Raw genomic sequence first — 134,710 nt, forward strand, 5'->3', positions numbered from 1 at the left:
ATGCCTTCTCCTTCCTGAGGTCTAGCTTTCGTAGTTCCAGAAGGTGATGTGCAGGCTGTCGAGGGAAGAAAGAAATCAGTCACCTTTTCCAGCTGTGACATCTCTGAACCACAACAATTGCCAGCATGACCTAAAAGTGCAATAGTGGCACACATGTCTTGGCAGTAACCAATAGATATTTAATTGCACTAAAGACCCTCTCAATGGGAGGAAAATCATGCCTGGTGCTGGGATATCTTCCAAGCACTGAATCATTAATTTACACCATAAAAATATACTTTTCACATATTAATAATTTAGTAGATATTATTAATGTTATTAGAACATTGAGTTCAGAAAAGCCTTTAGGCATTATTTAGTAAACTTTATCTAACAGTGAGAGATACAGTACATTAATTTTTTTTTGTTTGAAATCCAAGATTTTTTTGTTTTTATGTTTTGTTTTGTTTTGTTTTGTTTTGTTTTGTTTTGTTTTTTGAGACAGGGTTTCTCTGTATATCCCTGGCTGTTCTGGAACTCACTCTGTAGACCAGGCTGGCCTCCAGCTCAGAAATCCCCCTGCCTCTGCCTCCCAAGTGCTGGGATCAAAGGTGTGCGCCACCACTGCCCGGCCCCAAGATTTTTTTTCTTAAGAAATATTTTTCCATTCAAACCACCACACCCATGAAGAAGGCTGTAGATGGTATTATTCACATCCCCTTATGTATTATGCTTCATGGAAGAAGGTCATAGTTGTTTATCTTTACAGAGGCATGCAAACCCTAACACCAGTGTACCAGGGCCTAAGCCTGGCCCTTGCTTTCACTGATGCAGATTTCAAGGCCTCAGACCAAAGGATGTTGGAAGGTGGAAGGATCCTGCAGGACTGTACTTCTACTTCATGGACAAAAAGGCTCCAAGTCATAATCAACATTTTTTTTTCCTTGCCTTCCTTTGAGACCGTGGCATGGGATATAGAAACCAGCCAATCCCAGAATGTTTCCTCATAGAATCACTCATAAGGAAGACATTCCTTTTCCCTCTGTGGTATCCTCTTACTATTCTTGATGTCTATAACCACGGCTAGACATCACTAGTGTGCTGCGGATGACAGTACCATGAAACAAAAGAGCCCATGTTCTCCATCCTTTAGCCATTGATCTGGCCCCAGAAATAACTCAGAGTCCAGGGTTTTGATTTATGGGTGGCACATTTCTTATTTTAAAAGACATTTTTATGTGGGTATTCTATTTTACAGCCCAAAGCATCCTGATTAGGAGTCATTTCATCCACCATTTTGTTTCATAAATAGAGCGACAGAGACTCACAAGACCCTGCCTTCCCAAAAGAAAAAAAAACAAAAAAAGTAACAGACTCCAAATGCCTAAACAACTTGCCCAACACCACAATGATTAGGTGACACGGAGATTAGTTACAGCTCAGATGCTAGTGTCTTGATTCTTAGGTTGAACTTTTCCTAGCAACTTCTAGAGAACAAATTAGCTATAGGCAAATGAAAATAAACCCAGAAAGCAACCTGGTAGGCTCTGCACGGAAGGCATTCCAGGCACTCAGAGGCAAGGGACTCCTGTGGGTGAGCAGAGCAACGGGACAGGATATGATCCAACTGTGTTGCTTCTGCCTTATTCCTGACCCCTTCACCCACCCTTACATCCCCAGAAAGGCGATTAAAAACAAGCATGAGCCATGTCATTGTCCTAGATACACCAAAATAACATTACTGTACATGACCAACAGTAAAACCAGATTCTCTGCATTTTTATCCAACTTCCAAAAATAGTTAAGACTCTCTGCCAAAGTGAGCGGGGCCTGAATTCCCATGAAACAACTTCAGTCCATGGCATTTGCTCCAGTGTAGAAATAATTAAACACATGCTAGAGAATGAAACTCTGCGCTCTTTCACCCGATCAGCTTGCTTTCTGAAAGAAAAAAAAAAAAAAAAAAACCAACAATGTAGCAACCATTGTGTTGCCAAGAATGTACTAGATTGGTAATCAGGGTTGTAGTCTGTAGAAAACAGTTGCTGCTCTTAAACTAGGCACTATCTGACCTTTTAAAGTTAATTCATTAGTTTTTTAGAGAATTTTTAGGAAGATTTCTCACTGCTGTATAAATTTGAAAGGCCAGATACTTATATGTGCAGCCTCTCTTGCAACTCGTTTGGGCACCTGACCTAAGCTCCACTGTGGTGGATGTGCCAATTTGACCTCCGTATGCCCTACCCAGACATTTGGTTAAACATTATTCTGTGCCTGTGATGGTGTTTCTGGGTGAGACTAGCATTTGAATCAACAGAGAAAGTAAAGCAGATTCCTCTCCTGGACGTGAGCAGGCCCCATCCAATCCAGGGAAGAACTGAATAGGATAAAAGATAGAGAAAGAAAGCTTTTGTTTCCTCTGTCTGTTTTCAAGCCACCATTTTCATCATGTCCTGACTTCTGATTTAATCTGGAACGTGCACCGCTGGCACTCCTGACTCCCAAGCCCTCAGGTTTAAACAGGGGACATGTCCCCGATCTCCTGAGTCTCCCTCCAGATCAACAACTACAGGTCTTGATGATTCTTGTCCTCTATAACCATTTGAGCCATTTCCTTATTTACACAGCCCCTCTCTTTAGGTTCCATGTACTTTTCTCTTGGGAATCCCGCTGTATCCACCAACCTGAAGCACCGACCTTAGATTTTCAATGGGAAATAGAGGTTGGAGACGAGAAGAGAGAAGAGTGGACTGGATACTCCTGGTTGAGCTTTGACCTGGAATGATAATAAACAATATGGGACCATTCTAGATAAGATGGCTCTTGTCGTCTCTCTTGATGTTGAGACACACTGGACATTACTGATTCACAAGACTGCCTTTCATTATTGAACAGGCTACCCTGGCCTGTCGTATCCACAGCAACAACTGCCTCAGTACCTAGAACTCCACACCTGTCCAAGAACATCTGCTGAACAAATGAAAGCCACTCCACATAAGAATACATCAGTCATTTCTTTTTTAAAACTTATTAGAGAATGGGGATGATGGTGGTGGTGGTGGTGGTGATGGTGGTGGTGGTGGTGTGCTATATGCATGTGTGTCTATGCTCCACATTCATGCCTGGTACCCTTAGAGGCCAAACAAGGATTTCAGATCCCCTAGAATAGAATTACAGGTTGTTGTGAGCCTCGGTGTGCATGCTGGGATTTGAACTTGGGTCCTCTGAAAAGCAGCCAGTATTCTTAATCTCTCAGCCATCCATACAGCCCTGATAACAAACTTTTTTTTTAAGATAAGACTGTTTTGTTCTTGGATTTTTAAATACTGACTAAATCAAACTTGACTCAGTGTAAAAACTCTGGGGAAGTATTACATAACAGCCAAGGAGATGTGGACTGGAGCTTAGTCCATGATCTTGAATACACTTGTAGTGATAAAAACTCACAAGTGGCTTACGCCATCTTCCAACCCATATGTCCTCGTAGCTCCTACAGAGATGCTCTGGGATACAGGTACCCAGTCAAAGATGCTCCGCTGGGCAGCAGTTCGTCCTCCTAGCTTGATTGCTACATTTCTTCTGTTGCTATTTGTATAAAGTCATTTCCTAGTCACTGTGATTATATGTCCAACAGGAACAAGGTAAGGAAGGTTATTTGGCCTCACAGTGTCACAGGGTTTGTGGCATCACCATGGGGAAGGCACAAGCTGTGAGAGGATGTGGAGGCCTGTTCATTCCATAAGAGGCTAGGAAGCAGAGAGAGTGTGACGGGAACCAAAGGTAGGTAGACCCTCACAAGCCCACCTGGAGCAATCCACTTTCAGCACCCGGGGTCCACCTCCTAAAGGTTCCAGAGGCTGCAAAACAATTCCATCAGCTAGGAGCAAACATTGAAACCATAAAGCCATAAACCTATAGTGAGCATCTCACATGCAAACCATTGTACTGTTAAGAGGTAAACAGAAAAGAGAGAGTAAGCAGATGCCGTTTTATAACTTAGCTCCAGATCTGGAAGCCTCTGTCTTCTCCATGTATTCCTTATTAGAGAGTGGAGTTCAAAAGACAACCTGAAAGTTAGGGTTGTATTAAAGAAGAAAGGAAGAAAGAAAGGAAGAAGGGCAGGAAGGAAGGAAGGAAGGAAGGAAGGAAGGAAGGAAGGAAGGAAGGAAGGAAGGAAGAAAAGCTTCTATCTCTCTTCAGAATTGCATTTCTTCAGTGTTTAGGTGTGGCCATTAAAAAGGCAGGAAACAATGAGGATCCCAACACAGAACCATCTTTGGACTGACGAACTTCCATGTACAATAGAAACAAGAGCCAACACCCATAACTTCTCGTGATGTGTCAATCACTGTTTTACATGTGTTTATGGAGAAACTGCTCAAAAGTCTCCATGATGTGTGTCACCATCGTCAAACCATTCTGTATCTAAGACAAAGCAGACCCTGAGACGTGTGTCTGATGCCTGAGTTTGCACAGTTGGAGGAACTCAGATGTGACCTTCACATAACACAAGCTCTGGGGAAATGAGACACTACCTAGCATAGACAGCATGGTGCCTGATGCCAACAGAGGGACCAGATGGACCAGTGCTGGGTATCATTGGGTAGGAACCTAGTCAAGGAAGAGACAACAAAGTCTTTTAAACATCCACAAAATTGCCCCTAGCATTTCCTTCTAAAATATAGTATTTAAAAATAATATAAATATAAATAATATACCAATTGGAGGAAGTGTAGAAAGCACAAAACATATATTGAAAAGAGAACAGAAACTGATCTAAGCTCAAGTCTCTATCCATATGTCTAATTTGTTAGTTATTCATCCCCCTACCAATTCAGTACACATTCCCCAAGTGCTATGCATAGAACTGTAGAATAGTTTATTCTACTTAATTTAGAAGCGGGAGCTAAACACACATAAGAAATGTCTTGTCATTTGTAATGTCTTGTCACTTGTAATTCCTGGCCCTTTAAATAATCCAGAGTCTTGCAACGCCCGTGTTAGTTCCTTTGGAGGCCACAGTGCAATTTCTGATTGTTCTGTTCTTCCCAGGAGAAAGAGCAGTGGAGGCAAGTTGTAATTAAAAGTGATACTTGTGGAACCCAGGACTTTGGAACAAGAAAGACTGTTCTCCATGATGCTGTCATGGTAAATGTCATTATATATTGCTCTGACACATAGACTGGACAATACTAAGCATGAATCTCAGCGCAAACTATGAACTTTGGTAATCTGATATGACACTGTATGATCACTGACATGTACAGCCAGGGCAGGGTGGTTACAGCAAGGTCAGCTGCAGACAAGGGTCATACCATGTAAAACTCTACTTTTTATTCAACTTTGATATAAACCTAAAACTACTCTTAAAAAAAATGTGTCCTTTAATCTCAAAAAGAGTAAGCTTCTGAAAATTGATAGGAAGTTGAAATAGCTCATGCTTTTGAGTGTATTCTGGAAGCCACACATAATTTTAATTTTAGGTGAATTAACTCTCCTGTTCTTCCATCACTAAAGGAGGTGAGAGTATGTTTAAATCTCCCTTTTATAAGCGAGGGGACTAAGGGACTAAGAAGGTCTATAGCTTACTGAAGCCACCATTGGTTACTAAGAAGCTAGCATTGGATCTGATCAGAGCGGCACGCCTCTAATCATTATGTATGGCATCTCTGTGGAGGCTCAGGGAGGGCTTCCTGCCAGTGAGGGGAGGGGCTGTCGATGGCTGGTACTCTCAAGAGTTTCATGAGAAGGGCAGAAGAACATCGGAGGTACGTGAAGAATGAACAACAACCCTTTTTCCTGGCCCTTTAAATAATCCAGAGCCTTGCAACGCCCGTGTTAGTTCCTTTGGAGGCCACAGTGCAATTTCTGTTCTTCCCAGGAGAAAGAGCAGTGGCCATAACTGGTGTGTGCCTGGTGCTGCTAAACACCTCAGATACCTTGTATCTTTAAGGTGGGGTTGGAGTTCTCCAGTTGGTCACCATGTTCAGCACCTCCTTCCTCCTTCCCCTCAGCCATATCTCTGGTCAGTTCCCAGAAGTGGTATCTCCAGCCTTGTTCCCTTCAAAGCTAACCCAGCACCCTCCCTCCTGGCTTTTCTGCTCGCAATGTGATTTGGCTCAGGAGGTCTGAATTGAAGAGGGATAGCCTGAGCTGAACTTCAGGGAATGGGAGGTTCCAATGTTTGCCTGAGGCGTAACTAGTCATTCAGCAATCAGGAACTCATACCTGGAAGCTGTCTATCCCAGCTGTGACTGACTTCTCCTGGCACCATGGTTCTATTGAGGAGGGCCAACCCAAACAAGCTACTTCTGCTCTTCCTTCAAGAGATAGTCACGAGATTACCTTCTATGAAATTTTTTCAAGTAAGAGAAAACTTCAAAAATCTGTAAAATTTTATCAAATGATAGTTCAATATATTTTCAAAAATGATTTGGACTCCAAAGATGGCTGCCAATCTCAGCTGCCTTCTCTAAATGCTCAACCGCTCTTCCTTGGGGAAGCTGGGTCTATTCCTTCTCATCTTTGAATCAAGGCTGGCTTGAGACTGCCATCAACTGTAGACTATGGTGGAAGTGACACTGTGTCAGACCTGAACCCTCATCTTTAAAAGTGTTGTCAGCTTCTAGTTCCTGCCTCTGAGAGCCCTGAGCACCATGGGAAAGAGTTCATGTGCATGAAAAAGTCATAGCAAATGACTCCCAAGAAAGAAACATTAAACTCATGATGTGAAATTCCCAAATAATCAACAAAAATGTTATGAAAAGGAAAAATAAGATCACAGTTAATTATACATACTATCTATAATGCTTTTAAATGATAGTAAATATATAGACTTTGTAATGTTTAAAATGTTTTTTAAAAGAAGTCACTAAATTTAAATAATATATAGCCTTTATCACATAACATGCACACATTTGGACATGACTAGCAATTAATGACTAAAATGATGCAGAAATGAAAAGACAGACACTCGCTAGTTTATGTTTCTTTTCCCAAACTTTCTATAATGAGGGTTTGTTTCAGAGGGTTTTTTTTTTGTTGTTGTTGTTGTTTTTGTTTTTTGTTTTTTTGAGACAGGGTTTCTCTGTGTAGCCCTGGCTGTCTTGGAACTCACTCTGTAGACCAGGCTGACCTCAAACTTAGAAATCCACCTGCCTCTGCCTCCCAAGTGCTGGGATTAAAGGCATTTATTTATTAATTTATTATTATTTAACAATTATTAATATTACTAATTAATATTATATTATCATATTAATTAATACTATATTAATATGTTGGTATATCATTATGTTGTTAATACAATTAATTAATAATATTGTTAATATTCTTTCATAATTATTAATTAATTAATTTATGCATATGACTATACTGTAGCTGTCTTCAGACACACCAGAAGAGGGTATTGGACCCCATTACAGATGGTTGTGAGAAACAGATGGTTTCTGGGAATTGAACTCAGGACCTCTGGAAAAGCAGTCAGTGTTCTTAACCATTGAGCCATCTCTCCAGCCTGTTTCAGAGGGGTTTTTTTTTGTTTGTTTTTTGGTTTTTTTTGTTTTGTTTTGTTTTGTTTTTTTTGTCATAAACCAAATGCATGCACATTATAAAAGAATTAGAAAGCACAGAAGTAGAAATGGATTAAGTGACAGCCAGCCTAAGCCTGACTGATAGAGTTAACCTCTGCTAAAATTTTCATGTTGATAGTTTGGAGTTTCTTCCTCTGGAGATTTTCATGTGTAAGTGTGCCTTTTAAAATAGACTAGGGCGCTACTGTCTGCTGCATTTGTTTTTTAATTCTGATTTTTGTCCCTGTTATATAAGAAGATACAGCTTAAGATATAAAATTGATGAGCTCTTTCTCAGACTACCCCGCTGGACTTTACCCCTTCCCCTGCACAGAGCCTGGCACAATCAAGAAGGGGTTAGAAGCACCCACACCACAGAGAGAGTAGTGTCAGGATGACCACTAAGCACAGTTCTCACCTTACCTTAGTAATGTTGACCTAGCAAGACAGAGGCAAGGCTTCAGATTCTTCCCCTTTCTCTCATGGCTAGTTCATTGCAGGTTCCCTGGATCTGAGCATTTCCCCAAGAGAGAGATGGATATAAAATGTCAGTGGTAATGGTCAGTATCCTATCCTAGTAGGGGTTTCTGTTGCTGTAATAAACACCATGACAAAAGCAGCTCCTGGGAAGGTAGGAATTTGGGGGTGGGGGTGGGGGTGTTAAAGGTTACAGTCCACCATTAGGGAGGCCAAGCCCAGAACTCCAGGACAGGAACTAATGCAAGAATGTTTCTTGCTAGCTTGCTCCTCCTGGCTTATTCAGTTTGCCTTCCTACATATGCCAGAACCATGTGCATAGGGGTGGCTCTGCCCACAGTGGGCTGGAACCTCACATATCAATGACCAATCGAGAAAACTCTCTGCAGGCCAATCTGTTGGGGGCGTTGCTCAGTTTGATCTCTAGTACTACAAATAATATTTAATTGTAAATGAAGAAACTAGGACTTAAAGAAATTAATTTATCAGGCTGAAAAGATAGCTCAGCGGTTAAGAGCACTGACTGTTCTTCCAGAGGTCCTGAATTCAATTCCCAGCAACCACATGATGGCTCACAACCATCTGTAATGGGATCTGATGCCCTCCTCTGGTGTGTCTCAAGACAGATACAGACAACATACTCATCATATATATAAAACAAATAAATAAAATCTTTTTTTAAAAAAATTAATTCATCTATGGGCACACTGTGGTAAATGACTTAAGCAGAATTTGAATCCAGTGTTTGATTCTAAGAACTGGTGAATGACTTCTCTGTCAACTTCCCAATGGCTGCATGATGTCTCTGTCACCTTCCCAATGGCTGCATGGTGTCTCTGTCACCTTCCCAATGGCTGCATGGTGTCTCTGTCACCTTCCCAGTGGCTGCATGGTGTCTCTGTCACCTTCCCAGTGGCTGCATGGTGTCTCTGTCACCTTCCCAGTGGCTGCATGGTGTCTCTGTCACCTTCCCAGTGGCTGCATGGTATCTCTGCCACCTTCCCAATGGCTTTATGGTGTCTCTGTCACCTTCCCAATGGCTTCATGGTGTCTCTGTCACCTTCCCAATGGCTGCATGGTGTCTGTCACCTTCCCAATGGCTGCATGGTGTCTCTGTCACCTTCCCAATGGCTTCATGGTGTCTCTGTCATCTTCCCCATGGCTGCATGGTGTCTCCGTCATCTTCCCAATGGCTGCATGGTGTCTCTGTTACCTTGAGCATGATCCAGAGTGAGAGTCTCCATAGTGGAATTTTAAAGATCATTCTGGAATAATCATACTCCATATGTGTTATTTTCCAGACTGGAAAATGAATCCTCTCCCTGATGGAACTGATGTTCTAGGTATGAGTGGACCAAGGCCTTGCTGGGTCTAATGAGGCAGCATGAAGTGACCCTGGCCTCCATGATAATTCTGTGGAGAACTGATAACTTTCTCACCATTCCCTCCAGGCCTGCTTACCTGTCCACCTAACTCCTTTCCCACACTGGCTCTTCTGTCTTCTCTCTCCTACCCCCTCTCCCCTCATGGATGACTTTAAATCTCTTTCCTGAATGTCCCATCTTCCTTGTCATTTCAAAGTTTCCTAGAAGGCTTTGACGGAAGCAGTGTCCAATTGATCATGTCAGGAAGTATGGGAAATCTCCCGACATGGTTATGATCTTCCAGTCACCATTCATCCATCATTCCGAGAAACCCACCCTACCTGTGAATCCCAAGAACAAAATTCTGTCTGATCTCCTTTTCCCAGACCTGCCTGGCTGATATCATGTTTGCCCAAGAACTCAGCTCTTAGACGTGTCAAGCACTGTAATTCCTAGAAAGGAAAACTTGACTTGTTCACCAATGAAACTGTATTACAGATAGAGCTTTGGGGTCTGGGGAGATAGCTCAGTGGAGAAAGGGTTCCATATTCTTGAGGACTTGTATCAGGAATGATAACATTTATATGTCACCCCAGAGCTGGGACGCACAAAAATAGGCTGGTCCCTGCAGCTTGCTGGTCAGCTAGCATAACTGAATCAATGTGTTCCGTGACCAGGGAGAGACCCTGTCTCAAAAAGTAAAGTGAAGGGCAATCCAGGAAGACTACAGATGTTAATCTTTGGCCTCCATGTACACACACATTCAAGCACATGCACACACACACACACACACACACACACACACACACTCCCACATACAGACATAAACACATGTAAATATTAAAGTACCAAGGTGACTAAATTAATTAATTTATTGTTCTACATGTATTGTTTTCCATTGACTAAGGCCTTTTGTTTGTGCTATGTATGTGAAAGAACTACAGTTCCCAACATACTACCCTCTCAGGGAGTAGGCAATACAGGTCCCTGGTTGGGCAGATTTCCCCTACATTCATTTCTTTGTATGCTAACTTTAAAATACAATTTAAAAAAAATAATCAAATCTCTTTGGAATAGAAACAAACCCAGGAACTTCGTTTGGCCTCTTTGATATGCACCTTCCCGTTTTGGTTGTCCATCTCCACTTTGCAACCCTCGCAGAGGCACCAGCCACTGTAGAATGCTCACTTCTGTTTCCTGATAAACCCACAGAATGGAGCTTTTGGGATGAATCAACAGTTCTTTGAGAGTTCAGCATTGCATAGCCCCACGGAAAGCTTCAAACAGTTTCCGCTCTGCCTCGGAATGGGAACCTGGGTTAAGTATGAGCATCTCTCTAAGAACCTGAAGTTGATTCCAGACTCTGCAGAGCCTTTCTTGAGGTTCTTATTCCAAAAGAATCCAGGACTTTGCCCTAGATGAGAACGGGACCACTGGGCTGCTGTCCCGAGTCCTCTCTAGAGGGCTCTGGCTCTGCCACTCAGGTCTCATCATCAATGTCTTTTAGGTGAATGTACCAGACCCAGAAGTACCTAAGGACACAGTCTCACTTGGAGGCCCCCAAGCCCAAGCTGAGGCTGAGGCTGGGGCTGGGGCTGAGGCTGAGGGAGGCTGAGGCTGAGGCTGAGGCTGAGGGAGGCTGAGGCTGAGGGAGGCTGAGGCTGAGAGGAGGCTGAGGCTGAGGCTGAGGGAGGCTGAGGGAGGCTGAGGCTGAGAGAGGCTGAGGCTGAGCTGAGGAAGGCTGAGGCTGAGGCTGAGGGAGGCTGAGGGAGGCTGAGGCTGAGGGAGGCTGAGGCTGAGCTGAGGGAGGCTGAGGCTGAGGGAGGCTGAGGGAGGCTGAGGGAGGCTAAGGCTGAGGCTGAGGGAGGCTGAGGCTGAGGGAGGCTGAGGGAGGCTGAGGCTGAGGGAGGCTGAGGCTGAGAGGAGGCTGAGGCTGAGGCTGAGGCTGAAGGAGGCTGAGGCTGAGGGAGGCTGAGGCTGAGGGAGGTTGAGGCTGAGGGAGGCTGAGGCTGAGGGAGGCTGAGGCTGAGGCTGAGGGAGGCTGAGGCTGAAGGAGGCTGAGGCTGAAGGAGGCTGAGGCTGAGGGAGGTTGAGGCTGAGGGAGGTTGAGGCTGAGGGAGGCTGAGGCTGAGGGAGGCTGAGGCTGAGGCTGAGAGGAGGCTGAGGCTGAGGAGGCTGAGGCTGAGGCTGAGGAGGCTCACACTGCTGCCTCTGGAACTCAGTCCCACATCAGCACACAAGGTTACCTCGGTTCTAATTTGCTCTCCGTATTCTCTCCAAAACAGCAAAATGTGGACCAAACAAACAAAAAATAAACTTCAAGAAATTACTAAGCACAAAAAAAAGATAGTCACTTAGGGATAACTTACTGATTTTAAAATCACAGCAAAGGCCAGCGAGATGGCTCAGCCGGAAAAAAAGTGGCCACTGCCAAGCATGACAACCTGAGTTCCAGCCCCAGAGCCCACATGGTGGAAGAGAACTGCTCCCACAGGTTTACCCTATGCCTCCACACGTGCTCCCACACACGTTCACGCAAGCACGCGTACAAAAATAAATAAATAAACATGCAGTCATAATTTTAAAAAATGTTTTTTTTTAAAAGGGAGTAGTGCATCTACCTTAATCTAGATGCATGATACTTTCATTTGTGAGTTCATTCACAATGAAACGACTTAAAGAAATCCAGGGACTGAGAATCTGGATCTTTAAGCTACAAAACTTACCTCTTGCTCCTAAAAGTCATTCAGAATCATATTGATTGTACCATGAGGATGTCAAGACTGTGATGGAGATGTAATGGCACTAACATTCACCAGATGAAACAGACACAGAGAAGTCAGCATCTAAAGAAGACTCGTGCAGAATTTCTCCAGGTTGAGCAAGCTTCCCTGACGTCCATTGCTTTGCCTGCTATCCGCCCTGGAGTCCTCCTATTTGTGTTCATGCATGCAGTTATTTCTTCTTAGACTGTTAATCATAAAAACAATGTTCTAGTCATTTTCATTAGAAGCTCAGATTAATGCTCTTTGACTGAGTTTGTTAACCATATAGTCTCTTATTAAAATAACAAATATCTGAACAGGATACAGATTATTTTTAACTGTTCTCTGTGCTTTTTATCATGCTAAAACCCAGAATGCATTATTTTAGAATGAAATGTCACTTCATTCTGTTTTCAAAAAAAAATAGAAAAAGGATGAAGACATCACACTTACTTAAATTAAAGGTAATTTAGAAAACAACAACACCACCCTACTTTGAAACAGTCAGCCCGAATTTCTCCATCAAATCTCTCCCCTCAGTGGTAAGAGCCAGAGGGGATGGACACGTGGAGGGAACAAGGCCCTCTAAATTTAGCACCAGATGGGTCCTAGAACCCAGAGTAGACATCCATGCTCATCCCTAACCCAGAAGCTAGCTCCAGCTGATAACAGCTCGCACATGAAACATTAGTTTTCTCCAAGGGAGTCTCACTGGGGAAACAAACCATTCTTAAGAAGATGGCCAAGAGGAAACTCACCATGTTGGAAGTTGTCTCTTTGTCTCGTAATGTGTGTCAAGATATTCTGGTTTGTTTTTGTTTTGTTTTGGGTTTGGGGGGTGGGTTTTTTTTTTTTTTTTTTTTTTTTTTGTTCTTTTGTTTTGTTTTTTGGTTGTTTTGTTTTTACTTTATGGGTCCTTTGTCTTTATGGGTTCCAGTTTTGTGGTTCTATGGGATTCCTGTGTATGTGAACTTGTTTGTCTCTGTGTCTGTCTCCTATGCTTTTGGGTCCTCTTCTTCTACTTGTTTTGCCCTTTTCTGATTCATTTGGTTTTGTTTAATCTTATTTATTATTTCTTAAATGTCTGTTTCTTCTAGACTCAAAACTTGTAGAGACTCAAAGGGTGTGAAGCTGAGTGAGAGGGGTGGAGGGGAGGAACTGGGAAAAGTTGGGGGAGAGGAAACATAGTCAGAATATAGTTATAAAAAATCTACATTTAATAGAAGGAAAAAACTGTGTAATAATTAAGTTTAGAATTTTTTGATCGAATTAAAAATCTGCCAAAAGCCCAAAAAACAGAGTTTTCTCTATTTATGTCTATTTTTTCCTATAAACAGAGGTATGGATAATTGTGATTTTTTTTTTTTACATACAGTAAAACTTGTGCTTTTTTCCTACTGATTATAAAATGAATATTTTCCATACCATCAAGTAAATATTCTTCTGAAAAAGAAAAATACTACGCAAGACCTCTAGACTAATCCAAACAGATTTTTTCCATTTGCATTTTTATTTTACTGCCCAAGCATGACCAGCGCATTTTAGTTTTGTCAAAAGTTGTTATATTTTCTAATTGAAGAAAAAAGTTCTGAAGTTTACCTGCAGGCCTAGAATAGAACTTTTTAAAGCATATGGTTATACTTTAACTGGATCTGTAAGACAAAAATAATCTATTTTCATGGAGCTATTTTTCATGTCGACTGTAAAAATGAATGCCATGCGTGTTCTTGTACTTCTCCGTTCCACAGAAAACATTATGTTTTCCTGCTCTACAGTGCAACCCCAAAGATTCTGTCCCGAAGTGTCTGTGACCTATGCTGAATTTGACCATCACCGCCTCTGAGAGAGGCAGTCCACAGAATATCGAGGGCCTGGTAAGGCAGTGTTTGTAGCATTCAGCAGCTGAACCCACAGGACAGAGAAGAAATGCCCCCATTGTCCTCCAAAGCAGAAATGACAATTCTCCACAAACAATCGCTTGTCCATTGCTGTTATAAATAGACTTTAATACACAGCCAGCTGTCTGAGAGGAGTTTACAAGTGCTGACCCAAGACACAGTAGGGAAGGGAAATGAGAGATTTCCACATAGCAGGAGAACAGCTTGTCTGCAGGCCGCAGTAAATAGGGATGCACCCTGCACTCCACGTAAAATACGTCGGCATGCCTGGGTTCAGGCTAAAATTATGGGAACAGCACTACGAGCCTCATGTGGGAGTCTCTCAAGTGATACTGTATTCTTCCTTCCTGAGCATCCATACATTCGTGATTGCGGAAATATTCAGCAGTTACCAGCGAGTAGCTTGCTTAGTGCCGATCATGAGCAGTGTTCGAGGATACAGCGTGATGTGCCCCAATTTGGCTGTGATAAAAACTGCCTTTGTCCAAGCTCTCATCCATTTCCTGTTCTGTTTTCCTTCATCTTCCCGAGAACCGCCTCCCCCCACCTCCACTCCATGTTTCTTTCACAACTTTTCTCATGGATAATTGCTAGTGTTCTAGACAGTTAATTTTAACCAGACCCAGTCCCTCGGGCAAGATGTCTCCAGAATCTGATCAGGTGTGACGGAGAACAGGGCCCAGAGCAGCCAGCCATGGACACATGACTGTCCTAACTACAGCACATCCCACCCACACCGCTCAACCCCGAGGCAAGCAGAAAGAGCTGCGTGTGGCTGAGACTGGAGGTGGGCGGAAGCGTTCTTGCAAGGCCGGTGTGACCCAGCAAAGCAGGACGAGTGTGCCCTCCAGGACCAAATACAGAAACAAAAGAAGGCATGCACAAAAGACAGAATGTAGAGAGCGTCAGAAAAGACAGTCCTGCCCCTTTGCCCAGAAAAATAAATGAACAAGAAGGCAACATCTTAATTGAAAGGCCCATCTTGTGCATTTTAACGTCCTCTTTCTGATGCATCTATAGGAAAGACTATTTGAGGTCCTGAAACTTTTCAAACGCCTTCTTTGTTTGACTGCTTACCAATTAAAAACGTTAAGACCATCACCAATATTTTTTTCTTTTTTCATTAATTGACTTATTTTTTCACTTTATATCCAGATCACAACCCCCCTCCTCAGTCTCTCTCCCACACACCCAACATCACCAATTTTTTAACTCATTTTTATAAGATTTTTAAAAAGCCTATCATGATTGCCTAAAAACCTCCAGCGCCAACACACATAAGCTCAGATCACTCTTAATTTACCAGAAGTGAGAAATGTATTAAGAGTTTTAACTATAAAATTATTTTCCAAGCTTGATGGTAGTGTTACATGCCTTTAATCCTAGCACTCAGCAGGCAGAGGCAGGTATATCTCCGTGACTTTGAGGCCAGGCCAGCCTGGTCTACAGACCTAGGCCCAGGACAGACAACCAGGGCTATTCAGAAAAACCCTGTCTTGAAAAACAAAACAAAACAAAACAAACAAACAATCAGAATAGACTGACTAAACAAAATTCTAAAAAAAAAAAAATTAAATTAAAAGAAAAGAAAGAAAAGAATTTTTCCTTCCACCTGAAAGACTCAAAGTTTAAGGCCAGACCTGTTAACTAACTGATAGCTAGCCAGGGCTTGGTAATTGGGACAGGGTAAATTAGTTTTCTATAAGGGTGTGGCCCCTGCTATGTGGATGGCCACACCCCCAAGAGCATATAGGCAGCACTAATTAAACCAATAGAGTGTCAAAGAGTACACAGTTAGTTGGGAATGGGATGGGGGGATGGATCTGAAAGGAGCTTGGGAACGGGGTGAATATGATCAAATTACAATATGTAAAACTCAATGTGTAAATATTTACAATATGTAAAACAATATGTGAATTAATAAAAATATTTTTAAATTCTTCTGTTTCACGGTGACAAAACTTCAACTAAGTAGAGAAAGGCATGTTCTCCCACAACCTCGTGTTGACATGCTCGGGAATCTGCTGCTATGCCTGTGTGTAGATGCCTGGTGACCCTAGTAAGTCCCATGCCTCAGTCTGCTCTTCTGCAAAGCATCACTGCCTCCTTGGGTCTATAGAAGACCAACTGAGTTTCCAGAAGCTTGCCTCCCTCCCAGTTCTCAATAGTCTTTTCACTTTTAAAGCTTTTCATTGCTCTTCCTTTCAAGGTAACTTCTTATTAAAGGATAATGTACACGCAGAAGTACATATAAATATACATCTTGAGTTTTCACATATCTACAGGGCCTCCATTTAAGTATCCAGAACATTCTCTACTTTTCAGAGCTTCTCCCTCCCCTTCGTCTCTCTTCCAGCCACTCTAGCTCCACACGCAGCTAGGCATGGCTATTATCCCAGTAATGCTTTGCTTGCTTTAAACTAATACTTGAAGTGTGATAAACACGTATAATATAGTGCCTCCATATACAGACCCCACTACGTATACAGAACTCATTACATAGACCAGGCTGGTCTAAGAACTCACTGAGGTCTGCTGCTTCCTGGGTGCTGGAATTAAAGGTGTATAGCACCATGACCAGCCTTTTTAAATATATTTTTTGAAGATTTATTTTTTTAATTGTGTGTGTGTCTGTGTGGGGGTTTGTGTCCATGAGTGTAGGTACCTGTGGAGGCCAGAGGCGTCAGACCCCCTCACAGGCAGGTGTGAGTTATCGGCTGACGGTGCTGGGGGTCTTCTGCAAGAGTCCTTCACTGCTGAGCCCTCTCTCCAGTCCTGTCTTAGCCATTTTAAATGCACAGTTTTGTACATTAAGTACAATCCCACAGATACACAATTATCACTACCAACCCTCTTCGCCTTGCAAAACTATATTACATACACTAACTAGAATCTCCCAATTTATCCTTCTGAAGCTCCAGGCAACCTTGAGGCTACGCTGAAGCAGACCATTCTAGTTGCCTCCATAAATGGAATGAAAGTACATGTCCTGATCTTGCCATTTTTCTTCTAGACAAATGTCAGGTCCTACTGATACCTTCTTTCTCACGTCTGCCTTCTTCCCCTGAATCATGTCTGTGGGATTCTCTTCCACTGTGAACAGTCCTATTTTATTTATTCTCATCCCATTCCATTAATGTAAATAAATATTATTAATTTTTATTATTATTAAATACATACCTATTGATGATAAGTATTTGTATAGTTTTTTCAGCCAAGAATCTTTACAGATAGTGTCAGTTTACCTTCTGGTGCAATTACAAGGCCTTGGGGTATATGTGTGTTCAGCATAGTAGATATCCCCAGGGCCTTTTATCAATCACTACGAAGAGTCAATCTCTTAGAGTATGTCACTAACGCAATCTCTTTAGTGAAGAAAAGCAATGAATTATTTGAACAAACACAGCGTTGTTGGCTCTGCCCAGAAACTCACACTTGCTTGCATTTGCCAAAATCACTACTCTCACCCTCTCAGCAGCCTTGCACCCCATCCCCGGCCAATAGTCACAATTATCCTAATAACACTAGCTTTGTGGGTACTGTGTCATTCACCCCAGGCTTCTTTTCTGCTTACATTGATAGCTGCTTGTCACTCAGACCTCAGCTTCTTTGAGAAGTAATCCCAAGCCATGAAAGCATGTCTCCTCACACATGAGACTGGGTCTGTTCTAATTTGCTTTCTGTTGCTGTGACAACATTCTGACATTTGAGAAGATGCTTTATCCTACTCTTTGTCCAAGTTTGCTTTTTATTTTGTGATAGAATACTGACCAAAACCAACCCATCGAGAAAAGGGACTTATTTGGATTACAATCCATCACCAGAAAAAGCCACTATACAGGCTAAAGACAGGAACTTGGAGACAGAAACTGAAGCAGAGCCCCACAAACACACCCACTGTTCAATCTGATGGAGGCGATTCCTCAGTTAAAATTCTCTATTCTCAGGTATGTATCAATCTGAGAAAAAACTATGATACACTTCCAGGTCCATCTTTGAGGAAAGTTGAGGCAGAAATTCAAGGCAGAAACCATGAAGGAACTTAGCTTACTTGCTTGCTGCCCGTTTATGCAGTCTAGGAGCACCTGCATAAGGAATAGTGTCGCCCATAGTGGGCTGGCCTTCCTACATCAATTAACAATCAAGAAAATGCCCTACAAACATAATGTGCCACATTTGTCTCATTAAGAGTTTAATAAACCAAAAGAGGAGAGTAAGAAACTCAAAAGAATTCAGAGAGACTTAAGAGATATTAAAATTCTTGACAGGTAGTGGTGGCACATGCCTTTGATTCTGGCACTTGGAAGGCAGAAACAGAGAAGTCTCTGACTTTGAGGCCTGGTCTACAGAGTGAGTTGCAGGACAGCCAAGGCTACACAGAGAGACTCCATCTTGCAAAACAAAAACAAAACAAACAACAACAACAAAGAAATATTCCAATTCTCATGTTAGAAGATACAACTTGAAACAATACAACAATATTTTCCTCACCAAAGTAAGTTCCTCTGTAGAGAAAATGAGGACTCACCCTTGGGGGGTATATAACATGGCAATCTGTAGAGGGAAGCTCAACTGTGGTACCAGGCCAACTCACAACTCTATCAGCTCTATGTCTACCATTTCTGCCTTAGAATTCCTTCTACACGAAGATATGATGAATTCAAACATTTAAGAGCCTAGGACTTTAAACTCCCATTTGAGTGTCTACCAATAAAGAAATGAACCAAATGTATTACTGAAGTCTTTAAATATAACACTAGCATAGTCAAGTGCTATCAGTATACAAATTTGAATGTTAGAATTTTGAAATGTCCCCATTGACACCTTGTTGAAGAGCTATAGGCAAGAGAGCAGTGTCACAGGCACGTCAGCCCTAACACTGTCCCAAGTCGGTCTCCAGAGATAGAGTTGCATCTCAACAGGCTTTTCACATTGTTCATGCTGTAGATGCTATTGAAACCTAAACAAAACGACTACCCTAAGTCAAAACTTGGATTGTAGAAGCATACTGAACAAAACAGGGCCCACAGAAGGTGAAGGCACTTGCCTGATAACCTGATGTCAGTCCTTATAGCACACACGGCTAGAACACTGCCTCTCACCGTGGTCTTCAGAACTCTACACATGTGTTTCCTCTTCCTCTCTTTCTCTCTTTCTCTCTCCCTTTGAAATCACTACCAAAAAAATCACTCAGGACTGAAGGAAACTTGGGCATCACTGTCTACTTTAGAAACCCCAGCTTCTGCTGAGACAGAGACCAAGGAAAGCAAAGCTGAGACCACCACCCGAAGGCCTTATGTAAAAACAGCCCTCACTCCACCACCAACCCACACAGATACAGAGTTATGACCATCCACTAAGACAGTGTCACAGGCAATTCTGAGATTTCTAAGGCCTCTAGTGGGCTCCCCCCCCCCTCCTGTTGAGGGGACAGAGAACATATAATGTTGGTAGGTACAAAGTGTCCTTCTTCTACACCAAAACTGAAGAGTAATTTTGGCATGAAGACCACACTGGAATCCTTCTCTATGTCTATTTTTTAGCCACTCCAGAAGTCACTTGAGTGGATATAGTGAGAGTCTGAGTTCCTTTAAAAGCCCACTTATATTATGTGAATATGTTTTTGTCTTAATCCCAGGTGTGGGATATGGGGCTGCTTCAGTTTGTCCGGAGCCACTTACTGTGATGGTCTCTTGCTCTTGAAGAGGCGTGGTCTTTGCCAGCTACAGATAGATTAAGTCTAGAAACTCTGGAGAATGTTTAAATGCCAGAGCCCAGAGACGGGTGGGAGGTGCTCCGAAGAGAAAAGGGTGGCTACTGCTCCCCACTGCTGCTCCTGGCTGCTGTTGTTGAGGTTTGTCAAGTAGTCATAGCAAAGTGAGCAAAAAGACAAGAAGTGGAGATATCCTGACTACAAAGTTTAGACTTGCCCCAAGGAACCCCTATCAGGAAGTAGCCTGTAGAGGCCTATGCCCCCTTTCCCCTTTCACCTTCTTTCTCTCCTGCCTAGTGTTGGGGGTTCAAAGGAATTAGGGTGGAATAAAGGTTGGTAGATAGATACAGGAATAGAACACAGAAAAATAGTAGAAAGAAAGAGAGAAAGAAAGGAAGAAAGGAAGGAAGGAAGGAAGGAAGGAAGGAAGGAGGGAAGAAAGAAAGAAAGAAAGAAAGAAAGAAAGAAAGAAAGAAAGAAAGAAAGAAAGAGAAAGAAAGAGGGTGCTTGAATGGGCAAAGATATATCATCCTCTTTTTCATGGTCCTTGACAATTAAGACTTGAAATCTAACATATACTCATTCATCTTGCTGGTCCAAAGAAAGAAGGTGGACAGTCCAAAATAAGAGACTCTCAAGTAATAGCATAGCATTTTATTGAAGATAATAAAAAACCTAATTTCCATTAAGTTAAAGTCATTCAGCAGGAAGTGTCTTTCACACATTGAGACCTAACCCTCCCGTGAGACAAAAGGCACACACACACACTAATCTAAAGGCAGCAAGGGCCTTAGTGCCCTGCCCTTGTGGCTAGCCTGTGACACAATACCCTTTCAACAGAGTTTTCACTCACTCCAGAGGCCAGGACTGCTGGGCTCAAGGGACCTGTAATTCCAAGGCTAGATAAGCTTCCAATCAGCCCCAAACCTAGGTACAGAGAACAGCCGGACAGCCTAAAAGAATCCAAAACAGAGCCCCATTTAAACAGTATAGTTTTAGCCCAACACAGAGGGGAAACCATTCATTCAACACTGCTTCCCCTAAGTGTCCTCAACAATAGCCATTAAACCTGGCCTCCCTAGACAATCCATCTCAGATCACTCGGACAGCTGGATACCCAATGGTTTAGTCCCTCAGTGATACCAGTGTCTGAGAACAGCATCCAGGGGCTCTGCCAATAAAAGGAAGTATCCTTGGATTGGTGACTCCAGCAACTCCATCTACATTGTGCTTTGGAAAATAGAAACCAAATCCCCTCACCCACCACCAAAGAGCTCTGGAGACAAGACGCTCAATAGACTCCTAAGGCGTAAATGGATGTCAAACCCGTGAGGCTCCAGGGCATCTCAGGAGCAGCCACACCTCTCTATGAGGGAAGCATTCACGCAGTGCACACTCATCTTGTGTTCATCTTCCTGGACCATCCTGGAAGCAAAGACGGACCTTGATAGGACTGCAGATCTGAAAGGGCCAGAAGCAGGCAGGTACCTCCCTCTGCAGAACAAATGACAACATGAAATCTATGGTAGTCATGGCTACAGCAGACACAGCAGGTGTGAGTGGGAGAGGAAGCTAGGTACATGGGAGAAGCCTCCAGGTTAGGACTTCAGAGTGTTCTTTAAAACTGGAGGTGTTCAGCTGTGCATGGCAGCTCACTCCTTTAATTAATGGAAGCAGAGGTAGGTAACCCCTCTTTGTGAGTTCAAGGCCAGCCTGATCTACATAGTAAGGTCCAGGACAGCCAGAGCTACATAGGGAGACCCTGTCTCAAAATGGAACAAATAAAACCAAACCTAGAGGTGTTAATTGTAAACAAAAACTATAGTAAATAAAATCACCTTGGAGAACAGCGTGAGACATTACGTTAGTGTAGATTACATTCACTGGCTTCTTTGATCCAAAAGGAGGCATGCCCAGAGAGTTAAACATTTAGTGCTATATTTCAATATAACCCAAACAAAATAAAAGCAAGGCTTCATTTTATAACTTAGAGCATTCAAAATTGGAGTGAAGCGGCTCACATTCAGGGCCAGGCAGATCCCTTGACAGTAAGGGAAGCTAAAAGTCTTGGATCCCACAATACACTGGCCCCACGAAACTCTGTGAAGGCTCACCTTTTGATCCTCCAGGTAATAGAGCTTCTCTGCTGGGAGATGAGCCTGGCCACAATCCACATCCTGGTGATTCTGACTTACGATCAGCTGTTGCCAGTCAATAATAAAGGGCTCCTGGACATAAGACAGGTAAAACAGGTGGTTGAGCATAGGACACAGACCCAAACAGCATCACCACATCACATTTGTCTTGAGTGCTGGAACATTCCATCAGGATGGCATCAGAGGCATCAGTGGATTCAGTCTCCTCTGTCAGGACTGTAGGAACCACCCCCATACAGTACACTGGTCAACAATAGAACTCCAATAGTGATCCTCCTTCTGACTGATAGGATAAGAAGGTAATGGGGAAAGCACCCAGAAGGATTCTTTGTGGCCCCTTTTGAGAGTCCTTGAACTCTAGAATGAGCTTGGAGGCATGAGAAGCAATTGGTACCCAGGCCCAGAGCTGTAGTAAGGAAGTACCCAAGAACAGAGCTACTTCAAAATGCAGAAGCCAGGAACTGTGTAGGAATTGGGTGTCTACAAGAACAGAGAGAAGCTTCAGAAAGTTGCTATCACAGATGTTCAGAGAAAGCTTACTGACTTCCCTCTTACTCCCTACCACCCCAGACTTACAGGTCAATCAGTTGCTTTGCAGATCCAGCTGTGTACACCCACCCGTGAGCCCAGCTCTTGATTCCATGGCAACAAGAAACAGACTTCTCATCCTTTCACTTACAACCCCAGTATTGGAATAAATCAGAGAATGATAGCCCCAAGGCTGATGATCATATAGATACTATACAACCCAGGACAAGCCACTTGCCCTGTCACATTTCACAACACGGTAGAGTTGTTGGCTGGACTCCCTGAGTTGCACACTTCATACTTTAGAACAACTTTACACACAGAACACTAGGGCATCTGTCATTAAGACCAAGGCCATCTTACTTCTGGGACCCACAGAGTTGAAACCAGGAGACAGACCTGAGGACCAGCTGAGTACCCTTACTCAGTAACTCCATGTTCTACTCTCAAGAAATCCAAATGTCTGTGTTTCCCTACCAGGCTGGCAAAATGCCACCAGATGGCTGCTGGATTATTGCCTCCCTGGAGGAGAATAAAAACTGTAGTTGCTTACTTTTAGATGTGATAGTAAAGCCATGTTGTCTGGAAGAGATGGTCTCGTTTACTCAAGAAGGCAGACCATTAGTGGGGCATTCCAATGGCTGCACCCAGCTAAAATTCATGCACCAAAGGCCCAGGACAAAAAGACCACAGCTAAGCCAAGAGCTTCCACTGGTGCTGCAGCAAGCCCCCATCAGGCTGTTCTTCAAAGCTCACAACCCCTTCTTCTGCCTTTGATAGTCACCTACCCGGGTGTGGACTTTAGCTTCCCACAGACAGCTTGAGCCTTATGGGGTCCAAGAATCCAAGAAAAAGTGGATTCAGAGAAGAGAATCTGCCCTTCCCAGCACAGCTTCAGGACCTGCTTATGCAGCAGAGGTTGAAAGTGATCACACAGAGTGTTTCTCGGACTAAACTTGGAACGCACAATGATATAATTAATAGACTCATTTATATGGAGCATGTGCATCGGCAGAATGTATCAATCCAAAGGCTACGAGGACAGACTAAACCCGCACTCTATCCCAACCTTAAATCCTCCAGGGCATGGCTCTCAGTCTTTAGACAACAGAGTAGTCTCAGTCAGTGTTTGTTAAGTCAGAGATTGCTGGGCTCCTTGCCTGAGTTGTCCATCAGTCAATGGAGTCTGAGAAGTTACCTTTCTAGAAAGTTCCCAGAAGCTGCTGAAGCTGCTGGTGCTGAGACTGAACCTTGAGAAGCACTGATATACATTGTCTATACAAAGCCAGTACATAGAAAATGCCCAGGGAGTATGTTCATTCGCTCAGCAGAAGGAATAAGCCCAGGTATCGCAGAACTCTGGAATTCTTACAGAAATCCCTTCACATTAAAAGGGTAAAACTCACCAAAATCTGGAAGTATCAAATTAAGCGCCCACATTTTCTTAATTGTGTTCAAGGAGAGGAAACATGTGAATCTCCAAAACAATACAAAAATGACGAAAACAAGAGATGCCAGCACAATCCTCTTCAAGTGAAGACACAGTAATTGCTATGAGCACATTACACACATGTGTAAGTGTGGGATGAACCTGTCAATCAAGCGTACAAGGTAAGATGTGCTTCATTCCCTAGTTAACCTGCCTGTCACAATACTCGCTTTTATTAAAAGACTAAATCACATTGACATACGCACAATCATTAAAAAAAAAAAAAACTTGAAGTTTTACTCTCATTAATAAAAAACTGTCTCACATTATGTAAATAAGCATATCACAATTAATAATGGGTGCATTACATCATTAAATGATGTCTTCAGCATCAGCTCGTGGGCTCACGAGGCAACACAAAAGGCTTGTGAGGTCAGCATGCAGACATTTGTTTTGTAGCCAGAAAAAATAGAGAAAGAAAGGTAAACACCAGCCCACTGCCGGGCTCAGCTGGTTCCCAAGGAAGAGTTGTATGTTGGGACAGTTTCTCTGGATTTTTTTCCCCTCTAAAAATCATGAGATATCGCCGGGTGTGGTGGTTCACGCCTTTAATCCCAGCATTCAGGAGGCAGAGACAGGTAGAGCTCTAGGAAGTCAAGGCTAGACAGATCCCTGCAGCTAGTTGCAGGACAGCCAAAGCTACATTGTAAGCCCAGGCCAACACCACCACCTCCCTCCCCCCCACAAAAGAAACAGTCCAGAAGCTATTGAAGAGAGTTCTTAAACATTGTGATTAAGATGCTGACGTGTAGCTCTTCACACTTGATAGCATTTGGTGGGAGTTGGGGGTTGGGTGGGAAAGGACTCGGTTATCTTTAAGGGGCTGGCCACTGGGAGTTTGACCATGCTCCAATGAGCATATGGGCAACACAAATTGGACTTGGTGTATATATTTTTTTTCCTTTTCTAGGGGAGGGTGTGAGGGTGTGAGGGTTGACCTGGGAGGACTAAGGAGTGAGTGTGATCAGGATACATTGTATGAGATTCTCAAATCATTAATAAAAAAGATTATGTTGAGGCAGGGCAAGGCCCTGTCTCTAAATTAAATAAAGAGTGAGATGCAGGACTGGGGATGTGGTTCTGTTGGTGTAGTGCCTGCCTAGCCCACAGAAGCCCGGAGTTCAGTCTCCACACACACCAAGCATTATAGAACCCATCTGTAATCTCAACAGTACAAGAGTGGAGGCAAGAGGACCAGAAATTCAAGGTCATCTTCTGCTATGTAGAAAATTTGTGGCCAGCCTACACTTCATGAGACCTTGTCAATAACAACAACAATATTGAAACTAGCTCAATTTAGAAAAATGAACTTCCGTGAAAGAATGGGTACTTTTTAAAGCGAAGGGCAGGAAACTAATTTTGAAAGCAAATAATTTGTGTCCCAAGCAGCCTACTAATTACCACCAGCCCCCTGTTATTTTTCTGTCCAGTGAGAAAGCAATGATAAGCTCTCCTTGGAGCTCTCGTTCTCTGCTTTTTTTAATGAGTGGATTTTTTACATAACTCCAATTAGATATGTAGTGAGCTTATGGAATTTCTAGTAAACCTGGGTCTCCTTTTTGTTTACATAACTTAATCTTCAAATTCTCAGCAAGGCTTCAAAAGCTGTGCCAAGTGTGAAGGTGTGAAGGGAAATCCTTCATGAATTTGTCAATTGCTTTAAGTAAGTCACTAGCCATGTGATATGATGGCTTCTTTTACTAACTCAGTGGCTAAGCAGCTGTTGTTTTGTTAGCTTCTTTTACATGAGAAAATCTGAAAATGAATCAGGCAGAAAAGCCAGATTGCTCTGTATGGTAAATGTTTTCATATGCTTCTCAGAGGGCTGTCTTGTTTGCCAAGAAAGTCAGCATCAAAAAAAAAAAAAAAAAAAAAATCATTCGTTAGCAGTCACTCTGGAGAAAGTGTTGGCCAATGATACAGACTCCTCAAATCGACTTGGATTGTATCTTGTGTCTCACACCACACCACAGCTGAGAGTGTGGTGTGAGAACACAGGGTAAGGATACTGGAGCCAACACCCCTGGGAACCCGCAAAGCCGGGCAGTGGCCTGGGGGAAGGGGGTAGGGCTGATGCTGGCATAGGCCCTCGCTGTGACTTTCTGTTCATGTGAATGTCCTGAGGACCACAGGCAGATATAGACACTTCATATGTTTGCTCTATCCATGGGGCTGCTTGGTAAATTGTAAACCTCATGTCCCTTCCGTGGGCAGGGTGTCATGTATACCTGTAATACAATCCTGTTTAAGTGTCCTTGAATATTTTGCCAATAAAAATAACTGTACACATGTTCAGCCATTAAGAAAGCAGGACTGGCAAGATGGGTCAACTGGTTAAGATACTGGGAGAGCCTTCTGGCCTGGGTTCAATACCCAGAACCCATGTAAAGATAGAAGAAAACCAGATCCACAAAGGTGTTCTCTGCCCTTCATATGTATAACCTGAAAACACACACACAAACACACATACACACACATAAATATATATACACACATACATATATATACATACATATATATATATACACACATACATATATATGTATGTATATATATTTATGTGTGTGTATGTGTGTATGTGTGTTTGTGTATATGTACACACATATATAACACATATATAATACATATATATAATATATATGTGTATATACACACATATATAATACATATATACATATATATAATTTAAGAAAATTCTAAATAAGAATAAATCATATAATAAGAAAACTATGAGCATCAAAGATATATTCTAAAGCAGAAAACTATAGGAATAGAAGAAAATAAAAAGAAAAAAAACACATGGAAATTCTATTTTTAGTATTCTTCGTACTCCCAATGGATTATCTGTGGAGATCTCCCTCTATAACCATGTCGAATTTATTTGGAAATAAGGGGTGATAAGATCATTAACATTCATATAGTATATGCAAATACTGCTAGATATTACTAATTTTGGTGCTCCCAGCATAATAACTCGCTTGATCCTAGTAATGGCCTTATTATTGTGTTCCTTCCTTGGGTGATGAAACTGGAGGCCGGTGGTCTCTTGATCTATCCACAGTCACACAATTACAAAGGAGGAAAGAAAGGTTTTACGTACAGGCAGCCAAGAGCCAGCACCAGCTATAACCTGATCCTGGGAAACCTGGTAAATGATCCCCATGCTAACCAGTAAGTGAAAGGCTTCATGTCTATTGCTCCCCGCAGTGTCAGGATGATGACAAGTCTCTTTCCATGTTATTTTTGTTGTTTCAAATGTATGTCTCCCTGCTAGTCTGAAAAGGCCTTTGGAACAGAGACCAGGTTTATACTGAACAACTATAAAGGTGCTCTCCATAGGTATTGTTCAATGGCTGATGGGTGAAAGAAAAAGATTTTTTTAAATTGTGTGTGTGAGTGTGTGGGGTGTGTGTGTGTGTGTGTGTATGAGAGAGAGACAGAGACAGAGAGACAAAAAGACAAAGAGACAGAGAGTGGGCCAGGGCAGAAGAAGGTATCAGAAACCCTGAGCTGGAGTTACAAGCCATCGAGTTGCCCTGTCGGTCCTGGAAACTGGACTCGAGTCCTCTGCAAAAGCAGCAAGCATTTTTAATCACTGAGTCTGCTCTCCAAACCTCAGAAAGAAAGTTTTTTTCAAAAACCAGGTACATGAAAGAACTTAACCAAAATCACTAAATACACAGTGAAATTTTAATATGCTTGAAACAGAACTGGGCATCTCTCCTATTAACAAAAATATTCAGACTTCTCTTCCTCCTAGGAAATCAGTCTGTTGTTGAGCCAGCACAAGGGAGAAATGGTCACGGATAGCTTCAGGCTCCAAGGGAGGATTCTGCTCATTCAGGTTCTCCAGACCCTTGAGCTTAGAGAACAAAGAAAAAGATGAAAGAAAAGAGATAAGAAATGGCTTGTGGGGGGCCTGTTCATGTTTCCTCTCATGAAAGAATAAAACACAAGGAGAATCTGTGCTCACACTCCGGAGACAACAGGAAGTATATTTCATTGCAACTGTAACCTATGTATCAAGTTAGAAAAAATAATAGAAAATCAAAAAAGGTGAGAAATAGGGGTGAATAGACAATAGTGAGTTTCCCTTATGTAGACCTGGGTTAATATGGTGTTAACACCAGGTGTAAGGGTTCTCTTCCATGACTGCTGTGTTTTGTCAAGCTACCCAGACTGCAAGATCATTTAACATGTATCCCAACACAGTACAGTCAAGGTGTTTCCATCCTTTTGAATGGCACAGTTTGGTACCATTCAAAATGATATGATGTCCAAACCTTGAAAAGTGTTCCAATATTCATCTCTCTTTTTCACATTTATTTTTATTTTATGTGTACTTGTGTTTTGTCTACATGTGTGTTTGTGTATCATATTCATGCAGTGTCATGAAGGCTAGAGGAGGGCCCTGGAACCCCTAGGACTAGAGTTACAGTTGTAACCTGCCATGTGGGAATCAATCCTAGGTCCCTTGGAAGAACATTCAGTGCTGTTAACCTTTAAGTCAGTGTTTCTCAACTTGTGGGTTGCAACCCCACTGGAGATCAAACGACCCTTTCACAGGGGTCACCTAAAACCACCAGAAATATCATATTTACATTACGATCTATTCACAACAGTAGCAAAAGTACAGTTCTGAAGTAGCAAGGGAAATAGTTTTATGGTTGGGGTCACCACAATGTGAGGAACTGTGTTAAAGGGCTGTAGCACTGGGAAGGTTGGGAGCCACTGCTCTGAGCCATCTATCTCTCCAGCTCTAAAGACACTCATCCTAAGGAGCAGAGAAGACAGAGGAGCTCTGCTGCGTGACCCCTCAAATGGTCACCTGTCTCACCCAACTGCATCATCAAATACAGAATCCTGCAACTCTGGGGCTCTAACACAATTGAACCAAGTAGGTTAAAAAGCAGATTCTGACTCGGTGGGGCTAAGATCCTGATACCCGTCTAAGTACTTATTCCTCGGGACAGTAAGAAACAAGAAAGCAGCCAGTGATGAATGCAGGCCTCCAAGGTCTTCTGCCTTCAGAAAAGGAATTAACCAGGAAAAGTCAGTCCTGGGTGCACCAGGATTTGCTTAGCCTATCCCCAGTGATAGCCCATCTGTAGTTGAGTGACTTAACTAGCCCATGCTGCTTCTCTGTTGGCTATAACACTGTGTTGAATACAGCTAGTACCCCCACTAGTTTTCTGATAATGCTGGCTTTTGACCCTTCTATCCAGCTATCACATTCTATGGTTGATACCATTAAGACCAGCCAACTACCATTTGGGATGGTTGTTTTTAGGAGGGACAGAATCAAAGATGTAATTCTCACGTAGAAAAAGAGGGCTTGCCAGCGTTATGATCTATTATCAGTTAAATGTTGCTGAAACCAAATAAAGAAATTTCAGAGCTCTCCACAAGCCTTAGCAACGATCAAACAACTCCTTCATCAGCTTCCTCACCAACGATTTAAACACAAAAATCAATTTCCCAGAGGGGAAGTTATGAAGAGTTCTACCATATGAGATGGGTTCCATGCGTGACGTCAAGGCAGGAAGAGGACTCCCGAGGGGTGGGAGTGTACAAGCCGGGAAGGAAGATGAAGATCAACATATTTTATATTAAATGCCAAAATGAAGCCTATCACTTGATGTGCTAGTTAAAAAGATGAAAAGCAAACAAAAACTTGTTAAACAAGTGGGGAGTCCTAATACCCCAAAGCAAAAAATCTGGTTTCTCAGTATCAGTGATCCTTTAACAGTACCTCATGTTGTGGTGACCCCCACCCATAAAATTATTTTTTGTTGCTACTTCATAACTGTACTTTTGCTACTGTTATGAATCATAATGTAAATATTTTTGGTGATAGAGGTTTGTCAAAGGGGCCGTGACTCTCGGGTTGAGAACTGCTGTTCTATATCAATGTTCTCAAAGTATAGTCTCGGGATAAGCAGTACCACCCCTGGAACGTCTCAAAGAAACAGGTCCTCAGATCTCGTCCTGTCTCTACAGATCAAAAGCTTAAAGAAGAGCCAGCAAGTCTGTTTTTCAAGAAGTCTTCAGTTGATTCTAATATGTGCTAAACTGTGAAAACTACTGCCTTCTCTATAATTCTCTGGAATCATCAGATCATTTTCCCTCAAATAGTAAGAGGCTATTCAGGTGAAGGTTGTAAGAATTTGCATCTCTGTGTGTATACGGGTGCAAAGGAGGAGTGCGCATGTATGTGTGTGCATCTGTGCACCTACGTGGGAATCAAAGTTGACACCTGGTGTCTCCCTCAATTGTTTCTTCGCCTTATTTTAAAAGACAAATTCTCTCACTGAACCTGGAGCTCATTGACTGACTAGTCTGGCTGGCCAGCAGGCCCCAGGGATCCTCTTGCCTTTGTCGCCCCTTTGCTGGGAACCCAGGTGTGTGCTGCCATGGCTGAGTTTCAGAAGCATGCTGGGATCCAGACTCAGGTCCTATATTCGTGTGATAACTACTTTACTGACTAAGCCATCTATCTCCTAGCCTAAGAAATTTTTAATAGGAGAAAAGCAATGCTAACCCAGCCATGAAGGTGCGCACCTGTAACCTCAGCACTCGGGAGGTGGGGGTTGAGGCAGGAGGATAACCCCAAGTTCTGGACCAGTTTGAGCTACAGAGTGAGACCTGTCTCCCCTCCCCCCCCCCAAAAAAAAAAAAAAGAAAGGGAAAAGGAGACAGGAAGGGAGGGAAAGGGGAAGGAAGGAAAAAAAGGAAGAAGGAAGGAAGGAAGGAAGGAAGGAAGGAAGGAAGGAAGGAAGGAAGGAAGGAAGGAAGACGGGGAAGGAAACCTAATTCCAAAAAATAAGAAGAAATTTCAAATACAAAATGCCACGGGAAAAACAATTACAGTGAGCAGGGTGTCCCAGGGGTGGAGCTTAATCCTCTCAGGGGAACAAGAGGTGTGGTCTGGGCAAGTAAGGTGTGAACTCAAATTAGCCTGGTCTGTAAATCTAGGGCCCTAAGAAAGAGGAGAGCTGGAGAATCTCTGCTCCTCTGGGAGCTGCTCTTTTCTCAGGCACAAAGCTAAATGCAAGCCACCAGCTGAGCCTCACAGGAATGAGCAAGCAGGTTCACCTCAGGGGGTGGGGGAGGGGCAAGAAATCCTGAAGCCCCCGGCAAAGCAGAGGACAGCAAGACACTGCCATGTGGGGGTGTTTACACAACCAAGGTGCAGTCCATTGCACCAGGGAGTTAGAGAGAAGAGCCAAAAATAAATAAATATTAAATAAATAAATATTAAATAAATAAATAAAATTCAAGCATGATACTGGAGGAGGGATGGAAGCCCATGGATATTGTACCCAGGAAGAAGATTTTATAGCTTCACTGTACAAATTTACAGAACTACATTGAACAAAAGGTGGCAATAGCAATTTCTTCAAAGAAGATAAGCGGATGGCAATGGCTTTGTGGAAAAATACTCGGTATCATTAGCCATTAGAAAAATATAAACCCATATCACAATAAAAAAAAAATCTCAAATGCATGAAGAGAGTAATCGAAATGACTAACAGCCGTGAGTGGGCAGCACTTGGAGCTCTCACACATTGCCTTTGGGGATGTAAAATGCTGGGGCCGCTTTGGAAATTCTATTGGCAGAGTTTAAAAACATTAAACATAGAGTCAGCGTGTGACACAGCAATTTCTCCTCTAAGAACACAACTGCGAGAGGTTACAGTGCACCTTCACACGAAACCTTACTACGGATGTTCACAGCAGTGTATGTGTAATAACCCAAAGACAAAAGCACTTCAAATGTTATCCATCAACTGATAAAAATGCAGGTATGGGTAAAAACAACACACATACACACACATACACACACACACATACACACTATACACACACATACACACACATACACACTATACACACACATACACACTATACACACACATACACACACATACATACACACACATACACACACATACACACACATACACACACATACACACACATACACACACTATACACACACATACACACACATACACACACATACATACACACACATACACACTATACACACACATACACACACATACACACACTATACACACACATACACACACATACACACACATACACACTATACACACACTATACACACACATACACACACATACACACTATACACACTATACACACACATACACACACATACACACTATACACACACATACACACACATACATACACATACACACTATACACACACATACACACACATACACACTATACACACACATACACACACATACATACACACACATACACACACTATACACACACATACACACACATACACACTATACACACACTATACACACACATACACACACATACACACTATACACACTATACACACACATACACACACATACACACTATACACACACATACACACACATACATACACATACACACTATACACACACATACACACACATACACACTATACACACACATACACACACATACATACACACACATACACACACTATACACACACATACACACTATACACACACATACACACACATACATACACACACATACACACACTATACACACACATACACACACACACATACACACACTATACACACACATACACACTATACACACACATACACACACATACATACACACACATACACACACTATACACACACATACACACACTATACACACACATACACACACACACTATACACACACATACACACACACACACTATACACACACATACACACACTATACACACACATACACACACACACATACACACACTATACACACACTATACACACACATACACACACATACATACACACACATACACACACATACATACACACACATACACACACTATACACACACATACACACACATACACACACTATACACACACATACACACACATACACACACTATACACACACATACACACACTATACACACTATACACACACATACACACACACACACTATACACACACATACACACACTATACACACTATACACACACTATACACACACATACACACACATACATACACACACATACACACACTATACACACACATACACACACATACACACTATACACACACATACACACACATACATACACACACATACACACACTATACACACACATACACACACATACATACACACACATACACACACTATACACACACATACACACACATACACACTATACACACACATACACACACTATACACACACATACACACACTATACACACTATACACACACATACACACACATACACTATACACACACATACACACACTATACACACACATATACAAATACGCACACATATACACACATACACATGCACACACACACATAAAAACACACAGAGACAGAGGCTGAGACAAAGAGAGAGAGAGGGGGGGGGAGACAGAGAGACAGAGGCAATTTGATAGAATAGACTAAAACCCCAGAACTCAGAAGACTGAAGCATAAAGATTGTAGCTGTAAGAACTTGGGTTAATAAGACTCTGCCCCCCACAAAAGGAAAGAAAGAAAAACAAGAAAAAAATATGTTTAAGTAATCTGTTAAATTTATATCTCATTAAGTAAATATGAGAGGATTATTCTTTAAAAACTAGGAAAAATTTTTTTAAAAAATAAACAATTTTGACTGTCATTATGATATACCTATAAAGTTTGCCAGGTATGGTGGCACATGTCAGTTATCTCAAATTTGGAAGTGGAGATAGAGGATCAGGAGTTCAAGCCCAGCCTTGGCTACATAAGGCCCTGCATACAAAAACAAAACAAAACAAAAAACAAAAAAAAACTATAAAATTATAAGAAAACTGAAGGCACTTAAAAATTGCACAAACAAAACTTTTAGTTGCTCAGAAAGTAGGATGAACATTGTGATTTTGTGTGTGTGTGTGATTGGTTTTGTTTGCTTTCTTTGTTGGTTTTGTTTGTTTTCTTTGTTTTGTTTGCTTTGTCAACTACACAAGCTAGGGTCATCTGGGAAGAGAGAACCTCAATTGGGAAAACAATTCCATAAAATTGTCCTGTAAGAAACTCTGTGGGGCATTATTGTGATTAACAATTGATGTGGGAGGACTCAGTCCACTGTGGGCGGTGCTGCCCCTAGGCAGGTGCCTGGAGAGTATAAAAAAGCAGACTAGCAAGTCCTGAGGGCAAGCCAGTAAGGAGGGTTCCTCTCTGGTCTCTACTCAGCTCCTTCCTGTGCTCCTGCTTCAGTTTCTGCTCTCAGAGATGGACGGTGATCAGGATAGGTCCAGCTTTCCACAGGTTCTAGGAATTCAAACTCATGTCCCCACAAACATGTGACGTGCACTTTACTCTCTGAGCCCTCTCCCCAGCCCATGCTTTTACATGTATGACCAGCAATTTTTAGCATATCACAAGCATTTATTATTACCTCTTTTATCGGTATATGTTTGTTGTGACTGTTTGGGGATTCATAAAGCCATCTTTATACAAGTGTACAATGTGCACTGACCAACCGTCTTTACCACATTACTCCACTCTTCCCTATCCATTCACCTCCATTGTCTGTCAGTGCACTGTTTCTCTGCAGTTTTACTTATTCTATGTGTTTTGTGATTGTATCTATCTATATACAATCTAAGATCCAAAAATGAGAGAAAACAATATTACTCTTTCTTAGTTTGACTTAATTCACTTAAAGTGATAATCTCCAGCTGCGACCATTTGTCTGCAAAAAATATATATATATATAATTTCTTTCCTTTTCATAGCTAAGTAAAATCGGATTGCACGCCTATGGCACATTTTATGTGTACCTTCCTCTGCTATTTTTTTGTTCACTATATGTATTATATTGGATATATAGTGCATTTCCTCATTGCAGTATTTCTCAACCTGTGGGTCACAACCCCTTTGGGGGTCAGATGATGCTTTTACAGGGATCATCTAAAACCATTGGAAAACAAAGATATTTACATTATGATTCATAACAGTAACAAATTGCAGTTACGAAGTAGCAACGATAATAATTTTATGGTTGGGGTCACCAGAACATAGGGAACTGTATTAAAGGGCTGCAGCATTCGGAAGGCTGAGAGCCGATGCAGTAATAGTGATGTGTCACCTTTTCATGCAATCATGGACCACTTGGATATCTTCTTTGGAGAAATGTCCATTTGAATCCTTTGCTCATTTTTAAACCAAGCTTTTGTTTCTTTATCAGTAAACTATACAAACCCTCTGTATCTGTGCTCTAGATACAAGTTCTTTATCAGGGTTTCTTCTGTTTCCAGATGCTATCCTTTGAAACACAGGCTTTTAGATATTCAGTGTAGTCCAACTTACCATTTTTTTCCTTTTTGCTGGTGTTTTTGGTGTCATCTAAGAAATCATTGCCACATCTAATATCAAGATGTAGCCCCACTGTGTTTTCTTCTAGGCATTGTAATTTTTTTTCTCTTATGCTTAGGTCTTTAGTCTGTGAAGTCAATCTCTGTAGCTGAGGTCAGAAATCTGGCTTCTTCTTTTTTTTTTTTTTTTTTTTTTTTTTTTTGTATGTTAGTACCCAGTTGTTCTAGAACCGTTTATGGGGGAAAAAATGTCTCTCTCCATTGAATTTTCTTAGGGTCCTTGTCAAAAGTGAATTAATTCTAATGTGAAGCTTGGTTTCTAGAGTCTCTGTTCATTCCATAGATTTATTTCCTGTTTTTATATCAGTACCACCCTGTCTTGATTTCTGTCACTCCGGAGTAAGACTTGATATCAGAAAGTCTGAGCCTTCCAACTTCCTTTTTCATGGTTATTTTATGTATATACCGGTGTGTGTGTGTGTGTGTGTGTGTGTGTGTGTGTGTATGTGTGTGTGTATTCTAACCTATTCATTTTATGCTAACCTATTTCATTTTATACATACCCTTTTTACAGTTGGCTCTGCAAGCAAAGTTCTTCATTTGGTTCTCCATAAGAGCTATCTTCCTCCTTACGGAGATGTCCTGGCTGCTTCCTTCTGGGACTGCCATAATCAGCAAGGTGCCCCTTTCTGGAACTGTCTGAGTCAACTCTGGTGAACAAAAGGCTCTCTGTAATGGTTGTGGATTTTTTCCTTCTTCCTCAAATCTGTTCTTGAGCCAGGTCTCCCTTCGCAGTATTGTTGTTTTAAACTTTTGAGACCTTTAAGATAATTATTCTATCTATGATTATTCCAGTTCAATTGTTCAAATTTGAACTGAGTACATTCCTTAGTAACAGACGCTTTGTAATATTTTCTATGTGTATACAAAGTATGCATACTGAGACAAGCATAATGATATAAGCATATACATATAGCTTTAGACAATTGTGTTGTGGGGGCTATGGAGCCCACGCATACATATTTTTACTTGTAAGCTTCTATATGTGACTTCTACTCTAATTGTTTAAATGTAAAGTCAGTTTCAGTTCCCAACAGAGTAAAATTTTAACACAAAAACAAAAACAAAACAAAAGAACCTGTCTGTCCTCAGGAATTAGGGTATCTATGTCAATTTTTTTGTGTGTCTCGAAGGACACAAGTCCCTCAGTACTGTCACACTGGCTTTTAAGAAACTCTGAAACTAGCAACATTTAGCTAAAATTCTATCAAGTCTTTACATGTGGCAAGGAAGAAACTTGCCTGGAATGAGAAACTTGATATTTTCCAAAAGTATAAGCCATCCAATATATGTCTTAAGAAATGATTCTTTTAAAAAAAATCAAGAAGGGTTTCCCATAGGTTAACAGTAAACAAGAAAATATGATAAATAGGCAGTATATAGTTTATGTGGGCAGTAAATCTGGTTTTTAATCACCTCTCAACATCGAGTGGGGTGTTAGAAGGCAAGTCTGGGAAGGTTGTTTGTCAGAGCTGGATGTTGAATGTTCCCCCGAAAGGCCCACACATCCTGGCCCCTCCCTCCTCTTTTGCTTCCTGGTCATGAGGTCTGCAGTTTCCTCTGCCAGGCTTTCCTTCCCTTACCACTGACTCCCTTCAGGCACACTTCCCTAAGTGCAAAAGCACTGTCCCCATAGCAAACCTTTCCTCTTTAAAAGCTAATTTAGGACATGTATTTCTTAAACAGCCAGTCGAAAGTGGACTAAAGAAACTTGTTGCTAGCAAACAGAAATAGATTTACCGACCAATATGAGCAGGTTCCAAGGGGTTCTTTATGACAGGTTCACCGATAAGCCCCATCTACAGAGAACTCGTGGGCTTCAACTATGAAAAAGGAAAGGCAGCTGAGACAGGTCCTGGCTGGGGATTCCAAGTGAGCAAAGCTGAGGCTGTCTCCTCATTTGAGCCCTGGGAGAGTGCAAGGCCCCAGACAGTAACATCTGAAAGGCAATATTACAATACTGTGTTGACACAGATACTAGAAACACTCTGCTGTGTATGTGGCAGTTAGGGATAACTGAACTTGAGTTTCTCACCACCCTGAGGAGCAAAACCTAAAGCATGGAAACAACCATAGTTAACACGAACTTCAGGGAAAATAATAATTATTTTTTATAGGTTAAGTATGAACTGTAGCTACAGTCATGGAAACACCCAGTTCCTACAAAACCCAAATTAAAGCTCAGTTCTAGACTCAGGTGGAGAGTTATGGTGAATCCGGTGTCAAGGCGGGATGGGGATAGGGGGCCTGTGGGGAGGCAGTGGGACTGAATCCTCTTCTCATGGAAAGAAGGCGGAGCTTACCTGGGGCAGAATAATTAGGCAGCAGCAACACCACATGTTCAAAGACATATAAAGATGAACCAAAATCAGTAGTGAGTGGTGACCCCGGCTTCCTCAGCGAGGGCATGTGAGAGTGGAAGCAGAGAACCAGTATTTTTCACAAAATTCACAGAACTGGTAGATGCCCTAAGCTACTTTTACTGATGAAACTTAAGGAAAAGGAAGAAGAGGAGAGACAGTGAGTGAAAGCATGGAGCTGGGACATAAATTACCCAACCTTCGCAATAGTCCAAGAACTATGGAACTGCCAGAATGATTGGAAACAAGGAGGATGGAGCCCCGAAATGAAGACTATCTTGCCGGGCGGTGGTGGCGCACGCCTTTAATCCCAGCACTTGGGAGGCAGAGGCAGGCGGATTTCTGAGTTCGAGGACAGCCTGGTCTACAGAGTGAGTTCCAGGACAGCCAGGGCTACACAGAGAAACCCTGTCTCGAAAAACAACAACAACAACAACAATAATAATAATAATAATAATAATAATAATAATAATAAAAAGAAGAGGAGGAAGAGGAGGAAGAGGAGGAGGAGGAAGAAGAAGACGACCTTGGAAAACTCAGAGGAAGCTCAGTGCCTGCATTAGGAGAAGAGATCCTGAGAGGGCTCAAATCTCAAACCAGTCCGCAGGGTAAATAGAATTTCCTCAGGAAAATAAATGAGATCATATCACTCACCTTGTACAATGAGTATATTGTATATTCCTATAGACCAGTGGTTCTCAACCCTTTGGGGTCAAACGACCCTTTTACAGAGTCACCTAAGACCATCAGAAAACATAGATACTTACATTATAGTTCCTTTTTTTGTTTTTGTTTGTTTGTTTGTTTGTTTTTGTTTTTCGAGACAGGGTTTCTCTGTGTAGCTCTGGCTGTCCTGGAACTCACTCTGTAGACCAGGCTGGCCTCAAACTCAGAAATCCACCTGCCTCTGCCTCCCAAGTGCTGGGATTAAAGGCGTGCGCCGCCACCGCCCGGCTCACATTATAGTTCCTAACAGTAGCAAATTTACAGCTTTGAAGTAGCAACAAAAATAATTTTATGGTTGGGGGTCACCACAACGTGAGGATTTTTGTTAAAGGGGTCACAGCATTAGGAAAGTGAGAACCACCACTATAGACTCTGCTTTTCAAATGACAGGGCTTGATTGTCATTCTCACGATCTGCTAAAGTCCATGTTGTTATTTGAACTCTATTGGATGAAGATCCTCTACTCCCATCTATCTGAGGATAATAGCAGATGCTCTGTAAATAGTCTAGGGCAAATGGATGCCTTTGCAGAAAATGCAGACTTTAATGTTGATAACTAAGGAGTAAAAAGATATCAATCTATTGTTTCCAAAGTGATGTCACAAGATCCTGTCAATATGGCTTCACAAAGAAGTATAATGGCTCAGACCTTGTAGTGTCTTCCATGTCTTATTAAATTGTTGTGTATTTCAAGTATTCACTTCTTACATTAACTCTATAATCAGGTGCTATTATAACCTTCCAGCTGTATATTTTATACACAAGGAAGTCAGCGTACAGACCAGTCGACTAATCTGCCTGTGGTTGCCAGGAAAACACAGTTGGACATGGATTCTTGGGACAGGTTTTCAAGTACAGTGAAGTTGGTTTATCGTTGTTTTAAGTAAAACCAGACTTGGGTTGGATCAGTTGGTCCTTCGGGTCATTTGGTTGAAGCGACTATTTTATGATATTATTTCTAACTCAGTGACATGCATATAAAGGAGGGATTAAAAGCCAATGCCCAGAGCTGTAATGTAAAGTCTCTTCACTCCACCATGCATACTGGAGCATGACTGTACATGGAGCACAATACTGGCTGGAGCTACAGTTCCATTTTGAGTTCAGTTACATTTTAATTGATAAAGAAAAGTGAATCGGTAAAGAGGCGTGGCTTTCACCCATGGCCTTCTCACCGGTTACAGGTCACCCAGGAGGAGAAACATTGTTTTGAGTTCACTTTGTTCCTTCACGGTTGAGTTTTGAATACCTCTGTTCTGCCCTTTTCAATGGACTTGCGTGAGTCTGACTGGATGCTAATACCAAAGTGTAGCACTGAACATGAAGAATAAGTGAGGCCCTCTATTTTCAGAAATGCACAACCTCTGGGATTACATCCTTGGCCCTTGGACCTGTTCGTGTTAGTTGGCCTAAAAACTGGGTATCGAGGGCTTTAGAAAGCAAAGGGTTTCTTGATACCTTTGCTCAACTCCTTTCTTCCTTAAACATGTGAGCCTCTTTAGAGGAAGGAAGGGTTAAATTTCTGAAACTGATTTGCTAAAAAGATGAACGTAAATTATTCAGTTTGCAAAGAAAGGAAAATATAGGAATGCAAGTATCACATCAGAACACCAGGGCCCTAACGCCTGCCATTGTGGTTTGGAGTAAGCCAGTGCGTTGAGTGAGTGGGAGCCTCTGTTGACCCTCCATGTGAGGGCATGATGCTGAGGGCAGAGAAGATGAGCAGGGTTAGTCAGTATCAGTCAAAAAAATCTGCTGCTTTGGGCACTGACTGAATTACTAACCCAGCAAACTTCTGGCAAATTTTATGTTGCTACTCAAAATAGGCCTGGTGAGGCCTGAGAGATTACAGACACTGTGACTACTCAGATGCTGCTCGGTACCTCGCAGGCACTTAATAAGTATTTGTTGACTAAGATACACCTAATCGCCATGCAAAGACTACATTTATCCTTCCCAAAAGGATGGGTACTAGGGAGAATGCTGAAATTAGTGTTAAGAGCCTGTTGGGTTTTTTGGTTGGTTGGTTGGTTGGTTGGTTGGTTGGTTGGTTGGTTTGGTTTTTTTGTTTTGTTTTGTTTTGTTTTTTTAAGTCTCTCTAAGGCTCCATTTCCAAGGCTATAAAACAGGAAGACTCAGTTTATCTCAAAGAGACGTTGTGGGGGATTAAAAGAAATGCTATGCAAAACAGCATCTGCGTAGTAAACACTTCCTCACTGTCAGGGGAGGGTGGCCCTTAGTCTTTCCATCTGTCATTATGATACGTGTGCCCTGTTCTCTCAATTATTGAGTAGCTCTCTCTTTGGAGCAATCTATTTTTTGACAAATTATAGAAGCAAGACAAAAATGAAGAGAACATTAAAAAATCACAACAATCATAGAAAGAGTTAAAATCTTCTTTGGCATATCAGGGCCACCATACAGAGTAGCACAGGTTGCAAATCCAACAGACACTTCCAGGGAAGAACCATGCAGGGCTTTTACTGAGGGGCCAGTGTCCTGTTGCCCCATTCTCTTACAAAGAATTGCCTTGACAGCTACATCCCAACATTAACATCCTCCTCCTCTTCTTCCTCTTCCTCCTCTTCCTCCTCATCTCTTCCCCTCTTCCTCCTCCCCCTCCTCCTTAGTTAGAGCGCTATGAAAAGATATGACAAAGACAGAGCCTATTCAAGTCAAATGCAAACAGCATCCAAGGAAGAGAGAAGGGGCCTAAAGGCGAACTGAAATGCTCACTCTTAGCTGGTGTTGAGCTGCCAGGAGTCTGTCTACTCCAGATGGAACTAGCAGACCACTTGAAGGCAGCCCCTCCATCCTGCCAGGGTGACTGACAGGTGAACAGGGGACCTAGGGCTATGCCTAAAACCACTCCAAAGAGCTTGAAACTGTTCAGGGGGGCTGCAAAGAGGTTGCATAGTCAAACTTGTAGATGTTCTGGGACTCCTCTGTCATCATGCAGAAGGAGCCTAATGACCTCATAATTGATAGTTTACAGAGGATAAAAATTACTTTAGAAAAAATAAAAAATACTTTTTTTTTGATACTTTTGATAGTTAAAAAATACTTTTAATAGTTTAAAAAAATACTATCTGGAATGGGGTTGGAGAGATGGTTCAGCTGGTAAAGATACGTAGTGCCCTTGCAGAAGACCAAGGTGGTTCCCAGCATCCACATGGGTGCTCACAAACATCTGTATCTACATTTCCAGTGTCTCTGATACCCTCTCTGGCTTCCATGGGCTCCTGAGCACAGGGGTACACTTTAGCACACACACATTCTCTCTCCTTTCTCTCTCTCTTTCTCTTTCACTCTCTCTCTTTCTCTCTCTCTCACACACACACAAATAAAAATTAACTGAGTGAGTCTTTAAAAACTGACAGACGATCTTACATTTCTGGAGGCTTCAATTTCTAGTGATATTTCTATGCACTTTTCACCCTTAAAACATTCAAAAAAATAAATAGTGTGATTTTGGGTACAATTCTTTTTGTCAATATCCTATTAGCAGTATCCTAGTGAAGGAAGCAAATCTTTAAAACAAATTGTTTGGAACCTCTGAGCTCTCAAAGGTGAATTAGAATAATCATAAAAGGAAAATTCCAAGGCTCCTCTGCTTGGTCCAATGTTTGTATGTCATTTTTTATGTATCTCTGTGTGGGGATATAAATGTGTGTTTCCATGCGGTGTAGATACACATGGGTACACATGCAGCCAATGGGTGCCTTTCTCCACTTGATTCACTGAGGCATGCACGGAGCTCACCAATGTGACATCATGAAATAATCTATTACAACACAGCCCAGCAGGGCTTCTGCCCACGACATCACCTACTACAGCAGCTGCATTCCTCAGTGGTCAGAAGTGTGCATGAAGTGGGGGAGAGAAGGCTCTGCAAAGAAAACTTGCATTTTAGAGTTGCTGTTTCGATAACAGGTTTATCTCCCGTCTTAGAAATTATTATTATTTTTTAAATCCAGGCATGGTTGTCCGCATCCGTGACTCCAGCACTCAGCTAAAACCAGAGGGTTGCTATGAGTTCCTGTGCAGCCCATGAGTCTACAGAGTAAGATCCTGTACCTTAAAATGGCAGAGAAGGGTCTGGAGAGATGGCCCAGCATGTAAGAGCACTTTCTGTACATGCGCAAGGGCCCAAATTCAAGTCCCCAGAACCCACATACAAATATGGAGATGGTCACTCAAGAAGCTAATACCTAGTGCTGGGGAAAGGAGCTGAGACAGGGGGATGTCTAGAGCTTACTGGTCACCAGCCTAACTTGAGGTTCACTCAGTAAGAAACCCTGTCTCAAGTGAATAAAGTAGAGGGCAATTGCAGGACAGGAGCTATCATCCAGCCTTTGTGTGCATGTGGACTTACTCATGCACACACACACACACACACACACACACACTACACATACTTACATACACACAAACAAAATAAATAATTGGTTTGAAAATGTTGGGTGTGGGACTAGTTACATGGCTCAGTGGAGCTTGTCAGCAAGCCTGAGCACTTCAGTTCAGGCCTTGGAACACACTTGGTAGGTGAAACCTGAGTCCTATGTGCCTCACCTCCACACATGCACTGTGTCACAAAGGCACCCCCCCCACACACACACATGCATGCACACGCACACACACACACATGCATGCACACACACACACACATGCATGCACACACACACACATGCATGCACACGCACACACACACACATGCATGCATGCACACACACACACTGGTTAAATGTAATTGTCAAAAATGTACTGATTCACTTCTGTCAAGCCAGGAGGATTAGAAATTCAAGGTTGGCCGGGCGGTGGTGGCGCACGCCTTTAATCTCAGCACTTGGGAGGCAGAGGCAGGTGGATTTCTGAGTTCGAGGCCAAACTGGTCTACAGAGTGAGTTCAAGGACAGCCAAGGCTACACAGAAAAACCCTGTCTCAAAAAACAAAAACAAAAACAAAAAACAAACAAACAAACAAAAACAAAAAAAGAAAGAAAGAAAGAAAGAAAGAAAGAAAGAAAGAAAGAAAGAAAGAAAGAAAGAAAGAAAAATTAATTCAAGGTTGGCTCCAAGTTTGAAGCCAGTCTGGGTTACATGAGACTGTCTCAAAATCAAATCAGATTAGGAATTTCTCTAATAATGAAAACCTGTGAACACCTTGTCACCCCCTTTGGTTCCCAAGTGAAAGCCTTCTTTTCTGGGTTTCTCTCATAGTGAAGCTAGCAGGGAAACAGGGGGACCAGGCATTTTCCAGGCTCTGAAAGATTCAGACAGGATGAGTAAATTGGGGTTTGTAGTTAAAATATGGGCCTTTTTCCATGCTGATAGACTTCCCTAAAAATGACAGTGCTGAGATGCACATATGTCTAGCTCAGTACCCACCCTTTGGAAGATGTGCCGAGAACACCGAGGCCTGAGTGCTTCATGCATCACCGCCCTCCCTAGTGGCCCCAGCTGCTGAGCCTGGGTCTTGCTTGGTGCTTTTCTTGCTAAATCATGTTGCCCTTTCTTTGCAACTGATGCTCTCTTTTTCCTCAACATCTTCACTGCTGGTACCTGATAAGACTTGGTATCACTCACCTCTCCACTGCTATGACAAAATACTTGACAGATTCACGTTAATACTGGATAGGGCCTGTTTCAACTTAGGTTTTCAGAGGTTTCTGTTTATGGCTACTACCCTGTTGTTTGGGCCTTTAGCAACTGGTATGTCATGGCATCAGGACTATGTGCTAGGGGAGACCTTGTCACCTCACAGTGACAGGAAGCAAAAGCAGAGAAGGCACAAGGTTCCCAATATCCTCTACAAAGGCAATATCCACAGAACCCCACAATGACCTAACTTCCTTCTGGTGGGCCCACCTCTTAAAGGGTCCACCCTCTCTCAGCAGCACTACAAACAGACTGGGGACCAAGCCTTTAACATATAAGACTGTGAAGATCCAAATGATAGCATATGTCACTTACTATTAAATACAAGAAGTGAAATTATTATCATTCCACCATAAAGGTATCATAAAGAACCATTTTTTTTTTTAAATAGGAAGATCCCTCCACATTCTGTCTTTGCAATGTTGGGTTTGCGGCAGCACTTTTTAAGGAATCTGTCTTATTACAGCATCACGGGGATCCTGGCACATGTCACTTTCTAAACATGACACAATACAAAATCAACACAGTATTTAAAATAAATAACAGAGTTGTTAACACAGACCAGGACCAATAAACAAAGCACACCAGAGACCTCAAAGTCTTTAGAAGCCCCCGTCTTCCAGCCAAATGACACACAGAGGCTGGCATCTTGCCGGAGTATGTGTTATCTGTTTGGATGGGGCAGAAAGACTAGAGACTTCCATTTTAATGTATCATGGAACTGTTCAAAAGAATAAAAATTAGAAGCCATTGAAGGCACTTCACATATTTAGAGTCACTAGGTTTTAAGTGCAGTACTCTACTATCTGGCTAATTAGCCGTCATACTGTGGTGTTAGTCGGGTACCTTCCCGATGTCTGGTCATCGGAAGAGCTTGTATTTGTAGGGCTTTGCTTATGCACTTTTTTATAACTGTGACTTTACAGATTACTGTCTCCTCTCCTGCAGTGAGCTCCCCCAAATGCAGACTGTGATACAGGATTCTTGTCAGCTTGGAACGTGACAGAAAGCGACAGCAGAGTCGAGAACTGAGGGTAGAGAAGAGAGCCAGGAAAAGCTGACTGTCCTAGATGGCCACCACCATGCATGGGGGGCTGGAGCTTAGACCTATTTAGATTTTAAAACGTGTGTGTGTGTGTGTGTGTGTGTGTGTGTGTGAGAGAGAGAGAGAGAGAGAGAGAGAGAGAGAGAGAGACAGACAGACAGACAGACAGACAGACAGAAACAGAGAGACAGACAGAGAACAGAGAGAGCTGGATGGTGTGCATGTAGAGAGAAAGAGAGAACTGGAAGGCACTGTAGAACACACCCCTGAATTATCTCACTAGCAGGATAACAGCGCACACTGGTCAATATTTAACAGCTAGCTCTGAGAGAGGGTGGGGAGCTCTGATTCACAGTGTCTGCCAATTTCTGCTGTATGTATACTGTGGAATTAGGAAGAAGCATGCACTCTGGGATCTCAGAACTTGGTACCAGCCTCCTCCAGGAACCACCACAGTTCCTCTCCCTAGCTGAGGACCTTGCGGTGTCTGAGGCCACTTCTGTCCTGCCATGAAGTCCAAAGTGCAGGCCTCAGAGGCCAGAGGGATGTAGGCACCATCATGGAACCAGCTTCGTCTACACCAGAGTGATGGTATGGGTGAGAGGAAGCAGGTGAGCCTCCATGGTGACTGCTACCTTCCCATAGTAGTGAAGCGTATGTATCCCATTGATATGAAGGTCCACTGCTAGTTATGGGAGAGCTGATGCAGACACAGGCCTAACAAATACCACAGTGTACTTGTCACTGTGCCATGCTCCTTCTGCCAGAAGTCTCATGTGAGTAGACAAAGAAAATTATATTGCATTACTTCAGGAAGATTACTATATTAAATAGATCCATATATTCAAGTAATGGTTCAGGACAACAGCTTTATCCCTGGGAATAAAGTTGTCAAGGGAGCTGTCCTCCATCCGTCCACTCAGAGACCCCTTTGTTCTGTGATTCTGTAACCTTTGGACTATTGCACTGATCTATATCCAGATGTGCAGTTTCTCTAAACCACAGCTCACATACTTAACAGCAAGGCATTCTGGGATTTACAGTCCCCAGCAAGGCAATTAGTTGGTTTCTAGTTACAGGTGCCTAGTAGTGGATGGAGAGGGAATTTTTATGAGCATCTGTCTCTACCATACTTTTTCATAGACCATTTATGCTAAGATATTATTTTCTATTTCTTTGTAAATGAATTTTTAAAATTCAGAGTCATTTCAAAGTTTTATCTCTGAAGTTTACGTCCAGTCACAACTTTTTCAAACAAGAGTTTTAAATTTAGCTTAAAAATTAAAAAAAAAACCATAAAGTGTAGTATCCCCACTCAAAGGATTGGGTTTTTTTATTCTTATAAAGAGCCCCTTTCTATAAATTTTACTTGAGCAGTCTAAGGAGCCACTCGGGAGTTAATTCTACACTGAGAAAAGGCCTTGAATGTGCTTACGTCTACCAAGAAAACGATGGCAACTAACTTCAGAAAGACATCAAAGCAGCTTTGAGGTTAAAAGCAATGTGTTGTGGAAACGGGCAATCTAAGTTCAAATCTTACATCTTCTAGTTACCAGCTGAATATCCTTGGCTCAGTTACCTACCCTCTCTGTTTCATCTCCACTTGTAAAATGGAGGTGATTACAGTGCCTACATCATACGGTTATTATGCAGATTAAATGTTAATAATATGATGCACTTAGCACTGCTCTGGCACACAGTAAGTACTCAATAAACATTTATAATTATATTTAATAATATTTAGCACCTGCTCTCTAGAAACTTCTAGAATCTTCGTCCTCTATCCTTTGAAATGTGTTTGTTTTATAGAGACATTTTTCTTTTCTAGGTTTTTTATTCTAAATGTCCACTGCCTTTTGTCTTTATGAGCTATATTACCACCTAAGCCCCAACCCCCTTTTCAAGGTTCTACTTCCTGTGGTGACCCCTGTTGTCCTTGGGCAGGAACCCCCAGCTCCAGGCCACAGAAGCCGCCCTCCCATCTTTGTACAGAATGAATTTCACGGATATTGGTGGCATCCGCGTCCCGCCTCCCTGCACCAACAGTCTCAGGGTCTCCACAAGTGCAGCTTTCCAGTCCGAGTTCTCCACCCTTTATCTTCCTTAACCTTTCCCAACTTTCTGCTCCTCTTCCGTGGATTCCTCCTCAACACCAATCATCCACCAAAGAGGCAATTAGAAGGGCTGAAAAGATTGCTGTGGTCAGTAAATGCCTGCCACGCCAGTAAGAGGACCTCAGTTTGATCCCTGGGGCTCAAGTACAAGTATCATGGGGTGGGAGGGTGGGGCAGGGGTGGACCCTGGGAATCCCTGGAGCTCACTGGTCGGTCATCCAGGCCAGATCAATAACCTCCAGGTTCAGTGACCCTGTCTCAATAAATAAGATGGCAAGCAACAGAGGAAGACAGCCACCATCCACTTCTAGCCTCCACACTACTGTCTGTCCATGTACCCACATAGACACACGCACACCTACATGTATGCATCTCACACACAGATGAGATGCTGGTTTTTTTCTAAACTGAATTCATAAGTTTGCAAATGAAGCAGTATCACCAGGAGATTTTCAGTTTGTTGGGGGAGAGGTGTTGAAGAGGGGTTGCCGCTGAAAGGCAGATCCTAAAACTTTTAGATGGTGTTTTGTAACGCCCCCTAAAACCAACTCCTGTTTACTGACTATCTAGCAAGCTAGATAGATACTAGCTAGCATCTCTGGGGAGGCAAGTGAAGGTGGTGAAGACGAAACGCCTCCCCAGTCAGCACTTGGAAATGTGGACCTGTGAACAACTGGTCCTAACACAAGAAGATTTTGTAAGTTGCCCCAGGCAACAAGCACTATCTCACTTTCTCTACTGCAAGAGCCTAGAACAGGGCCTGGCCCTTAGCTGGTGCCCAGCAGTGTCTCCCGCAGACCTGGACAGAGGGGAACTCTGTGCTTGGCCTTCTGCTTCAGAGTGCTATATGTCACAGATTTGGAAAAGTCAGTTTATGAAAGGCCACCTGGTCACTGGTGTTGGCACACAATAGTTGCTCGGCGTAACTCACCGCCCCAAGCCCATGCCCCACAAACTCCCCAGAGAAGTGCTACTTTATATGCTTGCCTCTAAACTGAAAGGACCAAGGTTCACAGAGGTGCTGCTGCCGGTGATAGAGAATATCAGCTTGTAATCAGCTGGTTATAATCAGTGGGTCTCAACGATTGAAGTGTTGAGTATGAAAATAAATGAATAGTTCTTACCTTGCCAGATTCGTCCCTTAAAATAACAGAAGCTGGTGGATTCTGGAACAATAGCACAGGACAATGCAGTCACTGATGGTCCAAACTCTTCTCTTTGTGGCCCATTATGTGAGTTCCCCAAACTATTCACATCTGTATACAGACACTAAGGAATGAGGTTGGAGAGATGGCTCAGCAGTTGGGAGTACTTGAAAAACCTGGTTTGAGTCTCAGTACCCATGAGGCAGCTCACAATCATCTTTAACTCCATTTCTAGATCTACTGCCCTCTTCTGGCTTCCACAAGCACTGCACACATGTGGTGCATATACACATAGTCAAGAAAGCAAACACATAAAATACAAATAAATCTTTTTTTTAAAAAGTGCTAAGGATCACTTTATAATTTTGAGATATGTGTATATTTAAATGTATATTTCTGTAGATTAAAACAAAACATATGAAGTGTGTCGCTATTCTACACATTGTTAACTATGTGGCTGTGAATTGCTGGGATTACAGTTGTATTTTAATAAAATACTTAATAGCATTCAACTTTCAAGAAGTTTTAGTACCAGCTCATTTAAATAATTAGTATTCAAAGTTTTACTAGCCACAAACTTTGCATTTTAAACTTATTTTTGCCTTTTAAAATCTTAAGTGTGGGCTAGAGAAATGGCTCAGTGGTTAAGAGCACTGACTGCTCTTCCAAAGGTTCTGAGTTCAATTCCCAGCAACCACATGGTGTCTCACAACCATCTGTAATGGGATCTTATGCCCTCTTCTGGTGTGTCTGAATATAGCAACAATGTACTATTTATATGGCAACTATTGCTACATAAAAGAATAAATAATCCTTAAAAGAATAAAATAAAATCTTAAGTGTGAGTAAATAGAAAACTAAAATTGTCTATGTTGCTTGAATGTGTTTTACATTATATTTTACTAAATATTATTCTTCCAGTGGATAACAATATTGCATACCTTATTCACATTTTTTACTTCAAGTTGTGCAAGGAAGAAAAAAAAAAAGGCAACCACAAGGCATGATGACACATGCCTGCGATTCCAGCACCTAGAAAGGGAAAGGTAGGAGAATAAGAAATTTGAACCCACCCTGGGCTATCAAGCGAGACCCCGCCTCACAAAACCAACAAAGAAATCACCTTACATCATTAACCAGTGTTGCTCATTCAAACGATTTCAAGACTTAGGGCAGGTTAGAAAGGGTAAAATTTTGCCAAGAGGAATGATTAAACTTAATAAACCTCCAGCCTAACATTGTGGTCCATGCCTTTAGTCCCAGCACTCCAGAGGCAGAGGCAGGTGGATCTCTGTGAGTTTTAGGCAAGTCTGATCTGCATAGTGAGTTTCAGGATAGCCTGAGCTACCCAATGAGACCCTGGATCTTAGAAAAAATTAATAAATTTCCACTTTATCTTTAAATTTAAAACCTCCTCATTTGACTATCATAAAATGTAGTTTCTGGTTTTATTACAGTACAGGTAAATTCATGAAAAAGTCTTCTGGTACTCCTTACTCAAAGGTAATTATATGCATGGATGTATCTTAGCCACTCTATTCTCATGTAAATAACAGGTCTTTGCTTTGTTCAGTTTGCAGGTTTGGGTTGGGATTTGGTGACAAGGCCTTGTTTCTTTGTGTGTAGGGCTTCTGCTTATACTTCCACTGAGTGACAGCTTATTAAATTTCACAAGAGCAGTTGTAATAGGTGCAGCAAGGCTTGACAAGGTCATTCAGTTCTCTCAGGCCCTGTAAGTCCTCCAGTGTGAACAGTATACAAGGACACATTAGCAGAGGCATGAGTGTTTATTGTGCTGTGGCTTCCCTCGGCACGTTACGTGGCAGCCCACCACACCAGTGTCAGCTAGTGCAACTGGATGAGCTGGTCACATGGACACTACTTAGGAAATTCACTACTTTAATGTCACCTACAGTGCCCACATGTGACTTTGAACATCTGGAATTACCTGGGTGATACAGAGTCTTGGGTGGGGGAAAGCATGAAGAAAGCAAGACCTAGCTTCACTTCTCTTGCAAGCATCCAGAATGAGTATTTATAAGCATGCCAAAAATGCCAGCTTTTGTCTTATTCTCAAGAGTGCATTCTTTTAAAAAAAAAAATTCATATTTTTACTTATGTGTGTGCACATGTATCTCCTGTGTGTGCAGGTGCCCAAGAGAAACAGAGAGGGTGTCAGATCTCCTGGAGCTGGAGTCTCAAGTGATTGTGAGCTGGGTGCTAGGAACCATGCAGGTGTTCTGGAAAGGGCAGCATGTCCTCTTACTTAACCCAAGCCATCTCTCCAGCCACTCACTCTGACTCGTAACTATGTTCCTCGCACATAGATCTCGTGTGAGCCTGCTTATATACCTGTGGGTCTGAAAATATGTCAGCCAGCCTGACAAATACCCACTGATAAAAAATATTTGTAGGTGGGCTGGAGAGATGGCTCAGAAGTTAAGAGCACTGACTGCTCTTCCAGAGGTCCTGAGTTCAATTCCTAGCAACTACTTGGTGGCTCACAACCATCTGTAACAGAATCTGATGCCCTCTTCTGGTGTGTCGGAAGACAGTAACAATGTGCTTACATGAAACAAGTAAATTTTATTAAAAAAAAATATTTGTAGGTGAAAACATTCTATTCTGTTAAAACAGCCAGTGAGATTAAAACAACTAAGAAAATTGATGGTATATTAATATTAATAATTAATAACAATTATTAAAACAACAATCTGAGTGGAATAAAACACCTTGTGCATGCAAAGGAGGTGCTCAGTGAATATGAATGGAATGACATACAAGCTGAAATACCCTTGCCAGTACATCAGATATGCCTTTTCATTTTAACACTGTGATATTTATGCCCAATGAGGAAATGCCCTGTGTTTATCCTCCAAATGAACTTGGTGTAGCAGCTCAACTGTGACTTAGGCCATTCCCGGCAGCACTCTGTGGGAGCGGTGACCTGGAAAGCTCTGGTAGAAGTTTCTTTCTGGTTAAAGCTACTGAAACTGCTACAGTGTACAGGAAATCACTGCTACCGTTAAGTCCAAGTGAGAATGGAAATCTTAGTTGTGGGCAAGAGAGGGGAAACGGGATCTAGATAGGGCAGTGTAGAGCCTACAGCAGCCTGCCATTTGACGCATGCTTCTGCAGAAATGCAACACAGGATCCAAACAGCTCCAAAGATCAAGGTGGAGGTGGGGCTGGGTTGGGTGTGTGGTGACGGGGAGGGGCACACTTAATCATACTTACGACTCACAAAGTTGGGTAGGGACCTATCTACTTCACTGCCTTCAAGGAGACTTTATAGTAACATGCATCGTAGTGAGCAGACTTCCTTAGTCAATCTGGTCCTTTATCTCTGAAAGAAAACCACGTGTCCACGTGTAAGTGCATAATGGCAGCAGAATATGTCCATAAAAGATGAAAAGAAATGGGATTCAAAATACCAGAAACTATTGGGAAAAGACAACACTTAAAGTCTTCACAGTCTTCATAGACTGATGTGGTCTGTGAAGGCCAGAGAACTGCAGTTAGTCAATTGTGCTTCATTTGATGCCCACCCTCATTTTCAAACAGTTCAAACACTGTACAAATAAAAAAAGCAAAAGTCACCTTTTGCTGGAATTCCTTTTTTTTTTTTTTTTTTTTTTTTTTAACTTTGCTAGTCAGGCCAAACTTCCAAACCTGGTCCAAAGATGGAAACACAGGCAAATGATCTGCAGTGGCTTTTCTCACTTACAGGTACCTAACTACAAGTGTGCCAATTTAAGGTTTATTTTAGATCTCGGTAGAAACCAGAAAAGATAATCCTTTTCAATTTAGGATTTGGTGGGTGTGGCAATCTAGGAAGACCTGGGAAATAACTACTGTTTGGTTTGGATGTTATGCTTGTCTACCATTAAAAGAGCATATAATTATAGCCTAACTGTAGACCTAAATCTTGAACAGACTAATCTAAACTTTCAAAACGCGTACCTTTTAATGTAACCATTGAAAACTACAGCGTGCCAGATGTTACAGCAGTAAGCATAACACTGAGCTTAAACTGAAGTCAGGATCCTTTTTAAAAAATCCCTTTTGTATCACCTTGCTCTCCAGCTGACATTACACACCTAAGGAGAGCTTCATTTAATCTACTTTGGAGAGGTTAAATACATTACTTTGAGATAGTTCAGGCTTTTGTCTAAATGCTGGAGAGATCTCTTCCTTTTTCTGTAAGATGAAAACCCTTCTTACCCCTCCCCCACGCCTCATGTCTTAATATTTCACAAAATAAATCTAGAGATCCCGGGTTCTGAGAGACTGTCTATTCCAGACAAAGTGTCTAGAGAAAAAGAAGTAGGGGATGCGGGTGAGATACTGGCGACACAGCAGCTCTATCCCGTTGAAAGGGGGTCCGGGAAAAAAATCATATATATATATATATATGTATATATATATATATATATATACATATATATATATGTGTGTGTGTGTGTGTGTGTGTGTATATATATGAATATATATATATATATATATATATATATATATATATATATATATATAGCTTTTCTATCCCGGACACCTTTTCTAGAAAGACTCTCAGGCTCATATATATATATATATATATATATATATATATATATTGCTTTTCTATCCCGGACACCTTTTCTAGAAAGACTCTCAGGCAGGAGAAAGGCGAGAGACGCCACACAGGACAACCTGGCAGCGGCGGCGGCGGGAGTGGGGGGGGGGGACCCGGGAACCCGGCCTGTCACCTGACTGCCAGGAAGAGGGACGTGCAGCCTGGAGCATCTGGGGGGTGGGGGGAGGGACCTGGTAGAAGATGGCAAGATCCAGCGCTTCCTGGCACAGCGCTTGGCTCCTTCCCCAGACGTGCTCTCCCGCTTTCGGTTGGAGCCTGCCTTTCCAAGACGGGGGAGTAACCTCTGGCAGAGTACCGGGGTTGGTCCCTCTGCACAGCCGGTGGGAGGGGGGAGGGTGTCCCAAACCAGCGGCTTCAGATGTGCACAAGGTAGCTCCGGAAATCTCAAGTAGTGTTATTTGTGACACGAGGGCGGGACAAGAGGTCTGCTTTCCTAAGAGGAGGCTTCGCGTCCGTCTGCAGCAGGCGACAGTCCCAGGCGCCACCTGCGCTTCGGGCGCGGGCCGGGCAGGGCCGGTGCGCGCGGGGGGCCCCGGCGCCCGCTACTAAACCCGTGAAGTGACAGACCGTGAGTCCTCCGGCTTGCGTCCCCTTCCGGCACCCGGGACTCACGCCCCAATAACTGCTTGCTCAAGGGTGGGCGAGCTCCCGCCGAGCCGCTGCCCCGCCCCGCACTACCTGGCAGCGGCCCGGTGGCAGCGCACAGCGCCCCGCGCGGCCCCCGCAGAGCCCCTGCCCTCCCACCTGCGTCGCGCGCCCGCCGCTCCGCGTTCCCGGGCCCGGCGGCGCGGCCCCGCTCGCGCCCGCGCACTCGGCCGCGCGGCGCGCGCCCGCCGCTCCGCCCGCCCCCCGCGCTCTCCCCGCCCCCTCCCTCCCCCGCAGGCACGAGCGAATGTAGCCCGCGAGAGAAAATGGCGGCGGCGGCGGGCGATCGCGCCTCGTCGTCGGGATTCCCGGGCGCCGCGGCGGCGAGCCCCGAGGCGGGCGGCGGCGGCGGAGCTCTCCAGGGAAGCGGCGCGCCCGCAGCGGGCGCGGGGCTGCTGCGGGAGCCTGGCAGCGCGGGCCGCGAGCGCGCGGACTGGCGGCGGCGGCAGCTGCGCAAAGTGCGGAGTGTGGAGCTGGACCAGCTGCCGGAGCAGCCGCTCTTCCTCACCGCCTCGCCGCCCTGCCCATCTACTTCCCCGTCGCCGGAGCCCGCGGACGCGGCTGCAGGAGCGAGTGGCTTCCAGCCCGCGGCGGGACCGCCACCCCCGGGAGCGGCGAGTCGCTGCGGCTCCCACTCTGCCGAGCTGGCGGCCGCGCGGGACAGCGGCGCCCGGAGCCCCGCGGGGGCCGAGCCGCCCTCTGCAGCGGCCCCCTCCGGGTGAGCGGCGGGCCGGGCCGGGCGGGCAATGAATGAAGCGAGCGCGGCGCGCGGCTCCCCGAGGCTCCGCTCGTGGGGCCCCGCGACCCCGATCCCTGAAGGTCGGGCGGCGCCCGGGACGGCGTGGGGACGGGACGGGAACGTGCGGGAGAGTTTGTTATTGTTTGCGGACATGTGACAGGCGTGCAAGCCGCGAAGGTGCGGGGCTCCCGGGGCCGGGTCCTGAGAGCCCCCACGGCGCGCAGTAAGTGGGGGACCCGGAGCGCGAAGGTGACGGCGGTGGGTCTGCGCGCTGTGACAGGATAGAGCCCCCTCGGCCCCACGGGGACGCGCGCCCGTGGGCAGGTACCGGGGCCGGGCTCAGGCGGCGCGCCCCGGGCGGCCGGGGGATTCCGGGGACTGCGGGGAACGCCTGTCAAAGCGATGCGCGGGCGGATGCTGCGGGCTCGCGGGGCGGCGGGGTCTGCGGGGACTCCGTGGCTCCCCTCCTGCGTGTCCCTGGGAATTCCTACCGCACCTCGGAGGCTACAGCGCCGGGTGCTGGGAGTTTGAATCTGCCTTTGAAGTTAGCGTTTGGCGGAATGCTGTGGGATCCAGGACCGGATGTGTCAGCCATTCAGCTTCAAAGCTGTGGGGACTGCGCCCCGCAGCCCCGCTGCGTGGCGGAGACAGGGACGGTGCGGGGCTGCGGCTTCGCTCGCAGGGGTCTTCCGGTGCACCAGAAGTAGGATGTGCGTAAGATAGTTTACACCAACGAACGGCTCTTTGGCCTCGCCCTTTTTTTTGGCTACTGGAAAATTTTCTGTTAGAGGAAATTCTTTTTAAGTATATGATACTTTTAAAAATTCTATTGAAAATACACAGAAGCATAAAATCTTGATGGGTATGTGAAGTTTGCTGGATGTGTTTTCGTGATAGTCACCCGGTGGCCCTGTAGAATTTCTTGACGTTTACTATGGGTGGAGAGTGTTTTATTGTGTGTCGAATCTGACAGTAGGAATCCTTGGTTTCGGTTAGTTATCTAAAGTAATTTGACCCCTTTTTGTGCTCTGGATTGTTTAAAATCACGGTCCGTTTATTACTTGGAGGTCGTTTTCCCTCCCCCACCCCCCACTTCCAGTAGTAAAAAGTGTGCTGACCCCTGGGCTCTGGCAGTACGGGAGGAAGGTAGGCAGCAGCCAGCCCAACTGCAGCCTTCTGTGTGCACTTGTACACGTATCGTCCTCTAGGGTTTCCTGTTTCTGTGCAGATTAGATTAAAACCTTACCAGAATAATTCTTAGGTGGCAACTCTTACTACAGATCAACTGCAGGTGAAACACTAACTCAAACTTTGAGGAATTAATTTTATCTAGTTCTGTGAGACCTGATTTTTTTTTCTATATGATAATACAGTTGGCCACACTTCAGCATTTATAAAGGCAGTGTAATGACTTATGAATATAGCATGAGAGCAGTAACTGCAAAAAATGATATATAGAACTTTAATGTTGCCTCTAGACACAAAATCGGAGGGCCAAGGTGAGTACAGGTACAACTGAAAACCTGATTAATCTGTGTGTAGTTTTTGCATTTTCTTTTTTCTCTCTTTATCTCTTTAAGTAGTGACTTAGAACTGCAAAGGCTCTCTATAAAATAAATACTGTTAACTAGGATTCTGTTGGTGCATCTCAGATGTTATATATGATAGCTTTACTTGCTGTAAAATATTGATTATCTATCCTTTTGAAATAATACTAACACCCCCTCCAGTTTTTGTAGCACTGGTTTGACATTCACTTCAAATCTGCTGGTATAAAACATACCATGAAGAAGAGGTTATACAAAAATATTGTCCTGTGTTTTGGGTTTCCTGTTATGATGCTTCATTATTTTATCATTTAAAATCTTGGGGAAATGTTTATAAAACATTTAAAATCTCAACTGAACAGCATGTTTCCCCTTTTTCAAGTAGTTCGCACTCATACTTTGAGGAGGAGGATGTACTGCTGATATTTTGTAGGTTTGTTTTCAGTAGGAGAGAGCCGAAGACCCCCCTGTATCTAAAGACCTATTGCTTTTTTGTTGTTGTTGGGTTTTGTGGTTTGTTTGTTTTTTTTTAATCCAGTTTCTAAACTTTGAATGTAGAAATGGAAAGTTTAGAAAACACACATTTGTAAAAGATAAGTCATGGGAAATTCATTAAAGTCAAAAATTGTATGTCTGCCCCCTCTCCTTCAGTGAAATAACTCAAGTCAGTGAAAGTTTGCGCCTGTAAGTGGCGCCCAAGGGTTTGGGATTTTTTTTTCCCTTATACTACAGAATAAGGGGCTTTTCCTTCCTATTTACTGCCTCTGAAGAAAAATTACAGTGTTACTCTCCATTGAACAGGCTATTGTGAGTTTGGCAGATATAATTACTTTATCCTATTTTTGTAGCTTCAACCAAACTATCAATTTGCTACCCCGTGAAAGAGCAAGATATGCTATGCTTGTTAATGTTAGCTTTGTTTAAAACTGGAGATAGCTCATAGGCCGCCTTTGCTTCCTCCTAGGCCTCAGTTTCACTTCCTTTTAGAAGCTGTTAGACTAAAAATACAACTCACTGGTCCTTTGCTAGAGAGGAGGTTTAAAAACATTAATAATAAACTAAAAATAAGTCCTTTCAAACTCTGAGTAGATGATTCTCTAAAATCATAGCTGTAGCCCCAGAAGTTAGCCCTGAGCTCTGCTACTTAGGATTTCTCTCCAGGTTTTGTTTTAAACTAGGTAAGGACATTAACTGTATTTTTAAAAGATTAACCTTATTAAATAGGATTCTGGAAGAGAAATATCAGAGCTAGAGTGGTTGCCAGCTTTTGTTTTCTCTTCATATCTGATCTTGGCAAGAGTGACTGGTTAACCAACATTCCTTAATATATGATTTCCAATACACTATAATGACTCCATCTTGTTAGATAGGCAGACAGGAAGGAGCCCCGTTGAGCCGATACTTGTGTAGCACTTGAGAAGTAGTGTGATGTGTACCACGTTGTGGAAATGGTCACTGACATGTGGGCCTGAAGATTTCAAGATGTGCAGAGAAAGGGATATTCTGTTGCTTTCAACAAGAGAAAAAACAACCAGCTGCAGTTTGCCTAGGCAGAGTCTGCTCCCCCGTCCTTGACCCTGTTGGCCAATTCCAAAGGAAGAAGTAATGTGGTACAAGCAGTCAGGGAGAAATCGGAGAGACGTTCTGAAATGCTGTTAGTGTTGCCTTTGCATTCTGTGCTCCACGTGCTTCCCTCAGCTGAGGGGAAATCTGTGTTAAAGGATGTGGGAAAGCGTGGCGTGGGAAGGTCCTGGTCCATGGCGGGCAATGCTGACCCTGCGCCTGCACTTTTCAACATAGGATGATTTGTTTGCATCACGGGTACCACGTACATCCTGTAGACTGGTTGTCTTCCTTAGTTCTGGCCTTTCTGTATCTTTAGTTAAAAGTTACAGTTGCTGAAGAATGTAAAGGGAACAGGTAAAGGCAGGAGGTAAACGCTTGCCCACGTGAGCAAGGCCTTGGGTTTGATTGCTAACATATGGAATATTAGAAAAAACATAACAATGTCTTTAAGAAATTACTTGAGAATATTTTTAATCATGAAAGAAGTCAGGACCAGAATTAAAGTAAATGACTCCCTGGAAGCGGGGATGTTAGTTAGTCTGGTACACTTTAGATCCCTAAACCCAAGGATTTTACCTATGGCTTAAAATAACACTTGGTGGGTTTGTAGATAAGATGTGTACAGTCAGCTTCCTTGCCTTCTGTACGGCGTACGGCTGACAGGTTACATAGCTCACCTTGTTAATAGCCACTGCAGCACTCTCAGGCATGGTAACGTCTGCTTGGGGAGGTAAAAATTAATTGGACGTAGAAAAACCCCACAGTCACTCAGCTACAGACAAGAGTTAGGATTCGACCCAAGTCCGCCTGCCTCTGTTGCCAGCTCCTCTCATTAGTTTTTGCTGTTTCTATTTTTGTTTTCAAGTTAATTATTAAATTAATTGATGAACTTTAAAAAGGAAGTTGCTCCGTAGGAGTCATGAGAGGACGGGCTCGGACTCTGCCCTGCTTGTGCAGATATGACACATTCTCTAACAGCCGTGCGTGGGCACAAGTGTTTTACAAGTAAGTATTATTCCCCCCCCCAGCCCCCCTACTCTGGCAAAGGGGATAAATGATTAGTGTTGAAAGTTTCTTAGATTTGTGCCATATTAAATCATAAGTGAAAGAAGACAGAGAAGCCGGAATAGTGTTCCCACTGTCTTAGATTTCATTCATTCAGTGTAGATGAACTTTGCAAGACAGTGGTCTGGTTGATCAAAAGGTCAGCCTGGGTTTCAGTTGGTGGATGGTAGAGTGAACCTGTTTCATGATTCTGTATTAAGTGCAGGGAGGGCGAGAGAGTGAGATACAGAGAGACAGAGACAGAAAGACACAGACCTGAATCCGTCCTCTGAGCCTCACCCACAGTATTAGGTGAATACAGCCACACCTTCCTGGCTCCCTGAGGCCAGTCACTGACTGACTCCCAGCCTCACAGTAGGTAGGAAGGGTGGCTTTGCCCTCTCCCGCATCTGCTGTGCTTGGTTTGCGCTCCTTTCTGGTTTTTGCCCTTCTCTCCAAACAGGCCTGGGTTTGGGTGCAGCAGCAGCAGCAGCAGTAAACAGATGCAGGTCTGGTTCACACTCTTTCTGCCTGCTCTATTAAGAGGGATGGAGACAAGGCTGCAGGTTCAGGCATGTCTGTTTTTTTCCTGTTCTAAGAGAAAATTAAAATGAGAGTATGGGAGCAGGAAATTCAGTATCTGCCAACACTGGTTTTAAACCTCAGCCCTTATTATTCGTAAAAGCTGCTCCTGATAGTTAGGAAAACAACGCAAGAATGTGTTCCAGGGCGTGGGGTGATCAGGATAGCCTGTTTCCTCTGCCCTTCTGTGCTGCACCCCAGTTAATATGGGTATGTTTGCTATGGAAAGGTGGTTCAGTTATGTCAGTATTTCAGTCGTTGCCTTGAAACTTTGATATTATATAGACTTGGATATGATACATTGCTAGGCAGAATTTTTAAGTCTTAACCAGATGTACATTTAAAGTGCATGGCTGTCATCTGGGAATTCCTACTGTGGCCATTGGACCTCCTGAAGACTTGAGGAAGTCCCTGGAACCACATGGTATAATATATACTGTTCTGTAGTTAGGATAATAAGTTTGTCACATCTGTCCAGAGTATATGTGGAGAGAGGAGGGGATAGAAACTAGACTGTATAGGTGGGACCTTTGCTTTCTGGTTGGCTCAAGTAATCATTAACTGATATGTTATAGTGTCATCTTCAAACCGGTCTTACAAAATTCTATACTAAGTACCAGATCAGGAATTGTAATTCCCAGCATGGATTTTCATGTTTTGTACATATGTTTTGCTTTGTGTTGAGCAGAAGTTTTGCTGGTATTTAGTAAGCAGTCATTGACAATTCTGACTTACAATTTAAAAGTTATAATAATTAGAATATTTCAGTAACTTACATGTAATTATAACTGGAGCATATGCAAACTGTCAGGTACTGAGAAATTGAGCTCAGGTGTCTAATGACTTGGGCAGATGGTGCACCTTTCTTCACGACTTCAGCAGTTCTTCCTTGGAGATTGTCCTGTGGGACATTACAATTCAGGCCCTAAGCTTTCTCTCTTCCGTCTCCTTACGTTGACCATGCAGAATAACTGGAGTTTGTTTTCCTGGTCATGGCCTCCCTGGACCTCAGCCTGCACTAGAACCAAGCTGCTCTTCTTCCGTAAACCAGTGCTAACCTGTTCCTGCTCACTGAGCGCAGAAACAGGACCTCTGCCTCCTCCTTGGCACCTGCCCACCTCTCCCTCAGCCTTGTTCACTCTCAGGTCATTTGCTACCTGCCTAGTCCAGGCATCCACTATGTGTCAGACTGGAGAGCAGCCTCTTGTGCATCCTGAGTCTCACCCTTGCCTTTCTAGACTGTTTTCCATGTTATATGCCCAAGAGACCATTTAAATACAAACCTCACCTTAAATGTAAACCTAACCTTAGCTTCCTACCTCCAGAAAAACAAAGGAATTCTATTAAGTCCAAAGACTTCCTAAGGTTTTCACTGAAATACAGATCAACTGAATCTCCAGTGTTCCCTCAGCATCTGGCTGGGATGGCTCTACCGACCTGACTTGCCCTAGTCCCTAGGTTCACTTCCTTCATTTCCTCAAACTCTGAACACTGCCTCCTGCTGGCAGTCTGTTCGTTCTGTGTTCCCCTGCCTTAAGTCTCCCTCAATACTTAAGGCAGCCTCACTGTTGAAGTCTTAGTCCCTTGTCCCTTCTGTAGGAAAACTTTTCCACTTGAATTTGTGGTACAGTGGGGCACTGCACTGTTGACATGCAGTTGTTGAGATGTTAAATTTAACTCCTTGTTGACTGACTGTTGGCCCCAGGAGAATGTCCTGAGTGGACAGGGCTGTGGCTGGGTAGGATCCTAGCACCAGTGCATGCTCAACAGCTTGACAGCTGTCTGTGGAAACAGAACATGAGGGACAGCATGCGTGTTCAGACAAGTGGATCCTGTGTTCTTCCCTCCAGTCAGATGTAGTTTGTGGTCTAGCTGAGAAGGGCTCAAGCAGTAAACCATAGACTCAACTTACAGGTTCTCGATGGTCTGGCTTGAAAGTTTCTGGACTTGCAGCAGACCTGGTGCCTCCAGTAAGTAGGTCAGCCCAGTGTGTCTGGAGCATGTGGCCGTACTACCTGGTTGCCTTCAGGTATAAGGAGTTTGCTCAGTGCCTAAGACTTTTCTGTACTGACTGGGTAGTTGAAAATGCACACATAGGAATAAGTACTTGCATAAGGGTGTTGGGCCTTGATATATAACTATTTTACCAAGTTCTCAGTATGGTGTTTAATTTTAAGATACACTTCTAGGATTTTTGTCTTTGAAAACTGGCTTCTAAGATTTATAGTCTTGGTAAGTCACTTGGGGCTGAGTAGGAGGCCACATTCCCATTAAAGAGAGGATTCTCTAGGCAAGCACTGGATGAGATTGCAGCCGCCTGCCGCCAGGGCTCATGTAACAGGAACCAGACAGGAGGTAACTGAACCCAGCAGGTCCTTTACCTAGAGCACAGTTTAGTAACTAAGAGAGAAGGCCTCAGGCAGCCAAAGAGGGCGGGACAGGGGAGGGTAGATTTGTGAAGTCCTTTGATTTTACAAGAGTCTCAGTGCATTTGTGCAGGACTGACACTTATTTAGGGAGTTGCAGTCTTGGTCATTTGGTGTTCCTGCCCCACAGTAGTTAAAGGAACACAGTGTGGGCATTACAAGAGGCAGGCAGGTTTCTTTCTGGCAGAGGTATTAGCAGGCTGACCCAAGGGAGTGCAGAGAGGCAGAAGAGGAGAATTAGAATGTATATTCAGGGTCACCTGGCGTTGGGACAGTTTAGCGCCACCTTGGTAGACATGCTTGCTTGTCAGAACAGAACCCCTTTGAGCATCATGGTTTGAACATCAGTTTTTCCTAACCTGCAAAGTGAATGGAATCAAGACATAAAATCACTTTGCTTTATAACAGCAAGTATGGCTTCTTATTTAAAGTTCCCATTTTTTGGTCGTCTCAGAGCTTATAATGTGTTAAGGAAATTTTCTCAGATTTTAATGCTTAAGGTGATAAGCCTCTATTGAGTGTCTGTAGCTCTGCAGTCTAGACAGTGAATAAAACTACATAGAGTGGATACTATTAGTTATTTCTAGTGTGTGTGTATGTGTGTGTGTGTTTCTAATGATATATAGACTCCTTGTGGAGTCTCTATGTGGGAAAAATCTTTTTATTTGTTGGTCTGTGTCATATTAAACCCTTCAGGGTTTTTTTTTTTTTTTTTTTTTTTTTTGACATGACAATAAGCATAAAGCTGCCACCAGTATATCTCAGCCTTTCCCCTAGATTTCCAAGGGTCAGGCACTCAGTTCCAGCTGCCTACCCAGCATTGACCAAACTGTGTAAATTACTGAAGGTTTGGGGTTAATGAGAGCCACTTGCAAAACATTGTGTGTGTGTGTGTGTGCACGTGCGCACGCTAGGATAGTACAGTATGTCAGTTTCTACTCTTTTTTCCTCTGAAAGTATTTTAATTGGCTGTATTTATTACTGATTCTCAGGATTTCAGTTGGTGCTTTTTTTTATTGGACCTTAGATTTTTAAAAAGATGTGACAAGTTGGGGAGGTAGCTCAGTCATAAAGTATGCTTCACATTTGCAGAGGCTGCAAAAAGAAAAGCAGACAGATAGACAGACAGAAAAAGATATGCCAGAAAGCATGGATAGTCTGTTCTTTATGGTGCTGATGATTGATCCCAGAGTGTCCTGCATGCTAGACAAGGGCTCTCCCAGTGAGCCAGATCACCAGCCTTTATTAATAGTATTGAAAAGTGAGTTGTGTTTTGGGGGTAGGCATGAACATAGATCTTATAGGTTGGCTTTAAACTCAGTATAAAGCCTGGCTGCCTGAACTTGCTAAATCCCTCTGCTTCTGCTCTCCAGTGCCAGGATGAGTGCCACCACACCTGGCTTGGTTTAGTGTCTTATTCTGAAGTTATACATTTTATTTTTAGTATACTAAACATATACCTTTCTGCTGTTTATATTAATTCATCAATAAAATAATAAATAAATGACATACATATACATATATATGTTACCAAAGCTTACTATATCAATTTAAAACAATATAAATGTCTAAAGATAGACATGTATGTGTATGTACATATTCATATATATATATATATACATATATATGTATATATATATACATATATATGTGTATATATATACATATATATGTATATATATATGGAATATATATATACTTGAGCCCTTGGCTTTGTAAAATGAATATGCTGGCATAAATTGTTGTGTGAAAGGGAATATATATTTAAAATATAATAATACAGCCAGATTGCCATGTCAAACCTGGTGTCAGTTTACATCCACGCCACAGGAGGTGGCAGTGACCATTTTCCCAACGTTAATTGCCGTAATTGTGTTCCATCTTCCATTTTTTGTCAAGCTGGTGGGTAAAAGAAAGTTCCCCGCTTGGATTTGCGTGCTTTAGCTTGATCTTTTCTTGCGTGGGGTGGGGGTGAGAATTCTACATTCTTAAGTCACCAGATTTCAAGCTTTGTGCTAGATAAAGGAAGCAAGCCAGCTGGTGCCGGAAACCAGAGTCTGCTGACTCAGACGCTAGAGTGCCCTTGCTCAGGTGCTGGCTCTCTGGATCCAGCTGTCACCTGGGGAGGGCAGAGGTGGCTCTGTCATGCACTGCTTGTGCTCTGTTGGGACTGAGCTCGGTCGTCCGCAGCCCCCCAGGCCTAACAGGAGAGCCTCCGTGGCCCTCGGGATGCTGGCACCATCTCCCTGCAGGCTCTGCTCTCACTCTTCTTCCACACCAGCAGCCTCACTCACCCTGAGCTGGCCTACCCTTCTCCCCCAACTGTCAACGCAGGGCCCGCGCCCTGTCAAACTTTTCTCCATCCTTAAAATGAAGCCCAATTCCCCTAATGCAGTGTAGATGCTCTGGGATGCAGCCTCTTGTCATCCCTAAATCCCCCCACACAGAACACTGGAGCCCTCCCATGGTCACCATTTAATGCTCCTGTCTGCAGGGCTCACTCTGCCTCCTCAGTGAAGTATTTTGTGTTTTAATTCTCTTTGAAATAAAGAATTATTGGTATTCTACTAAAAACAAATGTGTCTATTTGTGGAAGTCAGCACTGTGCTGTAAATACTGCTGAACTCCTTGGTTCAGAAAGTCTCCATATTCGCTGCTCTTAAAGCCTTTTGTCTTCTCTGTGTCATTGTATGTGTGCACATGCCTTTCAGCACAGCGGTACTGACAGACAGAGAGGTGTCTGAAGCACACACTGCAAAGTGAATCAAGTGTTCTAACTCACTGGTGTTAAAATCTGAGACGTGCGGCGGCAGGGCAAAAATGTTGGTACCAAGCCGAGACTGCCCTTGAGACTAATCCAAGGCCATCACGGGTCAGACAAATAGGCTCAAATGCTTCAAGCAGAGAGCCTGGCTGGGCATGAGCACGTCTGTGGCAGGTTTGTGTCAGCTGCCAGGCCTCCACCGCCCCTCTCCGTGAACCTGGAATGGTGTCTTAGAGGGACGGAAGAGCAATGCAGTGAGTGTGTTAGCATGAATGACCATGTGAGTCACCACTCCTGATTACGGGACACCATGCCTTCAATAACCTTGAGTATCTGCTATGAGCTGGACATCAGGGTGCTGGGGACACCGTGGGGAGGAAGTCAGCTGTCCCGTGGTGTGTCCCTGAGGGTGTGCTGCGGACATCAGCCTGGCGTACATGCCGCTAAGTCCTGAAGCATTCTGAGGAGTGGGACACTCGCAAGGGGCTTTCAAGAGACTCCCTGGGTAAGTGTGTGGAAAGTCAGTGTCAGGAGTGGTTAGAAATCTGCCCTGGGTAGCTCAGGCAGCCCCACCTGAGTGGAGAGAGGGTACAGATGGGGCTCAGACACCTAGGACAAGGTCCCTGGCTCTAGCCAGCTAGAGAGTCAGACAGAGATCTCCGCCTGGGTTTTGTTCCATGGACTGATCCTTAGGTCTCAGTGCTTGGAACTAAATAAAAAGCCTTTGTAGCTGGATGGGTAACCACGCCGCACCAGGAAGTGGGTCAGCAGGCTCAAAGGAGGAGTTGCCGAGCTGGGAGCCAGACCTGCCAGCCACCTACTGCTGTCAGGCCCCTGGGAATGAATACCACTCTGGAGTCTCAGCTCCAAAATGGAGTTCACAGTAGGAAGAGATGATCATGAGTCGGGATCCCTTTTAAACTTTCTCATTAACTTTGATGCCACTACACATGACCTTGGAGGCTCGGACTTATTAGTTGTTCTTGTTTTTAGCAAATGCCATTGGTGTACATAGTGAGCATCTTGTTAGAAATTCATTTCCCCTTACCATTTTGAAAGATTTTTCCACGGGGGGTGGGGGGGGGAGAGAAGAAAATGCAGCGTTTAGATTCTGTGATGCAGGGTGAAATAGCTGTCAGTCTGGCTTGGGAGGCCGAGGTCCCTGAAACCCCAACCCAGTGCTGCCCACCTGTAAGTGTGGTTCAAAAGAAGACCTAGGAAGGAGTGGCAGGGAGCCTCCGAGGCCACTTAGAGCCATAGCTTCAGACTCAGGCTGCCCTGCCCAGCTCAGGTGAGACTCCTCCTCTGAGTGTCCTGACCCACTTCCTGGTGCACATCGGTCACTATAGCAGACGAGGGCTCTCAGCGCTGTGGAGTTAAGTGTTTGCTTTTCAGACCTCTGGTTGTCCTTAGTTCTTGTTACTTTCAGAAATTTAACTTTGAAAGTTATTTTTGTGGCTAAATTTATTGAGAGTTGTTTGGTTTTTTTTTTTTTTAATTTATGAACTCTTGCGATTTCAAACTGTAGACCACCCATGAAGAGAAGCTTAAAATAATATAAGGAGAAGCAGTGGAAGGCTAGACCTGACCGAATACACCTGTAATCCCAGTGCTCAGGAGGCTGAAGGGAGAGTGTTCCAGGCTAGCCCGAGGGACATAGTGAGAGATCTGTCAAAACACACACACACACACACACACACACACACACACACACACGTACCCCAAAGGTGGGGGAGGGGAGCAATGAAGAAACTGTCATGTATAAAATACCATTAAGTACTGAAGAAATGTTTTTAAGGAAGCTTACAACTTGAGGTGAGTGTTCTTTTGCAAAGTAGAGAAAAGAAATGAGGAAAAATGAGTAGCTAGTTGGGAAGCAGGCCTGACAGTAGCTATAAACCTACTTCCTGCTAACTCCACTGCTTCCTTTCTAACTCAGAGTCAATTGTGCTAAGGGACATCCACCAGTGATGAGCTGAGCAATCCTTCAACTCGTGTCTAAGAAGGCACACACGTGGTAGCAGCTTCTTAGTTAAACCTTTAAAACCGTGTTACTCGGTGACAGTTTCCAGTTGCGAAGGTTCATAATTATGTCTTGGATTCCTTTGACATCATTTGGACAGCAGCGGCAGGTTCTGAAAAAGCACAGATTCAACGGCAACTCCTTTTATTTTTCTTCAACATCTAATAATTTTGCTTTCAAACTCCAGAAAATGCTGGCATTGAGTTAAATGTGGAGTAAGACCGACTGAGTGGTCTCGACCTCGTGGTGACCCCAGCTTGATGGCATTCACACAGACCTTACCGGTGGCTGTTTGTCCGCACACCACTCTGAGGCTGCTCATACATAACTCACTGCAGAGCACTGGGACTTTAGCAGTTGCTCTTTGTCTCTGATTGGTGGTGAAGAACACCTGACCCTGCCTGCTTCTTCAAAGCCCGCCCCTTCGTGGCGCTGCCTGCTCCTCGGTGTTGCAATGTTGCAATCAGATACTGAGATACGTGTTTGAGGCCTTACTGTGTGTTCCCAGCACATGATTTCCAGACCGGGCAGGATGAGGAGCAGAACAGTTGTTACAGACTCTGATTCCCGAGGCACCATTCTGAACCTCTGTAACAGATTGCGGTAGCTGGCTGTAGGTCCTGTCACTAGGAAGTGAGGCAGCTGGGCTGTCAATCTGCACAGTGCACACTGGGCCTGTCCTGCAGTCTCTAGAGTGGCGAGGAGGGCACTCTCCATCTCCAGAGGGTTTGCTAGGAGAGCTTTGAGGCCAGTGCCAAAGGCCTGGGAACAAAGCCTTCCCTCTGGGGCATAGGCCCAAAAGACAATTTTGGCATCAGAGGGAAAGAAAAGGTTATGTTCAAGAACTTGTTACTTTTTCTTCTGCCTCCTTCCTGGGCCAAGTTGTGTTGATACAAAGTCATTAGTGTCTGAAGTCAGCTTCTCTCAGAATCCAACAACTTGGTAGGAAATGCATCTAGAATTTTATTGTACGGTATAATGCTGTATACATGTTGATGGGTCCCCCAAATGCTAGATGTCACAGATCTTAATACATAAAGTAAGTTAGCAGAAAACTCCTTTCTAGGGCTGGGCATGTAGTTCAGTTGGTAGTGTTCTCCTAGTGTTCCTGAAACCCGGGTTCAATCCCTATCACCACATGAAACTGGGCATGGGGCCTAGCCTGCACCCTCACTGCTCAGGAAGTGGAGACTGAATGACCAGAAGTTCAAGACTAACCTAAGGTGCCTGAAACCGGCTAGAGCAGTGGTTTTCAGCCTGTGGATCACATTTAGGGGGTTGAATGATCCTTTTACAGGGGTCACCTAAGACCATCTGTATATCAGATATTTACAGTTCATAACAGTACCAAGATTATAGTTGTGAGGTAGCAAAAAAAAGAAAAACCATTTATGGTTGGGTCCCACAGCACGAGGAACTGTATTAAAGGGCTGCAGATTAGGGGGAGTGAGATCTGCTGATCTAGAAAGAGGGCTGAGGGCCATCCTCTGGGATGCTTTGGTCACTCCTGTCCCTCTCCCCCGCCATGCCCTCCACAGCCCTCCATGTTGTTCCTTCCTTCAGTCCTTCTGCTCCCATGATGCTCTAGGATACGCTACTGCAGGATCCTTCAGTCCAGTTCTCTATAGCACCAAAGTGCATGGAGCCATTGCGTGTTCTGTTCTCCCTCAGCTTCCTCGCTGTGTTATTTAAAGTGGATCCTACGTGGTCGAGTGTCGTGTGATTTAGCGCTTGTTATGCCACGTTACTGGCCTTTGGTTTTGTCTCTTGATGCCTGGGATTACCTACCCTAAACTCCCTGTCCTTGGACATCGGGTCCCCTCTGCCCCAGCTATTTCATTTTGTGTGTGTTTAGAGCACGTGAGTTAATTTTATAATGATCAGAAATGTTTTAAATCACAAAATTAGCTCAAAGCCAGAAAAATTTGCACTGTTGGCTGCTGATTTGGGCTCATTTTGATGCTAATTTAATGGTAACTTTTTGTTTGCTTGCTTTTGGGTTTTTGTTTGTTTGTTTGTTTAAGTGCATTAATAAGAAGCATATTTGCATGACTTTTAAAGGGTTTCAGCTTAGGAATCTGCTTTAAATACTGATTCTTTTCTCCAATACTTAGACAGGTCATATAAGTCAGAATCTTTTTATACATATTAAACACTCTTTCCTTAAATAATTAAAACTTGTTTCAGAAACCTCATCACTTGCCACTCTAACTTGTACCTTCATGAGTCTTGCTGTTTCTCTGACTCACTGTGAACTGAGTTCAGAGACTACAGTCATTGTAGAGACTGGCTTCTGTCACCTGGGATTCCTCCCTGGAGCTGGGAGGATGGGCCTTCTGGCTCCTGTGGCTTTCACTGTCTACAACAACACAGAGTTTGGAGTTGTCCTTAAAACCTGGAAAATGAGGTTGCAGGAATGGGGGGGGAGGGGGGGCGGAGCCGGGGCCTGGGCCATGCACATGCTGCAGCTGAAGCCTGGTGGCCTCCCAGGCCTGAGGGTTCAGATCCCCCACAACTGTCCCCATTAACAAGCCTTGCTCAGAAGGGCATTGAGCAGGTGCAGCTGTAGCCCTGGGTGTGGAAGCAGCCATAGGCACTGCTGTTTAGGCTGGAGCAAGAGATAGAGGGTGAAAGGTGGGAGCCAGTGAACTCCAAAACCCTCTTTCTAGGGAATTAGACCTGGAGAGAAGAGAGGAGGGACACTCCCCAGAAGCCCTTGGGCTTCCTAATCTGCTTTCTGCAGTGACAACAAGATCAGACCAAGTCTCGAGTAAGGTAGAAGGTGAGGATCCACACAGGAGGCTGCCCTCGAGCTTCCGCATGTGCGTGTCGTACAGATGCTCCCACACCGCACACCGGCCACGCACTCAGAAAAACTGAACCCAGTTTTAGATCTAAATGTGTTTACTGTGATGTGCAAGAGACTAGGCTCCAAATGCAGTTTCCTTATTACACACTCAGGGATTGGGGGAAGGGGGTTGTTTTGGTTTCTTTGGTTGGTTTGGGGGATTTTTGCCAGCAGAATGAGAGGTGTGTGGGTGTGCACATTCATTAAGAGTAATTGTTGGCACCTGTGGAGTGCTTTACCTTGCTCTGAGAGCTTGTTTAGTTTAAACTCTCAACTCGTGGGGATCATTCCTGTGTCACAGATGGGAATAACTCAGGAGCTTGAGCGGGAAAGGAAAGAGTGGCAGCTCCGAGCCTAAACTGTTGTCCGTCCCTCTGCCCATAACCCAGTGACCTGCACACTCCCCGAGCGTCCTGGGTCCTCAGGCATTTGGAAAGTCACTTCCTTACAACCTAGCTGCAGCATAGCTCAGGCTACCAGAAGACAGCTAATTTTCTCTCCTGGCAGTTTTCATTCTAAACTCATTTGAGACGTGTATTGTTTTTCCCCTTTTGGTATGTTTGAGTTGTTAGTCAAGCCTCTCAACTTGCTTAACTGGAGATCATGTCTAAGACCAGCAGCCCGCGTAAGGTTCTGCCTACGTAGTGCTCGGGTCATTTATTCTCCTTCTGTTGTCTGTTCCACTAGTGAAGTAAGTTAATGCGTGCCTGGCTGCCAAGTGTTCAGTGGGCATCTTTGATAATTTAAAACCCTTGGTGGTTCTGAACTCAGTCATCTGCCATCCCTGCAAAGGAGATTATCTTTGAGTTAACTATGGAAAGGTACTCAGACAAGACCAAGTCTTAAGGGAAGGCACACGTTTTCAGCCGTGTCTCTCGTGTTGCGTTTATTTATTTTCTTCAGTATGACTTGTGTGTTTGCTACTCCCTAAATTTTATAGATCGGCTGCCTTAACTCAGTGCCTGAGTGGCCTGGTTGCTGTGTGGATGCCACTGTGCCAGAAACTAAGATATTCCCCAAATGAAAGCTGGAGCTGGGGAGGTCCACCTGTTGTGACTCCTGGCTTTTTAGCTGCTGCTTGTGGGAGCTAGCCTCAGGATGACAGTCGAGACATGTGCTCCCCTAGAAGTTGACAGCCTCCTGGGTGTGCTGCATCCACCACTCCTTGGAGAAAAGGAGCTTGTATAAAGTTGATCTCATGTCTCGCTACACTCATAGTAATTTGCCTTCAGGACCCTGTTTCCCTCTGATGTTACTTCTAAGAACATGACTGACACACATGCTGATGGGAAAGAAATTAATGGATGGTCCCTAATGACAAATGTGATTCCTTGATAGGTAGGCCCAGACCCATGTCAGTATCTCTGAAAGGGCAGCAGGGAAACATCTGGTTGCTCCCTAAGGCCAGTACTCCTGGAAGAGGGCAGAGAGGACCCTGCAGAGGAGCTGGGACACTGCCAAGTGAGGGACACAGAAGAGGCTGGGAAGAGGACTTCCCAGAGAGCAGATGGTTGGCAGCAAATGAGGGATGACAGGAACTGTCCCACGACAGTAGCTCACAGAGTGATGGAGTGGTAGTTGCTGTACGTGTGGAGCAGAAGGCAGATGGGAGCACAGGCTAGCTCTAGGCAAGCCTGGGGAGGAGGGAAGCTGGAGGTGAAGCCAGATGGTTTGCAAAGACTAAGCGTTTGGAGGCTGTTAGGTTGGTTTCTGTCTTAAGACAGGAAGGGATCGATTTTCACAGATTTTTGGAGTAAAGAGTTTGTTTGTTAAGTAGTGAGTGTGCTTTTCTGACAGGTTTCTCCAGGAGGAAGTTTAGGCAGGGCTTGATTGGGAGTTAGTAGGAAGCCATCTATGGTGAAACATTTGCCATGGTCATGACATAAAGTATGTGCATTGGAGTTTTTCTGTCTAAATTATTATAGTTCGAGGTGTAAGGCAACACTGGCTCAGCAGATTCGTTAAGAATGGGCCGTGCCACACTCTAGGAACACAGCAGTGACAACACAAATTCCCTCACAGGCAGTGCATCTTAATGAAAATGGTTGTGTGCCCAGGTCTGGCACTGTGTTCTAGTCACGTGGCTCTGTCCTGTTTTGCTTTTTCTTGTTTTTTTTTTTTTTTTTGGACTTGTATTAGAATGTTGTAAATGCGTGCTTTAACACTTCAGTCTGGTGTTCTGTGATCCTAATTGTCCTTTCAAATTATCTTGTACAGATTCTGTCTGTCTCCGAGTTGCAGCTAGCTCAGCGTGTGTGTGACTGGTGACAATCAAACTTGGCTGTTATAGAAGCAAGGGGTGGTGGCACCGGGTGCATAGAATCTGAATGCTCCAGAAATGAGTAGAATAATATCAAAGGCTCAGTAATTGTTTACAAAACCAATTTGAGACATAGAAATACTGTCTGTAACTTACTCTCTTGTACATGGAATGCTTTCTTAGATGGACAGTGTACTATTGTAGCCAATACGATAGAACGTTTTTATTTGAGTGTTCTGTTTTGAGACAGAATCCTGCTAAATAGTCCTGGCTTGTCTCCTACCAGGACTACAAGCCTGCCCAAGCTCCCAGTTTATTCATTGACTTTTATTTTGGTTTCTTTTGTGGTGCTGGGTAATCGTGTCATACCACTGAGCTACACCGCAGCCTCAGAGAGCAATCTGTCATCCCGTACTTACTGGGAATGATGAACAGAACAGATTGAGTCCCGTGGCTTGATTTAATTCATTTGTATATTTTAGTCACATGCTTTTTTACCTAAACCTTTGCTGTGTATCGTTGCCAGTCAAAAGTCTTGGAATAAACTTGAAAACTGCAGAAATAAAAGCACCTCTGTTGTAGTAAAAAGGTGTGTGTCTCCAAGGACAGAAGACAGAACCAGGAAATGAGTCCTCAGGTGCAGCCCTGAGTGTCTGCCTTTTTTCCTCTTCATTTAAGAAGGCTTTTTCAGAATGGTACTGGGAATACTTATATTCCCACTCAGAATAAAACTAGGTCCCAGTCTTTCACCTTGTACAAAATCAGTCTAGAGTGAATCAAAGACCTTAATGTGGGACTTAATTACTTTAAGATACCAGCATAGACAAGACTTTCTGAATAGTCTACAGTGGCTCAGGAGATAACTGCAAGAATTAGAAACATGGCTCTCACACGCCATGTTTCCCGGCTGCTCATCTGACAGAGTTAATACCCAGTATATATAAAGAACTAAAACTCATAAAAATAGCCCCATCAATAGTGAAGCAGACGAATAGGCAGCTCTCAAAGGAAGTACAGATGACCAGCAAATGAACATGTTGAACATGGGAAAGTGTCAACATCCTTGACCATTGGAGAAGTGCAGAACAAAACTACATTGAGCTGGGTATGGTAGTGTATGGGTGTGATCCCAGCACAGGGAGTATAGGAGCAGGAAGGTCATCCTCACTTACATAGTGAGTTCAAGACCAGCCTTAGCTACATAAGACACTGTCTTCAAAACCCAAAAGGAAAAACTGCTTTGAGATTCCTGCCCTCTGGAAAACAAGCACCTGCTGCTGAGGATGGGGGCTGTGGCCTGCCAGTAGGGGTGTTGACTGGTTTAACCACTATGGAAGTCCGTGTGGAGGTTCCTTAGAAAAACAGAAGTAGAGCCGCTCTGTGTGATCCAGCTCTACTACACCCACTAGATTCCTAAGGATCTTAAGTCGGAATACAGCAGAGTTAGCTACACACTCTGCAAGGCATACAGCCAGCTTAGGTGTCTGTCCGTCTGAAGATGACTAGATAAAGAAAACGGGCTGTGAGCGTACACACAAGGCAGGTTTATTTAGACACAGAAAAACAAAACCATGCTGTTTGCAGGAAAACGGGCAGATGTTAAAATAAGCAGGACTCAGATAAATATGGATTGTTTTCTCTCGTCTATGGAACAGTATGTGTGTGTGCGTGTGTGTGTAAGAGAGAGTGGGGGGTGAGGGAGAGGGAGATGGACATGCATACACATGGGCCCCAAAGTAGAGAGAGGACTATTTGATAGGAAGGGTCCGGTGGGATGCGGTGTCAGGAGGGTGATGGTGGACATCAGTATATTACACACATGTATGAAAATGTCATGATAAAGCCCACCATCCATACAGTTACTCTGCAAACAGCACAGCTTACCTTCCTGGTTCTTACACTTCCTGCCAGCTCTATTTCCACCCACCCACACCCACACCCCCGTGTCTGGGTTCCCCGTTCTGTCACTTGCCATCCCTGGACACCACTCCCTGGCTGGCTTAGTTTTCTGTTGCCTCTCAGGTTGCTTTGCTGGTAAGGCACAGCTGCCTGCCTCCTAGACACAAACCCTTGGATCTGATCTTCCTCGGGGCTGTGTTTTCTCACAAACCTCAGGAAAAAGTTAAGTAGATCACATGGGCAAGTTTCGAGCAGTGGGAAACTCCTCCTCAGTAAGGACTGCGAGCTGGACTCAGGGTGGCTTCCACTAATCCTGTCTTGGTGTTTTCCCGGGGCCAAATTCTGTCTCTTTAAATCGAAGGACTGGCATCTGAGCCCCCTTCTCCGCACAGGCCTCAGAGAAGCGCTGGTTTGGGTTGGAGGCCCTTCCTGCAGGAAGGGCAGTTTTTGCTCACAGCGTCTGCAAGTCCCAAGGGCATCCTTCAGCACAGCCTGTAGACTGAGAGCTGAGTAAGACAAATCCTGCCCTCAGGTAGACACAGCCGGAGAAGGACAGTCCACTCTCTATTCCGCTTGTATTTACCTAGTCTGTCCCTGTGCCAACCTTTCTACTGAGACAGTGAAAATAGAGTTGAACCCACATTCAAAGTCTGGTGGAAGGGACAGGCCAGTGAGGAGCTGTGTACTGAGGATGCTGGAGGAAGGGTCTCTGCACTGTTACAGGGACTGTGGCCTGAGGAGAGCTCAGGTTAGTGTCTGACAGTTTCACCAAGGTATGGGGGGACTGACCCCTAAGACCTTCGAAATGTGAGCCCATAGGCTGTTAAAAGACTTCGTGTGGGTGGGGCCGTGGGGGTCTAGAGCGAAGGCTTCATCAGTGAAGAGCACTGATACTCCAGAGAATGCAGGTTTGATTCCCTCCAGTCCCAGGTAACAGTAACTCCAATACCCTCCTCTGACCTCCTCAGATTCTTAGCACACTCACGATGCACATGTGAACAGGCAGGCAGAACACTCTCCCTTCAAAGAAATAATTCGAATAAAAAAGTTTAGAAATAAATACTTTAAAAAAAAAAACTCGGCCCTGCCCCAGGGGCGCTGTCCTGGGCAGACACACCTAGGGAGAGCATGGAGGGTCCCTTTTGTTCTTCCTTCAGTCCTGCTAGGAAAACTCGGGTTTCACCCACTGCCGAGCGGTTTTCATGTGCCGGTTTGAAAGTCTTGAGGCTTATAACTGTATCGTCCCTTTATCAGCCTAATTGATGGTTAATTGAGATTGCTGTTCCTGACGGAAAGGATCGGCTGGCGTGAGTGCTTATGAAGGAGTCGCTGTTGGTTTAGTGGGAAGAAAAGTCTCTGTCACATTCTCACCCAGTACCCGACTGATGTTAAAACGAGAAAGTGGTTACGATGGGAGGTTTGGAAGCATGCACTGCACAGTTGTGAGTCAGACCCTGCCAGTGAGGCTTGGCCCTGCAAAAGTGAACGGTTTCAGGATTCCGTGAGGTGAGGAGGACGTGACTCGGGAAGACTCCAGCTATATGTGGGGCAGGATGTCAGAGTGAATGCTGCTCCTGTTCTAAGTGATTGGTAGGCAGGCACCTTTGCTATTAATAATTAAATTACATTTTTAGGGAAAGAGCGCCCCCTACTGAGTAAAGCGTTGTTTTTCTTGAGCCCCATCCCTTTCCGTTTCTCCAGCCCAGCAGTCAGCTCTAGTCAGTCCATCTTGCAGTAGAGGGACAACCAGCAGCCAGGATTCTCCTGACACCACCTACACAGCACTTGGCACGTTTCAGAGCTTGGCCATCATTTCAGTGTACCAACCAACTGGCTCAGATGGTTTTGTCTTGACTAGGGAGAGTGACGGGCATATGGCTGGAGCCATGATCTAGAAGCTGCATTCTCAGGGGTGGGGCTGCTGTGTCTACTGAGACGATCCCTTTACAAGTCACTGCAGGGATTCCTGAGATCCACTTGCAAATCCAGAGACCTACTTGGGTGTGATCCACCTAGGCTTTTTCATTCTTAGTTTTTGTTTTGTTTTTTTTTAACAACAGTGTGTTCTCTCCTGAGAAATTGAAGAAACGAACGCTAGCAAACACACCAGCATTTGAGCTAAGGAATGCTGTCTCACAGTTTTGCAGTCGTGATTTTTAGCGGGTTGATACACTCTTGGTAGCATGGCTTAATTCATTACTAGGCCTTTACCTTAGCTTTTCCACTTTGCTGAGCTACACAAGCGTAAGGTAACATTGAAGGGATAACGTGAGCCATGGGCTGAATTGATTTGTACTTGGTGATGTGTTCATCTGTGTTGTACAGCTGATGAAAGGATTTATATCAAGGTCATGAGCTGATTAATACAACTACAGGGGCCGGAGAGATGGCTCTGCTGTAACAAGCATGTTTGCTCTTGCAGAGGACCTGGGTTTGGGTCCCAACACTCAGGTGGCAGCGCACAGCCATCTGTAACTCCAGTTCTGAGAGATCTGACATCCTCTTCTGACCTCCATGGACAGTACTCAGGCACATGCAGACAAACACACACACACAAGTAAATCTTTTAAACAACATAACTTTAAAGAGTTAGAATTTAATATAGAATGTTTGTCTAAGTCAGAAGCATCAAGTGTAGTTCACAAGAGTTTAGTTGTTTGTGTTGTTGTCATTTGAGCTTAAGCTGTATCTTGAAGTGACAGATGCCTAAATAATGAATATTAACTGGCCGAATAGCATTTCTGGTACTGTTATCCCTGGTTCTTGGCAGAGTAGGCCAGGTGCCTGTCCTAGAGAGTTGGACCTCAATGTAGGATGTCAGCGTATGGCAGGCGTGCCTAGTGTCCCTCCAGCTCCTGTTTTCTGACTCCCTGCACTCCAACATGGACAGTGGTTCCATATCTTTTAAGGGAGGATACTGATGATGCTGTTCATCTTTTATAAGACCACAACAGTAATGTTTTCATGTGAAACAGCCTGGAAATCCACGCTTTGCACTGACTACTTTCTTGAATGTTTTTAACTGTTTTAGATGTTTCTAAGAGAGCTTTTAAATGATGCCCATGTTAAGTTAGTACCGTTTTTTAAAATAATAAAAGTATTGAATGGCTTCCTGGGCCATGCTATCACAGAGAGTGTATGATCCACATAGCTTCTGTTTAGATGGTGATCACACAGGAGTCTCATGTTTAAGTATGCTGGTCGCCAAGGGTATTTGTTGCTCTAGGAAGCTTTGTTTCTGATGCCGTGTCCTCATACTGTAAGGAAATTGCACCTATCATTGACAGCAATTATATGATCCTAATACCCACACAGAATAGTCTTAATCCGTGACTCCTGACCCCAGACCCTAGAATAACTTCCACAATAGTCTTCATGTTCTTCATGTTTCTAGTCAAGTATTACCCTCTGAACTTGACAGGAAAAGGCGGTGGTGGAATGGGTAATGGTTCTATTTGGTACTTTTATGTATGCAATAGTAAATATGTGTGTGTGTGTGTGTGTGTGTGTGTGTGTGTGTGTATATATATTCACATATATAGTCGTGTGTGTGTGTGTGTGTGTGTGTGTGTGTGTGTGAGAGAAGCAGCATGGTTTAGGCAGAAGAGGAGAAAGTTTTGAAGACAGAAAGAACTGGTTTTAAAGCTCCCAAGTTCTCACTTAACTGAGTGTTCACTAGACTACTTAATCTTTTTATAAGAGTCTATCCTCAGTAATGACTATTTGAGTCTTTGCTGTGCTCAGACCTGGAGCCACTGAATATGGACATGTGGAGCAGCACCTGGACCTGCGGAGGTCTCCACAGCATAACAATAGAAGCAGTGTTCATAGTTACAGTATCTCCATTTTACATGAGGATCAGCTGAGGGAGGTATGAGAGTTAACTTCCTCCTAAGTACTGTGCATACAAATCCGTACTCTGGAACCGCCTTACATGATAGGTTCTGTTAACCCCACTTCACAGTGAGGAGATGGAGGCGCCGAAGTGTTGAGTGACTTGGACCTAAGTTGCATGGCTAGTAAGATTTGACCCTAGGCAACCTGGCTCCGGTGGTCACATCCCTCGGTCAGGGAGTTGATGTCTGACCTTGTCCACCCCATCCTAGAAACATGTCTTACAAGAGATATGGTCTCTGCTGATTAAGAAGCCCCTTGAGTTTTGTTGCATATTTGTGTAATGTCTGTATAAATTTTTTCACCAAGTCTAGCTTGTTAAGTGTGTCCCTTTGATAGAAACTGCTCCAGTTTTTCTGGAATTGGTGGCTATTGTCCCTTTGGTGCCTCTATTCACTGCACACAGGCATACCTGTACCCCAGAGGGAAGGCTCCCTCCCCTCCTCAGTGTGGGCTAGTGAGTGACTGTGGTCTGTTGTTTTATATCTTTTCTGGAGATCTCAACTCCTCTAGCTGTCAGATCACCCCCTTCAGCTGTGTTTGCCTTTGCATCTTCTTCCAGAGCCTGATGTTGAATGTTCTCTGACATGATTCGGCCATAAGTCAGCCCCTGCCTACGCTCAGCTGTACATGCTGAAGGCTAAAGGCTCACCAGTGCTGACTTTCAGACCCCCAGGCTCTGTTATAAGGAAAAGAGAACACTCTATAGCCCCTTCGGAAGATCTGAATATTGGAGCTTTCTTGTAGCGGTAAAGAGAGTTTTAGAGAAAAACCTTCTTGACTTCTTTGACTTACTTCAGAACTCACCTTCAGCTGAGAATCAGTAGACCAGACAGGTGTAGCTGAACTTGACCTCAGGTTGGATGGAGTCAGGTTCCATTGTCTGAGGACCACTTCCTTCATTGGGATTCAGATTAAGAGCCTTTGCTCACACACACACACACACACCACAGAGAGAGAGAGAGAGAGAGAGAGAGAGAGAGAGAGAGAGAGAGAGAGAGTGTTACCTTCTCCCTCCCTATTTCAGCTCCTGAAGATAGTGAACTTTGTGGTCACTTGAGCCCCACGTTAACAGCCAAGACAGTTGGTGTCAGGTTCTTCTCTGGATTTGCTTCTTAGGAATATCGGCTGTTGAATCGGGTCTGTAAGTGAAATCCAGAGCAGACTTCATGCAGTGTGTTCCGTGGAGCAGCACCTCCCCATTGAGCGTGTTCTGCTCAGAAGAATTTCCACACTGAGCAACTGAGAAGGCTGTTGTGGGCCTCTTTCCTGCCGTGCACCTAGGTTTTCATTAAAGACTCTGATAGGCTGCAGTGAACAGGCTCAGCTGTGGGTTCCAGCTAGTATTTCCTGGTCTGCACACAGATGTGGTATTTGGAATCATAAAGCATTATCTCTTCAAAAGGTGTGGCTCCTGTGTAGTTTGTACACTTCACAAGTTCTGTGTCTGTGGATCCCGCTGTTGGTAATTGTTCAGGCACCACCGCCTCAGTAGATCCTTCTATCCGTAAAGTTAACAATGGGTTGAGCCTACTGCAGAATTATGGTACTTTCTTATTTCTGGGACAGCAGAAGTGATTTTTTTTTTTCACTTCTCTTAAATAATGTCCAGTGTACCTTTACCTTTTGTGCATTTGTTTTTTATTCTTCTGCCTAAGCCATTGCCTATATGGGCAGGTGTGCAACTCACCAAGTAGAGTGGTCTGCCAGGCTTTCAGGAAACCATTAGTCTTCTATTTTGAGCTTCCTAGCTAGCATGCCTTCCCACCCACCAGAAGGAAGGACAGTAGCCCTGGCTGTCCCTCAGGGTACAAAGAAATTACTTTAGCAAAGGCTGTAAAAGAGTTTTGCATTCTACTTTAGTATTAAAAATTCCGGGCATTTAAACCACATTAAAGGATTTTATTACCATCGAAAATAGTTGTTCAAAGTGCCATGTATTTAACTTTTAACCACTGTTCCTAAAATCTGAGAAGGGAATCTGTAAGAACAGATTGCTTCCCTTATTACTAGCCTTGTTTGTTGAATCTCTTGGAAAGATGGCGCACGCTTGGACAAGGTCCTAAAGGAAATCCACAGACAGGATATTCCTGATGTAAAGCAGAACAGTGAAAGAACAGCCACCATCTCTGCCAGTTGCCTGCCTCATGACACAGGCTCTGGACGGTGCTCCCAGGGGAGCACTGGGGGAGCACTGGCAGAGGTATCAGGCTGCTTTGATGAGACCTGCACCACACAAGTGCTAGAGATCCAGCCTGCTTTTCTTGTAAGTGTGAGATCTCATTAGGCTTGGCCACCATTGTCTGGTGGACTGTCCCAGGCCTGGATGTGTCAAGTAGCACAAAGGGACAGAGTTCTTGAGAGGAAATAGACAGCCAAACAACTGTTTTTGTGTTAAAAAAAAAAAAAAAAAAAAAAAAAAAAAAAAAAAAAAGCATCCTTTTCCTTGCTCACTGAGGAAAAGGATGCACACAGCATCCCATTCTCCTCCCTCCCCGAGGAGTCTAACCAACGGTCCTTGATCAAGTATCAAGGACACAGCCAGGAAAAATATAAACATTGGAATTTTTAGCAGTGAATATCAAAAGAATACAAGCTTTCATGGGTGTTTGTGGGAGCAAATAGGAAACAAGACTGTTGATCCTAAGCTTTTTAGAAGACTTTGGGCACTCGGAAGGTTATTTGTGTTTAACCCAACAGCTTTTCCAAATCCCTGCAGAAAAGCATTGAGATGTACTGTGGCAAAGGTGATTTCCTTGATGGATGAGAAAGGATTGGACTTATTTTTAATAAATGTGCAACTGAATGCAGTTGTCTGTCTTCTAGATACTTCGGCCCAACAAGAGCTCAGTGAGTAAAGGTGCTCGCTAGGAAGCCTGACAGAACCCTCATGTGCACAAGGAGAACCAACTCCCATCTCTGTGCATGTGTGAGTGTACACACACACACTAAATGTAAAAAGATTTTAGAATGACTTGGGCATGAGGTTAACGTCATAGACTTCAAAAGTCACAAGAGATTGACAAGCATGGAAGGCAGAGGGGAAACCATATAGAACTATTCACTTTTTAAAAACTAATATCAGAGAAATGGATCAGCACTTAAGATGCTTGCCACAGAAGCCTTGACCACCTGACTTCAACTCCTGGAATTCATGTAAAAGCCAGATAAAGCTGTCTGAATCTCTAATCCCAGAAGTCCTGTGGCAGGCAAGATAGAAGGTGGGGACAAGAGAAGCAGCCAGAAGCTGTAGGCCAGCCAGCCTGCTAGAGTAGAGGAAAGTGACTGGAACAAGAGAGACCTGCCTCACCACTGAGGTGGAAGACCTGACTCCAGAGACATTCACTGCAGCTTTCACATGTGCAGGGTACAGATGCTGCCATAGGTACACGTGTGCACATGCACATACACATGCATACATGCTGACACTCACATGCATACACACAAGGGTACATGCTGACACTCATACACACATGCACACACACGTACATGCTGCCACTCACACACATACACGCGTATATGCTAGCACTCATAGATGCACACACATACATGCTTGCACTCAAACATGCATGCACACACACATGCTGGCACTCATACACACATGTACACACATACATGTTGGCACTCATACACATGTATACATATGCATACATGCTGGCACTCATACACACATGCACGCATGCGTACATGCCAGCACTCACGTAGTTAATTTGAAAGTGACTTATGCTAAGTAGTACCTCTCTGACAGTTTTTAATCCCTGTTATTAAATGTGCACGGTGGCTTTTCAAACAGTCTTACCAAGAGTCCTCATTTAGAAGTAGGAAGACCTTTGGGTGTCCTCTGGTTCTCTTTGAAATTGTTCACATGTCCCCCGCAGGCACTAATCTGCAGTAGAGTCCCAGGTTGCCAGACTGTGCCCATCATGCCCGTTATTTCCCTAGGTCTGTTGACTAGAAATGACGGTCATGGTCTCTGTTGCTTTATAGGTTTGCTCACAGAGGACAGGAAAGAACCGGCTCCCAAGCACCATTTCCTGGGTCAGTCAGTAAGCCTCAGTTTGCAGTGTGGCTGTTTTGCTCTCCAGACCATGCTGGCCTCAAACTTGTCATCCTCCTGTCTCAGTGTTCTGAGTGCTGGGATTAGAGGTGTATACCAACCACTACAGCTAGCTCCACCATGCTATTTTGATTGATTTACATTTATAATATATTCCAAACAGTCATATACTTACATGGTATAAATTCATTTGCTTGGATTCACAGATTAGTTTCTGCTGAAGTATTATCTAATGTGATTTTAAAATTTAAGATTAAATGTAATCTCTAGCAGCAGTTGCTGGGTTTTTGCAATGTAAAATATGGTGCAGAAATGCAAAAGTTATGTGTAACCTTAACCAAGTGATGCATAGCCACACTGCAAACTGAGGCTCCCTGAAGATGTAGCCTAGGCCACAGAGTGGCACTGTCCCTGGAAGAAAGGAAAACAGGGAATAGATTTTTTTTTTATTGTTGTGCTAAAGAGAATGTTTATCCAACCTGGGAAAAGCAAGCTTGTTTCTCCTTGTAAGGTAAATGGGCATCACTTGTTTAAGCTCTAAGCTGAGTGTTTCTGAATTTATTAAAAAAAAAAAAAAAAAAATCTCCTGAGATCTGGCTTTGATAGTTCGAGCCGTTCCAGGTACCCACGGCCTGTGCAGACTTGAGTGTTGCCTTGGGCGGAGGTGAAAGGGCTGCCCTTCACCCCTTCACCCCTTCACCCCTTCACCATGGTTCTTCCTGCTCAGGAGGAGGCCAGCTGTTGGACAGTCCACCTGGAGAAAACACAGCTGTCCCAGTATTGAAATACAGATTTTTGGATTTTGTTTTTCTGTCTGCACATGGTCACGTCTAGTTTTGTAGACCTGTGAGTACTCGCTGCTTTCCGTCACCGGTTGAAAAGACTGAAGTCGCAGCTAAGCAGGTTTTGTTTTAACATGGGGACACACTGTGCACTTATAGCTTCCCACTCAACCAGCGCAGCACATGCTGTGCCCTGTGCTGAGTGAGGGGTCCTCACTCATCCACCACTCACTGCATTCGTCTTTGGCCCTTTCCCTGGGTCCTGGGCTCTCAGGTGGACAGACAGTTCCTCCCTTGGTCCCCTTGCTCCTTGGCAGTTATATGTGCAGTTGGTGTATGAATTCTTGCTGGAGTGAGCGCTTACATGTCTGGGAGCCATCTGTGTCTCACATAACCAGGGTCTTTCCCCACATCTCTTCTGGACTCCACAGGCATCAAGAGTCTCCTTAGTACAGCACCCAGAGTCTACACTGTTAAAGTTGTACCTACCCATACTAAAGGCCTGTGCTGACCAGGAAGGTTGTTCCTGGACACTGCAGTTGTCACTGTAGTAACAGCTGCTCATGCCACACAGGAGGACTCTGATCAGACAGAATTTGTGTACTTTTCAAATTCTGCTAATAAAATGGATGCCGCTAAAAAAGAGAGACATACTATTAATGTAGCCCAGGCTAGTCTGGAGCTTCCTGCTTCAGCCTCCCAGGTGCAGTTCTGCCCCAAGCCTGGTTTATAAAACCAGGCTGCCTGCTGAGCCATCCTGCAGCCCACATTTAACCCTTTCTACTCCTACATAGCCTGTCTACTTTTTGAAAAAAGGTAGGGTTTTGAGTGTCCTTGAGAGTCTTGTATGTGTGTCTTTGTTGTGCAAAGCTGAAATCTGAGCCTGGCTTTTGTGGATTTTCCCAGGGACTAGAGTGTGTTAGGGTGTTTCATTCCAGACTAGATGGTTTATATCTGTAGATTAACTTAGGAATAATGAAAAACCTTCGTAATAAATAACATTAAAATCTTGGGTTAGCTGGTTAAAGAATCGTGAAAATACTTCCGTCGCTGAGACATGCCTGTGGCCCTTGGAGAGTTATGGCTTGTCACTTGGGACAGTACTAGGCTAGCACTAATTGTCTAATAGCTGCAGAGGGACCGGTACAACCCCTGTGCCTGCTTTTATTGCTCCTCCTTGGGCTCTGACTGTTTTATTCTGTCTGTGTCTACCATTTCACCTCACTGTGTTTCTCCTTTGTTATTCTGATCCCACTCTTTACTCGGTGACACTTTTCGAATATCCTACTTTCAAACTCCAAGATACCCAATACCATTTCAGTATAAAGTGTCTTTGAACCAAGGTGCACTTACTATTGGAACGGCCAGCTATGAACTACAGGATGTGTTCAGTACACAACAGAAAGAGAGAAAGCTCCTGGGGACTGCCCCATCCCCCCACCCCCAATACATGCCTCTCTAAAAGGTACCATATATCAAGCCCAGCACACTTGGCTCCGCCCACAGGAAAGTGCTGACAGTGCAGCCCATCCTGTAAGGTCTCCCAGTGCTGTGAGGAAAGTGGGAATTTAGCTCCTCAACTTTAGATCATAATACGGCAGATGTGTCGCCTGCTAGGACAGACCGACTAGTGACTACAGAATGCTGGTAGGGAATTTAGACATGCGAGGATAGGAAACTTTGCAGATAGCATATACGTGTGTGTGTGTGTGTGTGTGTATGTGTGTGTGTGTGTGTGTGTGTGTGCACGTGTGTGTACGTGCTCTCTGCAAAGACATGTATGAATTGTTGATGTTCTTAAGAAGGAAGCACCTTGGGCTGGAGAGATGGCTCAGTGGTTAAGAGCACTGACTGCTCTTCCAGAGGTCCTGAGTTCAATTCCCAGCAACCACATGGTGGCTCACAACCATCCATAATGAGATCTGATGCCCTCTTCTGGTGTGTCTGAAGATAGCTACAGTGTACTCACATACATAAAAGTAAATAAATCTTTAAAAAAAAAAAAGAAAGAAAGAAAGAAGCACCTTGCTGTGTGCCTGGAGTGTGTGTCACTCTAGGAGGGACCTAGTTTATGGAACTGATGAACTTAGACGCTCAGACATTAATATCATCATAATAATATAAAAATGACCTCTTGCCAGACGGAAGGGTGGCTCTTGAAGCCCCTAGAGTTTAACAGCTGTACTCCATAGGTGTAGAAAGAGCCAGGGATTAGAAACCTAACATTAGGCTGAGGAAGGGTTTTAAAGTTCTAGGTCAAGCATATAATGTCCACTGACCCTCATGCACCCCAGGTCAACAGGAACAGACCTGTCTATTAGTGGTCTATCAGTGTTTGCCTTTCAGACTCACCCAACTCAATCCTTCCTTGTTCTTGTTCTAAGTCTTCAAGTAGTTTTCCCCAGAAGTATTCTGGCTTTACTAGAATGAGTTAACGAAAAAAGTCAGACATGTATAAACTATTTTAGCTAAAAGCAAATATGTTTCTAGGTAATAAAAGCCATGGTACACTACCCCCACCCCACACACATACTCATCATACCTGCCGTGGTTAACCAGCCACTAGAAGTTCCTAGTGGATTCAAGGATTTCTGGGTATAGTAGCTTTGGTTAAAAAAGGAAGCTTGCACTCTCCTGTAGCTGTAGTATTCCTTGGCTGGCAAGTCATTGCTGTGCATGTGTACACACACATGCCTGACAGCTAGAGACCCGCCGTCCGTGGATGGAGGACAGGCTAGGCTGAGGAAACAGTGCACGCATGTGAGGAAGACTTGTTTCCCGGTTCCTACTTCAGAGACAGCGGAAACAATTAGGAAAAAAACAATTTTGCTTTTGTTCATTTGTTTGTTTATTTGTATGTTTGTTTTCGTGGCATGAAAAATAGGATGTGCTGCATGTTTTCTTTTGATTCTTTTTTCTGAGACCTCAATGTTTGGGAAGTAGAATGTGGGTACCTATCTCCTCTGATCTGCTCCCAGCCTGAAGGAGGCTCCCTTAAAACTCCAAGCAAGGAACACTTACTTATAAAGGCTCCAGGAGCAAACAGTTCTCTCCAGTAGAGTTTGCAGTTGCAGAGAGGAGGAGACATGTTTGTAAGCTGCAGTGATCACTTTGAAGGAGAAATAAATAGCTGTGAAAGGGTGAACTGCCACAGTCTCTGAATGGTTGTGTAGAAGTGAATTCAATGAGGAGTCAGATGGGACATAGCCTGTCCAGGACACCCGGAGCCATGTGTCCTGGAGCCTGGGAGACTGGGGCGGCAGTGAGAAGAAGCCAGCTCCAGAGACCCTGCCAGCCCTGAGCCTCCCTCCCCCCAGCAGTTGTGACTATAGCCTGGAACCTTGTGACTCTTAGGCTGAGGGGTTTCCTGAGTGTCCTCCATTTGTTTCCTTCCAGAGTCTTGCTAAGCGTTCCTTGCTTGGAGTTTGAAGGGAGCCTCCTTCAGGCTGGGAGCAGTTCAGAGGAGATAAGCACCCACATTGTCCTGTCTTCTCCCTTTACCTCCCGTCTGCCTTTCTTCCATCCTCTGTTATCTGACAGTGACTTCATCACCGTCGTCATCATAACAACACAATACATAATGTGTATTTACAGCATAGAAACAGCCAAATACTGCTAAGTAAATGAACATCATTTAAGACAACCTTTCCATTCTGCATTCCTTCTTTCTTTGGAACTAACTCTTTCTCTCTCTCTCTCTCTCTCTCTCTCTCTCTCTCTCTCTCTCTCTCTCTCTCTCTCTGAGTATCAGTATATTTGATTTGTAGCCTGTGACTGCCCGTTTGCCAAGATTCAGATGCATGTAGCCATTTCTGACAGTGTGCTTGCTGTGTGCTTTTGTGCACCACAATATTGGTATTTCACTGGAGTCAGATAAGCATGCCCTCTCTGGTCCTCTGTACCTTGGGGTTTTGGTTTGGTTTGGTTTTTTGCCTTTGTTTTAATTGAGCCACTGCATCTGAGTGATGATTAACTGGAGAATTCCCCGACAAGTTCGAAGGTAACATTTAGTGAGTTCAAGGTCATCGTTTCTGGTATTTCTACGCGTGCTTCCCTTTCCTGTCAGGGAACAAAATCATTATTCTCTAGCTTTACTGACTTTCCAAAAATAGTTACTGAAGTTAGCCTAGAATTCTAAAAATTGGTATTCTCCCAGAATACGGGTACTTGGCCTTCCCTGGGAGCCAGGCTTTGAAGTCTGTGCATGCATGTGTGTGTGTACGCACACCAGTGGAGATGGGTGCACTTTGAAATTAGCGGTCTTCCAGAGAGTGGTGCTTTTACCTATTAGAGTTTGTCTAATTAGTTCCCCGAAGTCCCTCACTTAAATATTATCTTACTTCTGGCAACTCATTATTATGAAATTAAGATCAAAGTATTCGCAGGAAGTCATTTCCTCTCAAGGGCTTCATCCTAGTCTTCTTGTTCTGGGGACATGCAGACCTGATCATTCAGGCAGCAAAAAGTTATTTCAGGATATTGGCATGAATAGTTAGAAATTCTGGAATACGGGTAGTAAGGAGCTTCCTAAATATTTGTTTCTTGTATATTATAATATTGATGTAGTGGGCAGTCTTTGCTGAGGCAGTAGCTAATGCTTTGGATTTGTTCTGGTAACTTCTAGGAAAGGACCTGCATTGTATATTATTAGGAAGCTTACAAACCTCCTCTTTTTAGAGACACTGTTAAAATTAGTGGTAGCAGACAATGCTGAGCTAAACACAGAATTCATAATGCACACTGTTTTTGTACCTTACCTCTGTCTTTCTGTGGGGTTTGTAGCTGTCTTTTCAGGCACCTGTAACCAGCATAAAACAGTTGTTTACCTGTGCTTAGAAATTATTTCTTGTATCTGACGTTTCTCTTTGTCCTTATTTCTCCCGTAACTTTAGTCGCGAGATGGAGAATAAAGAAACCCTCAAAGGACTGCACAAGATGGAGGATCGCCCAGAGGAGCGGATGATCAGGGAGAAGCTCAAGGCGACCTGCATGCCTGCCTGGAAGCACGAGTGGCTGGAAAGGCGGAACAGGAGAGGCCCTGTGGTGAGTGTGGGCACCAGCTCCGGGGACGGAAGCAGAGGAAGTGAGAAGCCCAGCTTCCTGTTTCCCTGAAATAAGTCATAATTAAAACTCTGCTCATTAAACAACTGAAACCATGGTAGTAAAGTGATTGGTGGTGTGCTTAAAGCAACACTGCCCTCCAGTGTCGGGGTCTGTGCTCTTGAGTAGCTTTATAGTGTACTTTCTGAATAAAAATTCTAACTTATTTGAGATGCTTTATGTCTAATAAGGTCTAAGAATCATATTTCCAGAAGTCTTTCAGGAAAGGGGGAAAAATCAGATTAAATAGACTTGGAGCTAAAAATAAGATTTATGGAGTCACAAGAGTAGCTAGGTTAAGGAGGGAAAGGCTCTTGTATCCTGAGCTGTGATTTCCGCTCAGACAGTTGAAGGTGCAGTTGTGACATGTGCTTCTGCATCCAGACAAAGGAAGAGGCCTGCCGCCAGTCTCCTGAAAACACTTGGTTAATGTTTTTCTTTTGAAATAGAGATAGCGATGATAAGATTCATTATACTCCAGCCAGCTCCTGACTCAGCCCGGCCTTCTTCCTCATCCCACGGGCAGATTTAAGTTTTAATCGACTAAATACAAAATAAATTTCAGCTTTGAGATTTTATTCTCTGTCTTAGTGTCTTGACTGCATGTTGTCTGTGTATCGTGTGGGTACCTAGTACCCACATGTGGTGGGATTCTTCGCCGTTTCTTTTTTTTTGCAAAGGATGGAGAAGTCAAGGACTAAGCTTAGAAACTTTTTGCTGAAACACTTTTAGAGGTGGCAGTGAAGAGGGACTTATTTCTGTTTTGTCAGTGTAGAGAACTGAGCAGTGAAAATCATCGGAGCTTAGAGCGTGCTCCATCGGAGCTTAGAGCGTGCTCCATCAGAGCTTAGAGCGTGCTCCATCAGAGCTTAGAGCGTGCTCCATCAGAGCTTAGAGCATGCTTCTTTTCAGGCTCCTGGAGCTGTAGTTATTCTGCAGTGATGTATGTCATTGCCAACCACATTAATGTTATATTGTTTAAAACTAATTTTTTCTCACTGTCTACTTTCTGGTAAATACTTAAATACCTTGTGTATGTATATGGGGCAGGAGGAAAGAGCGAAGGAATCTGTAGAATGAGTAACAAAACGTATAATCCTTGAGCACAGTTGCCCAGCCTGCATTCTGTGGCTTACAGATTTCAGATTATCCTTAGGAAGTTTACTGTGTTCTTGGAAGGTCTAATTACGTTTATTTTTATTGTTTTTATTCAGTTGCCTTTAAAACCTTCTTAAAACACTAAATAAAAAATATCTCCAAACAGGAAATTGAGGCTTATACAGAGTAAGTAAAAGCAATGTGTAAAATAACACAGAGCCGTTAATGGGCAGGTAGCAGATGTGTGGGCCAGACAGCCAAGCAATAAAGAGTTAGGGCAGATGAAGAATGTCGGCTGGGCCGGTAAGATGGCTCTCTGGCTAAAAGGCTCTCAGCAGGTCAAACTGTCAGTGTTTGGTCCACACAGTGTACACTCTGACTTCACACACGAATAAAGAAATAAATGCAGTTCCAAAAAAGATTTTAGGAGGCGGAAACATGGCTCAGCAGTTAAAGAGTATGTTATCTGTTCTTGCAAAGGGACTGAGAAGTTCCTGGCCCCCACATCTGGTGGCTCACACCTGTAACTGTAGCTCCAGCGGGATCACTGCCCTGTCATCCTCAGGTCCTTGCACCCATGTACACATCCCCCATAAATAAAAATAATAAAGATAACCCTTTTTTAAACTACAAAAATCTTTAAAGAATGTAGGTTGCATTGACAGAGGGTTAGTAAACAGTAGGATTGTAACTGAACTGAAGGGATGGGTGAGCGTTCCTCAGGTGGAATTGTGCGTACAAAGGAGGAGATGCAGGAATGCACAGTGTAGACCTCACTATACTCAGGGTGCAGTGCCCAGGTTTGGTCCAAGAGGCCTGTATTTAAACATGGCAGTAACAGCAGCAGTTGTGTAAATTGCATGTTTCCAATTTAAGAAGTTGGTCTTTAAGCTTGTAGCTTCCCTGGCTTTTTCTAAGCCCTTAATCTCTCTTTTTCCCCTTGGTCCTGAGACTTGAACCTAAGGCCCCATACATGCTGAGAAACCTCTGACCACTGGGCTGTGCTGCTGCCCTTCCCTGCCTTCTTCAGCTACACCTTAAAAATATTGTAAAATAACATTTTTTATGATAGTATACCACGATCAAACTGTATTTGACTACTTAATACCCATTATTACTGTTTTTATGACCTACATTTTTCCAAATACAAAGGAATAGTTCTTCAGTTTCATTGAATAATTCTTGAAGTGCTAATTTTTCTGCATTTGATTCCTAATTTAAGTTGATTCTGAATATCAAATGAGCTAGAGAATACAATAAATAGCAATTAGTTTTTCTGTAATTTTGTATGGTAACCTTAATTAATGTAAACACAAGATAAACGACATTTGTGTAAGTAAAATAGTCATCCAACACCAGTGACATAGAGAAATACCAAATAAACTGTGACCTGTTACCTGGTATATTTGTATTAATATTGTATAAAAGCTCAATTCATTTTCCACTCTATGATGTTCAAATGTGCTTCTTGTATATTTTAAAGTAAGCAAAATATTGAACTATTTTCGGTTCAGGTGGTGAAACCAATCCCTATTAAAGGAGATGGATCTGAAATGAATAACTTGGCAGCTGAGCCCCAAGGAGAGGGCCAGGCAGGCTCTGCTGCTCCAGCCCCCAAGGGCCGGCGTAGCCCATCTCCTGGCAGCTCCCCGTCAGGGCGCTCAGTGAAGCCGGAGTCCCCAGGAGTGAGACGGAAGCGAGTGTCCCCGGTGCCTGTAAGTTAAGATTCAAACCCAGACTGTTCACATCTGTCATCTTTGTCTCGTTCACAACACAGAAAGGGTTGCCCAGCTGTGCCACAGAGCACCGGCTTCCAGAGTGTGATCTGAAGTGACCCGTGAGGATCATGGGTCCTAGGAACCCAAAAGATGCTCTGTTTGTCAGGTCAGAACTAGGCCTGTGAGATGCTCTGTGGAGTCTATCAGGTCAAAAATAGTTTTATACAAAAAACAGTGTTTTGTCTGCCTTGCTCAGTGCACGAGTAACTGATGAAGTTACTGGTTCTCTCACCCCAGTTAACGGTATTCTACGACATCAGGATTGGGGTTTCCCTCTGTTAGCGACTAACCGGCCTCTGTGTTTTCATATCTCCTGTTCACCTCCACTACTCCAGCTCAGAGAATCTGTGTTCTTCATTAGTCTAGGAATGAAGAGCGCTACTTTGACTTAAGAATGCCTTTGTGAACGAAATAGAAATTATGTTTTTGAATCTCGATGTGTATTAAATATTAATCCTGTGATACTTGGTGAAATGGGATACTTACATAAAGCACTTCTACTACACCCTAAAATGTGGTCACCATCTCAGGGAAAGCATTCGTATGCAGTTGTTGGAGTTGCATCCTATTTTCATGGAACAAAATCATTAATTGAAAAAATTGACCGACAAAGTATGGTTGTTTAGACATGTATTTAACAGACATTTTCCCCTAAAGCCAACCAAATGAAACTGTCTCTTCAAAGAAAATAAAGTCTTTTTAACCACTGATAAGGTTTATGGTTCCAAAGCAAAAATTTAAATTTTAGAAAACAAGTCCCACTGTGCTTGACTGTTTCTCAATATTTAGACCTTTCTGAGTCGGATGATATAATTTTTTTTTTAACATTGCATGATTAAGTATATCTGTGTTACTTAGTAAACTAACATTTTGTATGCTTCATGATTAAGTGTATGCTGAAGGGAAATCATTCATGGGATCCATTCAGGGCGTAAAGTGTACCCCTTGGATTTAACATGCCAGTAAGAAAAAGATACAGTTCTTTCACGCTCATGTCGCACCTGCCTCCATTGCTCAGTAGTTAAGAGCACCTGCTGCTCTGCCCAGCTCCCACAAGGTGGCTCACAGCCTCCTGGAACGCCACTGTTGGGGAATCTGATGCCCTCTTCTGGTCTTGTGGACATTGCACATACACGGTGCACATTGTACATGTAGGCAGACTTCTTACACACATAAAATAAAAGCAAATAGATGTAAAGAAAATTGAGACTTGCTGTTTGAGTTTTGGGCTCAAATTTGGGGTGTGTGTGATAGGCACCTATAGTATCATAGAGAAGTATGTGTACTTAAATCAACACATATCAAAGGAGACCAGAGAGCTTTTTATGTTAAATCAGACATTAGATAAGATAGCATGGGGCAGTAGAGACTCTAGTGGTGGAAACTTACATCTCAGCACTTCGTACATTTGAAGAGTGAGTGAGTGCGTGTGTGAGTGAGTAGACGGACTGTGGTGAGCACAAGGAAACACTTAAGTCTCCCTGGCTATTGTTAAAGCACGTAAATCCACCCAAAGTAGACTTTTCATCACTAACACTGGTGACTGCACTGTCACTGGGACCGGCTCATACATTTGAAAACTGGGGGCAGAAGCTTGTCCTTGCACCTGATGGCCTCTCCTCAGCCTGCAGTGCCTCCTTTGCAAAGCGCCAGCAGTGGAGGCTGCTGGACCAGAGCAGATGCTGCTGCATGCGAGCTCTTAGGCATCCATTTGTATCTTGATTTCATGAGGCACCAAAGGGAAGGATGACCCTGAATGTATAAACAGAATTTTACCTTCCTGTGCCCCTTGCCCCAAACCATGTTTAAACCTCAGTAAGGATGAGCTAGGCACCATTAGGCTGAAGTTGTTTCTGTACTTGGAAATCAGACTGAGTTTTAATCAACCACAGACAGACAGCCTATTTGTTGTAGAGCTAAGATGCACCTATCATACACACCCACTCATGGCCAAGGCTCACTGTAGCCAGTCCAGCGATTGCTTCACCTTGCTTTGTGTTCAGCCTACACAGGATGGCTGGACATGGCTAAGTCATCTCTCTGAAACTCCAGATTTTGAATGCTGCCCAATCCGTGGGATCATGCTTTGCTCAAGTAAATCATGATCTACAGTTTCCCTGTTAACCCTAGCCCCTTCGTTATCCCCAGGCAATCACTAGCCTCTTTTGTCTGTGTATCTGCCTTTACGGATGGCATTCCATGGCAGGCACCTTTGACTTAGGTCATGTCACAGTACACATCAGGCTTCTTTTCAACTGTTGCATATTCTTCTGTGTGACCGGATACCACATTCTGTTAATCCACTCATCCAATGGGCTGCTTCTTCCTCAGGCTACTATGAGAGATACTGTGTCAACATTCACATACAGGTTTGTGTGTGGATGTTTCCGTTTCTCTTGAGTTCATACCTAGGGGTGGGATTCCTGGGTGGAAATTTAACATTTTCAGAAACTGTTACACCGTTTGCCATGGCAGCTGCATACTTTACACACCACCAGAGGGTTCTGGGAAGCTTTATAGTTTGGTACTGTTTATTATGTTATAACTGTTCAGGCCAGGCATCTCCACCAACCATAAGCCCTACTGGGTGCTGATGACAAGACCAAGTTCTGGAGGAAAGGAACAGCTCAGTGAGCATGATGTTTGTTTCAGAAGGTTTTGGTCAGCCGCCAGGGGGTGTTTTCAAGGAAGAAGAGTGCGAGGCAGCGGTTGTGAATCCCATCATGGGGAGCTAGAAGCCCAGAGATGGCTTGTTTACATTCACTGCAAGAAATGGTACTTCACCTGCATATGGTCGCTTCATATGCCTTTAGCTATGTGCTTTTACCTTGCACAGTACTTTAGAAGACCCAAGTTCTTGGAGTAGTTTATAAAATGACCATATGGTTGTCTCTCAGGCAAAGATTTATTGTCTCCTCTAGGGATGACTGAGATTCTGAAAGTCCTTCTAAAATGAGAGTGTCAGGTAACAGCATTTTACTTCATACATGAAGCATTTTTTTTTTTTATCTAGGAATGTAGTTTGCCACATGACTTTCTGGTATGACCTGTTTTGACTGTTAATTTCTTATTAAGAAGTGCAAGATTTACCTAATAAAAAACAATGTTGTAAAGTTCCAGAGTGGCAGAATCACACCACCCCGAAGAGCTCCATCACCAGATGGCTTCTCACCGTACAGCCCAGAGGAGACGAGCCGCCGAGTGAACAAAGTGATGAGGGCCAGGCTGTACCTCCTGCAGCAGATAGGACCCAACTCCTTCCTGATTGGAGGAGACAGCCCAGACAATAAATACCGGGTGTTTATTGGTCCACAGGTAGTGTCTGACACTATTTTATATTTAGTTGGTATATGACACCATTTTTAGCCTGAGTACTAGGAACTGGTTTTTCTTCTTCTTGTGTGTGGTTTTCACTGTACAAGTGTCACTTCATCCTGGAGGTTTCTTTTGGTCAATTTTCCTATTTGTGGTTTTTGTTTTGTTTTTGTTTTCATTTTGCAACAGTCTTACTATGTGTCTAGCTTGCTTCAGATTCACTTTGTAGCCTAGACCTGCCCCAAATTCACAGTGATCCTCCTGTGTCAGCTTTGCAACTACTAGAATTACAGGCATGTATTTTCATGGCTCTCAGTGTTATAAGGTCCTTACCTAAGATGAGTTCATTCTGTTTAGTAAATTAAAGTGAGTTTAAAATGCATCCAGGCTATGTCTGATGTTTTTACTATATCTTAGTGCCATGAATAAAATTAATCTATCAAATATATTCATTGAAAATAGACTAATGCATGGAAATATCTGTCTTTATGTGAGGATGATGAAGAATGTTAGTAGAAACTTTAATAAAAATAGACTTGAAATGGCAGAGCAGGGCAGCTAGAACCATTCTCACAGATTTGTTCACAACGGTTCTCTTTCTGTTCCACAGAATTGCAGCTGTGGTCGTGGGACGTTCTGTATTCACCTCTTGTTTGTCATGCTCCGGGTGTTTCAGCTAGAACCCTCGGACCCCATGTTATGGAGAAAAACTTTAAAAAATTTTGAGGTAATTTTTTAATGTACAACTCTAAGATAAAATTGGCAACAGACTTGTATGGTACCTCTTGAATTTTACCAAGAGCACTGAATTTAAATAGACAGTGGCCATGTTGGGCATGTGAAGCTACATAAGAATTATCTGATGCCTTTAAAGGTTCTTTGGTGATTTACTGAGTGACAAATGGTTTGGTTTTCTATTTCCTAAACTGTAAAAGGCAGTAAACACTGTCCTGCTGTAAAACTCGTTCTTAGTAAACTGCAATCTTACGTTTGAACCTCTTAAATCAGCTCTGTGCAAACTTTATGCAAATAAAGATGAATAATTCACCTCTTCATATGCATAATTATGGCATCCATATCATTGACGCTGTCTTTTTCCAATGTTAGGTTGAGAGTTTGTTCCAGAAATACCACAGTAGGCGTAGCTCGAGAATCAAAGCTCCATCTCGGAACACCATCCAGAAGTTTGTCTCACGCATGTCAAATTGTCACACATTGTCATCGTCTAGCACATCCACATCTAGTTCAGAAAACAGGTTTGTACTTGTCACAGAGCTGAGCACTGATCTACTGTCACATCATATTTTTTTTTTTATTTTACTTACTAAATTGCTATACAATGATGTAATTATTGAATCTTGGCTTTTCGTGTTTAAACCAAAGGTAAACATGAAGACATTTCGCTCTTCACAGTACAACATTAGAAATGATGTATTAGAAATTAACATAATGTCCAGTCTTGTGAGAAAGCAGGCTTATAAATTACTGAGAGAGAGGCTGGTATGTCAGACATTACTGTAGCCAAGTCCCTAATAGTTCCCTTCTGTTCTTAGGTAGATTTTTGTCACTGTCCCACAGATAATGAAGCTGAGGCACTGTAAAGTAGAAGGAAACATCTGTAATTCTTTTATAAATAAACTGTATACAAAGCAAAGTGGTTTTCCAAAATCACTTTCAAGTATAGGATTTTTATATCGTATAACATCAGTCCTCCCTTCACAGCTGTTTTCAGAGTCTGTACCTGGGAGAAGATGAGCGTTCTCTAACTAGGCAGGTCAGTCATAGGAGAAGAGGTTCACCGTCACTCACAGTCACTACTTACAGTCTACAGTGCTTCACAAACTCCATAGCACAGTGGCTAGAAAGATGTCAGAGACAAGCTCTGAAGGATGCAGAATAAATGTGGGTGTTTTCAAGTTCTGGTATTCTGTGGAGACTATTATCCGCACTGTAACGGAACTTTTCTTTCTGTTCTGTGGTACTTCCTTTTGGTATAAAAATGAGAAGGTTCAGTTACAGCAGAAAGAGAAAGTCTGTTCTTGGCTCCCTGGTTTGAGAAGCACTGTCTGTGAGGCCTCATCTGCATCCCATCACAGACCCTTAAGTTCATAACTGCCTCGGAATTAACGAAGCAGAGGGAGGTGCTGCTGAGGGCCCATGGAGTGAAAGACAGATTTTATTTTCATCTGTGGAAAACACAAATATTTGTGAAACAAAAGATTTTCTGGCTTTCTTAGATGTGGATGAAGCCAGAGAGGCAGTATAACTCGTGTAAGTCATAGTGTAACCAGAATGTGGACATCTTGACTCCTATCCCAGGTTTCTTTCTGTTCGTAAATAACCGGGGAGGGGGGGGGAACTTGGGGAGGTTGGTCTCTCTTTATCAAGCTTCAGAAACCAAACTTACTTTCTCCTTTTGTTGAAGAAAGAAAAAAAAATGTTTCAAGCTAAATAGCTTAAATCAGAAGTTTCTGAGGTGAGCAAGGAGACGCTCTTGATATGGGCTGGGATCTGAGGTTTCCAGGTGCATTGCTACATCAGTGGTGTAGGCACAAGAGTTTGTCATTATAATATATCGAAATCATGTAAGTTTTTGTTCCACGTAATCACATATTTTTATAGAAAAACTAAATAATAAAAAGAAAACCTAAAGGGAGATTCATCTCAGGTCTAATTTTATAAAAATTTCAAATGATATCTCAAAAAAGTAGAAAATGAAATAGAGGCTCGAGAGGTGCCAGCAGCTGAGAGCACCGACTGCTGTTCCAGAGGACCCAGGGTGAATTCCCAGCACCTCGTGGTCGCTAACAACCATTCGTAATAACTCCAGTTCCAGGGGATCTGACACCCTCTTCTGGCCTCCACAGGCACCAGGCATGCATGTGGTACATATATGTACATACAGGCAAAACACTCGCATGCGTGCAATAAAAATAAAAAATAAACAAGATTAAAGCATGAAAATACATAAAACCCTTCCAAAAACAAAATGCAAAGGTGATCCTAGAACCTCAATGTATAGAAAAAGTGCATAAAGAAAATAGTCATAAAAGAAATTTTTTATTGTTTTTCTTTTGTTTTGTTTTTTCGAGACAAGGTTTCTCAGTGTAGCCCTGGCTGTCCTGGAACTCAGGCCGGCCTCAAACTTAGGGATCTGCCTGCCTCTGTCTCCTGAGTGCTGGAATTAAATGAATGTGACACAATCCCCGGCTCATAAAAGAAAATTTTGAAGAGGCTAGTAAATATGTCAGTGAACCCAGTAACATTTTGAGAAATGCTTGCTAAAAATCATCACACCAGGTGGAGATGAGAAAGGTAGGAAAAGTGTGAGGTAGAGCACAATATAGTGGCACATGTGGGTGAAGATGCCATAGTGAATCCAGGACCTTGTGGGCTTTTTTACATCATAAAAATAACATATTTATGAATTTTTTTATTTAAAAGCAAACATAAAATTTTATATTTTTATATATTAATATACATATATATGGGAAAATGGCACATTTTACTTATGTAACTAAGGGAGCTTTTGTAATGCAGCTGTTCTGTTCTTGAAAGGCATCCACTGTGTGTAAAGTAGTTCAGTCTTTCTGGGCAGCAGGGTAGTTTTCTGAAACATTTTCATATCTTGTTCTAGAACAAGCGCTAGCCAGAGCTGGCGCATTGACGAACTGTGCCATCTTCAGTATGTTTTATGTGTGGCCTGTTTGTTATGTGTGTCATAGTGTAGTGAAGCTATAGAAAAAGGTTATATATATATGAATATAGAAAAAAAATAGCCAGCAACAAATGAATGATTAAAACATCCCCACACTGTAGCCAGACGTGGTGATGACACACACATGTAATCCACGCAGCATTCCGGAGGCTGAGAGAGGGCAGCAGTGAGTCTGGGGCCATTTGGGCTGAGTAGCAAGTTCCAGGCCAACTTGGAGTATATGGAAGGGCCTTATACACTGGACCCTACCCCACCGTATGTCCATGTTATAAATATGTCATATAACCATTAAAATTACACCTCTGAAAACTACTGTATACCATGGAAAGTGTTGATAAGTGAAACCTTACTTGAGTTCTGTTGCTTACATGTACCAATTTTATATATGAAATTAAAATATTAGGGCAGAATTATAATGGTCACTAATAGTGTCTGTTATTACAGCTGGCTTCATTTTAAGTGTTTTTGGGTCATGGGGTCCATATTATAACTGTCAGTCATGCCCTAGTAGGCTCAAGTAGTTTTCATTGGTATATGAAAGTGAATGGATGTGACCATTGTTCATAAAACTTTATTTATAAAGTAGGCCACATGTTGACTGGGTAACTTTCCTTTCGATGCTCACTGTTTCATATTCCTGTGACTTCTAAAATAGCAAAAAAGTAGACTTAAGTAATATTTATGATGATTTCTTAAACTGTAAAATTAAGAATATATCTAAAGTGTTAGTGGTAAGCAGATACATATAGTTATAATCTATCAAATCAGTGAACAGTATGCCACCACAATTTATCCATGGCTGGGCACACTAATCCCAGCTCTGGGCAGAAGGATCATTTCAGGGGTACGAACATCCTTTCGTGGGTTGTAGTTCCTCCATTCACAGTAAGGACAACCTAGTTCACCTACAGTCTATGAATGCAGTTCTCTGGTCCTCCTGCTAAATTCCTGTGTGTTAACAGCAGAAATAGTGGCCGGGTGATGGTGGTGCACACCTTTAATCCCAGCTCAGGAGGCAGAGGCAGGTGGATCTTTGCAAGTTTGAGACCAGTGTGATCTCCAAAGTGATTTCCAGGACAGCCAGAGCTACACAGAGAAACCCTGTCTCAAAAAGAAAAAGAACTGCCCCACAGTTATTACATGATCACATGGTGTTGTCCGACAGGAATCTGTGGTTAATGGGTGCATATTCCAGAAAAGTCTTCCAGATTTGGGTGCTTAGTGTTTTGCTTCCTTCCCTCCCAGCATCAAGGATGAAGAGGAGCAGATGTGTCCCATCTGCCTGTTGGGCATGCTGGATGAGGAGAGCCTGACGGTGTGTGAAGATGGCTGCAGGAACAAGCTGCACCACCACTGCATGTCCATCTGTAGGTGGCCCCGCCCCCCTGCGCTCAACCTGCCTGTACTCCGGCTTACTGCTGTACTTAGGGTTGCAGCGAAAATGACACAGTGGGGACATTAGAGCAGAAGGGAGTCCTGCTTAAGCTCCGTGTAAAGTGCTCCACAGATTGGGTTGTAGGGTCTGTGTAAATTGACAGAAGCAGTGTATATATGGGGATGCAGGTGGAAATGGAAGGAACAGGCTTAAAAGCTCCCAGCCCAGATCTGTGAGGACAGAAAGGGTGGAAGACCTGGGCCGGCTTTCCAGAGGGTGAGTCTGAAAGGCTAGCACAGAATGGAGTGGGGAAGACGCTCTGAGGGACCCTAAGCACAGCAGTGCTCTCACGAGGCAGAGTAGCATTTGTGTAGGTACATGATCAGGGCTGACTCTGCCGCACTGGCCGGCTTTAAGGTTGTATGAGGCTCCTTTATATCCGTCTAACCGTTATGAATGCTTAGGACTTAATACTTAACGTTATACATTTTCATGATATTTTTCCTTTATATTTTTCAGGGGCAGAAGAATGTAGAAGAAATAGAGAGCCTTTAATATGCCCCCTTTGTAGATCTAAGTGGAGATCCCATGACTTCTACAGGTAGTAATTTTGAATATCTGATTTGTATGTTTAACAAAAAATTAAAATGATGGTCTCTAGGCTCTCATGGTAGTACACACCTGTAATCCCAGCTCTTGGCGAAGCTGAGGCGGGAGGATCCTGAGTTCAAGGCTAACCTGAGACAGAGAACCTGGTCTCAAATTTTAAAAAGTGACTTACATCTGTTTATACTTGGCAGTTACGTTTTGTTATTTTTTCATTTTAGCCACGAGTTATCAAGCCCCGTGGACTCCCCGGCCTCCCTGCGAGCTGTACAGCAGCCGTCCTCCCCGCAGCAGCCTGTGGCCGGATCACAGCGGAGGAATCAGGAAAGCAGTTTCAACCTTACTCACTTTGGAACCCAACAGATTCCTCCCGCTTACAAAGATGTAGCCGAGCCATGGATTCAGGTAGGTAGCTCTTTAATTCCCGGGGAATTGTGTTGGTCATGTCCTGTGTTTGTCCCCTGCCCTTAGCTGTTTCTCATTTAGGAAAATACTCTGCTCATGTGACTCCTAGCATGCTAAAAAAACAGATTTCTATGGCTTTTCTCTCTTAAGGAAAATATTCTGACTTGAAGCCTCCACACCACTGATATTCCCAATGATATTTCCTTGCTTTTTTACAAAACCTAGCTTCCTTCTCTATAAAGTATTTTAATCGTGTATAAATATGGAGTTCTTTATAGTTTTTTCTCTTTTTGTCTCTTGGTTTTAGTGTTTTAAGATTTTATATGTCTGAGTACACTGTCGCTGTCTTCAGGCACAACAGAAGGGGGCATCAGATCCTATTACAGATGGTTGTGAGCCACCATGTGGTTACTGGGAATTGAACTCGGGACCTCTGGAAGAGTAGTCAGTGCTCTTAACTGCTGAGTTAGGGATTTTAAGCATAAACCAAAATACGAAGATGAAGCAACCTAGAGTTTAGCCTCAATTTTACTTGAAGCTATTCAGTGTTAGTTTGCATGATTACCAATCAAGCTTGAGTATAAAGGTATATTGTGTTCTAACTGTTGAAGTAACTAGCATTTCAAATTAAGTACTATCGTGTTTTTATTGTTTTTGTGACCAAATACCCAGAAGTAACCATAGAGGGAAGGATTTGTTTCAACTTACAACTGACAGGGTATACCTAATCATGGCGGGGAAGGCATGGCAGCAGGATCTAGCTGGTCACGCTGCATCCACAAACAGGAAGCAGAGGGAGATGAGCGTGTTTCTCCTAATTCAGCCCATGAGCTGGTACTCAGTACATTTAGGATAGGTCTCCGCCTCAGTTAATATAATTTGGAAAGACCTCAGTCGACATTCCCAGAAGTTTCTAAATCCTATGAATTTGGCAGTCAGGGAGCTGGGGGTGTGGGCCCCCATTTCTCCCCAGAGGCTGTTGGCCATCAACTTGAGGGGAGAAAAGGGAACAGGGGCAGAAAGCAGAGTTTGGACGGCTGAGAGTATGGATGGAATGACCTCCAGAGTCTGCTACTTGGGAGGCTGAGACAGGAGGATTGCTATAATGCACTATACTGATCAGATGTCCACACTAACTTCGATGTTTACACTAAGTTCAACATCACGAGGCAGATAGTTCAGCGAGTCAAGTGTTTAAGCATGGGTGTCTGAGTTTAATGCCCAGCATCCTATAAAAAACTGGGTGTGTCGATGGACTTGCAATCCCAGCTCTGGGGCTCAGTGGCCTGCCAGCCTAGCTTAGTTAGCCTAATAGAAGACCCCATCTCAAAAAAAAAAAAAAAGTGGACACCTCCTGGGAACAACTCCTAAGGTTGACCCCTGCCCTCCACACATATCCATGTGCCCCCTTGTCCCCACACAAGAATGTGTATATAATTCATTAGAAAAACGTTGACAATTACAAGTATCTGTCAGATATAGTAAAGACTTGCAAGGTGGCCATTTTTCTTTAATCATCAGAAACGCGTTAACATAGCCTGGGCCCGCTTATTTCTCGTCACCGTGTGTTTGCTCCATCCAGGTGTTCGGAATGGAACTCGTTGGCTGCTTATTCTCTAGAAACTGGAACGTAAGGGAGATGGCCCTTAGGCGGCTTTCCCACGATGTTAGTGGGGCCCTGTTGTTGGCGAATGGGGAGAGCACTGGAACTTCTGGAGGCGGCAGTGGGGGCAGCTTGAGTGCCGGAGCGGCCAGCGGGTCCTCCCAGCCCAGCATCTCAGGGGATGTGGTGGAGACGTGCTGCAGCGTCCTGTCTGTAGTCTGCACGGACCCCGTCTACAAGGTCTATGTTGCTGCTTTAGTAAGTACCTGATTCCATAACCGTATTTTATGGGTTTTCTTTCATCTTTCATAGGTATCAGTTATAAGAAACATGAGTCTTCTTTCCCTTAACTTTAGGAAAATCCAATTTTTTTTTATCCCATAGTCCTAAAAAATGTCAGTATTGCGTGTTACCTGTGTAATTTTACTGGTCTTGTACTCATCTTGGACTCATGATTTCTTATGCACTGTTTACTTTTCTACCATCTGGTAGTAATGTCCTGCTGTTCATATATTTTCTTGACTGAATGCATCACATATGGCCAAGTTAAAACTTCTTGATGGCTTGTATGGTAATGCTGTGCCATAAATCCAGCCCTTGAAAGGAGAAAGTTGAGAATCAGGAGTTAAGTTGATCTTCACATAGGGGGTCCAAGGGTAGCCTGGGTAATATGAGGACCTATCTCAAGAAACAAAAACAATAGTGTTAGAAATTTTCCTTTGAGGGTTTTTTGTTGGTTTTGATGTCATGAAACATTAACAAGTATTTCTAATAAAAATTATTCTCAGCCTCAGTAAATATTGTGAAAAAATGCAGAGGCTTTTTATAGAAAATGGCCCCATGATGTCTCAGTTTCTTCCTGTCACTGATAAAATACTCCAGCAAAAGAAGCTTAAGGAGAGAAAGATCTGTTCTGGCTCACAATTCCAAAATACAGTCCACTGTGACAAAAACTTCTAGAAGCTGGCCACATTGCATCCCGTCAAGAAACAGGGAAAGACAAGTGTGTCCACACTAATACATGGCTCACTTCTCCTTACAAAACCAAATCCTGGCCACAGTTAAGATGCTAACCACATAGGTTAGCAGAATCAGGACAGTCAGGACAGACAGGCACAGAGGCCCATGCCATGTGTAATCCCAGCACATGGGGCAGATGTACATTGTCTGTTTACCGCTGTGACTTGTCTTCTGTCAAGAAGACAATCACGCATCGTAGCATGACGGAAAGGCCAAACTGACATTTTCTATTCTGAGAACCCATCTTTTTGGAGCCTTGTTTCTCAATCTCAGCACTGTTGTGGTTGGCCAGATAAATACCTGGGGGTGGGGACAACACTGTAGGATGTTGAGCCCCATGGCTTCTAACCACTAGATGGCCTTCAGTGTTAAACCCTCCTGGCTCTCCATCATGGTGAAGCATGTCTTCAGGCACTGCCAAACGATCCCTGGAGCGGAAACTCATCCCCAGATTAGAATCCCTGCCTTAGGATAAACAGGAAGGAAAAAGAGGAAGAAGGATAGGATGCATGTGTGGAAATCAGAGGACCACTTGCAGGAACCATTTAGTTCCATGTCGATTCTGGGGGATCAAACTGTCATGTTTGGTGACAAGTGCCAATGGCCGCTGAACCATCTTACTGGCATGAATTGTTACCTAATCTGTTTAAACTCCAGCCTCTAAGCTAATTTCTTGCGATCTTTTTTTTTCTAACTCACAATTTAACAGTTGGGTCTAGTGAATCTCCCTGTTAAGAAGGATGAGTGGCCATGAATATAAGTCGAGATCAGAATTCAGTGACCTCAAAAACCTTCACACCTAGAGCACTAACTGTGCCGGCTCAACTGGGAGTAGCCGAGGCGGCCTGGCCGTGGAGGTATAGGTGGCCTTGACTCTGACTCTGGTTTAAGTCACTCACCGCTGCTTTGCTTCGCACAGCTCTGGTTATCCATTCTTGTTGTTGTTATCCATTCCTCTTATTACTTGTTTTCCCAGATTCACTCAGCTTAGGACATTTTCTTTGTTGCATTATGAATGTGGTTAAACTGACCTTCAGGGGTTTTTTCTCCCCAGAAAACATTGAGAGCCATGCTGGTATACACTCCTTGCCACAGTTTGGCAGAAAGAATCAAACTTCAGAGACTCCTCCGGCCGGTTGTAGACACCATCCTAGTCAAGTGTGCAGATGCCAATAGGTAAGGCCTCGATTTAAAATACCTGGCACCGTGCCTTGCACCCCTTACTTGATACATCTGGGTTAGTGACTCTTTGAATATTACTTTGTAATATAAAATCTGAGATGGAAACATAGGACTTAAACGTGTAAGGGCTAGGGAAAGAAACCCTAATGCAAGTAAAAGGCAGGCTAGCAAACTGCATGGACCTGCACATCTTAAAGTATTACGACTGTAGCGTTCTTAATGTAAAATCCCATTGACAAGAACACTAGCTGGCATAAAAAACCACGAGGAGTAAACTTAAATCATTATACCTGCCTCCGCCTCATGGATCAGAAAATGATCCTGTCCCAGTACTTTTAATTTAATGGAAGTTTACTGTAATTATGAGAGGTTTTAACTGGTTTTTAAGTTTTGTATCTTCACACAATAGTCTTCAAAACTGAGAGAAGTACAGAGTGATGGCAGTGAACATGACAAAAAGCCTGCTCTCATTTACTAAGCCCTGGGAGATACTGTGGAACGGTTCCTAGCTCCATCCTTCCATCCGGCACGTTTCTGTCAGCAGAGTAGCTCAGGCTCCCTTGCTTGCTTCTGCGGCTGCCCTGGTCACCTTCTCCTATCCGTCTTCCCCGGTTCTCACTTAATTCTGTAGAGAGTTTGTAAAAGCCGGGACAATCTTGTTTTTCAGTGAGGATGGTGTAGATGGCATGTATTACGTAGCCCACTTTCTGGAACTCTGGGCTGCTTGTCCTGGGTAGTTGCTTGACCAGTTGGGAACATAAGAAGTACTGTAGAGCGTGTTCGTGACACTGTAGCGCATCAGCCGGTTGCTGGCCCAGTGTCTGGGATTAAGGTTGCTTTCGTTTCTTTGCAGCCGAACAAGTCAGCTGTCCATATCAACCCTGCTGGAGCTCTGCAAGGGCCAAGCAGGAGAGCTGGCAGTCGGAAGAGAAATACTTAAAGCTGGTAATAACTTCTACTTTAAACTAACGAGCACAGTGTATTGTTTTCATGACCTCATATTTCTCAGAAGACTGTTATTAAAGTAACTTTATAAATTAATTCAGCTGTGTTAAAAATAAGAATCTAAGACAAGTCCTTAAAACGAACATAACCCAGAACGTTTTTATGACCCTTCCCATTATTTCCTCATGTTTTGTTTTAGAGTTTTATAACGCTGTTTTCCCACCATTTATTTTGACTTCTGTAGGATCCATTGGTGTTGGTGGCGTTGATTACGTCTTAAGTTGTATTCTTGGGAACCAAGCTGAGTCAAACAACTGGCAAGAACTCCTGGGTCGCCTCTGTCTTATAGACAGGTTGCTGTTGGAATTTCCTGCTGAATTTTATCCTCATATTGTCAGCACTGATGTCACACAAGCTGAGCCTGTTGAAATCAGGTAATTTTTCTTATGGAAATCAGAACCAGCCTCTTCTTTCTTGCTCATATATCCCCAAGTGGTAATACTAATACTTTAATATTTGAGTGGCACAGAAGCCTGAAGACTAAGCTGTTTAAACATGTATAAATTCTTCATGCCAAATGGTTTTTGTGTACAGGGTCAGGCTATAAATTGCCTTTTTAAAACTGTGTATTATTTTTCTGATAATTTTAGCTTTTCTAGTAATTGAAGGTGTTTTGCCTTGTTTTTCTTTCAGGTATAAGAAGCTGCTGTCCCTCTTAACCTTTGCCTTGCAATCCATTGACAATTCCCACTCGATGGTTGGTAAACTCTCTCGGAGGATATATCTGAGCTCTGCAAGAATGGTGACTGCAGTGCCCGCTGTGTTTTCCAAGCTGGTAACTATGCTGAATGCTTCCGGCTCTACCCACTTCACCAGGATGCGCCGGCGTCTGATGGCCATTGCAGATGAGGTAGATATTGCGGCGGTCATCCAGCTGGGTGTGGAAGACACTTTGAATGGCCAACAGGACAGCCTGCAGGCACTGGCCCCTACCTGCTATCCAGAGAACAGCTCCCTTGAGCACACAGTCCATATAGAGAAAACTGGAAAAGGATTAAGTGCTACGAGACTGAGTGCTAGCTCAGAGGACATTTCTGACAGACTGGCTGGCATTTCTGTAGGACTTCCTAGTTCAGCAACAACAGAACAACCAAAGCCAACAGTTCAAACAAAAGGCAGACCCCACAGTCAGTGTTTGAACTCCTCTCCTTTGTCTCATCCTCAGTTAATGTTCCCAGCAATATCAACCCCTTGTTCCTCTGCCCCATCTGTCCCAGCTGGCTCTGTAACAGATGTTTCTAAGCACAGACCTCAGGCATTTGTTCCCTGCAAAATACCTTCTGCATCTCCTCAAACACAGCGCAAGTTTTCTCTACAATTCCAGAGAACCTGCTCTGAAAACCGAGACTCGGATAAACTCTCCCCAGTCTTTACTCAGTCAAGACCCCCACCCTCCAGTAACATACACAGGCCAAAGCCATCTCGACCAGTTCCGGGCAGTACAAGCAAACTAGGGGACACCTCAAAAAATAGCATGACACTTGACCTGAACAGTGCTTCCAAGTGTGACGACAGCTTTGGCAGTAGCAGCAATAGTGGCAATGCCGTCATACCCAGTGATGAGACAGTGTTCACCCCAGTAGAGGACAAGTGCAGGTTAGATGTCAACACTGAGCTCAACTCCAGTATCGAGGACCTTCTTGAAGCATCTATGCCTTCAAGTGACACGACAGTCACTTTCAAGTCCGAGGTCGCTGTCCTCTCTCCTGAAAAGGCTGAAAATGACGATACCTACAAAGATGACGTCAATCATAATCAAAAGTGCAAAGAAAAGATGGAAGCTGAAGAGGAGGAGGCTTTAGCAATTGCCATGGCAATGTCAGCGTCTCAGGATGCCCTCCCCATAGTTCCTCAGCTGCAGGTTGAAAATGGAGAAGATATTATCATCATCCAGCAGGATGTGAGTATAGCGTCTTCACTATGCTGAGAAAACTCATGTTAAAGGCTACTAGAAATGGTGCTTTTGAGATGAGATGGATGTGAGCGGTTTCGTGTACAATTAAGTACGTGACAATGATTTTGAGTCTCTGCACTAGCAGCACTCGGCCTATTTGAGATACTTCTGGCCGGTTCTGAAATGATTGTCACTTACGCAGTTGATACTGGTTGTTAACTGTCCATTTGGAGGTCAAATTCATGCCTGGTGTGGGAATTACAATAGTATTTTCTCAGTCTAGTTTTATAGGACCTTGCTCTCTTAACAGTGAAATGATTCTTTGTTTAATATGTAGACACCAGAAACTCTTCCAGGACACACCAAAGCGAAACAGCCGTACAGAGAAGACACGGAATGGCTGAAAGGCCAGCAGATAGGCCTGGGAGCGTTTTCCTCTTGTTACCAAGCACAGGACGTGGGGACTGGAACCTTAATGGCCGTGAAACAGGTTGGTATTAGAAGCACAGGGTGAGATTGTTTGAATTACCAATTGATGCATGTACAGCTCTGAACTCAAAGGATGCAATGCTGGTATCTTAGGGCTTCAGTGTTAGAGGTGTGTGTTTGGTTTGGTTTTGGAAGCACAGTGTAGCCCAGGCTGACCTCGAGCTTGGGACCTTTTTGCCTCTACTTTCCTAGTGGTAGGGTTACAGGATTTTGCCACCACATTTGACAGTTTGGAAAAGCTTCAGACTCAGAGTAGATGTTGCCAGAAGCAGCACAAACAGGAACTCTTTAAAAATTGAAGCTGGGGCTGGAGAGATGGCTCAGTGGTTGAGAGCACTGACTGCTCTTCCAGAGGCCCCGAGTTCAATTCCTGGCAACCACACGGTGGCTCACAACCATCTGTAATGGGATCTGCTGCCCCCTTCTGGTGTGTCCGAAGACAGCAACAGTGTACTCACATACATGGAGTAAAAGTTGAAGCTGGTCACTTAAGATCCAGTATGAAGATGGTCAGAGAGCTGGTTGGTCATCCTGCCCCTTTCCGCGTGTGCAGGCTGACAACTTCCCACAGTCTGCTTTTCCCTTCTATAATGATCTTGCATGCTCACTAGGATGCAGAGATAATGACTCCCCATTTTACAGTCATGTTGTTCCTCTGTCATTGGCCTTTCTCGTTTACTGTTCTATACGGTCAGAGTCCTGGCTACAGCACCCTCCCCTTATGTCACTTTTCTGATCTGCAGCTCACTGAGCTGTATTCTTGTGTAGTCATCTGACTGTACTTCCCTGTTGAGTTGCTATTATAAAGCACACTGCATCCACGAGGGTGAAGGCCATTTGCTGCCAGTGTGTGAGATAGTTTGGATTCATACATTTTACATCAGATCGGTTTGAAAACTTAGAACAGTAAAACTCAAAATCCTGTTAACATGTTTGTCAAAACAGGTGACTTACGTCAGAAACACATCCTCCGAGCAGGAGGAAGTGGTGGAAGCATTGAGGGAAGAGATCAGGATGATGAGCCACCTCAACCATCCAAACATCATCAGGATGCTCGGGGCAACGTGTGAGAAGAGCAACTACAACCTCTTCATTGAGTGGATGGCGGGTATGTTCACTTTCTGAAGTTCCGCGTACGCAAACTTAACTTTCTTCTACTTACGGTTTACTGAATACTTCATTTATAAATACATTTTTAAATAGGTCTCTAAAAACGAACCACTCCTAATATACAGGTATACTCAAAAATATTGTCTATATTTTAAATCTAGTAAATATTAAAGTTTTTCATCTTCCTCTTTGTTTTGATGTACCTGGAATCGAGCCCAGGCCTTGCACGTTTCTAGACAAGTTCTCTGGCACTGAGCTGTGCTCCTCAGCTCAGCAACCTTTCCTAAAGGTGTATAAGAATCTTTTTTTTTTCCCAAAAATTCTGGCTTGTTTAAATTCCATATTTCTCTTGATATTCATCACTAATTCTATCGATTATGTTTTTGTAAGAATGTTTCTAACAGCATAAAATAAAGTTACTAAACAGGCTAAGGCAGAAGGGTGGTTGGTCCAAGCTCAACCTGAGCCATAATAGGTAAGACTCTGTCTCAAACGAACAAACCTAAATAAATTAACGTATAATTTGAAAACTTCAGATGAAACAGCACCGAGACACAAAGTTAAACCCATCCTCTTGAGTGTTGCTGAATTCACTTCTATAATGTAACAGTGACTCCAGATATGGCAACTAGGTTATTCAGCCAGTTAAGTTCTTGTGTGATTTAAGAGCATATTCTAGTTCATGTTTGTGCTCACTAGTGTGAATGTGTGCCCCATGCAAACGTCTGAGATGGCATGGACCTCAGTCTCTCTCCATCTTTGTTGAGATAAGGTCTCTCTCTGACCCTGAAGCTCATCAGTTGGGCTAAAATGGCTGGCCCATGCTGAGGCTACAAGAGCATGCCACCAGGCCTGGGTTTTTAATGTGGGCTCAAGGGATTGAAACTCAGGTCTCTATACATCCATGGCAGGCACTGTACCAACTGAGCCATCTCCCCATCGATACCCAGTAGTTCTTAAGTCCATTACCTGTTGTTATTCATGAGGATGAACTGAACAGATGGTTTATAAATGAGACTCATTGAGTTTGCCACTTGTCCCATCAAAGCTCATACATGGTATTTGATGATTGTCTTCTTGCTCCTCCCCTGCTCTCTTACCTTCTGCTAAGTAACACATCTGTAATAGTTTGTGCACTTTGAATGAAAAAATAAAGGAGTGGAATCTTGTAGCAGGATATTTATTCTGCTACACTGTATTCACAGTGGAGCTCGGTGATTAGGCAGAAGAGGAGGTGGAGCTGGGAGAAGCAGAGAGAAAGGGGAGGGGAGAAGAAGAGAGGAAGAGAAGAAGAGAGGAAGGGAAGGGGAAAAGAGAGGAAGGGGAGGAGAGAAGAAGAGAGGGAGGGGAGAAAAAGAGAAGAAGGGGAGGGGAGAAGGAGAGGAGGGGGAAGGGAGAAGAGAGGAAGAGGAGGGTAGAACAAGGGGAGGGGAGAAGAAGGGGAGGGGCAAAGGGGAGAGGAAGGAGAGGAGAGAGGGAGCAGCCATGAAGAACCATGGATGGGTTAAAAGTTGTCCTGGATAGCAACGTCTATCAAAAGGTTAGATACTAGGCAACAACTCTAATTGTGTGAGCATCTTGTTGATTGAGCATTTCTAAATATATGAATTCTTTAAATAATCATTAAGCTTCAAGAGTCTCATTTCTACCAGATACTGCAAAGGTGGCAGATATTGTCTGGGGTTTGGCCAAGCTTTGTGGATGCAGAGTGGTGGATTGCCAAAGCCATCCCCCACGCTGGCGTCTTGTGGGTACCAGGACCTGTGCATCTATCTAGCCAGAGCCCCGGTCAGAACCAAGGAGCAGCAGGAACATGGTGGCTGCCCAGGAACTAGCTAGACTGGCGCCATTTTCTAAATATCTTCCACTACAGAATCTACATTGCAGAAATAGTTCAATCTAAATTTATAATTTTTAATGCTTTCTGAAATCTTGGCCCTATAGTAAGCTGGTTTCATGAGGATTCTGTAAGGAAATGTTAGTTTACAGTTTTGATATGGGAAATCAGTTTACTTCTGACGTGGCCAATGAGTTTAACATTTCATATGAGCTCATATTGTAGATTCAAGAAGCTAGAGTATGATGAAGAAGCCAGTTCTCAGTTCTGTCTGTCTTCCAGGAGGATCTGTGGCTCATCTCTTGAGTAAATATGGAGCTTTCAAGGAGTCAGTCGTCATTAACTATACTGAGCAGTTACTCCGTGGCCTTTCATACCTCCATGAGAACCAGATCATTCACAGAGACGTCAAAGGTAAGAATACCAGTTATTTTCTAGTGACAGCAAGAAAACAAATGTTATTTTAAAAACTGACGCTTGGTTTCTAACACAGGTTTTTAAGTCTAGGATTAAATAACCCTGTGATTATTAAAACTAAAAGGACCCTATCTTTTTCAATAGCAGTGTGTTCAGTACCAGAAAGGCTGCGACTTGGCAGAAGTGTAAGACTGAGGCCTCCTCATCCTCCATCTTGGTTTCACAGAGTATCCCCAGAAGATTCTTGGTTTTTCTTAGATAATTGTGTATCATAAACTTAAGAAAATCCTGTCAGATCTTACAGCTTAGATTTTATTCAAGGCAACTTGAATTTTCTGTTGTGACTGTTGAGTATTTAACAATGTTTTGAAGTGCTGTTGTGATACAAACTTTTATTAAACTGTGATTATAAAATAAGCATATAGTTTGAATTGGCCTATGTTAGTATAAGTCAACAAGCCTTGGCCTGAAAATGTTAAGTTGTACCAAAATTTGAATTCTGGATAGCGTTAGCTGAAATCATCATTTTCAGGGTTTTAAATCCTGACTTTACAGGGTCTTCAAACTTCTTTATCGCCATGAGCCTTTTGACTTTGATCTCCAAAATTTCCTTCTGGGGCTTTAGGTTAGACCCAAACTAGAGTGTGCCTTTGCAGAGACTGAGCAGAGGAGGCGAGGGCAGCTTTCTGTGAGGCTGTACCTACCTTGTCTTAGTTCATTAGCAGGGCATATGGGGCTCTCAACATGTCCTTATTTGATCTAACGTACAGGGTCCTTTGCTGTCTCTGTTGACAGGTGCCAATCTGCTCATTGACAGCACCGGTCAGAGGCTGAGAATTGCAGACTTTGGAGCTGCCGCCAGGTTGGCATCAAAAGGAACCGGTGCAGGAGAGTTCCAGGGACAGTTGCTGGGGACAATTGCATTCATGGCACCTGAGGTGAGGAGTGGTTTTGAGTGTGAAGGACAGCATTGTGGAGTCCTGACTGTTTCACAGTAGGATCCAGTGTACACTTAGTAATTGAAAGCTCATGACCCTATAACCTAGTTTTTAATAGTACCCTCCATTTCAGACCCTTATTCTCAACAAAATTATAAAAGACAAGTTTTATAGATTTGCTTAATGCCTACTTTAACACAAATTTAACACAGAATAGTGGGGCTAGTTTGTTAGTGCATGTGGTAGAAATACGTAGAAGTTGCCTCTTCCTTCCAGAAGGGAGGTAAGCCACAGAGCTGGCCCTGTCTGTCAGCATCATAGCAGAGTATGCACTTCTGAATGTCGCCTGTCCTGAGCTCGTAGCTCCTCGTGTTCGGTGTAGTGATGATTTGCTCTCATGCCCCTTGTTTAAGAAGAGGGGTTGCTTTGAAATCCTGGGATATTCATCTTTGTGCCACATGGACATTAGCTGGTTAAAGAGATTTCAAGTCGTCCATGTAATTGTTGTTTGTACCACTGTTTGCTCTGAACTTATACATAAAAAATAGACCTGTTTCCAGTCAGTCACATTTCCAAATTAACTCTGCTTTGTTTTAGGTCCTGAGAGGTCAGCAGTATGGTAGGAGCTGTGACGTGTGGAGTGTTGGCTGTGCCATCATAGAAATGGCTTGTGCAAAACCTCCTTGGAATGCAGAAAAGCACTCCAATCATCTTGCTTTGATATTTAAGGTGATTGTGATATGACAATTACTTTTTAGTAGTAAAAATAGCAGAAGTCAAATTCTCGTGCCTTCTCCCTACCAGTCTTGTTTTTATTTTTTTACATTATGTGTATGGGTGTTTGGCCTGCACATTTCTCTCTGCACCACATGCATGTCTGGTGCCTGCAGAAGCCAGAAGAGGGGGTCAGATTCCCTGGAACCAGAGTGATTATTTAAAAACAAACAAAAGCTTATTTTTGTATATGGTGTGTATGTGTGTGTATGTGTGTGTGAGTGAGAACTATGAACCTTCTATAGGGCATTCTCCTGCATCTGATCCTACTGTAGGACTGCTGGGCCTACAGACACACATCCTCAGACCTGGCTTTTTACATGGGGTCTGGGGACTGCAGCTCAGGCCAACCATCAGGCTTACACAGCAAGCCTTCTCAGCAGCCAACTCCCTGGTCTATGCCCCACCGTTTGTTTTGTTTGGGGGCGGCCAGGGAGACAGGATCTCTATATAGTCCTGAGTGGCCTTAAACACAGATATCTGCCTATGTCTGCCTCCTGAGTGCTGGGATCATAGGCATGCCCCACCAGGCCCAGCTCTCCTCCCCAGATTTTAAGTGTACTTCTGATGTGTCTGTGTTCCCTTATAAAGAATTGACTCTGTGTGGTCAGACTCAGGACCAGGCATTGCACCGTGAATAGACTACTTAAAGCCTGAACTAACTGTGTTCAACAGCAATGTTCGGCTTTTTATTTTTCCTCCCTGTGAAGGAAAAACAAGAACAGTGAGTTGTTACACTTGGGAAGGTGGAAAAGGCTGTCACTTCTGTCTTAAGGTGTGTAAGATGTGAGTGCATCCACTCAGTGTCTCCAGTAGACAAGGATCACAGAGGGGTGTGCATCCATTCAGTGTCTCCAGTAGACAAGGATCACAGAGGGGTGTGCATCCACTCAGTGTCTCCAGTAGACAAGGATCACAGAGGGGTGTGCATCCACTCAGTGTCTCCAGTAGACAAGGATCACAGAGGGGTGTGCATCCATTCAGTGTCTCCAGTAGACAAGGATCACAGAGGGGTGTGCATCCATTCAGTGTCTCCAGTAGACAAGGATCACAGAGGGGTGTGCATCCATTCAGTGTCTCCAGTAGACAAGGATCACAGAGGGGTGTGCATCCACTCAGTGTCTCCAGTAGACAAGGATCACAGAGGGGTGTGCATCCACTCAGTGTCTCTAGACGGACACTTTTAGGATTTCTTTTTGCTCTATCAATTTGCATTTTTAATAATCATTTACAAATATGCTAAGGTGAGGGAAAGGGAGAATTTGATTGTGATTAAGAGTAGTGGGTAGCTCTAAGTGATTTAGATTCGTCCTTTACCTGTTTATAGGATAATAGCCCTTATCTGGCATGCTGGGACACAGCTGTAATTGAAGTATTCCTTGAGTGTAAGCAGAAAGATCCAAGCCATCGCCAGCCTGTCCTAAGACCTTATCAAAAGAAAAAAAAGTAAAAATTAGTGGTTAATATTGTTTGCTACTGAGAATTAAGATTTGTCCAACACTGAAGAAAAACTCACTGCATAACACACTGTGTAGGTGTGACTGGGAGGCTGTGAAACTCACATCTGTGTTCTGTGCAAAGCTGCCGTGAAAACTCAGTGCTCTGGTTGTGTTCCTGCAGATTGCTAGTGCAACTACTGCGCCGTCCATCCCGTCTCATCTGTCCCCGGGTCTGCGCGACGTGGCTCTGCGTTGCTTAGAACTTCAACCTCAGGACAGACCTCCGTCAAGAGAGCTACTGAAGCATCCTGTCTTTCGTACCACATGGTAGTGAATTGGTCAGATCAACTCTAATGGAGACAGGATGTGCATCAAGGAGAGAGAAAAAAGAACTTGTGGGCAACCACATTGATAATCCACTGGCCCTCATGCCACTGAACAGCTAGAAGTGAGGCCAGCAGGGAACCGTACCTAAGTATGTGATTGACAAATCATGGCCTGTACCTAAGCTCAGTATGCAGACGGCTACAACTTGTGCAGGAACTGTAAACCGTGCCTTTCACAGGACTGGCTCTAGGTGAGCAGCAAGGCGATGGAGTTTGCATGATTAAATAACAGAAGCATACATTTATTTTTAGAGCACTTTTTCAGCAATATTAGCAGCTGAGGGCTCAGGATCTATTTTAATGTGTCACTTCTTCCATTTCAGCTAGCGACGGTCACAGCAGGGGCTCTGCGAGTCCATTTGGTGTTTTTAGGTTTTTGTTTTTATCACTGGCTGTAAAAAAAAAAAAAAAGAGAGAAGAAAAAGAAAATCGGTGTCTGGCTCTTTCAGGTCAGAGTATGCTATAAGTAGCAGTAAATACATGAGTTTTTAAAAGTTAATAACTTCTTTACGACCCACAGTTGATTTTTTTTTTTTTTTGAACTCCTGGTTTATTGTGGTTTATTGTGCATTTTACTGTTGGCCCGTTCATTTCGGTTTTTATTGTTTTGTTTTTTTGGTTTTTTTTTGAAAATATGGTTCTGTATTTTCACTTCACCTTCATTTGTGTTGAATATTCAGGGAAAGGTGATCTCTTCAAACCATAAAAAAAGAACTAGAAGTAGGTGTGAAGTAGTTTATTAAGTCTGTGCCTATTGCAAGAGTTCTGTTGTCTTCTATTAGCATATGGCGAAGTACTGACTACATCGACTCTGCCCTCACTGTGCGGGTTAAGTAGAAACTCACTTAGGAGTCAGCTGTTCTTGGATGCAGCTCACAAGGCAGGGCAAGATTGTCTGAAAGTTAGGTGAATTATTTCATATTATTTTGCTAGCCTATAGGAAGTTCACACCATTTAAATCTTTCTGTTTGTAATGACCCATCATTCATCCCCACTGACTGTAATGTAACTGCTGTTTCCCTTCTGCCATGCATGATGTTTTTATCCTAGACTGGGCTGATAAACATTTACCCATCTACCAATCAGGAACGTTTTTAAACAAATACTAAATTTGCTCTACATTCAGAAAATGCCCAGAAAGAAAAGTGAAGTTGAATATCATTTACACACTAATCCCTGGCATTTGCACAACTATTTGTCTTAGCCTCAAGTTGAATTCAGATGCATGGAATCATGAAGGAAAACGGTAGCCCTTTGTATGTGTGTCTTTTAAATCAAGTACTGATTAGCTATTAAATGTAACTTTGAGATGTTACGTTTTAACTCTTCAGAAGCCAGTGTGAAGTAGGATTGGTTGTTCTCAAAGACTCAGGATAAAGTAAATAAGCTATACATATGTCGTACATTTGGAATGTACAACACAAATTGGAAGTAAAAGAAGTTCCAAGATAAGTTTACAGGGATACATTGCAGATAATTTTCAAAGGCAGTTTTATGTGAATGTGCTTCTTAGTGAAATTTTACATTCCTTTGTTTTGGAAGATTGGCAATATTTGAAGAGTTAAACATAATACAGAAATGTGAAGTTTGGTAATGCTAAATGTATTGTACTTGACATTTTCCTTTTTATTTTTACTTTTGACTACTTAGAATTTTCACAATTCTAGTAAGATTGTTTCCAAGTCTCATGTGCAAGCTTTAAAGGACGCACTCTTGCCATTTTGTGTACTGGAAGATCGTTGGTCAGACTAGCACCGCGTCTGACGGAGCTGTAAACTGTGTAAACTGAGGAACCTCAGCTAATCAGTATTACTGTGTCCATCAACATGCCCGCCACATTTCAGACTCAGACTCCCCCAGATGTCAAGATCCACTGTGTTTGAGTTTGTTTGCAGGTCCCTCAGCTTGCTGGTAATTGTGGTGTTTTGTTTTCGATGCAAATGTGATGTAATATTCTTATTTTCTTTGGATCAAAGCTGGACTGAAAATTGTATTGTGTAATTATTTTTGTGTTTTTAATGTTATTTGGTACTCGAGTTGTAAATAACGTCTACTGCTGTTTATTCCAGTTTCTACTACCTCAGGTGTCCTATAGATTTTTCTTCTACCAAAGTTCACTCTCACAATGAAATTCTATGTGCTGTGTGACTATGATTCCTAAGACTTCCAGGGCTTAAGGGCTAACTCCTATTAGCACCTTACTATGTAAGCAAATGCTACAAAAACAAAAACACAAAAAAAAAAAAAAAAAAAACAACAAAAAAAAAAAAAAAAAAAAAAAAACTCTGGGTTAAAATTTGGCCTAAATGTATCCTTTGTTATTTTAAATATATCGATATTTTAATTAAAATTTTTACCCCTTTGAACCAATTTTATAGTATTTGTACCTATTTTGGTGTTTTGTCTTTATAGTAAATAAAAGTTTTTGAACAAAAGTTAACTGATATTTTGGCTTTTTTTTTTTTTTAATGGAATTTCATACTAATAGAAAGGTTCTGAAAGCACTGTAAATAATTTCTGCCTTTCACCCTAGTGACACCTCAGCCGCCTGGTCATACACTTCATATGCAGAGGTGGCTTATGAGTGTGGTGCTTCCTCCTTAGACGGAATACACAGGTGGGCTGGAACGCCACAGGCAGTGCTGTGCTTTTGGCACATGATGGCAGAAGGAATGTGCACCATCCTTTGCTGCTGAGATGACCTGAGGAGCACTGGATAACCAACAGACCACATAAATACCATTTGTCATCAGTTTAGCTATATGCTCTTAGCTTTGCATGAGGTAGTATCCTGAGAGTTACCAAATGATTTTTCTTTTAGGATTTTTTTTTTCATTCCTCAGTATGTGTCAACTGGTCCTTTGCTATTAAGGAGAGTAAATTCATGGGATACTATGTGATATTTGATACATGCATACAGTTAACTTCTAAATGCTATTGTCCATCAGAGCAACCCGGGGAAAAATGTTTTTGGGAAAAATGGCTGCTCCAAGGACTATGCAAGACAAATACACAAGATGGAGCTAAACGCATGACATATTCAAAGAATAACAGTGGCTTACTGTGATAGACAAGCCATTTATTTATCACATATCATTTATTTGCTGAAGTCACAAATCAGTGGCGTAATGGCAGTTTCTGAGGGTTAGCATCTATCTGTCTTGACTCCCGCACTAGTAAATGTTCTGTAAAAACCACCAATAGAATGAATATCTATTACAGAGGGTGTTGGTAGATTGGCTTTACCATTACAATACTAGACGATCAGCAAGAGCTAGCTCCATTCCAGAGTCTGAGTCACTGGTGAACAGCTTAGCCCAGAATGGTGAACGCCTCAACAGTGCCATCTGGCACTGAAGTCTGGAAGATTTCTGGGAAGCTGCCTGTCTGTCAACTCTGTAGGAAGGATGAAGAACCTGGGTTCTGATAGCATCAACACAGGTCACCAGCAAAAGCTGAAGACAAGCAAGCAAACAGCAGTTTTTTCCTCTGGACCTCATTACATCTGGTTTGCCACTAGGGGAAGGGTGCTTCTCAGTGCTTCCAGGAACTACCCTTATACACCTACTCAGAGGCATGCCTACCACGGCAAGCTACCACATTCAACTCTATTTTCTATTTGTCTAGCATAGACCTTGGAGCAACCATTTTTCCCAAAGAGCACTGATTTCCTTTGATGACACTAGCGTTTTAAAAAGTTAAGTGTATGCACGTATCAGATACTACATGGTATCCCATTGATGTGTACCATTATTATGTACTGAAAAATTGCTGTAAGCAGAGCACAGTGACAATTATTCCCAGCACTCCAGAGGCAGAAGCAGGCAGTTCTGAGTAGAAGGCCAGCCCAGTCTACAATGTGAGTTCCAGGACACCCAGAGCTATGTCTCAAAAAATAAATAAATAAAATAAAATAAAAGTACTCAACCCCAAAGAAAGAAGAAAAGAAGGAATTAAGAGTAATGGGACTGGCTGGAGAGATGGCTCAGTGGTGAAGGGCACTGACTGCTCTTCCAGAGGTCCTGAGTTCAATCCCCAGCAACCACATGGTGGCTCTGTAACTAACTATAATGTGATCTGATACAATCTTCTGGCATGCAGGTGTACATACAGATAAAGCACTCATATACATAAATCTTTAAAAGTAAAGATGAGACAAAGATGAGACAAATGGAAAACAAAGTTTCAAACCTAAATCTACTGTCCAGTGATTATGTTAAATTTGAATAAACATCCATATAAAAAGGAAAAATATGAAGCAGAGTCTGCATTTATTAAGATAGGCGAATGGCTACTGGGTGTCATTGCTCTCAGGCGCTTCTTGCAGAATTAGAATAGACAGGTTTGCACACATGCAAAATAGTATATAGTACATGCACATATCTACACATAGAAACCATGAGTTTGTACCATGGTTTTGATCAAACACCAACAAGTGCCTTGAAGCCTTTCTACTTTCTAAATTTGTGACTCTTTTCTCTAAGAACTGTGACTGTAATCATCCCCAGAGGATTAGTTTATTTTAGGTACCCCCTCCTCCCTCTCCCTTATGTAAATCTCTTGATCCCCGCACCTGGATTTCATAAACGAGCCTTTTATGGACACTCGTCTACTAGTTGTACCTAGGGGCTTTGTTTCTTACTGAATATTTTTTGTCATTTCTCTGCTTTTTGAAACTGGGTCTTACTGTGCAGCCCTGATTGACCTTGCACCCAAAGATACCTCTTTGCTTTTATTCCTGGGTGCTAGTATTGAAGGCATGTGCCATCACACCCAGCTTTTCACGGTTCTTTAGTCTGTATATATGTCTCCTTAACTGACAAGATACATCAACATTTATAAGTTACTATATGATGTTTTATGTGTATAGTTTTAAGATTTAATTTTTATTTCTATATATGTTGTTTCACATTCAAAGTAAATATCCCAAACATTTCCCCATGCCAAAACCAAAGTCTATCTTAAAAAAAGTGTGTTGTAACTTCATTCATGCCTATTGTTAATGATGGTTCTTAAATGCTTTAACCTCCCTTCTAGCCCACCACCCACCAGAGGTAGTGGGAAAGAAAGAGTACAGGGGCTGGGTGAGAAGTGGACTTGTTTAGAAAGGTTCTCTGGAGCAACTCCCATCTGTGTTGTCTGGAAATTGGCAGTTCAGTTCACAGGTTAGCAGCGACAGCTCGATCCACTAACAAACACTTCACAAATACACCAGCAGTCCAGTTCAGTAGTCAGGATAGGAAACACAAATCAGCAGCGGTAACACTGTGCCTCTCGGTGAGTCAAAGACCAGCGAAGATGCAAGACCCACAAGCATTGCACAGCTAGCTCTATAAACAAGCCTAGCTCGGTCTCCGTCACTGTCCTATTTATACCCTCCAATCATTTGTCCTCCATGGTCTTGCCTCAGCACGTGTGTCTGTCTCAACTGACATCACTCTGCCAATCAACCCGAGTCCACAGAAGCAGCAAGAAACTGTAGCATACCATCAGAAGTTTTTCTGTACGTTTCTCGCTCCTGACAAATACAGCTCAGCTATGCAGTGTTAAGGTGGACATGTCTGTCTGTCGTTAGTGAAGAATCCATCATGTGTCCTTTCCTGTGCTTGCTTTAGCAAAACATCCTTTCACCTGTGTCTGCCCCAGCAAAACACCATCCAACCAACTTTCCAAAGAACCCGTAAGTTTCCACTTTGGCGTATAGTTGTCTTCGTTATCCATAATCACCATAAAACACAATAGCACACCAGACAGTCTTATTCCTTTATTTTCCTGGTGGTACCAGTATCTGGGCCCTTCTGCATTCTTGTGTTCTTCCTCTGAGCCCTTTTTTTCAGTTTTGACACAGAGTATGACTAACTTGGCCTTGCACTTTCCATCCACCAGGTCCTGAAAAGCTGGAATCATAGACCTGTACCAACAAGCCCAACATCTTTGTGGTTTCTAACTATAACTTAATGCCCATTGGTCAGCTTCTCCCATCTTTCCCCAGAACCCTGTAACTGTAACCACTTTTCTACTCCCAATTTCCATGGGGTCGACTTTTATCAATTCTATATGAGAGATTGTGTGGTACTTGTCTTTCTGCACCTGTACATTTCACTTAACACAATGATCTCAAGTTCCATCCGTGTCGTCCCAAGTGACAGGATTCCATTTCTTTATAGTTGAAATGCACCTTATTATATATATGTACATTTTTAGATGCTTTCATTAGCTGGTCAACACTTAGGTTGATTGCACATTTTTGATTGCAGATTGTGTTTCAACAAACATGGGAGTGCACATGCTTCATTAACATACTGATTTTGTTCATACTTGTGTGCACAGACAGACAGGCTGGGCTAGATAAACTTTACTTTTTTGAAGCTGTTAGGTATAAAGACAAATTGGCAGAGGGCACAGAGATTGCCCACATATAACTTGTGCCCTCGCACACGGCTTTCTGATCCTTGCCACTTGCTATAAAATGAAAGCCACTGTGTTGTGTGAACAATAACTACTCAGCACACAGTAGGTACATCATTGTGTATTCGTCTGAACATGTAACCTAACAGTTACAAAGTCTAAGACCTGTGGGACTAGAAAAGCCTACTAAAGGCCCACAGCAAACCTGAAAACCCATGCCAGCTTCATGTCTAAGGGGTCACATTAGAATGACAGTCCATTGTTGACAAGCCCTTAGGTTTCCAAAACCTGGGTATCTAGGTTGTAATTTCCTGATGTCCAGGCATAGTAGACAGCCAAGTCTGTCTGTCCATGTCTGTCTGTCCATGCCTGCAATCTCAGCATTCAGGAAGCTAAGACAGGATGAGACTCAAAGCCAGCTGGGCATGGTGGCACACACCTTGTGAGTCAGAGGCAGGTAGAACTCTTGAGTTCCAGGCCAGGTTGGTGTACATAGTGAGTTTCAGGACAGGTAGAGCTATGTAAAGAGATCCTATCTCAAAAACAAACTAAAAGAATTTAAGGCCAGTCTGTCTCACCACAACTAACTAAATAAAATTGAAGACTTAACAAAATTCATCACTGAGGGTATACTGGCCTGTGGTAGATAGCCTTTTTGTCCTCTGACTTAGTTCTAGGCTTACAAATACGTAGCTCAAGGAGGAGAATGCTCAGCTTTGAGAAAATTGATCTTTGGCAAATTAGCCGGTCTGCAGTTCCCTGCTTGGCCAAATCCGTGGAGATAAAAATCAAGCAGACTCTGTAAGGGGTAACTGCTTCGTGTCCCTCAGCGCCTTTTCTCATGGATAGGGGAGCTGTCTAAATGTTTACTAGAATTTTTTTGATAATCAAATGTTTGTTTCTCTTAAAGCCAATTGTCCAATAAGATTCCTCAGCATGTGTATAGACACTGTAAGAAGAGCTGTAAGTTGGGTGGGACAGAGAGTACTGTGGTCATGTCTGTACTTGGAATCGTGAAGTGTTAGATGCGGGCAATACCAGATGCAGGGAGAAAGTCAGAAGGCAGCTAGAGGAAATACCCAACGATTTAAGTGACTTGGCTGTAGTGAAATGCTTTTGTCCTTTTATTATGTAAAATTACTTTTCTTATTTTACTATTTTTATGTGTATGGATGCTTTACCTGCATGCATGCTTCTGTACCATGTATGTATAAGTCTGAGGAGATGAGAAGAGGGCATTGGATCTCCTGATTGTTGAGTCACCATGTAGGTGCTGGGAATTGAACCCAGGCCCTCTAGAAGGGCAGCTGTGCTCTTAACAGCTGAGCCTTCTCTCCAGCCATAAAAAGATATTTTAAAGTGTGTGTGTGTGTATGTGTGTGCACGTACGTACACACGCGTGCATGCATGCACGGGAACACAGGCACCTATTCAAGTACTGGACCTCCCTAGAGCTGGACCTATAGAAAGTTGTGCCATGCATGCTTAATGTAGATGCTGGGAACCCATCTCAAGACTTGTGAAAACTCACCTCAAGTTCTCTTAACTGCTGAGCTCTTGCTCCAACCCCCAGATGCTTTTCTGATATAAGACATGGGAGTCCAGGGCTGGTGCATTATTAGAGCTAAGGTCTCACCAGTGTAACCGTATCTTAACTTTCTACTTCACTCCCTTTAGCAGGAGGCTTCAGTCCCTAGCCTCTGCCTGTGGTGTTCCATCAACAATCCAGGTGAGAAAAACAAAACTTCCACTCCCACCCCATTTAGCCAGAACCAAACTACCTCTAGAGGAGTCTGAGAAGAACAGGTGTCAAACAGGCAACCTTAGACATCTATGGTGATGGCTGTTCGTGGGAAACAGTGGGTGTCTTAGTCAATATTCTATGGCTGTGAAGAGACACCATGATCTTGGCAACTCTTAGAAGGGAAGCATTTAACTGGGGCTGGCTTACAGTTGCCATGACAGTCCATCACTGCCATGGTAGGAAGCATGGCTGCATGCAGGCAGACATGACGCTGGAAGAGCAGCTGACAATTCTACATCTGGATCCACAGCAGCAGACAGATTCTGGGCCTGGCTAGAGCTTCTGAACCCCCAAAGCACTCCTACCACCACCATGGGCTTCCTCCAACAAGTTCACACCTACTCCCACAAGGCCATAGTCCTTATCCCTCTCAGGCAGGCAGTACCACTCCCTGACGCATTCAAATGTGTGAGCCTGTGGGGGCCAATTCTTATTCAAACCACCATAGTGGGCAAAGAGAATGTCTAGTAAGAAGTGATGGAAATCAGATCTTAATGAAGATTAAAGCTACAATCAGAAAAGAAGCAGAGCATTAAATGACAGAAACCAGAGGTCCTGCTATAAAACAAAGAAAGCATGAGATCAGGGAAATTGGAGAGGAGAGATTAAAGGGAGGTAGGCATAGTGCTTCACCAGGAGTCAAGCTCGAGGCTCTTCTGGGATTCAAGAGCAGCCTGGGCTATATAACAAAACTAAGGGTGGGTGGATGGAAGGACCAGACAGAGGAGAAAAGAAGGAAGTTAGTGATTTCAAAAGCCACAGTGCAAAGATAAGAAGAGTATAGTATGATTATAGTGTCTCCTAAATGGTCATGGACTAAAGCTTGGCCCCTAGCTGCCAGTGCTCGGAGAGCTGGCCCAGTATTGAAGGCACTACCTTTACCAGTGAGTCCACACTGAATGGGTATTAGAAAGTGGGGCCTGGCTGGATAGAGTAGGTCACTAGGTCATGTCTGGCCCTTTCCCATCTCTCCACCTGCTTTCTTGCAGACTCATTAGTGAGCTGCTTCCCTCTGCCACCACTATGGTGTTTCTTTCCTGTCGTAGGCCTTAAAGCGAGGGAGCCACCAGACCATGTCTACAACCTGTGAAACTCAAGCCAAAGGAGCCTCCCCTGGGTTACATTGTTTATCTCAAGCTACTTTGTCACAAGAATGAAAACACACAGAAGAACACCACGTCTCTGAAGATGGATGGCAAGGACAATTTCAATGCAGCAGAAAGAATGGAATAAGGTTGTATTCGCTGAGTGCTATGGGAATGTATTCACCATAGTCAATGTATTCATTGAATCCTATGGGAAAGAAGAGGTGCATGACATAGTCAAGAAGCTTGCTCAGGGGCAAGGATGAAAATACACACCATACAATGGGCATGGATGCAGAGAAGAAAACAGCACTTAGCAGAGCCTAAAGGGGTCTCCCAGGCCCTGCTTTTCAGATCTGCTCTCCTGACCTCTTCCCACCCTCTCTCATGACCAATAAGATATCTTCCCAGCCATTACTATTTGTCAGCATCAGAATGATATCTTACTATCAGATACATGTACCAGGATATCCCACCTCTCTCATAATCTGGACTCATTCCTACCTACTCTTTAAAATTGCTCACTTTTAAAGATTTATTTTGCCGGGTGGTGGTGGCACACGCCTTTAATCCCAGCACTTAGGAGGCAGAGGCAGGCGGATTTCTGAGTTCGAGGCCAGCCTGGTCTACAGAGTGAGTTCCAGGACAGCCAAGGCTACACAGAGAAACCCTGTCTCAAAAAACCAAAAAAAAAAAAAAATAATAATAATAATAAATAAAAAAAAATAAAAGATTTATTTTTATGTTATGATTGCTTTCCTGTGTGTATGTATGTGCCTATGGAGGCCAGATGGCAGCATCGGATCTCCTGGACTGCAGCTAGAGATAAGTTGTAAGTTTCCATGTGGGTACTAGGAACTGAACTCCGCTCCTCTGCAAGTACAACAAGTACTCCTAAGTGCTGAGTCACCTCTTCAGTCCAGAGACTCTTAATTCCCCTAGGAAACCATGCCTACCCAAGCCAAGTGATCCCCTTCTGTAATGTCTTAGCATCCTAGATAGGAGTCACCAGTCTTAGTCTATAGGGCTGTGGGGTTGCCACTGTAGGGACAGCGTCATCCTTATTTCTATGTTCTTACTGACTAATACAGAGGCTAAAGCAGACTCTAGTTAGTTAACTAGTTAGCGGTGGGGAGAGGGGCACTGTGTCACACCAATGTCTCCGAAGGCTTTGTATGGTACTATTTGAGATAGCAACTATTGTTTAGAACCAGGCCAACAACCAGGAACTACAATAAGTCAAGGAACAAATTAATACAGCCCAAGGCAGAAGACAGACACAGGAAGCAACCATGGAGAGAAAAAAGAAAAAAACTCCAACATATAAAAAGGTATCATGAGACTCAATTCAGGCCATGAAGGGTACAGCGATTGTGGCTTCAACTTTAGTGCCTAACAGTGGAGCTCATCACCTGAGGACCACTGCACCATCTGACCACCCTGACCCAGAGGTCAGTAAATATATCAAGCATTTGGACAATTCTGACGTCCAATGGAACATTTCACCCACTCACTCCAGGGTGGTAATTTAGGAATATGTGGTCGCTTGCTCAGCCCACAGACTGCAAACACAAGGGCTGCCATCAGACTCCTGGTATGAACTGAAGGGAAGATTATTAAGGGAAGTGAGCTCTTGCAAACATTTGGGCACTTGCCTGACCCATGTGCAGTAACAGCTAAACAAAAGAACTTTAAAAACACTCAAGGTTGGTCTAATAAAGTTACTGCCACCTTACTAAACTAGCATAATCCCTAACTACATTCTAAATACTTATCCTATACCCACAGATAAGAGTAGTTCTTACCCCTCGTCAAAGAAATATCTTTTTGCGATAGGTGGAGACCATTACAGAAAACAAGCAAACAAAATGAAGAGTTGTAGGGCCCAGTCCCAACTGATGTATCTACCACACAACTCATGGACCTAAAGCTCAAGGGCCATTACAGAAGAGAAGGTGGAAAAATTGTAAGGGCCAGAGGATCGGGGAGGTTTGTGTGAAACTGTCTCTCCTAGAAATATCAGAGAAACCCATGACACCTCACCAACATGCCTGCGTAAACACGACTTGAACCAAGATGGTTCCTATAGACTTGGTAAAGTGGAAGGAGAAAGTTCATGGGGTTTCAGTCCTAGACAAAGATCTACAAGCAATAAAGGAATGCTGGGGTGCAAGAAACAGTGTTCCCAGGGATGAACACACCAGTTGGTTACGCAATACCAAATGGTCAGCTCTGAACACACACACACATATATACACATACATATATATGTGTGTGTCTCTCATACACACACATACATACACATACATATATATGTGTCTCTCATACACACACACACACTCACACTCACACACACACACACTCACACGGCAGTAAAGACAAAGAGGCAAAGAAGTTGAGAACAAGGGAGCACACAGGGGTTAAGAACAGTGGTTCTCAACCTTCCTAGTGCTGTCACCCTTCAATCCAGTTCCTCATGTAGTGGTGAACCCCAGCCATAAAATTATTTTTGTGGCTACTTAACTGAAATTTTGCTGTGGTTATGAATCATAATGTAAATATATGCTTTCCAATGATCACAAGCAACCCTGTGAAAGGGTCTTTTGACAGCCACCAAGGGGTTGTGACCCACAGGTTGAAAACCATTGGGTTAGAGGGATGAAGGGAAGTGGGGGAAATGATGTATTTATATTATAATCTCCAAAATAAAGCAATTATACAGAAAGAAGGAAAGAGAAAGAGAGAAAAAGAGAAAAAGAGAAAGAGAAAGAGAGAGAGAGAGAGAGAGAGAGAGAGAGAGAAGGCAAGCAGGCTTGGGTGACGGCTCACTGGCTAAAACACTTGCTGCACAGTGTAGGGATCTGAGTTTGAATCCTTAGAATTCAAAGCCATACACAGTAGCACATGTCTGTAAATCCAGCACTCTTAGACAAGGAAATCCCCCAGAGCTATTGGACAACTGGTGAACACAGTAGCAAACAATGAGGCTGTCTCAAACAAAACAAACGGTGAGGACTGACATTTGAGGTTGTCCTCTGAGCTCTACAGTTGTTTGTACACACCTACACACACACACACACACACACACAGCAAGAATGCAGGAAGAGGAGTAGACTTTATATTTTGCGGATGTGAATACAATGAGAAATTTCCAAAATAAAGTTAGAAAAATATTTTGAAGTCTAAAGAGTCTTTGGTTTGATTAGACATTTTTTAAAATGTACTTTGATTTTTACTTTAATAAATCTTTATCATCTCTTGCTGCCAAGGGCCTGTGTTTCCCCTGCACCTACTTAGAAAAAAAAAAAAAATTCATTTGACCATAAGTCTTGTCCAGAAGAGGGCAGCAGAGTAAAACTTTGATTTACAGGGCTTCTTAGTGTGTTAACTTTGCTAAGAAATCTCAAAGTTTGTTATTCTCCACTCAGAACTACAGCATAAACCCCAGTGATTTACTCAGAAAGCTGAAAAAAAATACACACAACAAAATCACGAATAATTCCATTTTTACAAACTAGACTCTAGATCTGGTAGTTATGTACTGCCTAAAAAGACATGCATATACCACCTGCTTTTTAACAGTCTGCAGCAAAGGAAAGACCAAATTGGGACACTCACCGGGCAGTGGTGTCACACGCCTTTAATCCCAGCACTTGGGAGGCAGAGGTAGGCAGATTTCTGAGTTCGAGGCCAGCCTGGTCTACAGAGTGAGTTCCAGAACAGCCAAAGCTATACAGAGAAACCCTGTCTTGAAAAACCAAAAACCAAAAACCAAAACAAAAACCAAAAAAAACCAAAAAAACAAAAAAAACAAAAAACAAATCCGGACACTCACTGCCTTCCTGTGGAGGCTCTCGGTTTCAAACTCACTTTACTCCTGGCTGCCAATCACCCACCCATTCACCCATTTGTCCGTCCATCCATCTATCCCTCCATCCATCCACCCATGCCAGCTGCCAATCACTGTTCTTTGAGTTCTGAAGACTATTCCTAACTTGTGCTCTGCTAACAGACCTTAATGACTATCTGATGTCTACTGCTTAAAGTGCAGTGGGCTCACTCCACCTAAAACTTCATTTCTGCGTTTTTCCCCTTCCTCTCACTCTGTGAGCCCGCTGTGTTCTAGCCCCACCCCTGCACACTTTGCTGAGGACAGTGACTCTCCACCTCGTTCCCCCTCAGAGCAACTAAGAACTACTGCCACCTCTCAGCTGACACTCAAGGCTCCACAACCTCCTGTGTCCTATACAGTTGTCTGAGAGCCGTGCATGCTACAGTTGTACTACATTCCTGTGTTTGTTCTAATTATGGTAAATTGTGGTAAAGTCGCTGAAGGAAGAAGTGGCTTTTGTTAATTTGCATGGAGACTAGCAGAAAGCTTTTTTCTCATTTTTGTAGCTGGTCTTTGCCACTTTGTGAGTTCTCCTTTACCCCTCCCTCAACCTCCAGTTTCGCCGCCTAACACTAGACAGGAGAGAAAAATGGATAGAGAGAAAAGAGAGGGAAGGACGAAAGATCTCTGAATCTAATTTCTTTCCTGTTGTTTCCTCTTTGACCACCGCTACTAACAAACTGCAACCAACCTCCCTAAACAACCAATGTCTAAACGCCATGCCTCTCAGGGCCCTCAAATTTACATACCCTCTGAAAAGCTCCCAGAATTCCAAACATTACAATTACTTGCAGCTGGCCAAACCAGGTTTCTGCTAGAGCACTTGGCAACTCACAGTTGTGCATAAGCAGCCTCACACCCCACACCTGGGATTCAAATGAAAGCACATTCTTATGTATCTGTGTTTTTGAAGAAACCAAGATTCCACAATTCTCAGAAACGTTACATTTCCCCCCTTCTGTTTAAAGTTGTGGTGGCTTGAATAGGCTTGGCCCAGGGACTGGCACTATTAGGAGGTGAGGTGTGACCTTGTTGAAGTCTGCCACTGTGGGGGTGGGCAATGACACCCTCCTCCTAACTACATGGGAGCCAGTCTTCTAGTGGCCTTCAGATAAAGATTTAATTGGCCAGCCCCAATTAAATGTCCTAATAAAAGTTGCCTTGGTCATGGTGTCTCTTCACAGCAATGCAAACCCTAAGACAGAAGTCATTAATGGTGCTGTGTGCAGTGAAAAATTATAAACAGAGACATTTTCAATGAACTAAGTGGTTTTTGGGTCAGAGGCCAAGGTTTTCAGGAGACCTCTCCCGCTCAATTATAATCTCTAGAAGTTTTGATGGTATCCACAGCTTTTCATTTCCTGTGGAAATATAAACAAATCTGCATCCCCAACACAAAATGTTTGCCGACTTCTACTCTGATGTTAACATAGTCTCATAGTATGTATGATGATTTAATTCCAGTGTTTTTTCTATTACCCAGTGTTCCTTTCTCATTAACATTCAGAAAATTTAAAGTTAGTAGAGCACTATTCTATCTCTGAGGTTTTTTTATTTTTCCTATTTGTTTTATAGCATTTCCTTTCATGTGTGATTAAATCTTCCTACAACTGCTTGTCCTGGCTTTGGATAGTTGGCCTAGCCTAGGATTGTTTTTGATAACCTGTATCTATACCTTCCCCAGAAGCATCTACCTACCATTTTACCTTCATTATGGGCTGTCTCTGGGATTGCAGGAATATTAATCTGAGTACCCCACTGTTGTAAAACATCCCTTCCTCATAAATTTATGAGTATGTCAGCCACATAAAGCCTTAACTTTGAGTTTTGACTTTTAGGTCCCACATTACTGTAGCTGTCCTCAGACACACCAGAAGAGGGCATCAGATCCCATTACAGATGGTTGTGAGCCACCACGTGGTTGGCTCAGATTGTAATTCAGGACCTCTGGAAGAGCTCTTAACCACTGAGCCATCTTTTCAGCCCAGGTTCCACACACTTAATTCATTGCACACTTTTATCTAGGATAACTTTCCAATTCCTAGGGTCAGGGCATAAGTTTTTTGAAGTGGTCGTTCTAAATTCCAAAGTTTTTATTAAAATGATAATTACATCAGCTCCTGTATCCATCAACCTTCTATTTCAATACCATTTGCTTGCAATTTTAATTTTGACCTCTGATCATTAACCACTGTTTGCCAGAACACAGGTTTTCCAGTACTTCCAACCTCTTCTTTCTCCTGAGGGGCTTTGCCTGTGATGTAGGAAACAGTAGCAGCTGAACAATCCTAACACCTGTGTTAAATTGTATCTCTTTTTACATAGGCCATAATTTTAATTTCTCCTTAGAAGTATTCATCAATAATTCCTAGATGCACAAGGAATCCTTGGGAATTCAATCCACTTTTTCCCAAGATCATTCCTAGTGTCCCTGAGGATGAAGGATCATAAACTCCAGTAGTTATTTCATAACACTGAGTTTTGGGGGATAGAGTAAGATATTTATCTGAGTTGCCGGGCAGTGGTGGCACACACTTTTAATCCCAGCACTTGGGAAGCAGAGACAGGCAGATTTCTGAGTTTGAGGCCAGCCTGGTCTACACAGTGAGTTCCAGGGCAGCCAGGACTACACAGAGAAACCCTGTCTCAAAAAAACAAAACAAAAAGTCTACAGCACCACTGCCTGCAGCAGCGTGAATTAAATCTTCAATGCTGACTGGAGGTTTTTCTGGGATTCATGATAATTCTTGACTGAAATGGCTCATAATTTTTGCTGCAGGGTCCCAAGCCAGGCCCCCAAAGCTGTTTCCCAATGGTAAGAAATTACCTTAAATATCTCTTTTGGGCCTGCATTCCTGAACTCAATGGCAGCCTTTGTTACATAGTATACACACCCTGAGAAACCTAGGCATTCTGTTAGAGATTTCAAAAAACAAAACAAAAAAAATGCCCCTAGAAATGGCTCCTTCACTTTTCTGGCACAAAAAAATTACTGTATTTCTCACAATTAAGGCACTAGGCATTTTGAGATTTGAGGCTTTTGGTCATAGTCTCTTGCAGATAACGGTATTTCCTACAATTGAAGCACCAGGCATTTTGATATCAGAGACCTCTAGCTATAGTTTGATATATTAGCATGGTATATGTTAGAACCAATATTGGCCCTATCCCTTTATTCATGCTGCTTGAGCCTTTAATGATCTTATAATGTTTTGTGTTGGTATGTGCATTTTCTTTTTTTTTTTTAAGATTTATTTACTTTTTATTTATATGAGTACACTGCAGCTGTCTTCAGACACACACTAGAAGAGTGCATCGGATCCTGTAGAGTGAAAAATTATATATACAGGCTTTTCCTTTATCCTATACCTGAACAAGAATGTAAGTTCCAGAAAGAGGAACTGAATGTAAGATTTTCACTACCCCAGGACACTTGCTGGATAAATTACATTCCTCAAGCCTCAAGCAGTAGGCCCACCTATGGGTGGGAGAGGCCCAAGGCAGGAAGGCATTCCTGACCACAGATAAAAGATGCAGCCACCTAGGTGGGGCTATAGCAGGAAGAAGTAAAGATAATTTGAAATAGTTGGTAAATGGCAGGATAGGACACAATAGCATGGTGAAAACCACATTTTTGAGAAGAATGAGTGTGCAGAGTGATTTTCACATGACTCTAGATCATTTGGGCTAGATTCTCTGAAATGTTCCACTGTTCTTGGTTACCCCTCCCTTGGTCTTCCCAGTGCTATGTTCAAAATTTGTAAAACCACCAATCATGTGTAACCGAGTGAAAATGCAACCATTCATGTGTAAGCGCGCGAAAATGCCTTCCTTTCCCCACCCCATGCTATAAAAGACCCTTTAACCCACAACTCTGGGCCAAAACCTTGCTCTTGGAGCTAAAGAGCTTGTAGTTTTGACCGCTGGCTAACTTCCCTAATAAAGCCTCTGCTGATTGCATCCAGGTATGGTTTCTTGTGATCTTTGGGTGGTCGTGATCTCCTGAGACTTGAGGAAGGGTCTCCCGAGTATGGGTGTCTTCAATCCCATTACAGATGGTTGTGAGCCACCATGTGGTTGCTGGGAATTGAACTCAGGACCTCTGGCAGAGCAGTCAGTGCTCTTAACTGTTGAGCCATTTCTCCAGCCCAGGTGTGTGCATTTTCAAATGCTAAGGTCTCTATCAGTACCTGCCTCGAGTCAGGGTCTGATCCTGCTTTGCTCGCAGTTGAGACTAATCTTTGTAAAACATCAGTGAAGGCTTCTCCAGAGTCTCATATAATCTTTGTAAAAAAAGGTAGATTTTCCCCCCAGACTCCTCAACCTTGTCCCAAGCTCTTAAAGCCACTAACGAACACTGCTGTACAGTAGCATCGTCAAATTGCCTCTGTTCTTGTCTATCAGAGCACTGCCTTCTACCCAGCAACTGACCCTTTACTGCATTCATTCCCCTCACTCTATTTTACTGTCCAGTAGTTACAGCTTATTTTTTCCTCCATGTTAACCATTGCAACTGTGGACCGGCCTCTAGAACAGCTGCCTCAATCCCTCCCAGTCTTGGGGAATGATTCTATTTTAAATAGCCCAGTTATTTAAAATTTGTTTTCACATAAGGCGAGTGCATTCCATGTGAAACCATGACCTCTTTAAAAGGCTTTTAAGTCTCTCATTTTCATAGGACACCATCCTATCTTGTCATCACTGTGCTCCACACCACTAGCAGATATATGTTGTAGACTACTGGGAAAGCGGATGGTGATCTCATGATCCTGGGACACCCCTCCCCGAATTCTGGCAGTGCAGCTGGTTCAATTTCTTTCTAAACAGGCTATTTCAACAGGTTGTCCACGTTTTCAGCTTCTCTCTGACCCCACTGCCCTCCAGCACAGTTTCTTTCCCTCTTTCCTCCTTCAGGAAATTCCCACAGTCTTGCTCTGTCACCAGGACTGAGCCTTTGTCTTCTCTCTTCTCCAGTGCTCACTTCCCAAGTGCTTCCACCTCCACCCACCACCTCTCCAGTTGCACAGACAGCTCTGCAACCCTTTCAGAAATGAGAGCGCAGAGTGACCTCTTTTGTTTTCCCATTTCAGCCATTTTTTGTTTCTCAGGCCCTTCCATTTTTACCCGAAACTTTTCCAATTGCTCAGCCAGTCTTTCAACCTTTTTAAAACAAAATATACAAAAGAGAAATAGAAAATCCCTTCTGGGAGCAAAGCAAGGGATATCCCAGTGAAACCAGTAGAAATAAATTTGTGCTGGCCTCTTGAAAAAAAAATTGTCACCTGCCATTTCCTCTACAACATTTAAAATCAAATTTTCCATTTTTTCCTTATTGTGCCCCACAATAGGATCCACTTATAGCTGGTCTTTGCTGTTTTGTGGGTCCTTTTTCCCCACTCTTTATCCTCTCCCATCCCCGTTTCACCCCTAACACAAGACAGGAGAAAAACAAGGATAGAGGGAAAAGAAAGAGAGAGATCCATGATTCTAATTTTTTCCCTACTATTTCTTCTTTGACCATAGATAGCTAGTAACAAACTGCAAACAACCTCCCTAAATGACCAATGACTACACACCATGCCTCTCGGGGGCCTGTCTTAATTAGGGTTTTATTGCTATGAACAGACACCATGACCAAGACAACTCTTATAAAGGACAACCCTTAACTGAGGATAGCTTACAAGTTCAGAGGTTCAGTCCATTATCATCAAGGTGGGAGCATGGCGGCTTCCAGGCAGGCATGGTGCAGAAGGAGCTGAGAGTTCTACATCTTCATCCAAAGAAAGCCGGGAGCAGACTGTCTTCCAAGTGGCTAGAAGGAGGGTCTCAAAACCCACTTTGTGACACACTTCCTCCAACAAGGCCACACCGTCTAATAATGCCACTCCCTAGGTCTAGCATAGTCAAACCACAAGGCAGGCCCTCACATTTATATACCCTCAGAAAAGTTCCCAGAATTCCAAAGGTCACACAATCTCAGAAACTATCTGCAGCTGGCAAAAACAGGCTTCTGCTAGAGCACGAGGCAAATCATGATCAGCTGCCTCAGAAAGTCCAAAGCAGCCCCACACCTGGGATTAAAACAAAAACACATTCTTATTATATTCCTGCTTTTTATTATTTTAATTATATTTTTACATTATGTTATATTGTATTATATTTTTTATAATTTTTATTATAAAATAATAATAATAATTTTTTAAAAAAAGAAACCAAAATTACAGAATTCTCACAAATGTCACTACACAGTTTAGTTCAGCATTTTAAGTATTTCAGAACAAATAATTAAACGATTGTTAAGGAAACTGCAAAAATTCTCAAAAAATACGCAAGCTGCATTTAAAAACTTATAAAGATCACACATCATAAACAAGATGGATTCATTTCAGAAATATAAAGATGAATTGACATACACAAATCAACACAAGTAATAAGCACGTAAAATAGAATCAAAGCTAGAAAACATGTGACATCTCCATAGCTGTAGAAAAGTCCTGCCACTTAAGTCCAAATCTCTTCACAATAAAAGCCCTGCAGAAACTAGGAACAAAAGGAACATACCTCAATATCGGTTATCCATAGGAAACCAATAGCCAATATTATCAACTGGGGGGAAACCAAAAGCATATTGTGTAAAATTAGGAATAAGGTAAGGGTGCCCAGTCTTTCAATTCCTTACTCCATAGACTGCTTGATATGTCAGCTACAGGAATAAAGCGCGCGCGCGCGAGAGAGAGAGAGAGAGAGAGAGAGAGAGAGAGAGAGAGAGAGAGAGAGAGAGAGAGCAGTAAAAGGGATTCACATAGAATAGAAAGATGTCAAACTACAGAGAGAGAGAGACAGAGAGACAGAGAGAGAGAGAGAGAGAGAGAGAGAGAGAGAGAGAGAGAGAGAGAGAGACGTAAAAGGGATTCACATAGAACAGGAAGATGTCAAACTACCACTATTTGCAGATGGTATGATTCTATCCTTAAAAGACCATAAAAATTCTACCAGGAAACTCTTGGATATAACTAAACACTTTTAATAAAGTATTGTAACTGTTTTTCCAATGGTACCCCAGGTCTCGAAATAACAACTCTGAGACTTATTACCTATGAATAAATGCCCAGGCCATAAGCTTGGGCTTGTTCTTGCTAGCTAATAACTTAATTAACCCATTTATTTTATTCTATGAGTGCCACGTGGCTGGTTATCTCTCTTAGTTCTATGTTTCTGCCTCTTCAGAGTTTGGGGCAAATCCGTTCCTTTGCCTGACTCTGACTATCCCAGAGTTCCTCTCCCCTATTGGAATGCCCACTTCTATTTTCTGCCTGAGTTGATACACCATCTGCTTTTTATTTACAGGTGATAACTTTCATATAGTATACCAGAGAGTCTCTCTACAAAGTATCAGGACACAAAGTTAACATTAAAATCAGTATCTTTCTTATAGAGCACTAGTGAATCTGCCAAGAAAGATATCAAGAGGGGGAAAAAACATCCTATTCATAGAAACTTAAAAAAAAAAAGAAAAAAGAAAACCTAACCTAATCAAAGAGGTAAAAGACATCACAATGAATACCTTAAAACTAAAGAAATATGGGGCTAGAGAGATTGCTCAGTGGTTAAGAGAGCACTTGTTGACAGAAGCAAGGTTCAGTTCCTGGCACCACTGCATGTAATTCACAGCCGTCTGTAACTCCAATCCCAGGGCCCTATGCATTGCTCTGACCTTCAAGTCCAACAGGCATGCATATGGTACACTACAGATATGCAGACAAGATACTCAAACCCATGACATAAACTACAATTTAAAAAACTGAAGACACAGAAGAAGACACTAGAAGACGAAAAGACTGCCAGGCACATAGATTGGAGAATTTTAACTGGCAAAAGCAGTATTTGG

The 134,710-nt window shown here is 43.2% G+C and overlaps 1 protein-coding gene and 1 long non-coding RNA gene across 3 annotated transcripts; one reads left to right on the forward strand and one right to left on the reverse strand.

Moving 5' to 3' along the window:
- Positions 1–20,451: 20,451 nt before the first annotated feature.
- On the reverse strand, positions 20,452–53,864 carry LOC143435087 (uncharacterized). The gene is made up of 6 exons (XR_013105071.1): positions 53,813–53,864; positions 51,673–51,781; positions 49,377–49,467; positions 48,415–48,559; positions 21,879–21,992; positions 20,452–21,258 (listed from the first exon to the last, which is right to left on the reverse strand). It is a non-coding gene; the product is annotated as an uncharacterized LOC143435087 (long non-coding RNA).
- A 97-nt stretch (positions 53,865–53,961) lies between these two features.
- Positions 53,962–116,077, forward strand: Map3k1 (mitogen-activated protein kinase kinase kinase 1). Of its 2 annotated transcripts, none has more exons than XM_034523420.2 (20): positions 53,962–54,431; positions 87,037–87,187; positions 89,857–90,057; positions 93,235–93,435; positions 94,046–94,162; positions 94,543–94,691; positions 98,399–98,520; positions 99,048–99,129; positions 99,356–99,539; positions 101,122–101,400; positions 103,217–103,338; positions 104,198–104,289; positions 104,534–104,723; positions 104,983–106,249; positions 106,581–106,733; positions 107,678–107,840; positions 109,962–110,093; positions 110,892–111,034; positions 111,632–111,763; positions 113,429–116,077. In XM_034523420.2, exons 1-20 carry the CDS (start codon positions 53,980–53,982, stop codon positions 113,576–113,578), a joined length of 4,482 nt encoding a protein of 1,493 aa, XP_034379311.1. In that variant the 5' UTR covers positions 53,962–53,979; the 3' UTR covers positions 113,579–116,077. The 2 variants fall into 2 exon arrangements, with proteins under 2 accessions (XP_034379311.1, XP_076772325.1); XM_076916210.1 differs by lacking the exon at positions 53,962–54,431 and adding an exon at positions 55,013–55,162.
- Positions 116,078–134,710: the final 18,633 nt, after the last annotated feature.

The sequence above is a fragment of the Arvicanthis niloticus genome, chromosome 19 (genome assembly GCF_011762505.2).
Source record: "Arvicanthis niloticus isolate mArvNil1 chromosome 19, mArvNil1.pat.X, whole genome shotgun sequence".
Classification (NCBI taxonomy): Eukaryota; Metazoa; Chordata; class Mammalia; order Rodentia; family Muridae; genus Arvicanthis; species Arvicanthis niloticus.

Bases quoted from the DNA above. Each gene is read 5' to 3' on its own strand.
- Map3k1 (XM_034523420.2), top strand. From the start codon at position 53,980: ATGGCGGCGGCGGCGGGCGATCGCGCCTCGTCGTCGGGATTCCCGGGC. The intron at 93,436-94,045 runs GTAGTGTCTGAC...TCTGTTCCACAG, and splicing joins GGGTGTTTATTGGTCCACAG to AATTGCAGCTGTGGTCGTGG. The intron at 101,401-103,216 runs GTAAGTACCTGA...TTTTCTCCCCAG, and splicing joins AGGTCTATGTTGCTGCTTTA to AAAACATTGAGAGCCATGCT.